Source organism: Carassius auratus, unplaced genomic scaffold (genome assembly GCF_003368295.1).
Source record: "Carassius auratus strain Wakin unplaced genomic scaffold, ASM336829v1 scaf_tig00012847, whole genome shotgun sequence".
Classification (NCBI taxonomy): Eukaryota; Metazoa; Chordata; class Actinopteri; order Cypriniformes; family Cyprinidae; genus Carassius; species Carassius auratus.
The window spans coordinates 208,294-338,475 of NW_020524335.1; the positions used below are offsets into that span (position 1 = coordinate 208,294).

General features: G+C 37.5%; 7 protein-coding genes across 23 annotated transcripts; 2 read left to right on the forward strand and 5 right to left on the reverse strand.

The window, feature by feature from the left end:
• Positions 1-33,695: 33,695 nt before the first annotated feature.
• Positions 33,696-35,982, forward strand: LOC113073772 (N-acetyltransferase 9). Of its 2 annotated transcripts, none has more exons than XM_026246528.1 (7): positions 33,696-33,756; positions 33,975-34,061; positions 34,136-34,245; positions 34,357-34,497; positions 34,574-34,633; positions 34,725-34,819; positions 35,303-35,982. In XM_026246528.1, coding segments are annotated over exons 1-7 (654 nt in total). In that variant the 5' UTR covers positions 33,696-33,754; the 3' UTR covers positions 35,462-35,982. The 2 variants fall into 2 exon arrangements, with proteins under 2 accessions (XP_026102313.1, XP_026102314.1); XM_026246529.1 differs by having other exon boundaries at positions 33,717-33,894.
• A 209-nt stretch (positions 35,983-36,191) lies between these two features.
• On the reverse strand, positions 36,192-39,624 carry LOC113073771 (leucine-rich repeat-containing protein 59-like). Its single transcript, XM_026246527.1, has 8 exons — positions 39,114-39,624; positions 38,811-38,935; positions 38,566-38,625; positions 38,268-38,426; positions 38,059-38,163; positions 37,884-37,956; positions 37,471-37,659; positions 36,192-36,758 (listed from the first exon to the last, which is right to left on the reverse strand). Exons 2-8 carry the CDS (start codon positions 38,907-38,909, stop codon positions 36,508-36,510), a joined length of 936 nt encoding a protein of 311 aa, XP_026102312.1. The 5' UTR covers positions 38,910-38,935; positions 39,114-39,624; the 3' UTR covers positions 36,192-36,507.
• Positions 39,625-41,438: 1,814 nt separating this feature from the next.
• Positions 41,439-56,577, reverse strand: LOC113073773 (E3 ubiquitin ligase RNF157-like). Of its 3 annotated transcripts, XM_026246531.1 has the most exons (20): positions 56,038-56,577; positions 54,639-54,757; positions 53,472-53,560; positions 52,422-52,568; positions 52,154-52,271; positions 51,952-52,018; positions 51,819-51,862; positions 50,900-50,947; positions 50,712-50,783; positions 50,385-50,544; positions 50,047-50,159; positions 48,847-49,082; positions 48,560-48,668; positions 47,776-47,884; positions 47,497-47,678; positions 46,615-46,680; positions 46,480-46,528; positions 45,703-45,822; positions 44,359-44,393; positions 43,801-43,883 (listed from the first exon to the last, which is right to left on the reverse strand). In XM_026246531.1, exons 1-19 carry the CDS (start codon positions 56,123-56,125, stop codon positions 44,359-44,361), a joined length of 1,971 nt encoding a protein of 656 aa, XP_026102316.1. In that variant the 5' UTR covers positions 56,126-56,577; the 3' UTR covers positions 43,801-43,883. The 3 variants fall into 3 exon arrangements, 2 of the variants coding, with proteins under 2 accessions (XP_026102315.1, XP_026102316.1); XM_026246530.1 differs by lacking the exon at positions 44,359-44,393 and having other exon boundaries at positions 41,439-43,883; positions 56,038-56,576; XR_003280518.1 differs by lacking the exons at positions 43,801-43,883; positions 44,359-44,393 and having other exon boundaries at positions 45,802-45,822; positions 47,502-47,678; positions 56,038-56,576.
• Positions 56,578-58,111: 1,534 nt separating this feature from the next.
• LOC113073778 (serine/arginine-rich splicing factor 2-like) lies at positions 58,112-61,874 on the forward strand. Of its 11 annotated transcripts, none has more exons than XR_003280525.1 (4): positions 58,112-58,625; positions 59,399-60,427; positions 60,944-61,031; positions 61,459-61,874. XR_003280525.1 is itself a non-coding variant. In XM_026246540.1 (3 exons), the coding sequence occupies exons 1-2, from the start codon at positions 58,270-58,272 to the stop codon at positions 59,703-59,705; spliced, it is 663 nt and encodes a 220-aa protein (XP_026102325.1). In that variant the 5' UTR covers positions 58,112-58,269; the 3' UTR covers positions 59,706-59,717; positions 60,290-61,872. The 11 variants fall into 11 exon arrangements, 3 of the variants coding, with proteins under 3 accessions (XP_026102325.1, XP_026102326.1, XP_026102323.1); XR_003280526.1 differs by having other exon boundaries at positions 59,399-60,394; positions 61,459-61,872; XR_003280522.1 differs by having other exon boundaries at positions 59,399-59,717; positions 60,290-60,427; positions 60,944-61,758.
• Positions 61,610-66,730, reverse strand: LOC113073776 (hyaluronan-binding protein 2-like). The gene is made up of 14 exons (XM_026246536.1): positions 66,586-66,730; positions 66,455-66,488; positions 66,258-66,356; positions 66,046-66,156; positions 65,841-65,957; positions 65,509-65,625; positions 64,866-65,019; positions 64,695-64,789; positions 64,335-64,566; positions 63,976-64,118; positions 62,960-63,094; positions 62,718-62,863; positions 62,397-62,574; positions 61,610-61,644 (listed from the first exon to the last, which is right to left on the reverse strand). Exons 1-13 carry the CDS (start codon positions 66,685-66,687, stop codon positions 62,413-62,415), a joined length of 1,647 nt encoding a protein of 548 aa, XP_026102321.1. The 5' UTR covers positions 66,688-66,730; the 3' UTR covers positions 61,610-61,644; positions 62,397-62,412.
• An 899-nt stretch (positions 66,731-67,629) lies between these two features.
• On the reverse strand, positions 67,630-110,893 carry LOC113073774 (dynamin-binding protein-like). Of its 4 annotated transcripts, XM_026246532.1 has the most exons (17): positions 110,588-110,893; positions 99,570-99,727; positions 99,362-99,484; positions 93,191-95,365; positions 78,334-78,530; positions 78,146-78,245; positions 77,910-78,057; positions 75,967-75,984; positions 74,618-74,817; positions 74,322-74,452; positions 74,120-74,224; positions 73,840-73,971; positions 72,806-73,138; positions 72,541-72,720; positions 70,262-70,460; positions 69,529-70,169; positions 68,604-68,789 (listed from the first exon to the last, which is right to left on the reverse strand). In XM_026246532.1, exons 2-17 carry the CDS (start codon positions 99,712-99,714, stop codon positions 68,604-68,606), a joined length of 5,013 nt encoding a protein of 1,670 aa, XP_026102317.1. In that variant the 5' UTR covers positions 99,715-99,727; positions 110,588-110,893. The 4 variants fall into 4 exon arrangements, with proteins under 4 accessions (XP_026102319.1, XP_026102318.1, XP_026102320.1 ...); XM_026246534.1 differs by lacking the exon at positions 75,967-75,984 and having other exon boundaries at positions 67,630-68,789; XM_026246533.1 differs by lacking the exon at positions 110,588-110,893 and having other exon boundaries at positions 67,630-68,789; positions 99,570-99,714.
• A 4,371-nt stretch (positions 110,894-115,264) lies between these two features.
• Positions 115,265-123,451, reverse strand: LOC113073777 (carboxypeptidase N catalytic chain). Its single transcript, XM_026246537.1, has 9 exons — positions 123,087-123,451; positions 121,087-121,283; positions 120,256-120,411; positions 118,118-118,294; positions 117,508-117,619; positions 116,877-117,016; positions 116,361-116,460; positions 116,161-116,279; positions 115,265-116,073 (listed from the first exon to the last, which is right to left on the reverse strand). Exons 1-9 carry the CDS (start codon positions 123,319-123,321, stop codon positions 115,957-115,959), a joined length of 1,353 nt encoding a protein of 450 aa, XP_026102322.1. The 5' UTR covers positions 123,322-123,451; the 3' UTR covers positions 115,265-115,956.
• Between the last annotated feature and the right edge of the window lie 6,731 nt (positions 123,452-130,182).

Sequence of the window (130,182 nt, forward strand, 5' to 3'; positions counted from 1 at the left end):
ATTGAAAGACTGGAGTCAACATCTTTGTGATGTTTTAATCAGCTGTTTGGGCTCTCATTCTGATGGCACCCATTCAGTGTAAAAGATCATTGGTGAAAAAGTGATGTAGTGCTAATTTTCTCTAAATCTGTTCTATTGAAGAAACAAAATCTTGAATGGATTGAAAGTATTTTCAGTATTTTGTTTGAACTATTCCTTTAATTGTATAACTGAGGAAGGTAACCTTAAAGGTACAATTTGTAAGATATTTGCAGTATAATATCCAAAAACCACTAGGCTATTGTTATATATTTTTTCCAGCTGATTACTAACAATATATCTAATGTTTTCAACTACTTGTAAATCATGAGAAAATTCCCATTCTAAACAGTGACACGGGGCAGTACAGTCGCCTGTCAATGACATTAGTTACCCTTTGTTACCGCCTTTACTGATGTAGAAACCACATGACAACAGTGTCATGGACAAATGCGGAAGTAACTTCGTGACAAACTTCAACTAGAAGGAGATGCCGATCTCACTTGTGTTTTACTTGACAGGTGAGTTGTTTTGATTCGTATCTTTACGGAAAACGCATGCTATTATAACGATCAACAATATTAGTATTATGGGGCATAGCATCTCTAGACCCGCGCGAGGACGCGTCTGATCCATAGTCTGATCGCGTCTTTGCATTTACTTTGTATGTAATCTAATCGCGCAAATGGTTGAACTCGCGTTAAATCCATGATTTATCTTTCCATCTGATTGATGGCCATCAGCGGTTGGGTAGAAGACAACAAATCCCATCATCCCACGCTCCTTCTTAGCGTCATCAAACCAAGCGATTGTTATTATTTTGGTAGTGCCCACAGTGGCAGGTCCTACAACCTGTACCTTTAAGTGATGACAACATGCAATCATTTCTTTTTGACAGGTTTATGCACTTTGTAACAGCACAGCATGACTGATAGAAGCAGTTTAGTAAATAGCCACTAGGAATTAACTAAAGAGAAGTCAATTGTCCTTTTACAAATGGACTAGTGTTATCCCTAATTGTGCTGGAGGACCAAGAGTGTCTTGCTTGATATTCATTTATTCAGTTACTTGAAAAAATAATGAGCCATTACATTATGAACAGAATAGATGTATTACTTAAACTGGTAGCTGAGACCAGAGGATTAGTGTGGGCTTTCAATTAATGCAAAGTAACAGTTTTGAAGATGTGAAAATCTCAATTGCTCTTACCCTGACAGACAAAAGATTAGACCACGATAAATTTGTGTTTTACTATGGTGGGTGAAATGACTAAAATAGTTTTTTTGTTTTTGTTTTAAGTTTGGAGCCTGACTGAGCAAATTTTTTGGCTTTGCCCTCTGCCATCTCTTTTTCAAAGGAACATCAAAATAAATCAAACTGAGCCTTTTGCCAGCTGTCAATTAGCCACATACTGAAGATAATGGTTTAACAATAAATGTACTAGATCTGTGCTGTTTGGATTCAGCACAGTTGTCTTACTATTGTACATAATTGTCTCACTCTTAATTTAATAGCTAAAATTAGAACTGCAATTAAATAATGTTCACATTTTAAATTCTTTAAGCTTTAGCTTAATTACAATTTCACTGGAAATGTCACACCCACACACACAAATTTTTTACCATAATTTTTCTTTTCTTCAAAATTTGCATCTCATATTTATATTTCTTAATAACCAAGTAAACTAAGTTTTTTTGAAGGCATATTTGTTTGCAAATTACAGAAAAACTAAAGCACAATACATTTTTGGTGGAAATCTTTATAATTAATTTCACACAATGAATAATAGAGCATCTTGTATTTATTTCACTCTTTAAATTAAGAGTTTTAAAAAATGTAGTTAAATTTGATATATTTGCTATATTTACATACATATATTGTTTTTTCCCTTGTCCCAGACCCAGACTCTCCATCTTAAAAATATGTACGTTTCAGATATATTAATTAGGCTACAAATACTGAGGGGAAAAAAGTAGCAAAAAAACAGGAAGGCACAAAAAGCTAAAAGAATAAATAATTTCAAAAACAGTTTTAATGTGACCTTGCAACAAAAAGAAAAATAAACCCTGACTGTGAAACACCTATTTATTTTGATTAATATTTATTCTAGCTCCACTGAGACAAAATGGGTGACAAAAACTAAATATTGGGTTGTTGTGGTATACCACAAACATTCGCCATTTCAGGATGAAAGGCAAAATTTGATTTGGCACCTGAACACCCCTCTAACCCAGTTATTCAGAAAGTGGAAATGAACTGTGTTGTTTGTGCTGGACCTCTGAACTGCTTTGCCAGTCATACACACAGACTGTCTAAATAGGCTGTAATGACTGTGTCACCCGACAGACAGAGAGCAGACTGTAGATGCAGTGGACTATTATATTAATAACGAATTTGAGGAGCCCGTCCTGCGGCAGCCTTTGCCCATGGCGTCGTTGAGCATAGGGCAATGCATGGTGGACGTGGTTATGTCACACAGGATCTAATTAAATGTGAAAACATCAGCCGGCAATCAATTTTCAAATTTGACACGAGAGGACAGGGAACAAGATGGTGAAAGCACTGTGAATGATAGAGAAGGACAAGGACTAAGAGTCCACTAGACTGCTAACCTCTAGCCTAACCTGAAGGAGACTGCAGTGAAAGAGATTAAACATCAGTGTAGATGTAACTCTGTGAACGAATGCCCCATTGAGGCAAATCGATCTTTTAGCAATGGCTCACTCACAAATGATTTACTCGCACATCTTTCAAAGCCTGTGACTTTCCATCATATGGAACAAAAAAGGAGTTATTTGTATTTACTGTCCAAGCTTCTCTTTTCCCTACAATGAAAGTTTTCTATCGAGCTTAAAGTTTAAAACACTTTAAATACAATGGTCAAGCAATAAAGACTACTTTTATTAAACATCTATGTTGATTTTTGAAGCTTAATGGCACCTGGTCCCCTTTTATTTCTATTGCAACTCATACTTTCTGCTAAACGTCTTTTTTTATTTTTTGAAAGAAAGACATTCTTTGACTTGAAGGTGAATAAACTAAGGAATTTAAAAAAAATTTGAACTATCAATTCAAAAGAGAGTCTGTTGTAAGGTATACACATAAGACTGGCCATCTCAGAAGGTTTTGTCCACCGAGCTAAAATCATCCAGGCGGTTTTGATGTATGAAGTGCCAGCGTAGGCAGACAGTATCCCTAAAGTCCCTAAAGCACAGGCAAAAAATAGACCTGCTGTGTCTGTCAGTGATGTGATTGAGACTGCACAGATCAATGAGTGTGGTATCAGCCAAGTGCCCAGTGCACCAATGAGAGAAAAGCGGGCCTGTCATATGTGGGACATGAGAAATCAATGAATCTCTGAACAGCTTTGTAATTCGAGTCAAGTTCAACTGGATCACTGTCAGAGTGGGTGATGTTCTGAACAGCATACTGTATGCAACTAGAATATGTGCTTTTTTTGTGGAACATACAAGACATTAGAATTTTATACTTCAGTATTATACTGTTGAGAGAACTCTCATACGCTCACCTCGGTTCCATTTCTATCATGAGAACTCTTGGAAGATAAAGGTAATGGATATGAGCATGTTAATGTATTTGATCTTGGTGGAACAGATCTGCTACGCTACTGCTGCTGTTGTTATTGCTGTAATAGTAGATTATTTCTGCTGCAAGCAAGTACAGGAGCTTGATACTGTCAATACATAAGCCTATTGTAATAATATAAAACTCCATAATCACGGGAAGAAGGAGGCGGGAACCGGCAGACAATCAAAATGAGACTTTAATGATAAAATAAATACAAACCAGCGCGAAAGCCCCAAAAATCGTGCAAAAAAAATCAAAACACAAAATAAAATCCAGGCCTGGTCCTCTCTCGTCGTTCACTGTCGTCGCTCTCTTTTGTATCCCTCCAATCTCCTCCGTGGGACTCGAGACCGGTGAGTGTTGCAGGTGTCGATCATTTCCAGTCACTCCACCGACCTCGCTCTGTTCCCACGGCTCTCGGTCCAGCCCCACTCATCACACCGATATGGTGCTGTGAGTATTTAAGACATACTGCTGCTGCACACACAGCATATAAAAGAACCTGTAGCAGATCTATAGAGTTGGAGCTGGGGAAGGTGGAGGATTTCTAAAGGAATTCTGAAAGCACATTGGAATGCTCAAGCGAATGCTAATCGGCTATTTAAATGTAAAGCAGTAAGCTCATTGGCTGCGTATGCAGCATGAACCAATCAGATTGTGACAAGTTGTTTAATGTTTAGAATAACATCAGTTTTTTAAAGGTCATTTAAATTCTATCATAATTTTCTTACCCTCTTCTTATTCCAAATATATATTTCTGTGGAACACAAAAAGATACATTTTATCATGATCTTTATGGTTACCTTTTGCATACAGTGACTATAGACAAATATTGCAAGCTCATAATAGGACAAAAATATAGAGAATGAATCACTGTGTTGCCTTTATTTACTATGGAACAACACGAAGGCGAGTAAATTATGTCAAATATAAACCTTTTTGAGTAAAACTATCCCTTTAACTTGTAATGGTCAACATAATGTGAAGCGTATGAGCAGCCATCTATAGCACAATGATTTAAATAAGGAATTCAAATTCATCAGCAACCCATAAAGCATCATTTTCCCCGAGAAACCCATTCATACACACTCATTGTGTCTGTGTCTGTCTCCATCACCCATGTCTGTCATTTTATATCATCATCAAGTCAAGTGGCACTCTGTATTCAGATCGTTCCCCCTATCTGCCTAAAGACTCTCAGTTAATTCTGCTCTAACACATCAAACAACTCACTCCGGAGCTTCACCAGATGGGAGCCCATATCAAAACATATCTCCTAATACGCACACCTTTGTTCCTTGGACATTTTATGATGTGTTATTAAAACAGATGAGTAGTCCACAGAGAACCTGATAGCAAACTGAATTCAAGAGCTTATGTAGAAGTGCACAGGTAAGTAGATCAAAGCATAACCCAAACTGCATATCCCTGTTTTTCATTTCCAACCGGCCCACCTACAGAACAGCCGCAGGTGCGATATTTGCCATTTTTACAGATATACATGATATACAGAGCTCATTTTGGCCATTGCATACGTACAGAATATACCAAAAAGATAAAATACGGCACAGATTTCATGGTCATGATACGCAATCTATAATAAAACTCACGTCTGTGAAATCAGAGATGTTACTATCAATTTGGACTAAGAGTGGATGTTATATTGGATAGTCTTCCCTATGTTTCTAATATCTCTTTCATTTATTAGACAGGTTGATGTTTTGATTTAGTGGATTTCACATGGTACTTGGCATCAAACATTCATACTTTATATTTTATGAGTAGCTCAGGATTGTTTTGCCTAGAGTCCCTTTGAATCAGATCAGTGAAGAGAGAATGCACTGTAATGGATGGACAGGTGCAAATTATCAAATTTAACTTTTAACTTTGTGCACAGTGTCTTATTGCCTCATAATGTACTTACTAGATACAAAAAAAATAAAAAAAATATATAAATAAAAATGTCGTTTTTAACTGAATTGCTTATGGTATGGACTGGTACTTATGTTTCTAAAATAATGGATAATGGACACGGTTTCTGAAATAAATAAATAAATAGCAGTTTGCACTAAATAAATAAATAAATAATAAATTACAATTAAGTAAAATAAATTACTGAGTCACTCAAATACCCATGCTGAATATTACCATACAGATATCTGCTTTTATTTTTGTGAGTAAAAAGTGTAATGAGAGAAATTCAGACAAAAAAGTGGCATAGTCATGTGATTGGTCTGGCAGACCTCTCATCTGTCATGGTTGAGATTTGTTCACAAGTTTACAAGTTTCTCCCTATAAACGGTCATAAAAAGAAGGATAAAGAAAGTATCTGATTATAAAAAGGAAGAAAAAAGAAAGTTATATTTAAAGGAAATGGAAAATGCGGAGATGGGCAGACCAGAGTGAGATTGAGAAGAGATGATGCATAAAACATGCATAAAACAAGAAGAGATGCATAAAACAAGAGTGGAAAACTATTTAAAAAAAATGCAGAATTTTTTATTATTAAAATAAGCAAATCCATTTCATAAAGTAACTGTTATTTATCTAACTGAGGTCTTCAGCAGGAAGTCCGCAAATGTGGCATTTCAGGCAAGTGTTTTCTGTTGGAGTAATTCTAATGTTTTCGTCAGGACTTTTGTAAGATCATTACATGCACATACAGCTATATTACACTCTAAAGGAAAAGATTCAATTAAAAGAGGTGTCCTAAATTCACAGTTTAAAGATGTATCCATGTAAGAATGGATTTGACAAAAATTATACAGTTAGTTCAGCCATTGTGTTATGTGATTATGTGACAATATACACAAAAATAAAAAGTGAATTACACATGATAATGTCACTTTTTTGGAGTACTCTTGGACATATATGCCGAAAAGCGCATGCTATCCCTAAACAAAGCCTGTCTGCCTCATCACATCGCAAATGAGGTTGTTCAAAGGAAAGATGTGAAAAGCAACCTGAGGTGCAGACAGTTGAAAATAATCTTGCTCCAGGAAGAGAGGCTTCTGACTGTGGGTGAGTCAGGAAAGCTGTGGTTGGTAGGCAGGCCTCTCGCACCTCTAATAAGGACAGGTGACAACCTGATAATCACCCTCCAATTAGGACATTTCCATCCTGCGGGAGCACGGGCATGGCTGTGTTTAGCATTGGGACAGATACAAATTATAACTAATTGAGTCCCCTTCAGCCCTCGTGGTTAGATTACACCTTGAAGTTTATTTTACAGTCCTCTTGTCGCTTCAGGTTAATTTTGTGTTGCTCTTCTTTTTTTTTCTTTTTCCCAAATGAAGAGATAAATAGTTTTACTACTGAACTATATCATTTAAAACCACTCACCCCGTTTAAAAAGGAAGAAGTGTCCTTCTCTAGAAAGAAAAGCAAACCCTTGAAGTTCAGCGGAGCTGAAAATAGAAAAAACCCTGAGGTTCATTCAGCCATTCAACAAGCACATGACCTCATCTCGCCAAAGTCTCCAAAAAAACAAACAAGGGAAAATAAAATCATTCCTCAAAAGGCAAAGAAGAAGAGATGGGAAGAGTGGGGAAACTGCATCTGAGACAGAACTCTGCCAAATGCTGGTCCCGGCCTCGATGCCTGTCTGGCAGATGGGACACACTGTTTGGGTGTCATGAGAAAGATGGCTTGCCAAATGCCGCTCCTCTCTTTTGCGCTCTGCCCTGCTGCTGACAGATTGAAAGCAAATAGGTGGGCGCAATAAACACTGCCACCTGAGAAACTGCAAGAGGGCTGCACTGCCCCAAGCCGGTCACGTCTGCTGGCTACGCCTCAGAACCAAATTAAAAGACCAATTAAAGTAACATTACAGCGTAATGAGGCAACATCCACAGGTTGGGGATCCACACTAAATATTTGGAGGAATGAGACAGCATAAAAAAAGTTTGGTTTGAGCTTTTTTCAGTGAGGCAGCTTACACATTGCTCTTATAATATTTGATCAATTGCCTATTGATAAGCATTATTAATATCTAATCACTATTAAAGAGGTATTGTACATTGACATTTCAATCCTTTTTTATTCATTTTGCAGAATAATTATCAGATCTTAGCACACTGTATTGATAAGCACTGTGCGACTAACACTTACCCTTAATATTGTTTAGTAGTACTAGTTATAGTAGTAGTAGTACAATTTTATAATTTAATAGTAATAGTAAAATAATGTATTATTACAATTTAAAAGGCAAGCACTCTACAAATCTGATTATTTTTACACTAAAATAATTATTCTAATAAACATTATATTTCAGTGTTTGATTTTAAGGACATTGTTGTTTACGCAAATCTGAGGCAGCATTGGGTCAAATATTGAAGTCCAGTATAAAACAAAGGCAACAGTTTTTATTTATCTCAGTGTATCAGATGTCAATTTCATCAATTGGAGAGAAATCATTAACAGGCCGTATATTCCCAACAGGCCACTAGATGACCGGCCTTGCCATTATATATATATTCACAGGCAGGGTCACCATCAGGGCAGAATGACAACAAGGAATGCTATTCTGGGATCCGTAGATATTTGCAGACCTCTTTTTTAGGCCGCCAAACATTCTTTCACCAAAATGTTGAAAATGAAAAATCTAGCTACTGAAAACCGATTGGGCAGGGGTCCAGACAGCCAAAACATATTGTAGGACTGGCATTAGAAACAGTCAGACAGACGGAGTGTGCATGTCCAGAATGGATTAGACCAAGAAGCCAGTTATAACACCACAAAAGTGAAGTACTACACTGAACAGATACTCGATGATAAGAGAGGGATAAAGCACAGACTACTCCTTTCTCTGTCTCACCTTCTGCTCTCACACGTAGGTGAGACTGAGCCTTATAGAAAAACTCATCCAAAAAAAGATGAGATAAAAGCTTAAGCATCACATCAAAGTCAGTCTGTGCCGTTTCGATATTATGTCTGCAGACCTAAGCCACTGGCCAACAATGGAGTGCATTTTATGCTGACAATCATTAGATTCTGGGATTTGAAATAAGCAGAGTCTGTCTGTGGTCCCACATAGTGTTTGAGTATTATTTATGAACTTTTATCAAATTTTTTCATATTATTATTCATTTGTTATGTGCTTTTGGCATTTTTATCATTTTTTATCAGTTTAAATATTTCTTTTAGATTTTATTTCAGTTTTAGCCATTTGAGAACTTAAGAACATTTATTTCAGTTGGTTGCCAAGGCAACATTTCTAAATTCTACATTTCTAAAAAAAAAAAAAAAAAATAGCAAATCATATATATTTATAGTTAAAAACTTATCTATATATTTAGTAACCAATAAACAACACTTGTATAGAACTACTTCCTGTGACTTTTCACTGTTTTCCCGCTGTGTTTTAGTGATGATTTATCAGTGATTTATCAACTGTAGGTGGTTTTATCCAAATCCACTGATTCATTCAGGAACGAAACAAGTGACTCTCAATAGGAGTGAGTCATTGAATCATTCACTCAACTGATTTGTTAAAAGATGCTCATTCATTCAGAAACATCACTACTAGGTGATGCTTAAAGTTGATTTTGCTTTGAGTTCATTTGGAATTATTCTCACTGGCGGACCAAAATGAGACAAGTAACTTGTTGTAACTTGTACTCAGTTGTTGTTTACTGAACTCATGTATTAAAAGCAATATTATGCTTGCAATTGCACTACTGACTGACAGCTATGCTTTACTTAACAGGTGGCTGGAGGATAGTGGTTAAAAATAAGAAGAACTGGTTATGTCAGAGGCCGAAATTGAAGATTACGAAGATTTTTTGAAAAAGACAAAAGTTCTGTTTTAAAGTTATAAATCTTCAAAGCTTACCACCAGAGATAAAAGCATGTCACTAGGGTTAGACAAGCTCAACCTTAAATCCAGGAAGAAAGTGAAGCATCCTCAGACATCGAGCCATTAGCAAAAAAGAGAACAATCACAAAGAGACACTTAACTGCTGTCTTCCCATTTTGGAAAGAAAGACAAAACATCTCCAAATTATGCCCAAATATCTCTATTACAGTAGGACTCTTCTGTACCTGTAACACCTGATTGTCAAAACATAATTATCTATGCAGCTGTTTTGTCATTCCTCCATTATTTTATTGAGGATTCTGATGAGGATTTTTGCTCGTCTGGTCTTGGTCATTGAGTTAATTAAAGAGAGACCTCACTGGATGCTTCTTCATATGCCAGAGGCTGCTCATCAACCATGACGGACACACCAAGGACTTTAATCACAGAGCTGTTGGATCAACTCACCCTTGGAAGAAAAGACTTAAAAACAGCAGACTGGAACATTTCTGTGTGGACATTCACTATTGCCCACCAAAGCAATTAGATTAAGGAAGTTAAGACTATAAACATCAAAACTTCACCTCTAGTTAACTTGCCCAAGTGATTTGAGGCCTTAACAGCTACATTCAATTCTGTTTATTCCTCTGAATATATTTTTGATCATTAAAAATATCCTCAGAGTCACAAGACTAAGTCAAATAAGAAATCTGGCAGATTTGCTTGCTATGTTCTCATTGAGTCAGCCCCTGACATGGATGAAGACAAATGTGACTGAAGAAAAGCACACCTCTGGAAACATGAGTTTGGCTTTCCAGATAAAAATCAGTATGCCAAAAGATAAGTGTAATACATTGCCTCTCAAATATTGGACACCTTTACTTTGATCCCAAAGGCTGACATGACATGTCTGATACTTTATATTGCATCAGAGCGCTAGATTTCACTCACACTCTCCAGTGTTTTGATTCTTGCACCCAAAGAAAACATGCAGCTTACGTTCTGCTTTCTGATAGACTGTTGTGACTGTGTTAAATGTTCCTTATATTTGCTCATATGGTAAATACCTCAGAATTAAAAAAAAATAAATGAACTGCCTCATAATTGTGATCTTGTATCTCAGTTTGACTGTTTATCTCTAAATGCCCCTTTATTTCTTTCAACTTTACATAAAGTGTTAAAAAACTATACGGTTCAAAAGTTTGTGGTCAGTATGATTTCTTTTTTTAAGAAATTCATAATTTTATTAATCAAGGACATTACGTTGATCAAAAGTGAAAAAGAATATTTTAAATAAATGCTGTTCTATTGAAGTTTCTAGTTATCAAAGATCCCCCCCCCCCACCCAAAAAAAACACATGCACAGTTTCCAAAAAAATATTAAGCAACATAGACTTTCAAATTTGAAAATAATAATAATTTTAAAAAAAATTCAAGCAGCATATTAGAATGATTTAGATTGGAACTGGAGTAATGGATTGAACTGGATTGAACACTGGAGTAATGACTACTGAAAATTCATTAAAAACATTTTAAAATATATTAAATTAAAGAACATTATTTTACATTGCTATAGTATTTCAGACTGTTTTTACTGTATGTTTGATCAAATTAAGGTAGCTTGATATGCATAGGAGACTTCATCATTTAAGAATCTTACCAACCCCAAACTTTTTAACAGTATATATACAGTCATTAAAGGTATTTTTTAACCATAATAAAAATACAATTTATTCACAAACAAAGTATCTAATAACAGGTACATTGCCGAGACGAAATGAACAATATTTATCAGATTCTGTAATTAAATACAAATCCCTTTATAAATTAAAAAATTAATTCTAAAAACTGTAAAAAAAAAAATAAAATAAAAAAAAAGGATGGCAGAAATAATATATCCTTTCTACCATCAGTAGTGTGCCTTAGTTCACCTTTGTTTAAATGTCCGTGCCATTCGTGATGTAAAACAGCATTTATAAGGCCTGTCACTTGTCATAATATTCCACATGGCAACTCAAGCTTCTATGTCATGTAGCAGACATTTATATTATGATGTTGTGACAAGCGAAATTTGACATTCCATGGCATGTCTCATGACTACAGGGTTCAGGTAAAGCGTTAACTTCATTTTCCAGCTCTGCCACATGATCTAATTATCATCAGCATTGCTTTAGGCCATTGCTGCAGTTTCTGGGGGCTTTCATAAAACTCCATCTCATTTCAGTCGACCCTCAATAAGCCGGCACAGTGGGTAGACTGCACCGAAGTAAGAGCTGCTGTCAATGAGTCTATAATTAACGTGGGTTGAGGCAATGCAGCTGAATTAGCAGAGCTTATGATAGCCTAGAGTGTGAAAGGAGCACAGCAGAGCACAAAAATCCATTTCACACATCGCTCATCCGCTCCTAAAAGCAAAGTCATCACCTCTCCCCTCCACGGCCTCATGATCACTCGTATGATCCTTTCAGACCTCATGATATGAAGACAAATGGCACTAAATGCTCATGGATTCTTTCACATGTTAGTATTACAGGTTCATATGGAGGTGTCAGTTGTTCATACAGCAGATGGGTGATGATCTTGTTGAAAGTGATTTTGGTTAACAGGTCATTACCGCATGGTGTATGCGACAACCACCCAACGGTGGCCTCCTTACAGCGTTATGAGCCATGCTATATTATATTATGTTTAATTTGCTAGATTGAAACTTGTATATTATATTCATTCATTGGCACCCCAAACCATCATGACTGTGGAAACTTTACACTGGATCTCAAGCTACGTGGATTGTGTGCCTCTCCTCTCTTCCTCTAGACTCTGGGAACCTGATTTCCAAAGGAAATGTACAATTTACTTTCATCAGAGAACATAACTTTGGACCACTAAGCAGCAGTCCAGTCCTTTTTGAAGCAAGACACTTCTGACGCTGTCTGTTGTTCAAGAGTGGCTTGACTGTGCATAGTGCTTCTTGAAGCACTGACTCCAGCTGCAGTCCACTCTTTGTTAATCTCCCCCACATTTTTGAATGGGTTTCTTTCACAATCCTATCCAGGGTGCAGTTATGCCAATTGCTTGTACACTTTTTTTCTACCACATCTTTTTCTTCCTTTCGCCTCTCTATTAATGTGCTTGGACACAGAGCTCTGTGAACAGCCAGCCTCTTTTGCAATGACCTTTTGTGTCTTGCCCTTCTTGTGCAAGATGTCAATGGTCGTCTTTTGCACAACTGTCAAGTCAGCGGTCTTCCCCATGATTGTGTAGCCTACAGAACTAGACTGAGAGACCATTTAAAGGCTTTGCAGGTGTTTTGAGTTAATTAGCTGATTAGAGTGTGGCACCAGGTCTCTTCAATATTGAACCTTTTCACAATATTACAATTTTCTGAGATACTGAATTTGGGATTTTCCTTAGTTGTCAGTTATAAACATCAAAATTAAAAGAAATAAACATTTGAAATATATCAGTCTGTGGGTAATGAACGAATATAATATACAAGTTTCACTTTTTGAATGGAATCTTATCTTATCTTATCCTAGCAATAATTTATTTTCACACAAGATTTATACAGAATGTGACCACATGGTCAAAAGTCACTATAGGTTCTATAATGATTAAGTTGTAGTTAGTTTGGACATTTGGTAGTAATCTGTTTCTGACAGACATGGAGCCATTTCAGTTTGAGGGAGAGCCTGATCAGAATTAGATTTTTTTATTTTATTTTATCAAAAAAACTTTTAAACTTTTCAAAAACATTTAAAAAAAAACCTTACTAACCTCAAGCTTTTGTGTATATTTAACACTAAATAGTTTTAGATCTTCAAAGAGAGAGAGACTTAAAGTTAAACTCTTCAAAAGAAGGCTAAATTGAAAATATCAAATTCAAACGCTCATGTATGGCATCACCATTAATGTGCGGAGCCTGACCACATTGTTTACAGGGAGCCCTGAAGATTTGCTATATTCTTGTCATTTTTCAACTTTGTCTTTGCAACATCCAGGGCACTTTATTTTATTGAAATCTTCCTACAGGCTTCCTTTTGTCAGCTTACGAGGTCTCTAAATTAGCCTTATTATCATTTTAAATGAATTCACAAATTCATTTTTAAATGAGTTCATGGAAATACATCAGAAAAAATATCCCTAAAGCACTGTAAGTGAGGTACCTTGCAAGCATCACTAATTTGTTTAAATCCAGAGGGTGCTTTGAAGTATTACCAGTCTCTACGTCAAAACCCTGAATGGAGGCTGCACTTCTGTTTGGGGGAAAGATGTGACAGGGCATATTTGTCAAAATGAGTTTCCTTTTTGTCCCTGATGATTAAGAGACACTAAGGATATACTTTTGTTTGAATCACACATAGCTCAGGATGACAGGCCTGCACTCAGGCACCCATCACCTCTCATCACTGCAACTTTCACTGTGCCACACATGGACAAAGAGAACTAACAAATCTAACAGTGTTACATGTGTATGTATGTATGTATATTATATATATATATATATATATATATATATATATATATATATATATTTTTTTTTTTTTTTTTTTTTTTTTTTTTTGAGAAGTATATCAATAATCAATCCAAGCAAATGTATGATGCTGATAAGGATCATTCTCAAATCATTCCAAATTACATGACTGCACAGTACATAATAGTAATAGTAGTCCAGTAATTACAGTACATTAATGAATTAAACAGTGCAACAAATACGGAGGGGATTTTGGATATCACTTTTTATTTCTCCACAAATCAAAATATAGCTACTGTCAATGGTCATGAAAAAAAACTGCACTGTATTTTTAGGAATAAAATGTTCAGGCGGATACAAACTCTGCTATTATTTTTTAGAATATAGACAGGAATAAAACAGACATGTTTTACTCAGTGCAGGAAAAAAAAGATGTGTTTTGTATCTGACATTTACAGATGCAAATATAAAACAAAGTAAACAATTAGATGTTTTTTAGACGTTTTGTTTCTACTAGTCTGAAAGATCAAAACTGACCAGTGCATAAAGAAGGAAAATAATTATTGGTTTTACCTTCAATGTCTTATGTTAAAATATGTTCAAAAATACATAATAGACCTATTTATAACTAGTACAGTATGTAGCCTACTATAGCTGTAGCTTTTAAATATGAGTAATGTCCTCTCATAATTTCTTCTGGAGGGTGAAAGCATGCAGTGAGGGCTTCAAGCAGTGTTACCATGGAGAAATATCATCCCAGCCCATCCTAGAAATCCACTGACTTGGCAAGCGACAGGTTTCAGCTGGACCTGATGGTTTAATCAGGGATTAATCCAGAGATAAACTGTCTTCACATTTGTACAAGGTCTGTGATGCTCACACAGGTGAGGTTAGAGGTCACATGCTGCTTGTAAACTGATTTCTCTAGAGACCCAAACCTTAACACTGGCTAGATTCAGACTGAAATGCAATTATCATGCTTTTATGGACAACACATGAATATGTCATCAGTCATACATTGATGTTTTAGTTTTTTTGCATGGATGACATCATCTTTTATGTAACTAATTTGGCCCAAACCCCTTTTGTACACATCATGAATAAAGTACTAAAGCAATCACAGTGTTGACACAGAGATTGTCGTTAGTTCTGTTGATATTCAGTCACTGTGCCACAGGTATTAAGCCCATCGAGGTCTTTAATTCCTGTCAGTTGCCATGTTTAATTAGGGTTTCTCTCATCATCTAGGGAATATCATAGTAAATCTCACCATTTTTTGGAGTCAACAGCAAAGCTCACAGTGGGAACATAATTACGGTTGTTGACTCACTACTAGGCCCCAGATGATGTGCATCATTACCAATCTGTTATGACACCACTCTGGGCTGTTTCTGAAACTGATTTGGTAATTGATTTGCACTTTCTTCTTGTGATCAATTTCATATCACTGGCTAAAATTGACTGTTGATCATTAACATCAAAAGAACAACAAACGGTTATGAGCAAATGCAATTTAAATCCAATCTAAAATGCCAAAGAGACGCATTACAAATGCATAACAGGCTGAGAGACAGAAATGCTAGCAGCATAATACAGATCAAAGATCTCTTTGTAAAATACAGATTGTTTAACCTTTATCTGTTTTTTTACCTTTTGATTCGAGCAGCCAGAACCATTGTCATGCCATCAAACAAATACACAGAAAGAGTTGACTTTGCATTGCGCTATCTGCGGACTCTCCAGCTAACAGCAGAGGCAGGAAGGTGACATCTGGTATCTTTGCACGCAGCCATGTTGACCGCACTGGACTCTGACCAGTTTGGGGGGCTTCTGGGCACAAAACTGAACAATTTTCTATTTTCAGCCCAGAATCACATTCATCAGAATCCCAAAAGCAGAACATCTAAGAGTTTCCAAACTTTTGATACATGGGTCTGCTTTCTGGGTCCGTATTGAGGGTTTTAAAACAACTAGTTTAACAGTTTTTATTTTTTTTTTCTTTATGTATTTTAATTTCTTTATTTTGTGGTCTTTATCATGATGTTTGACATATTTTATATACTTTTATTAATAAATGTATTAATTTATGTACTGTACATTTGCAAATTTCATTATTTTACAATTATTATCTATTTATATTTAATTCGATATAAACTCAATTAATTTAACTCAAGTTCTATTTAACTCAGATTATATTATAACTCAATTCAATTCAGTTAGATTTCAAGTGACAAAAATGTTTTTATTGGTTTTATTTTCATTATATACAATATGTATCATATATACTATATATATATATATATATATATATATATATATACCATATAAACATATATACCATATAAAAGTTTATTTACTTTTTTTTTCTTTTTTTATGACAGACTACATAGAAAAGAAAAGTACTTTCTAAAATGTTTTTAGTTTCAAAGAGTATAAGTTTTCATTAGTAACTATGTTTCTTCTTTCAGAACTTCTATGGAGAAAAGGACTGTTCTTGTGAATATCCTGAATAAATCACCACACATTTGAAGGTTTAAGTGCACGTATAGTCTTCAGTGGGACTACAGTTCTTCTTTTGTTTGATGTCGCTTTGACTTTTTGTTGACTTTTTGTGTGTTTCTCTGTCCGTCCAGCAGGTTTTGAAGGTGGAATGGCTATCGTGATTTACAGATAGCGTGTCTCAGCGGCAGAAAGGGTGATGGTCTCCATTCGTCTGTTTCCTTTTGAGTGTCAGCCCAATCAAGAATGGGATTGGCTGTCATGGCTGCCAGGCTGAAGGATGAGGGGAGATTGGCATGGGAGTTCATGGACTAATGGACTGACTGACTGCCTAAATGAGTGAAAGCCAGGTTAGATATTTGAAACACAAGCTTCTGTGTCTTAAGAGGAAGAAAAAAAACACTCCTCTCTAGAGCCTTTGATACAGCAGACAACTATCAAAAAGCACATACCGACAAGAGCTGTTTGTTTTATAGTGAAATTAAACCAGGTTCATTGTGCTTTCTGGAAGCATCTCCTATATTCAGTTTGAGCTTGACCTGAAGCAAATCCCCAGAAGAGAGCAGATGGCTCCTTTTCTGATGTGTGTGCGAGACTGCCCAGGGACCACAGTCTGAGGTATCAACAACACACACACACACACACACAGTACTCATCTCATCTATACCCACTCACACAACACTTCGCTCGAGTGGCTGACTGATGGATGCAAGATTCAGAATGACAGAGCGTCTCGGTGGGTTTTTCTTAAGCAAAATCTGTAGAGGAGAAGGAGAAGGAAAAATACATAGAGAAAGACGATCGAGACTGCACTCCCAGTGTGAGCAGAATTAGGTCCGGTCTCAATAGTTGACAGAATCTGGGAGAGAAGCTAATCTAAGAAAACTGAGATGGTGTGGAAGCCTTGGAGAAAAACTCCTGCTTCACCTCACCTAAAGGTCACATTCAACACTCTGCAGCCCAGTCAGTCTCAGGTAAATAGCACTTTAGAGAACTATAGAGATTGTTTGAATCAGTACAAGTAATCATACACCCCCGTTTCTGACACAAAGCCAATGTTAAATTTATCTTATGCCATAAAATGTCTGGCACAAGATAAGAGTCTGTGCTATGAATCGCTAGTCTGTTATGATCTTAAACTTATTTCATATGCAATGTAGAACTGTTACCACACATTTTAAAGGAATAATTCATCTAAAAATTTATATTCTGTCATTACCTACTCACCCATGTCTTTCCAAACCCATATTCTGTTATATTTTCTGTGGATGAAGAATTATTTTGCATGCAGTGACAGCTAACAGTAATCTGTCAGCATCCTAAAACAACAAAAACACACCATAAAAAACACAATAAAAGTAGACTCTAGAGCTACATTTCAACTTTTCTGAAGCCATTTGATAGCTTTTGTTTAGAGCATGAAATGCAAGTCATTTTTTACTGACTATGGCAACATTGGCCCATTGGAAAATGTGCCTCTATCTAAATATTTTTTTACAAAACTCCAAAAATGTACCAATGAATATAAATGCCTGCAGTTTCCAGTTTCCAAATTAAAGCTGCAGTAGGTAACTTTTGTAAAAATATATTTTTTTACATATTTGTTAAACCTGTCATTATGTCCTGACAGTAGAATATGAGACAGATCATCTGTGAAAAAATCAAGCTCCTCTGGCTCCTCCCAGTGCTCCTATTGCCATTTGCAGGAATACCATCGCTCCCGGTAAGAAATCAACCAATCAGAGCTGCGGTCCGTAACGTTGTTTGTGTTCAAAATTTACAAAATGTATATAATAGGTGAGTACACCATGAATCCATTTTCCAAACCGTGTCTTTAGCCTGTCCTGAATCACTAGGGTGCACCTATAATAAGTGTTTATATTCAGACTATTTTAGATTGCTTCGGGGGTACCGCTAGAGCGTCAAAAGTTACCAACTGCAGCTTTAACACTAGTGACAGTAAAACATTGACATTTTATTCCTTTTACACAAATTATGATTACTGAGGCAGATTTTCCATTTAATAAAGATTATTTTTCAGACAGTTCATTGCACAAATCTGTCACAATTTGTAAACTAATACATTTTGACCTTTGCATCACTGACCTTTGCTAACTGGATAATTTATTTCTAATTGTGTCTGTGAGTGTGTCTGTTTTGTACTCTTGAAGTTGTATAGTGTCACCCCATCCTTGATGCCTGTGTTTTTACTCCATTGTAGTTAAATTATTAATTTTATTTCACATATCTGTGACAATGCCCGTGTCTATATTAGTGATTTCCTGGAGCGTCATCAGTTCTATTACTTCTGTGAGGCATATCATGTGGAGTTTCTGCACAAGAAGGCCCTCCGGCTTCCAGTATGAACGAAACAGACAATACATCCATCCTATTTTGGCTAAAAATGGGGAAAATAATACTTCTTTCAAATTAAATTTGAAGCAGACATATGATAATCCATGTTTTTCTCCAGTGTACAAGAATTTGTTATTTTAATGTGTATTAGTGGGGGGTTTTTTAAATCACATTTTAAAATCACAAAAAGCACTAATGTGCTAAGCCACCAGAACCGAACCAAACTTAAAGCCATGGGCTAATTTGGGCAATACCTACAAATTTTTTATAAACTTCGGAAAATATATCTCGGTACATCCTCGTCTCCAGAGTTTTCTTTAAAAAACACAAATACATACAGACTTTAGTTAGCATGAATAAATGAAGCTCCAATTCTACCAGAACAGATCAAGTCTAAACATATCAAAATATTGCTCTCTGACGTTTGTGCATAACGCACACCTCTCATCCTTTCGGCCCATTTTCATAAATGCACACAGCTTCAAGCCTCCTTTCCCCCTACGGCACGGCCATCAATCTTCACTGACATCCTATTAACTCACAACAGACACCAATATCCACAGATAGGTTGCGTAGGCTATGTCTATCCCATTTATTTATTTATTTTCACATCGATCTGTCACAATATGTAGGATGAAACGTTTAACTGTGGCCCAAAAATAGCCACAGCTGCGCAGGAACTAATACATCTGCTAACATGTTATTTCTTTTTTCTCCCTCCTTCTGAAACCTACTCTATATCCTCTCTTTTCTAGTAGCGTCTCTGCATGTGTATGACATATGCTATTGTTTGTGTCACTTCCAATATGAAACCAATCAAAGGAGTTGACACTTAAAAATATGGATCGAACCGTTACCATTTATCTTGGATATTCTGATCAGACTTTGCAGTTTTCTTTGACAGATTGTTTACCCCGAGGAAACTCACAGCGAAACCTGCCAACTTGTGTGAAAGGCACATACTAAACCACACATCAAAATGATGAATCGTCTAAATAATAACACTGATCAAAAAGCTGCTCCACTGTCATCAGTGCTCAGATGAAAGGCTCTTGCAATTCCTCCAGGGGAGCAGTAAAGCTGAAAAGCTCTGGATGTCAATGTACCCTGATGTCTGGTCGATGGGGAGCCAGGATGGCAGGAACAGGTATCAGACATGGATGTGGCATTATCAGTTCAGCAGGCGCTGCTTCCTCAGATTGATCCATCTTAACGAGCTCATCACGCCCCTGCAGAGAGACGCCCTGATTACATCTGCACGCCACACGGAAGGAGAGAGCCTGTAGAGTTATAGACTGCCCATCACACAGATATACACATGATGTACGTAACAGTTTCATTCACATACATTAAAAACCAAAACTAAAAGTTCTGTCATTATTTATTCACCCCTTAGGTCCTTCCAAACCTGTTTTCTTTTGCTCTAAACACAAACAAAAGTCATTGCTTCCACATTGAACAAACTGAAGTTTATGTTGTTTCTCATTGAAAATGTATGGTTCAGGTAAGACATCAATGACATCAAACATCACTGGTTTTCAAGTGTCTGGTAATCAAACAAGGTGATATCAGAGACACCATATTTTATATATACCATTTTATTATAAAGCAATAAAAAATAAGTAATATTAACTACTGCAACTACAAAAAATTTTTATAATAATAATATTTTTAATAAACAGTAAAAACATTAATAGTGTGAAATATTACAATTTCTTTCAGAAATCCTTCAGAAATTTTATTTTGCTAAATTGGTGCTCATGAATCATTTCTTATTGTCAGTGTTTCTGCGTATTGTATTATTGTAAAAAGCGCTATACAAATAAACTTGAATTGAATTCAGAAATAATGCAAAAGAATATTGAATAGTTTTATTATGATAAAACTATGGTTTATTTTTGTAAGGGATGTGATAGCCACATGTTTTTTTTTTTTTAAGAAATTATAGAGGCTGTGTAATCTATGACAAAAAGCTGGCCAAAAATGAAAGATTAAGTGAATATTTGAATTAAATGTTTGGTCAGTAGCCTAAACAAGGATTTGATTGTCCTGTAAGTGTAACAGCAGCAATTACCATTTGCCTTCCTTTGCAGAGGTATTTGTAATAACTTGTTATATACCTAAATTGTATATTTTGTATTAGCCTACATTATGTATTTTAACCAATCATTATTACCTCATTGTTTCTATATAATGCATTTTAAGTTTTTAGTTTTTATAACAACAACAACAAACATTTTACAGTATATTAATACTTCTTTGTAAATTATTATTTGAAGTAACAAAACCATGGTTAATTTGCAGTTACAATGGCTACAAGAACGATGATTTTTGGTGTTATTCTTGATAAAATCATGGCTAATTTTCGTAAGGGAACCTGGAAAGTGAAAGAGAATTTTAGATCCGTTGATTGTGGGGAAGTTATTTCAGAATTTAAAACCTGAAACGGGCCTCGTTTTTACCTAAATGATTTACAATATATTTTAATAAATATTAAAAATTTATAAAATGTGCATTGTAGCAGACACCTAAATGAACACATTACAGCTGATTTTATCTTTGCCTTTACCAATATCGCATGTAACTTTAGAGACGGTCCCTAAATTTGAGAATATCGACCGTCCATCGTCGAGCCAATTTTATGCCTGGTTTTGTTTAACTTTCTTTCGTTTTATTTTTCTCTTTGTGCTGGACTGCTGATGTCTTTTACCGGGCATAGATGTCCATTATCAATTATGAACATTCAGTTTGCGAATGCGTATGGGGGAATGGCGCAGGGTTTTTTTTTTTTTTTTTTTTTTGAGCAACTGGGACGGTGCCCCCCTGGGAGTTGGTGTTACGCAAGACTGCGTAGGCTACTCTGCATGTAGGGTAGAGAGTGGTGGTACTGCCCAGGAGCACAGCCACCACTCCGCCTCGTCCAAAGCGGGAGCGGCACCGCGAGAAACGCTAGTGAAGGCTCCCGACCCTCCTCAAAGAGAGCCTTCTGAGTGAGCCAAAGCAGTAACAACTCCCTCGAGAGCTGATTCTGCAAGCTTCACTCAGCAGACAACACACTACCCCAATCACAGGCAGGGAAAACACACAGGCTGAACGCTGCCTGCTTTAGCCCAAACCTTTTCTTGACTGAGGTTTGATATAATGGAGCGTATCAATGGACAAACAACACTAAATAAGACTCACAAAACAAATAACGACTGACACACACAAAGGGCTTCTCTGAATGACAAAAAGCTGACACTCGTTCCACCTCAGGTGCTTTTATAGCTTCCTGGACGCTACGTCACCCGCCTATGACGTCAGGCCCATTCATGAGACTGATTTCACATATTATTCAGAGCAGGTCATGCCGAAGAGCATTCCCATAGCGTTTACAGTGTTTTTTTTTTTTTTTTTTTTTTTTTTTTTAAGAGCTTGACCTCTTGGGAACATTCTGAATTGTGAATTATGTGAAGATGTGTTTTATACATGTTTGGAACGACATCAAAGTATGTTGGCACATAATAACATATTCCAGCAGAGCTTGTCTGTCTTTAGTTGCTGTCACTTGTTGTAGTTCAGTGGATTGAAAGGTGTTAGCTTTCAAAGGTTTGCTATTTGAAGAGCGAGTGTGTCCTCACAAAATAGAAAATATTGAAAAAGGCAAAAAGAAAGTGGTGATAAGTCTCTTTTATCCTCTTTCATCCCATTAATATTTACCATTTTTATAAAATGGCCAGACAGACAAGCACCCTCAGTTGAGTTAGACAAATATGCAGAGACCATCCATAAGTAAAGACTTCTGTATTTTTTTTTTTTTTTTTTTTTGTGACAAATTGCCATGATACTTACAGGTTACTTAGATTTTTTCCTACAGGGTGTCAAATTAACCATAAAAGCACATCATCACAAATAAAGACTGCTGGTGAGTGAATGCATCAAGCACATCAGTAAAATATATTTCTAGTCTATGTCCAACATTTATTAGGTTTCATTCAATCAATAAAGATTTGGCTGAAACAAAGTCAATTGTTTCCTATCAATATCTTTCCACAAAAAATAAGCCTACATTAGTAAATCCTAAAAACACTCTTTGTGCATTTAAGCCAAAACCATTAAGCCATTTTGAAAGCAATCTGACAGAAGAACACTAGAATTGAGTTCAGAGCTTGACAGGCGCAATTGAGCTCGGGTGCACTGATGATTGCTCTCCAGAGGAGAGTAAAACCTTCCTTTAGCATCATTAATCAGCTGAATACATTATAATCAAACCAGGATAATTAAGAAGCTAAATTAATTAGAGCAGAAATGGATGCATAAGTGCAAAATATTGCTTTTCCGCTTGTTGCGTCACCCTTTTCAAAATCGGGCTGCCATTAATGAAGCAATGAGAGTTGTTAAACTTCATGACTATATTTGTCTCTGACCTGGTTTTAATGAACATGTTTATGAGGTCGTCATGGTGCTTGAAGACTTGATGGAGTGGCAGATATGGCTGTGACTAAAATCCCAACCAGTCAAGTTAGGATATAGCATTAGCTACTAAATTATTAAATCATGAGAGAGTTAAACCTTTTTACACTCTGAATCATGAGTCCTTCTCTTTTAGGGGCTGACACAAAAAGCTCTGTTCGAAAACCTAGTGAGCTGCTTATATAGGCAGCTGCCATATAAGACAGCATCTGAAATATTGCAAAAAAAAATGGTTTTCATTTCTCATGATATTAACTGATTGACTGGAGTCATGTTGATTACTTGTGGATTATTGTGATGTTTTTATCAGCTGTTTGGACTCTCATTCTGATGGCACCCATCTACATACTCATCTACATCCTGAATGGACTGAGGGTAAGAAATTTTCAGCAAATTTTCATTTTTGGATGAACCATTCCTTTAAAATGTCTCCTTGAACGACAACACACTATAACTTTTGGAACAGAGAAACACCTCTATATACCATATAAATAAATTATTCAATCAGTCCATCAGCCCATCAGATGAGGAACAAAAGGGATTGGCGTTGTCATTGAGCATCAGTCTTAAGTTCTGTGACCATAAATGTCCTGCAAGCACTCTTCTTATACTCATAAGGAGATAAGGTTGAACCTCATATCCAGAAGCTGGTCCATGTCAGGTTGTAATTGTTGTCCAAGACATGGACGGTCAGTTCTGTCAGAATTGCTCAGCTTCCTGGCAGAAACAGGAAAAGGACTTACAAGGGACTCTTTCTCAACTTTCTTTCAACAAAACATTTCCTTGATTGAAGGAAAGGGAACTAATTAAAGGAATCCATGATCCAGTTTGCAAGATCTGGTCTGAATGATTTGTTCATGAAACAAAAATAATAATTAAAAAAAAGATTTAATTTTACCTAATTTCTAAATGACTCATAAACGACTTGTGTGAAGCAGTTCAAAGAATCAGTCTGTCTAAACCCCTCCTTTCCCTGAGCCTTCACTGCTGTGATTGGTCAGATGGCACAGTCCTTTGTGATTAGTGATAAAACAGTTGAACTGGTTGATCGAAAAGACTGATTCGCAAGCATGACTGGAGCAGGACTTTTCAGTTGTAACTGTCAAGTGTTTGTGGTAATTATAAGATGTGTTAAAACAAATTCACTCTCACAGCATAGGATACAGCATCTTCTCAACATGATGTTAATCACATGGAAATGTTACTGTTTTGGGGCAGGCAAGTTGGCAACGTATAGGGTGTGCAGACATGTGTTACTTCATGACACAGAGCTGTAACAGAATAAGATTCAAATTTCTGATGACTTGACAGGCGATTGCATGACAACTTTATTTATCGTTCACTGTTGGCTTCACAACTTTGCTGATATTTATGTTCACAGACAGTAACATGACACTCTGTATGAAAGGTAATAATCAAAAAGGCATAATAGGGTCACTTTAAATGAAATGCATCCATGCCTAATTTAGCATATTTCTGTTGGTTAGTTTTTACAAGTTGGGCTAGTGAACCCCATATGACTACGCTGATATGATAATATCCGGGTTTATGATTATCCTTTCCTATTTTAATGCCTTTAAAGGTTTGTGTTGAAATTACTTCTTCCTACCCAGACAATAAACTTGATCAGGCTGACTCAAAAATAAATAAATAATAATAATTAAAATAAAGTTCTATGTATATCAGATTCTGATATCTGATATTAAACTAAAGAAAAAAAAATCTTACTAGAAAAAAAGTATAAGTTAGCTTATCAGAATATTAAATTAGTATGCATTTCCATTTATATTTGTCATCATTAGACAGGTATTTTATCATTTTATTGTATTTGTGTACAAACTGTGCCCAATATGTGTCCAGATCAAGTACTTCCCTATGACGCACAAAGTATAATTGTTGTATATAAATAATTAAACAGCACTAACTGTGACAAAAATTAACTTTAGGGAGTTTAATCCAAGAAAAAATGCAGAATCACTGTTCTGTAACCACCCATCTAATAAGCATTTCTCCTCATTGGACTTTTGTTTTCTTGCCTTTGGGCTACAATGTCTCCTCCTGCGATTTTAATTATGCAGAGAATTCTGCATCTCGGGGTCATAATCATAATTATCTTTTACATATCTCATTAAATGGACCTCATTTCCCCAGAACTAAACCTCAGTTTGAGATTAGCCCTCTTTTGACAATCCCTTATGATGAACCATGCAGTGAATAATGCATGAATAGTTCACAAAAAGTTTTTTCTTCAGTGTGTCAATATCATACACTTTTGGCTTTGTATCATAACAAAAAAAGAAACCTTAAAAATCACATTGTGTTATAAAAACATGTTTCATTGGTAAGAAAAAGTATGTTAACCCATTGGAATTAGATGGTTTTCTGAATTCATTTGTCATCATTGTCACAGGTACAGACAAACTATAGATAACACAATGCAAAAAAACATAATGTCATGTCTTAATTGAACACGTCCCATTAAACATTCACAGAACTTCACCTTGATGTCCTAGACCTAGACTATCCACAATTTCCTCCAGATCCTGCAGGAATTCCTCCAGATTCTTTGGTTTTCCAGCATATTCTGCATATGTGAACAGTTGCTATGATTTTGATATTCATCTTTTCACACTGAGGCCAGCTAATGGATTCACACACAACTATTAAAGGATGAAAACATTCAAAGATACCCAAGAAGGAAACACAATTCATTAAGAGCAAGGGATGTAAACTTTTTGAAAATGATGATCAGGTTAAATTGTATTTATTTTGTCATGTAAGTATCTTCTGTTGCTTCTGAAGGACAGTAATAAATGAAAACACATACACACAGCTATAACCAGGTTCAAAACGTTTACACCCCCTGGCTCTTATCCTGAGTGTGAACAGATGATGTTGTGAAGGGTTTAAAGGTCACGTTTTTCATGTATTTTAGAAGCTTTGATTGTGTTTACAGTGAGCAATATAACATATGTTTATGTTTTGCATAAAAACGGGCTGATGACTTCCTTGTTTTATGAAGTCCCTCCTTCAGAAATACGTAACGGGTTCTGATTGGGCCAGCGGTTCCTCTGTTGTGATTCGACAGCAGCTTAGCACACGCTGCCCTCCTGGAAATGTGATTGGGCTAGTTTTGAACTAGTTTTGAGAAGCAAGCGGGCAGGATTTGTTTTGAAAACCTGTCAATCCTGATCTGAACGCACGTGCTGGAGATGTATTTCTAATCACAGAACGCCTTTACTGAAGAAATGCGCATTAAAAAAATTTATTTTTTGCACAGCCCTAACATCTAGTTGTCAAAGCTAAACAGCTTTGCCCTTTGTGTAATATGTTACAGAAACGGTTAAACGCACCAACTTAAATAATAAAATACACTTACTGGTTGGTCCATACACAACGCCTTCTCCAGAAAAAGAGGGAACTGCTCCATCTTTCAAGAATAATCTTTGGGAGAATCAGGCATTAAACTGATTGAGATGCATGCACATAGTTTTACATGTGGATTATAATTTTCCGGAACCCGAGTTAAACATAAATTGTAACCATTGATCTCTTAAGTACAGCGTCCCTGGGAAGGCCAAACTAATTGTGATTGGACTCCGAGATGAAAATAACAGCATTTCGACGACATGGCGACAAATGCACTCTTCAAACGCAACTCTTCCTCCTTCTCCGTGCAAGCGCAACAAGACCACGCCCCCCTTTTTGTGTATTCCTGTGGGCGGAGGTTAGTCAAAAACAGTTTTAGTGACGTCATTGCTGCAGGAACCAGAGGGATGCATCCAAACGGGTTGTTCGATGTAGGCGAATTCTGTTAAATAAAATATCTCGCTTGGCATTGAACTTTGAGCTTTAGAATTTTAAAGATATTATTTATACTCTAAAAACAACATTACACACTAACTAAAGTTTGAAACATGGGATCATGAAGAACGGCACCTTTAAATATGCAGAATATGATGGAAAACAAAAGAATGTACACTGCACATTGTGTTTGCCTGTACATGTAACCTTGATGAAGATCAGATATAATTTTATGACCTAATATATTTCTACTTGAGTTTTCAGAGTTCCAGTTTAATTTTCTTCATCATTAATTACATTTAAAGAGGTGCAATTTCATTACTGCAAGTTATTATTTTAATTCATTTTTTTAAGGTAGTTCTATTTTACAGTTTCAATTTAGTGAGTTAAGGCTGGTTCACACGGCAGGATAATTAGGCCGATTTTAGCCCCGATTCACCCCTTCCGACAATCTTAGGATGCTCCGATTATCGTAAAATAATCTGATCAAATATTCCTGCCGTGTGTGGTGTGTTAAGACTGCTCTCCTCTGCTCGGAAGAATGTCGGGACCGCTCCGATCTCAAATCGGGGATATCCAACATGTTGGATTTATTTGGCCCGATTTCGTCTCGTGTGTGGTGTCCCCCGAGGACAAACAATCACGCAGCCTGTGGACTGTGGCGTGTAGCCAATCAGAAAGTGAGGTGACGAGGCAGTGATAGTACCGGGAAACAAAATCAAAACAGCCGGCGTATATAATATAACAAATACAAATAAAGTCGTTGAGCATAACTACATCCACAACTGCAGTCCACCAGAGTACATGGAAACGAATATATGAACGTTTATTTCAACGGTTATTAATCTGTGTAGTACGTAACAACATTTCTATGAGAGAAAACAACAACTTATCTCCATATTATGATATAGCAAGTATAGTCCATGCTCGCGTTGTCTCCACCTCTTTGACCATCGCCTTTTCTTGTTTTTCTTATGTTTTTTTTTTTCGTTAAAAAACAAAGCACAAACTATGGCCACTGCATCCTCTTCGTCCGCCATGATTGTTTACTCTGAAGTCACGTTTGATCTCGAGGGATTTTGCGAGATTTCCCGTCTGACCTGGGAATGCTCGGGAGTCAAATCGGTTCGTGTGTGATGAGTTGATATTGCCGTGTGGCTGCACACCACACACAGAACGACCAAAACTGTTAAACCCGTGATTTTTTATCGCTGTGTGTGGGGTCTCTCATATTTGGAAAATCGGCCGACAATTTTAAAATCGTCCCGTGTGAACCAGGCCTTAGTTAACAGTGAGGAATATTAAATCAATCAGCTCTGACTTCAGTGAGAAGAGTCATTTGAGGTGATTTTCAGCTAAACTGGTTGTGCATAACATGCACAGGATGGAGTTATGTCAAAGAAAAAAATGAATAACTTTAAAGTATTTTCACTGCATAACTACGATTGACTGGAATGCTTTGAGTTTGTAAGTGGGATATAACTCATTTCACTTGGCATTAAACTACAGCTACAGCAAGAATATATAAATGAATGGTTGTGGTCAGATCGTCCACTTCACCTCTCTGCCCTGCCCTTGTGTGACAGAGACAGCTCTTTCACATGCACTGCAATACTGTACCCAGCATGAGGCCATTTTCACAAGTGTGTTTTTCTCCCTGATGTATGGCTCTTTATTACCTCTAATTAGCTGTGTTTTTGGAGAGTGTCCTCCAAAGACACGTCAGACAACCCAAAGACAAACTACGCCTGGCATATTATCCTGAGAGAGGCTATGGCCCACCATTGATATTGTGATCCTGGGTGAACAGTGTGACCACTGAGACCCCTCTCCCTCACCACCATCTGTCCGTTTCTCAGAGGTCACCCAGTCACAGTCACTGTCACTGTAAGTGGTTGGCATTTGAGACTAGTGTATAACGCAATCAGTGACTAATTCTTATGGTTATAGACTCAATGCTGAAGTGAAACATTTTCAACCCACAACTGGTTTTCTTAAGCTTACACTACCATTAAAAACCAGTAGTCATTAAGAATGTTTATCTTTTTTTAAGAAATTAAATTTAATTAATTAATTATTTTATACTTACTGACTCCGAACATTTAAATGGTAGTGTGTACAGAGTGGAACATCACAGTGGATCATTTGGACATGCAAAATGTAACAAAAAAATATATATAACTTGTTTGAAAAAATATTCAACTTTGCGAGAAATGGTCAGAAATGTTCCATAAATGTTCTTGCATGGACAGTGGTTAACACGTTTAATGTGTGATGCATATGTGTGATGCATATGTGGTCATTGAGATCGCTGTGTGATTTGGAAACACTCTATGGGATCAGTGAGTGGCCAAGTTGTGTCCACGATGTGTGTACGTGTGGGTCTTGTAACAGGCTGTGAGAGTGTCACTGTCCCCTCAGTAATTCAGGCCTTCCAGCTGAGATCAGCTCTAATAAACCATCTGCCACGTCATCCTGCTGCATTCCCACTATGCTATCACAATTTCTCAGAACCTCAGAAAAACTCCCCTAAATGCAGTACACTCAGACCTGCTACACAGGTCTCCCAATAGAGATGACATAAATGACAATACTGAAAATACCAGAGCATGAACTAGTTGAGATGGAACAGCAGAGTTTAAAGAATGACTCATGATTTTTGAATTAAAGTGACCGTGCAATCTGACATTATGTTCAGTAAAAATTTACCTTCATATCTCAAGGACAAATGCAGAATGAAAGTGAATACTGTCTGTAAACGAATTAAAAACTTAAGTCAAGCAATGTCTACTGTTTGAACACTGTGAACTGAATTAAAAAAGAAGCCAGGAGCATGATATCACATTCTACTGCTAATATTCGGGATCAGATGTACTGTAATTTTATATTAGGTTCAAAGCCTGTGACTGCATTCAATGGCACAAACCTTTTTGTACAGTACTTCTTAACGTTTATTAAATTGATTAAAAGTCATCTAAACCTGAACCTCTCTGCAACCTGATGACAGCTCCAATGGCAGGTTCAGTAGACGTTTAATATATTAAGATTGTTAGAATACGTTGTTAAATGTTCTTAATTTATCTGCAAATGTTTTATTTATTTCTGCCGTCCCCAGAAATGTAATTAAGTTTATAATTGCAAATAGTATTTTAACGGGTTTAACACTGTTAATAAAATCTGACACAAGTTTGAGGCTAAAAGGCTTTTTTAATTACTCAAAAAAAAAAATAAAGAAATTAAATTGAACCTTTGATGTTCTGGAATTATTGCACATCTTGTTTGTTATTTTAATTATGATGCCAGGTATTGAATGTGGAGCATATTTAAATAAATGCAAATATATTTTGTGGAACATTCGAATACTAGGAACTTTATTACATGTATGACACATTTTGTACTCTAATGCACTGAGCTTTATTTTACGTGGAGAAAAATACCCAGCTCGTGCCATCGAAATTATGGAAATTATTGCGACAAACAACAGATATGCAGTAACAAAATACAATTGTAATGATGTTCAGTTGTTCTCTGAGAAGATTCACAATAGTTTTAGGCTATTAAACTTTTATTTTTGTCAACAGCGGCCAAATTAATTAAATATTTCATAAAAATACAAGGAAACATATCATGAGAAAAAATCAATAAATAGTAGGACCATTATATTTCACTTTTAAATCAATTTCTTGCTGTAATTTTGCTAGTGCATGAAGCTCCAGCACACATTTCTGGATTGTGGCTTATATTTCCCACACAGAATGGAATAGGCTGGTTTGTGAGGGATAGATGTCACAAAAGCACTAAGCCGTCACTAGTCCTTAGAATGGTTTTGCTTTTACCTTTGGACAGGATTTAGATATAAAGTTCAAAACAGCCAACGGAACAGTGGAGCAAGTCTGAAAAACATCTGAAAAACAACCAAGCTATAGCAGGATGTTGAAATTTATGCAACAGAATTGTAGAAAATAAATCCTGAAATTACAACAGCAGCTTTTCATAAATATAATAACTTCCTAAAGTTTGAGGATCACATTTCATACCAATTTACATTACATTTATTCCTTTATACGGCTTTAGGGCAAAAAATGAGTAGTGCATTTTTTTTTTTTTTTTTTTTTTGCATGATGCACTAAGGGGAGATTTCAGGGCATGCTTTCAAGTACGACAGTGTCCCAGCAAAGAGGCTAATAGAGGTTAGATGTGATAAATCTTAATTATCTTATTATTCAGTGTTTTTCTTGTTTTCTTATATGGGAAAGAAAAGTGTTCCAAAGTACTCCAGGGCAAGTTGTCATACTTTTTAATCATATTATATTTCTAGACAGGTATGTAACTTTAAGTCTTGACTTCATAAAAAGTTACTGAACATGTTTAAATTGAATAAAATCATCTTTTTTGCCTGCTGTTAGACACAATAATGCACTTTTATCACAGATGCTCATGTATTATAGCTTATTAAGCCGTCACAATGAATGACACAACATCAACATCAGATTTCTGAAATTAAAAGACAGGACAGTCATCAATCATGACTCTCCATTCAAATATTCAGTTGATTTCTCCTGTGAATTTCCTGCAGCCTAACAGAGAATGTCAGAAAGGATCATTAAGTTGAAAAATATTAATTATAAAAATAATCACCTCATGCTGTTTTCTTTTTTTTTTTTTCGAGCAAAAAATGAACCCTTCCCTTAGCTCCTGCTAAGCTCAGTTGTCTACCTGTCGACTGTCTCTGTGTTTATTTGTATCTACACAGACACATCAACAAGATAGAGAGCATTGATAGAGAGACGGATCGTCTTGTCTCACAGGCGGCTCCCGAATGACCCCACATACTTATGGCCTCTTTACTGTCACTTAATTCATTACCGCAGAGGAAACCAGACAGAGGGGACTCTATTAGTCGAATTTTAGAGAAGAGGAAAGATAGATGCTTTCCCTTTCATTAGCACTGACTGATGGCTCGTCACCTAGTACACGCTGTGGATGACTGGCATGAGGGCAATGACAGAAACATGGTGGCAAACACGCCACTTGTCCGTAAAGAGTGTCACTTTAGACAGGGGTGAAGGGAAATACATAGATGAGCTGGTCACTTTAAGAACATACCTGCCCTGCTTATTCAGATACATGACAGACTGCCCTTTTAAAAATGTAATTTACCTCCAGCACTGCTCGCCCGGGTGCCTTATCTAAGTACCACAAAAAGATGGTCCAGTGAAAAAGTGATATATGATCAGAATAAATAATGCTGTGCAGAAGGAGTAGAATAAAAATTAAACAAATGTAAGCTAAATATGTCAAGTCACCTGTGTCATACTCATGTCATTATACAGAGTTGTGTCCTGATATGTCACAAAAACAAGAGCACACACACACACACACGTTTGTTTTTGTGAAAAGTGGGGACATCCCATAGGCGTAATGGTTTTTATACTGTAGAAACTGTATATTCTATCGCCATTCACCAACCCTACCCCTAACCCTCACAGGAAACTTTGTGCATTTTTACTTTCTCAAAAAAACTCATTCTGTATGATTTATAAGCGTTTTGAAAAATGGGGACATGGCTTATGTCCTCATAAGTCACCCTCTCCTTGTAATACCTGTGTCATACCCATGTCATTATACAGAATTGTGTCCTGATATGTCACAAAAACATGCCCACACACACACACACACACACACACAGATATATATATATATATATATATATATATATATATATATATATATATATATATATATATATATATATATATATATATATATATATATATAAATACCAAAAAAAAGTAAAAGATTAAAAGTATATATATACTTTTTTCCTTTTTATTAACTGTATTAATTATTATTATTTAATTTATATGAATTTTTTCACCACATAAACTAATAAAATATAAATTAAAAAAGTCTGAAAACATATATTAATGGCTTAAAGGTTACACTTACCTAACATGAAGTACGGCATAAAATGGAATATATAAGTCATTTGAAGCCATGTAATGGATTTGTACATTAAAATCTGCTGCATCTGATACACATAAGAACCAGTGATGTTGACATCTATAATATAGCAAGAACTTTTCAGGTTGCATGAACCAGAAATGCTGTTTACACTGTAGAAGGAGAAGAAATTGTGCACCTAAACCTATTTGCTTCTTTTCTGTTATATCAAGAATTATTAAATATGCCAGATCTGAAAACAGTTATGTAACATCAGGCTCTTTTTTCTCTCTCTCTTTCTTCTCATTCACTTATCAAAAGGTTGCAAAATAATTACTCCTTTTATGTTTCATGAAAGAAAGAAAAATGAGAGCAACAAGAGGGAGAGATAATAGCATAATAGCATTTTTGTGTGTAGAGCTGCACAATTTAGTAAATAAATATATGAATATTGCACTTGAACATATATAAGGAGAGCCTACAAGATAAGGTATAAACTGCTGCAACTTCATTTTTTTGGAATACATCTTTTATTTGAACTGCATTAATAAATATTAAATGCACATATCAAAATTGTTATATGAAGTGTTATGTATTAAACTGAAGTGTTATATGAAAATATTAAATACGTAGATATACATGTATCATGTTTATATACAGTGTTGCTTGATTACTTTGCCTGAATTTCTGTTAAAAATCTTTTACATTATCATCATGAATGAAGTAGCATTTAAACGAAGTAGTCTCGCGCCCTCTTGCGTTCCAGAACACAAACGCGCAAGAGTTGCTGCGCGTGCGGATGACGTAGTTCACATGCGCCGCTGTTTATGTGAGTTGAATTCATTGAAACTCGTAATATTATTGTGATAATATTTGTTTAGTGTACCGCGGCACGTTGAATGTTTACGTAAATTAAACAGATGGACATAAATTGAGCGACCAATCTGTGTTCGAGTTTGATTCTGAGGTATGATGGTGACATAAATGCTACACTGCTAGATAGAACATTTAGATGATTTATGTGCTTTAAAAGACTTTATTTTACAGGCTGCTTATAATGAGGATAAATGAAGATACATTACTGGAGGGGGAGAAGGTCGTATTAGTGCCTTACAATGCAGATCATGTTCCCAGGTATTAATAAGTGGATCGAGTATATCATTGTGTGGTCTCAGTTCGTTTTAACCAAATCTAACACCCGTTTTCAGGTATCATCAATGGATGTGCTCTCCTGAACTGCAGAAGCTGACTGCATCAGAACCCCTGACACTGGAGCAGGAATATGACATGCAAAGAAGCTGGAGAGAAGATGATGACAGTGAGTTTCCACCTTCCATGTCTATGTTAGTGTCCTGTTGACTTTCAGTCACATGCTTGAAATCATCTTTGATCTGTTTTTGTGTTCAGTTTTATGATTTTTCTCCCTCAGAGTGCACCTTCATCATCTTGGACAAACAAAAATGGGCAGATCCGAGTATACCGGAGCAAGAGTGCATGGTGGGAGATGTAAACATTTTCCTCACAGACCCCAGTGATGCTTCCCTGGCTGAACTGGAGATCATGATTGCAGGTTATAGAGGTTGCAGTGAGATTTAGTTCATTCACATTGGCTTGAGTTATGTCAGTAACATCAGATTTTTTTTTAGTGCCCTGCTACAGAGGAAAGGGACTTGGGAAAGAAGTGACACGCATGATGATGTGCTACGGTAGGACAAAGCTGATGATTAAAGATCATCTGTTATTAGTAGTGATTACTCCCTGTATGTAGTGTTTGTGTTTTGGAATTTGCCTCAACAGGTGTCCATAAACTTGGAGTTCAAAAGTTTGAAGTTAAGATTGGTTTGGATAACAAAATCAGCATCGCCATGTTCAAGAATTTCCACTTCAGAGAGGTGAGAGTGAGGACAATGACTTTCAGAAATAGTTTTAGTCCAATAATGACACACTCTATCAAAAGTTTAGCATTATTAGAGTGTTTTATATTTAAAAGAAAATGTAATTTATTCCTGTTACATGATCCTTCAGAAATCATCATAGGATGATTTGATGCTCAAGAAACATTTCCTATTATAGTAAGTGTTATCATCAATGTAAACTGTGATATCAAAATTATTTCTTAAGTTTTATGTGACACTAAAGACTGAAGTAACTTACATTTTTAAATTACATTAATAAATCTATTCAGATTGCAAACTGTTTTAACTCGATGATCATAAGAGAATTTTCAAACACATCCAAAAAAATGTAAGTATTCCCAAACTTTTGACAGCTAGTGAACAGGTATAGTTATTTGAACTGTTTAGTAAAAATTTTTGAGATTTATTAAAATAACATTTATTTTTATAATTTATTTACTTTTTTTGCTGTCTCTGCAGCTGTCCATCAGTGAAGTCTTTCGGGAAGTCACTCTCGGGGTCACCATGAACGAGGCTTTACAGAAGCATGTTTTCGGAAACATGGATTTCATGCTGCAGAGGGAGTATGGGAAGGCGCGGGACATCCGACAGGCACCGTTCTGTGATAATAGTTTGTAGGAGACTAAATGTAAAGAGAACAGCCTTGCAGTGCATCTCAATATGAAATATTAATCACTCACTGTCACAGAAAGCTGAGATAGTAGTAGTATTTTTTGTCACAGTCTCATGTGACAAAATATTTCTGAATTTTTATAATTCAGAATTAAATGTGATGACTCAACCCACATTCAGTACTGTGTTGTTAGAAATATTATTGTTGTATTGTGATTTTAACCTCTTAAGGCATGGAAACTGCTATAAACAAGTTAGACCTTTTAATCTGCTTATTATTTGCATACTGCATGATTTAAAGAAATAATTTATGTGAGGAAAACAGATATTAATTATATTTGTTGCTTATATCATTGTAAATCTTTGTGAAAACACTCAAGATACCAAAACAGTTAGTCTTTTATGTATTTGTGTTGTAGTACATTTATGGTATTTCTCATCCTTGCAACAATAACAACAAAAATATATAGTCTTAAACACATTTGTTGTGCATTGATGCTAACAATAAAAAAATAATTGTTTTATGATCTCAATTGTATGTTTCATTATTAAGGATTTCCAAAATGATTCTAATGTCCTGGCAAGCTAACAATATAAAAGCTTTCCAAGTTTTAGGTGTGAACATGCCGGAGCAAATACTGAGAGCAGTTATTGCAGAAACTTATAATCAGCTTCCTTTAAGGCTCAATTTTGCTTTTACCAACTCTAGCACTGAGACAGCAAACATGAGCTAATCTAAATCGATCAAATCTTTTATTATAAGATGTTGTGAAACATTATTACATAAGACTCCAAAGGTCACAAATGTTATTATTCATCACCCGTTTCTTGAAGTCCGTTTTCCTTTCCCGATTTGGCAGTTTAAAGACATACAAGCAGGATTTCCGTTCACAAGCTGGTCCATTGTTATCACATGGATTTTTTTTTTTTTTAAAGATGCAGTAAAGGAAGAAACAATTCCATAGGAATTTCTGCGTACAGGTCTGTGACTTGGTCCCAGTGCGTCTCCTGAGAGGCTCAAATCCGTATCATAATCAGACATTGTTTTATGTTCAGAGATCAGATATTTTCTGAATGACCTGCTGCACGACATCCAGACCCTGAGCCCACCTCACCATCTCCTCAAAGTGCACGTTGACTGGAACACAGAACGCCTCCTTCCTCAGATCAGTCAACTGACAAACTGCTATTACACTTGCTACTCCCACAATTAGCAGGAGAAGGAGTTTTAGGAGCAGAGAGAAGAACAGGGAGCAGATGGACCACTTGGCTTTGGGCACACACTCGGATGCTGTCTTTTTACCTAAAGTGAAGTGTAGAACTTAAATTCAAAACATCAACACTGAAACACGCTGTACATATTACATGTACAGCAAATATAACATATGGTATAAAACATATCAACCTGACATATACAACAGTTCAAAGGTTTGGGGTCAGTATGATTAAAAAATAAATAAAAATTAGTACTTTTGTTCAAAAAGGATGCATTAAATTGATCAAAAGTGCCAGTAAAGACATGTTATCATTATACAAAAAAATCTATTTCAAATAGGTGCTCTTCTTTTTTTTTTTTTTTTACTTCTATTCATCAAATAATTCTGAAAAGATCACCATTTCTGCAAAAATATTAAGAAACAAAAGTATTTCAATACTGATAGTAAGAAATGTTCTTGAGCACTATATAATATTTACATTTTTCTGCAGGATCAAGTGACATTACTATTGGAGTAATGTCTTTTGAAAATTCAGCTTTGCCGTCTTAGAAATAAATTAAGTTTTAAAGTGCATTAAATTAGAAAACCGTTATTTTAAATTGTAATAATACTTCACAATATTATTGAAGTTTTGAACATCCTTAGTAAGCATAAGTGACATCTTTCAAAAACATTTTTTAAAAAAATCTTAAAATCCAAACTTTGGAACGGTACTGTAGATCAGAATACTTTTAACATTTATATTTTATTTTATGGTGTAATGAATTAGGTGTGAGTTCAGGTAAGATAAAACCGTACCTTGATTTTGAGCAGCTTTCTTTTTCTTCTCTTTCTTCTTTTTCTGTTGTTCTTGTGCCGCAGAAGTAGCCATCTGAGCTTGATACTCCTTTCTCTTCCTCTCTTTCTCTTCTGCTTTTTTCTTTTTTTGTGCTTCCTTTTCCCTGGCCTCCTTTTCCCTCTGCTTGGCTTCTTTTTTCTTTTCTAGTTCTGTAACGGATTAAAACATATTCTAAAATTAATACATAAAATTCATTTTTTACAATAAAAAAAAAACTGAATTCAAATCAAAGAGTCATTATGATGTAAAGTGAAATAAATATTTAGATACTATGTGTAGGTCACTCATATAAAATTCAGGCAAAAAGGTAGCCAAACTAAACTAAAAATTAAGGGGAAAAGACCACAAGCTGTAGAAGTTTTGTGCTTCCTACCTCTCGCTTTCAACAATCGACATTCTTGATCCTTTTCTGCTTCTTCCTGCAGTAGCTTCATGTGCTGAAGAACCTGGACATAGAAAGAAAAAAAGAAAAAAAATCATTTTTTGCGGCTAATTTATACAGTGCAAAACTGCTCTTTGACACTTATACTTCAGACCACTCAACTCACCCTGGATGCGCACTGTTTGCACTGCTTCTCATCCAAGCAATCGCCTGCAGCCTTGGCCAATGCTGGCTCCAGTGGGTTATCCTTCAGATCCAGCCATTTCAGACTCTACAACAAACAAATGCCCTCAATTACCGACTGCTACTGATAACAGAGCAAACACCATGGGCTAATATTAGAGGATGTTTGCAGGCGTGAGATCCTAAACCCACCTTGAGTTGTGAAAAGCCAACGGGAAGCTTTTTTAATTTGTTATTGTATAAATCCAAGTGCTGGAGACTACTGAGTTGCCCGATTTCATCTGGTAAGCAGACAAGCTGGTTCTTGCTCAGATCAATTTTGATGAGGTGAGTCAAGCTGCAGAATTCAGGCTGGTGAAGTAACAAACACATTAAAGAAACTACAGTAAAATATAGCAAATCTGATTTGTTTCAGAATCGGGTTTATATATATATATATATATATATATATATATATACACACACACACACACACACAGTTATAACTTACATTCAGAACCGTTAGATTATTACAGGAGAGATCCAAAACCGTTGCCTTTGGAAATGCTGCCTGCACAGAAATGTATTTATTTATTTTCAATTTTTTCTCACATTTTGGCTAAAGGATAGGCTAAATGAAATGATAATTGTAAAGTGAACAAAACCCTTACAAAAATATACTGCAGGAATTCCTGAAGGAATGCTGCAGGATTTTTTTAATTTTTTTTTTTGCAAGGGATATGCCGCCACACTTACCAAATCCTTGACTGGCACTTCTGTAAGATTACTGAGACTTAAATCAAGCTCGTTGCCATCGATTTTGTCTTTAATGTTTTCAACTTTGCCTTTAATCATGTTGATGTGCTGCTCCTCACTGGACACTGAATAAAAATACACATGATCAGGAACCAAAGCCACCAACGCATTAACATGAAAACAACTTTTGACAGCAAACACTAGATGATTTGGACGAAGTAAGAATGTTTTCATTGATAAAGTTGACTTCAAAAAGCAGCGTTCTGATTATTATGTCGAATTGTTATGAATTAAAGTTCTTACCTTGTTACAAAAGGTAAAAAATAGTCCAGACCCACTGCAGAGGAGTAACGTTAAATTAGTAACGTTAGTTGAATGCAGTGACTTCACTGATTTCACGCAGCAATGGATGATAATCCACGTCACTGCTCGCGCGTGCCAGGACAAAGCGACTACAAAGCAAGCCTTCAACCATTAGCCGAAAAAGCGTAGCGGCTAAAGCTAACGCTTCCGGTCTGGCACTACTACGTTGGAAAAGACACCAGAGGCCGTTTTTTTAATGGATGTCAATGGAGGGAAGGCTTCACAACGCTGAATAAACAACTTTTTAGAGGAAACAGCATATCATTTAATGAATCGACATCCTATATGCTAATCTTCAACATGTTTTACACTCAATAATACTTTTGGGTTGAACTATTTTTTAAGTTTACAACGAAAAAAAATGCCGTTTTATAAGAGAAGTCACTGATTTTTTTGCGACAGGTGAGATTCAGTTTACGGCACTTCTCATTCATTCCCATGGTATCCGTAAACGGCGATTGATGTCGCACAAAGTTATTTAGGGACATGTGATCCAAGTTAGCCGTTACGCTTTCTCCAACAGTAATACAGAGCCTCTCATCTCCTTTATAAGATACTCTCTGGCCAGGAGGCGCAGCGTGTCTCGTGTCTGGATGAGCGCCATCTAGCATCTGGAGGAGGCCTGACTCATGATTTATTTCTTAATAGTGTTATTATGCCAGTTTATGAGCCACTAGGAAATGTACCAATGCGCATGAATGTTAACTGTAACAGTCTGTGCTAATTTTCCTCAGGTAAAAATCAAATAATAAAAGTAAATATTCAGGGGTCACTATCTTGGTATTGAGTGATATCATAATAACTAGCTTATGTAGCCACATCCACTGTGCAGTTTATATGAATGCACTCCATTATAGAGGTGTATGATGTTAAAAATGGTTCCCTGCCATATCTGTCATAGAGAATGCATTAGATTTGTGTCAGGGTTTTTTTTTTTCACAATATTCTTCAATGATGTTGTAAAGCACGCTTTATTTCACAAAATATTAAGTAAAACTGTAAGGCATGTAGGGCTACAGGAGCAGGCCCGGTTCTTGACAGCTATAAATTAATTTGCAACTTTATTAAAGTGTTTCTGATACAGTATATGCACACTTACTGTGCAAAAGTCTTAGCCCTTTAGTATTTTCACCATAAAAGGCTTTAAGCCAGTTTTTTTAATCTTTTTTTTTTCAGAGATCTGATCTCACCATTATCAAGTCTGTCTGGAATTGCATGAAGAATAAATTAATAAATTAATAAAAATATATATACTATAAATTGTCAAATTTAATCCATATGAACTGTGGCAACGTCTCTACTTGAAGAAGAAAAAAAGTCGAATAGTTTGCATCAATGGATCACAGTTTGTTTCTTACATTCAATTCAACAGCATTAATATCATGTATACAAGCAACACTTATGTTCTTGCTCAATCCACATAATAAATGCACGTTATTGAATTAGCTGAGTTTTCAAGAAAATTAATTAAACTGCTTCATAACTCTGGAGCAAGACAGGTATGTCCAAGAACTCCCATTCTCCTTCTGTTAATATGCTTTCTCAAGCTATCTGTGTTGCCATTGATGAATTGGAGTCAAGAACCAACTTTATTTCTGCACTCATTTAGTGTAGACACTAAATGAGTGCAGGGATTTTTGAATGCACTAAAACTGTAATCAAACAGATGGCCTTTGTTTAATGTTTAAGCAATTACTTAAAACCGTAAGAGGATGCAAAATTTGCTGGTACCGATTTCAGGCATTTTTTGATTATCTGGCAACATCAAAATAATTATCAGCTTGTCGTATTAGCCAGATTTTTAAGTTTGGGTATCAAAAGGAAATCGCTGTACATTCATTGTGCATATGCTGACTCACTAACTCACTGCCTGTGATTATGTAACATTATTATTATTGATTAAATTACAGTACATGTTCTTCACAGTGATCTGTCACATTTTCTTCATTGGAAAGCCCAGTTTTGACAGATTTTAGGTTATCATATACCTACCTGTAAAATTCATATATTCATCCAATACCACCTGCACAATTATGTTGGTTATGAATAAGTAACAAAGTTTAGTATTTTACTAAGTTAACTGGTGGATTATATAATTCAACGAAATATACAGACTCTAAGATGACATCTCATAATGTCTATCACAATATTTATTTACTGTAAATATCTGGCAACTACACTTGAACAGTACATTTAAAGGAAAAAGAGAGTAAAAATTGAGTTAAAAAGAGAGAGTAAAAAAAAAAATGTTTTACAATGCTCCAAACAGATCTTGTTTTTAAGAAAAAGTTTATTGTGTTTTTGACATTTTGTTATCTTCATTCTACAAAAGTGAATTGATGCAGCCCATTCCTCATGTAGGTTTAACTTTGAGTCACTCCTCCTGGTGCAGAAAGAGGACAGAACAAAAGCAATACAGATAACAAAGCTGGAGGAAACCCCTTGAATTTATCCATGCTCTATGCAGTTTTCTCTCTGCAGGTAAATGTGACATTCTGCTGTAAAACATTCAATGCATGGCTAAGTTTATCTGTACTGCCTGCAGACAACTACGTGCTATTATTCGGCTGTATTGCTTGTCTTGTGACACTCAGTACCTGTTGCTTACACAGTGTGCTCAGTGTGGAAGGGCTACGCATATAGTGCAAATGTAAAGTTGGAGTATGTCTATTTTCTGACTGCAACTACCATGCGCTTACCACATGCACCGCATATCTGCTCTCAAGGGAAAATCTACTAGTGCACATGTAATGTATACAATCCCATTTTGGAGAAATTTCACACCATTCATATACTACAGTAAACAACACATTGAACAGACTATTACAACAATAACCAGAGCTAAGCTAACATAAATAAAATAAAATAAACATTTTCCACACAAAGGAAAAGCTTTGTTGGTTCTCAAAGTACAATAGACATTTTAAGAGAGTTATAATCACTATTTGATTGTACTGTGAATCCTTTTTTTTTATTAAGATAGTCCAGACAAGTGCTAATGAATCAGAAAACTGGCTCAGATGAATGAATTGTAGAATTGATCATAAAGGGATAGCTCACCCCAAAATCTCCAATGATTTTCATTTACTCACCTTCATATCGTCGTTCCAAACCTGTATGACCTTTTTTCGTCTGTAGAACACCATGTAAGTCAATGGGGTCAAATGTAATTTTAGGAAAATTCTAAGTAATTTTTGAGTGAACTATCCCTTTTAGGGATTGAAAAGAGAACTCAGAGATCAGTAGAAGATTTTTGTAAAGTAAAATAGCCACTAACGTACCAGTGGTAAAAACAAAGTGCAAGTTTAAACACTATGAATTGGTTTGGCAGAACTGTGGAGAAACTGAAGAGTTGGTGATTGTTTTTCAAGTTAGTGGCACAATTTTTAAAGTCTTTCATTTTCAATGTATGATGACAACTGGTGCTAAGTAAACACTTTCGGTTAAGGATCCCTATAGGAAAGTGCAACACTTTTCAAAAGGAATACATAACAATAATTATTTTTTAAAAGAACTTGTATACTAAAATGCCTGGCATAGCGATCCATATCGGTCCAACAACACACTTCTGAAGAGCTACTTCAGCTTTGCTTCAAGTCTTGGGTACAAATCGACTAACTGTAACATATGCTAAATTGTACCTTAGACATGAAATAAATGAACACTTTTTTTTTAAACAACACACAAAAAGTAGCTTTCTGAAATGTAACACCATCAACAGTAGGAATCTGAGTTACGACCCACAGGTGGATGTCACAGGCAAGTTTTCCCAGACATTTCCATCTCCTATGAAAATGTTCGAAAATGCTTGGTAGTAAGCAGTTCAGTAGCATCTCCGTGGCCAGATGCGTAATGCAAGTTAGGCAGCTCAGTAGCTTTGTGTCTTTGTAGCATGCAAGGCTGTACGTAGAGCTCAAAGTGAGCTGCAGCAAACTGACAAGGGCAGAAACATGAGCAAATATGTGTTATTGCTCTAAAGTTAATATCGTGAAGGATTGATTGTTCTGATGTTAGTTCTGAAAATTCATCTCACTCTTTTCCATCGTATTTTTATATCTTTGTATCTTGAGTATTGTGGGCAGATTTCCAATAGTACATGTTGATCTGCTGATCTGATGTTGATTCAGATCAGCAGGATTTGATTATTAACTTTAAAAAACATAGTTGCACAGCCTTGACACGAAGTTTGACTGCTCTCTAAGAGATAAACACTGAAATGCTGCTTGGATTAGAGGTTTGAGTCTTCATCGTGGCCTTGTTTTCCAGCCTTTCAGCAGAAGAGCTTGCTTGAGTCATTCCTTCATTTGTACGCATGAGGGGGTGGAGCGTTGGTGTAAACGTGGTGCTTTACACAAGTGCCAACACCAAAAGAGCACTAAAAACATGACATCTATCACAATGGAGAAGAGAAACCACACAGTCAGTTCTCCCTGGTTTGCATTTCGGATTTGATCCATGAGTAATTGGTGTGGGCATAAGTTTGGGTGGAGGTGGCATGAAGAAAGAGGCAGATATTCCTCTCAGGATTGGAGTAGGTCTATGAATGGATGGACTGAGGATTTCATACAGCTAGGGGTCCACGATGACATTTGTTCTTGGGGTTTGCCGCGTCATTGGTGACCCCTTGTTCCTCAAGGTTGATGTTGCTGGCGGACGCATGGTGAGTCAAAGGATCCCGTCCATGACGACAGACGTCGAGGTATAACAGACCTAACAGAAAGGACGGATGAGTCCATGTGAGAAGGCATAGAATGTAAGAAGGTATGAAAGTAGGGAAAATAATGATGGGAATGTGGAAACGTGACTTAGAAAAAAATGAAATAATGAAGAAACCTCGCTGGACCTTTTCCCCCAAATTGGACCATCTCTTGGAGATCAATGTTAAAACAACTTTCTTCGGGAACAGAATGTTTCTGCTTCAAACTTTATGTTTGTAGGTTGGCCAAAATGTCCATCATGCAAACCGAGACACTTTTATCCATTGTTCTCCAAGATTTCTGTGAACTCAAATATCCCGCATTGAATATTCACCATGCATCAAGAGCAAATGATGAAAAGGCTCTTTTAACCCACAGAGGTCAAAAGGGAGATCCATAAAGAATCTCACTGATGATAACAGTGAATGGCAAAAGACTGAAACGCCTTTGTGAATCCATGACCTCTGTGCATTTAACTTGCTCCGTACCTATTCCTCAATGTGAACAGGACACGAGTCCTCATCTGTCCATTCCACAGACATCCAGGAAGATAGAGAGAAAGAGAGATGGGAAATGATGGAAGGAAAAACAGAGACAGAAAACAGAGAGAACACAGCACATTTACAGCACATCAAGAGAATCAACCAACCATCCACAGAAAATGAAAGTCGGATTGAAAGAGAGGAGAAGCTTGGTGCTCAGAGATAATGACAGAAGATGATAGGGGCCTTTTGAAGAAAAATACTGCACTTTCACTGGAAACTTTGATCTTTAATGATTGGAATGTTCAGTTTTAAAGTGTCAATTCAAATAGTTGATTTTCATTTCTACCCTAAAAGCAAGATTTGAATGTGATTTTACTTATAGTGACCACAAACAGTATATGGGGACTTAAGTAGCACTGCCATTTCATAAAATTTAAAACCACATGGCATACTTTTCAAGCACAACATATCACAAAAATCCAGGGTTTCTGAACTGACTTTCAAGGAATCCCCCCAAGGGTCCACAAACATTCAGTGAAAAATATAAGTAAATCTATATTATGCTATAGTATAAATAAGTTTAAATTTGAATTTGACCATTAATTTGCAAGACATGAGATCAATCACAATTATTTTATTCTATTGAAAATATTATTTACAATACAAACAGGTCCATATACACAACAATTTGTACATTTTATAAAGGGAGTCCCTTGAATGGGGATCATCATATCTAAGTCCTCTGATAGCAACATTTTGACACTTTTAAGTGTAGATTATGTGTCCAAATACTTTTTGGGGCCAATAGTATATTTTGGACTGTGTAGTAATCATGATGAATAGAAATATTATGATGATGATGATGATGATGAAGAATATTTTACTATCATGTGAAAAGCTTAATTCTTGTCCTTCCAGAGAGAATGCTTTCTCTGGATGACAGTAACCAAGAGTTGGGGATATGCAGAATATGCTGGCAAAAGAGAGAAGATAAGCTGAAAAATGAAGGGATGAATGTAGAAATGAAGGGAGATGCAAAGCTACTTTGAGCTGGCAGACACTGAACATGAACTTAGCTATTAGTAAGACCCAGAGAGATAGAAACAAGTCATACATGATATTAACTCACACATACACATGAACACACACAGAACAGTAGGGTTAAAGGGGCTAGCCACTGTACCAAATTAATGCTACACAATGTTACAGCAGGGTAAAAGGTTGTGCATGAGCAGTGAAAGCCAATAGTGTTTTAGAGCCAGTTGCTGTTTTAAATGGGACACCTTGAAACCACCTCACCCAATCCCTTACAATCAGAAAGTCCATGTTCGAGAGGTTGCCACTCACCAGCGAATCGGCCGTCAGGAGGCTGCTCATTGTCCAGGCCTGTCATACAGTGGCTGTCAGATTGCCCCTGATTGTTATTGTCAAACTCTGGACAAGGCACCTCGCTCCTCCTGCGCCCACCTGCAAGCGAGGTCAGAGGTCAAACAAGAGCAGCCGAGGCAGGGCAGAGCAGCCGAGTGGAGCACAGCAGTGAGGGATCAGAGCGATGGGGTGCAGGATGCTACTCGGCAGCCATTTAGTAATGACTGCGGTGGATGGATGCACACATACTCGGGTGAGAGCGAGCAGATGCAATCGCCATGTGCACGAAAATACAACTGACAAACACTTTGACATTCATTTCCTCACATTAGTAAGCATACAGTACATTAAATAAGAAATGGTCTATGCAAAATATCAATTAGTTACAACAAATAAAACTAAAGCAAAACTGGAATCCTTTATACAGCTTTTTCATCAAGCTATCTGTTTAATTAATAATTAGTTGCTCAAAAATAATAAAGCATTAGTGCACCCTTGTTATATAAAATAATAAGTGCACAGCCTAGACATGAAGATTAAAAATCAAACTACATTTGCCTCGAATGAGTCATGTGATATTTATATTTATAGTGAGAGACCTTTGGCTCACCTGCTGCAAACACAAGTTACATCAAGTAGTGTGTAGGCAGATTTAAAAGCTCTTATAGATGAAGTACCACCTACATTCGGTGTTTTCTCTTTAATCTAGTGTACAGTGTCGTGATAAGTACTGCTAATAGCTAAGGTTTCAATTACCATGTTCTTTGGTGGGAGATGCACAATCTTCCTCAGTCACATCATTTCCCTACGAAAGAAAACACAGAGATGGGCAAATAATGAATTAAAAATAAATAGCTGGGTTTAAGATGTTTGGCTGTTTGAATGTTTCACCTCTGAATCCTGTTCTTCAAGAATAGCAGCCACAAAGTTATGCCCTCTTGCCTCATTGGGGACTTCCTGTGGACACATGTTAATATGGTCTCTATAAATGTGTGTAAATATGGACACAATATATCATTTGCACGAACAGCTCTTGGCATAGATTTATAAATGTTTGTGCATAGGTGACAGTAGAAAGTTTTGGTTACAGTGTTCTGATAACTTTAGACCAATTATTGTTGACCAATCTGTTTTTCTTTTTTTAATTATCATTTATATTTTAAATACCATTTATATATATATATACCATTTAATAGAGATTGCATTTACAAAGAGCAATTTCTAGCCAATAAAATACAGGCAAGGCAAATATATTTATAAAGCAAGTAAATTTTGGTACAAAATGTTTTACATAAAGGGGATGAAAAAAAATCATAAAATAGGAATAAGAAATAGTTTGGAGTTCAGCATAACTATTATGTCTTAATTGTGGGGTTTTTTCTGATGTGACTTTTTTTATTTGCAACTATTTTCAAAATTGAAATACATGTTCTCAAATGTAGAGCTTTTCAGCTCTAGAAAAGACTGAAACATTCACTCAACAAACATAAACTGAACATCCTCTACAGTCGGTTGAGCAACTGCTTTTTCAATTTTGAAAATAGTTACAAAAATAAAAAATACAAATAGTCACAATCAGAAAAAAGTACACAATAAAGACAAAATAACAACTCTAGAAAAAGAATGCTCTAGAAAAAGACACTCACTCTACAAACATAAATACAATTTTATTTTTTCATTCCTGTTTTTAGGTGGTAAAAACTATAATATCAACATGAACTAAAGCATTACAAGCCAAATTAATGATGCTTCTAGGCCATCTAACTGCCTTACCTCACCCTCATGTTGGGAAGGCGCTCGACTCTCTGCTGGGGTCTCTGTGGCCTCCTCTCCCTCAGCACCAGCCATGTAGGATCCAGACATTGAAGAGAGTGTGTCAGTGCTGATCTGAGAGTGCTGACTATGAGAAGACGCCATTGACATCACAGACTGGGCCAGGCTGCTGCTTACTGGATCTAAACAGCACAGGAAGTGAACAGCAAGACAAACAAATGTAAATGAAAGAGCTCTAGTGTGTGTTTCAGTAAATTAGATTTAGCTGTCATGCTGTACCCTCTGGGGAGGTGATTGTCGAGGAGAGAGGGGTCCCGTTGCAAGAGGACTGGTCTATGGCCCCGGAGGATGATAGGGTGATGTTGTCACTTTCAGGAGTCACTCCAGACTGGACAGTGTATAATATATACACAAATGAAAATATTATTACAATTTTGTGCGTTCATAATAAGAAGAAACTTTCTTGAACAACAAATCAGCATATAAGATTGATTTGTGAAGGATTTGTGAACTTTGCCATCACAGGAATAAATGACATTTTAAAATTTATTAAAATAGAAAATGTTTATTTTAAATTACAGTATTAGCATTTTATTGTATTTATGGCTTTTAAAAACATTAAAAACCTCTTACCGTATTTTCCGGACTATAAGTCGCACTTTTTTTCATAGTTTGGCTGGTCCTGCGACTTATAGTCAGGTGCGACTTATTTATCAAAATGAATTTGACATGAACCAAGAGAAAACATTACCGTCTACAGCCGCGAGAGGGCGCTCTATGCTGCTCAGTTCTCCTGTAGTCTGAAGACATAGAGCGCCCTCTTGCGGTTGTAGACGGTAATGTTTTCTCTTGGTTCTAAATAAATGCAACTTATAGTCCAGTGCGACTTATATATGTTTTTTTTTCCTCATCGTGATGTATTTTTGGACTGATGCGACTTATACTCAGATGCAACTTATAATCTGAAAAATACAGTACTTACCTCTAAAATTTTGAAAGGACAAATGCACATACACTAAAAGTGTATATAATACTATTTATAAAAAATGTATAAATACTGTACCTCTTGCTGTTCTACATGCAGCTTTCTCCTGCACGTTTGCACTTCAGATTCGCTGCAGGACTTCTCATCCTCCTCCTCAGGCAGCACTGAAGAACTCTGGGAGAGGGATCTAGAGAGTTCCCAGGATACACGATTAGCAACGACTCATTTATCTGCCGGCTTCCTAAGCCCATAATTTAACCTTTAAAAAAGCTGTAAATTGACAGGAAAGTTTAATAACACCCAGCAAATGTTCTATAGACATTAAATGAGTGTTTTTTTCAATCCTTCAGTTAGGGTTCACTCACTTAGAGCCACTCTTCTTGTGTTTCACATTCTGACTGGAGTTGACAGAGTGTTCTAGCGGAGAGAGGGAGCGCGTGGGCGTGTGGTGGCTATCACTGCCATATGTGGGCACAGATCCAGAAACATGGCCCCTGGTGAGGCCCTGAAGTGGAGGAGCAGATGGCGACGGGTTCAGGGGCCCATTCAAAGCCTCCAACAGGGACACGGCTTCATAGCCTGGTGGGATGTGCTCTGATGCCTGTAGTAAACAAACATGTGGCTGTGAACGACAGTACAGTTTAGAAGCATAACAACATTTTCACTTTAAGTATGAATAGACGGTGAGTACAGATCATTTTTATGTTTTTGCATTAAATTGTGCACCTAACTTAACTTAGTGTCCGAATACTTAAACCATTAACCCTAATGTATCATGTTTAATATGCAAAGTCCATCTAAATTATCAACATGTCCAAAGCTTTGCTGAAACAAATGTCGTGTAACTGTGTTATCAAAGCAACTTAAGTTTATCATTGAAACTGAATCATGTTGGTTGAATATCAAACGTGATACATCAGGCTTTTGAGGGACGTTTATTTGTATATTTCTCAATCATCTAGTGTCATCTCAATTGTATTTTTTTTCACCCACAATAAAACTATAGAGCTTTGATCATAATAATTACAATTTTAAATATCACCTTACTAAGACATATTATTGAGAGATATAGAGGGACAACTGATATGTATTTGCATTTTATGTAACTAGTCTTCTGTTATAAAGAAGTCACTGATTTACATTACAGTCGTTACTTTCATCAAATTGCATATTTCTGCTTAGTGTGCGCCTCTTAATACGTGTTTTTTCTCTCTCATCAAGTATAACTTTTTTTTAAATTTTGACTTAAGGTTCAACAAAACGGTTTCATTTTTTTTTGAAAATCTGATTTTCTGACTATTATTTCATATGTCAGGCTTTACAGGGTTAAAGTTGATGCTCCTAACCAAGTTGTATGTACTCATCACAGCCAACCGTACACACATTTGAACATCTAGGAAAGTATTTATATTGGACCCCTGATGAGCTATTTTCATTTTTTAACATTGACATTTGGGTCTCAGAAAAGCTTCTTTAAAATGTACGAATACATTTTATTTAGCTTTAAATAGATTCATTCTGAATAAAGCTCTGTATGGCCATTTGGAAACAAGCATGTGTGTTACCGAGTGCTCCTCTGAATCTGACGTCTGTGAGGTGATGACGGGGTTGAATCCGGTAGGTGTGTGTGGGCTCAGTTTTTTCCTCATCGCTCGAATTTGAAGGAGGGCACGAAATGCTATAGGAATTAATTAAAGGATCAATTTTAAATAAGTCAAATATTTTATCTGAAACGAATCAAAAAACAGCATCAACTACTGTCGGTATGTCCTATGTTTGATTTATATATGAAATACCCATTACAACATTCATGTATGATACACTATAAACACAAATATAGTCTAGGCTAGTCTTTATAAATCTAGTCTTGTTGAATGCGTTCAGCACAGGTGTTGGTCCTTACGAAGTCGACAGATGGGGCAACAGTTGGCCTGGTAACGCAGTGTGTCTGCGCAGGCGTTGCACAGGCACAGGTGTCTGCACGGCAGGATAAGTGTGTCCCGCACGTCCGATAAACACACCACACATTCAGCACTGTTGTCACTAATCTCATCTTCAGCCACCTGTAAATGTGAGCATGTTTTATATTTTTATTCTATGAATGAAAGCTTAAAAGATGTTTCCCTTCTAAATTGATATGGAGAGAGTAGTAACAACTATATCACAGGGAGGAATAAAGTTGATCTATCCTTGAATCTGATTCTTTTTGTGAATGTGGATGATGATTTACCTTTGATTCTTGACTGTTGTATTTGTTCTCTATACCGTAGATCTCCTGCAGGAGGTAACTGACACCATCCACCTAAGATAAAATCAAGCTATGCTTAAAATGTTTATTTTTTTATATTACAGAAGCCATTTAATATGAGTTGTCTTTCTAGCTATGAGTTTTTTCTTAAATAATAAGAGGGCCCTTACCACTTGTTTCTGTTTCAGAGGTTTTACACAGTAACTTCCATCCATATGCTAGGAGAAAAACATAGCAACATAATATAATCATAATTGTCACAAGTAAACGTATTTTTGTTAGTGTTAGTGTTAGGGCAATAATGTGATTTAATATGACTGAATCAATCTGATTACATTAGCTTACAAAAACAAAGATCATTTTAGTGTTAGATTAGGTAGAAATCGTACTACCTTGCTTTTTTTTCTCATTTAGTCTAGACCTTATTTGTATACTTATTTGGAACATTGTGTGAATGGAAACATTTGCAAAGCCTTTATTTTATAAATATGCAATTCTGTTTAAAAGTTTGGGGTCAGTATTATTCAAATATATGTATTTGTAATACTTTTATTCGGCAAGGACACATAAAATTAATAAAAAATTACAGTTAATACTTTCACATTGTTATAGAAAAAATCTTTCAAATAAATGTTGTTATTCATCAAAAAGTGTGTCATGGTTTCCATGAAAATATTAAGCACTTTTAAAACTTTTTAAAAATTTAAACTTTTATTAAAACTGATTCCGACATTAATAATAAGAATAAATTCTTGAAAGTTTCTTGGGCATCAAATCAGCATATTAGAATGATTTGTGAGGGATCATGTGACGCTGAAGATTTATGAGTAATTTAATTAAGAGTAATGGCTGCTGAAAAAACGCTTTGGCATCACAGGAATAAACTTATAATTTAAAAGATATTAAAACAGAAAACATATAAATTATAAATTACAAATAAAATATAAAGTTATAAATTAAAATTATAAATTATAAAAATATCATTTTACAATATTGCTTTCCAAAAAAAACTTTTTAAAAATCTTACCAACCCCAAACTTTTGAACGTTAAAATACAAAACATAAATTTTTTTAGACAAAAAAGCATACCTTCTCAAAAGTTGCAAGTAGAACATGGGAGTGTCCCAAGTGTTCTGCACAACAACAAAAACACGGACGAATATATTTATATATTTTTTGTTTTTCATATATATTATAATATATCCTATTACATTAAACTCACCATCTCCCTCATCCACTACTGCTTGTACAACCATGGGGTAGATGTCTTTATCCATGTCAAACAAAAGCTGTGTAGCAATAAACCACATTAGTAGGTTAAACCAAAGTGCTCTAAGGACATGCATTCACTCTGACCTATTTTAACCTGCATAACCTGAAAAAAACACATAGATACAAAAGGTCACAGCTAGCAGATGTGTTACCTCCTCATCTGCCCACTCTGATAAGTTGACGTAATGAGAGGGCAGACAAAACTGTTGGCAGACGCCGCGCTTGAAATGCACCGTCTCTGACTGCAGAGAGCTGTCCTGGGGCAAGTATCTAACAACAACACACAGAGCAGAGCAATGTAACCCAAACTTTGATGTTATTTCCTAATTCGCTGCTCTTTGGTCAATCGGTTGATTCGGTTTTATTAATAAATGATCACAAAAAGAATACTCAAAGTGTGTGTTTAAGTGCTTTACTTACATTGGCACACCATTGTGAAACTCTTCAATGGCTTGGTAGTATATAGTGATGGCAACTTGTGTGTCAGCATCAAAGGTAAACTCAATATTATAGCAGCTGTGGCTTTTCCCAACATCCTGTCCAGGCAGCTTCATGTCTTCACTGCATCTGCAGTCAAAATTAAACCATATTTAAATATTTTTAACAAATGTATCATCCGTTTTGTTCACAAGTGACTATAAAAAAGTGTTCCTGTAGCTCAATTGGTTGAGCACTGCGCTAACAAGCGCAAGGTTGGGGGTTCGATTCCCTGGGGAACACATGATTTGTAAAAATTGATAGCCTGAATGCACTGTAAGTCGCTTCGGATAAAAGCATCTGCTAAATACATACATTTAATTTAATTTAATTTAAAAAGAGTATAAATACAAAACTGAATATTTTTTAAAAAATATATATTTTTGTGGTATTTGGCCCATGTCTTTTCATCTCAATACTACTGCACACCTAAAACTTTTTTTTCTCGTCTGTAAAAAAAATGATGGCTCCCCTATTAAAAAAACTGTATTTGCTGGTTAGATATGTTTTGAAGCATGGCAGCTGGCTTAAGATAGTTTACGCTGATCCTTAGTTTGTCATGAGATGGTTTTAAGCTGGTTATGAGCTGGTCCTGAGCAGGAGCTAGTTGTTTAGGACCATCTTAAACCAGCGCATAACCAGCTTAAAACCAGCTCAAACCAGCTGCCATGCTTCAAAAAAACACCTAACCAGCATATGCTGTTATTTTCTTCAACAGGGTCATCCCACACTACACAGATTTTCATCTAATCAGATGCTCTATAAAATTATATACAAAATACAAGAAGCAACCAACAAGCAAGTTAAAATTTGTGGTTCATGGCTGTAAAAGTAACTAATGTCTGCTAGCTATTTAAAAAAGGAAGAATTTCTTCATCATGTTCAACCCAAATGTGCTGTTTTAACAAGTACATGTACAAATACAGGAACTCATATGATTTCTTTTAGAGATCTGTCATGGTGCAATAAAGATATTTCTGAGGAAAATCTCACCTGACAAGTCGCAGAGTGTCTTTACGGATGTTGATGAGACTGCGGAGGGTCTTGACTGGCTCATTAGGAGGGGGAGCATTGTACGGGAACTACAAATCACAAGGGTCAGGATTCAGAATAAAGTTATCGATTAGCACTTTGTCCTGTTTTATCAGCTCACATATCTAATCACATATGATCTCTTAAAAACCTGAAAAATTATCTGGAAACAAAGCCACGTTACAATGAAGGTGATGCACATTGATCTCTGGACAAGCTGTTGTGCTCATTCATGCATGTGTGTGTGTTTGCCCTGGAAAAGTGCAATGCACAGGCATGCCCACGTGCCAGAGAGGAATCAAGAGTGTGTTCGCTTGTGGGTCAACACTGGGTGAGTAAATCACCACCCATCCCCCTCCCTGGAGTTCAGACTGACATCTCTGTTTTACTTGCGGTAAGCCATCGCTTAAACCCACAGCATCACTAGCCTGTCTGCTGAGAGACAGATAGCAGCCAATGCATACAGTGTAATTAAAAGACTCACCACATACAGAAATACATGTATGATTTCATAAAAGCACACAAACACCGCACACATACAAAGCACAGCTATAAGAACAGCTATACAGTTACATGTGACATTTGGTCATGTATAATCCAAATGTGAATTATGAAAGCTTCCACAGTAATTCACATTAAACTAACCTAAATAATATCCAGCTAAAGTAACAGTTCTACGCAGACCTCATCATGGACTCAAAATTATGAGTAAAATATATATTTCAAAGACTTTTAAAAAACATTCAACAATCACCTTTAAATATAAATATTTATATGTATATTGAAAAGTTATGACTTGTGACTATGATATGAAGGCTTATTATTTAACATGAAGCTATGTATAAATAAATATTTTAACAAATGCCTTTAAAGATGTTAATAATGTAAAATACAAATGATATATAATAATATACAAATATTTTTTAAATAACTATTATTTTAATATCTGTGATTTAAATGTAAGGAAATAAAATGAGGCATATTGTTGTGGATAATTTCTGGAAATGAGATCACACAAGGTAAAGTCAATGAACAGATCAAAATCAGTGGATTCATGAACTCCTATTAAAAATCAGTTAAAATGGCTGCGTCTAATCTATAGTATAAGGAAATAGAAAGAAATCTTACCACTACTGGTCTGTTGCCTAGGAAGTTGAGGTCAGTATTTTCACCAAAGAGGTAGCCTTCAGGATGACTTGAATCAAACTTCTCTCCTCCCATTATAAAATGGCTAGCAAAATAACTCCCTGCATGACAACGAACAAAACAATTGTTACAGATATTGTACAATCCTAAATGTATTTGTCACACACACCTATAAATGCACATCTAGTCACATGAAGAGTGTTCCACAGACATGATTTTAATTTTGCACATCAGCTTGATTGTAAATGTGCTGAACCCAAAAAAGATTTTATTCAAAATATGCTTTATGCTTACATTATGTGGTAAAAACAACTGAACGAGTTTTAATTTCACTATTTCAATTTTAATGTCAGATCAAGTAGAAATAGCACACATTTAAAATGTTAGTGATAAACATACTACTAAATTGTGTAGGAAAAAAAAAATATAGATGTAATAACATCCATTCCTCTAAAGTGATGTCTGGACGCAAGATAAATAAAAAGGTTTTGAAATAAAAATGAAGACAGATCTAGCAGACTGGAGAACCAATAGATTAAATAAAGACAAGCTCAAGGGCAGACAGAGGATAGCAAGCGCCATGGGAAGACAAGGGTAGATAGATGAACAAGCTTGAAACTGGAGCAGGAGGTAGCAAGAATCAGGCACAAGTCCCAAGCTGCACATATCTGGTTACTTGTGGTTAACACACTGACATTCATCTTCTCATCTACATGTCTTCTCAAATTTCTAAAGATTTGTAAAACAATCATTATAAAACTAACACGATTGTGTGCTGCATTTTCTAAAAATACAGGAAAATACTCTATCTAAATTAGCAGAATCCATGTAAACCACATGGTCACGATAAATTCCTATTACATACAGTGGACACTCTTATTTTAGGTCAGTTTAATGCTGAGTACATAATCATCCGAGACATTTATTCTAATTAAAGTGTATTTCGTTAGACAGTAGACACTGCACCACTGGAATAATGGGCCCCATATCAATATCAAGACAGCATATATGGGCCTACTGTGCCTCTCAGAGACAGACTTGCTGATCAACAAGCCATGGGTGGTGGCTCAGGCCCTCTGGAGTTCAAATATACAGAAGGACCTTCTCAATTTCAATTATAAGAAGGGGCAAGAAAAATACTTAACTAAATTGTGCAAGACAATTTTATTGTACACATTTTTTCTGATAATTATAAAATACATTACAATGCAGTACACATTCAGAACATACAAATATCTTGGATTTGTCTATTATTTCTTTGAATAGATTTTTGTTAATATAATATAAAAGGAACAAGAACATAATTTTTATAATATAATATAATATAATATAATATAATATAATATAATATAATATAATATAATATAATATAATGTTTTACCGGATTTGGGTGGGTATCTGTAAACAGAACTGGATGGTATATCGACCTCCTCCACTCCTGCATTCTGACGGCTTGTCAAAGCTCCCATTTCCAATAGCTAAAATAAAATAAAATAACACTGAATGATTGCAATCCTACTGCTGCTGCTGCTGCGTCTTCTTTACTCCGAACATCTCATTCTTCACGCAAAAGTCCTTTTTTTGCTCTGCGCTTTTATATTTTTGGCCATGAACAGGATTAGTCGATGCTCTTAATGCCCGGTAAGCTCCACACAGAGTCCCTCGATGTTTTGTCTGCAGACACAAGCTGCTTTTTGCGTCCTGCAGACTGTAGCCCTATTATAAGACAGTCTCTGCCTCAGTGGTCGGCATCCTTGGATAAGGTGCAAGGCGGAGTGAGGTGCTCTCTATATGACACAGTTTCTCGGTATGTTTATCATCATCATCCCTGTACCCTCTGTTCTCCGAGCGCTTGGGCGATGGGATGCAGATGCGTCTCAGTAGTGATGTAGAAATAGAATAAGAGGATAGAACTGCAGTGGGTCTACGAATGGGCGGGGCTTAGGGGCCTGGATGTTGCGTCTAATTAATATATAATAGAGAAATGGTCTTTCACTGTATATAATGAACCACATTTTACTAAATATAATTTAGTGAACATTCCTGTTAATATTAATCATTTATCATTACATCACATCCACCCACTTTCTTTCAGAAATTTTCTGTCAGCTGTTAACAGTGTTATTATGGTAAAGCAGGCCATTGCGGTGACAATTGCACATGTTACGTGTTACTTTTCTTTGCGCTGATGAGGATAAGCCAATCATAGACGTTTGCGGTTAGACGATAAGGATTTAAAAAATATTTTATAGAGATTGCTTTGACGGATTTTCATTTATATCTCATGTACCAATCGTTCTAATTAATACATTTTACAAATTAATTTGTTTTTGAGTTTACAAAGGTCTCCAGAATTGTTTTTTTTTTTTTTTTGAACGTGGCTCAATAGAGTATTAAGCTCTCTGAGCCGCCAGGCGCCCCCTGCTGGAACTATGTATCATGTCTCAGAAGAAAAACATTTCAGCTAGTAAGATTTGCTTCTCAATGATCAGTGCTGTATTACTGTCCTCAGAAGCGCCATTGGCCACCTCTGACGTCAGGCTTAAATCCAGACTTGGGGTTTTTGCGCAGTACAAACACATCCTGCCTCGCCAAACGTGACCTTCCCCGAGTTTTCGGATGTGATTCACTGCAGTGCAGTAAGGGAACCTCAACTGGTCTTCAGTCAGTGGCCCTTGTGTCACTTAGCTCTGGCTAATTTAAATGTGAATGTTTTTTATTTTATTTTATTCGCATTTGTCACTATATTAAAAAACATTTATGTTGCAGCCTAATTGTGCTGCTTCAAGAGAGCAACTCTGCTGTTTTATTTTCTTAACTGTTCCATTATATTTTATATGTTTCTTTTTATTGTACTTGAGGCCCATGCTCTGTGCTCTTGAACTGCTTGCTCTTGTTTGTTTAAACTTATAACTGTGGGGTTTCATGGAATGTTCTTCTGTGTTCACAAAGATACAAATGGAAATATCACAATTTGAAGGTTATAGGATGTAATTTGGGAGTAGTTTGATATAACAGCACGTGCTGGCCAGTCAAAGACTGAACATTAAAATATATGCATCTAAGATTATAGAATAAGCTTTACTGATTTGTTATTATCATCATTATCTTTCAATCTTATAGATGCCACAGACCCGCAAATATGATCATCTTCACATGAAAGACCCCCAAACTTTTCCATGGATGTATAAAAGTTATATATATATATGTGTGTGTGTGTGTGTGTGTGTGTGTGTGTGTGTTTCATTTGGGATGCTTAATTTTGGATTGAATGAGTATGGGTGACGTCAAATAAATGCTCGTTTGTTACATTTTGAACAACTGCTACTAAATAACAATTAAAACTCTGTTCCCAGTCAAGAGGAGCTTGTGAGATCAGGTCACCTGTAGTGTCACTTATAGACCAGAGGTGGCAGTGTTTCCTCTCCTTTCAAAGAAAATAAAAGCCGACCCCCACGGAACACGAACATCCGGTTACCGCCATTTTAGAGAGTTATCTGCTCTCGGCGTGTTTCTTTGGACGTTCCGAATGATTCGGTATTTTTCCTGAAAATCTTGCAAGCATCTGTTTTATTTTTCGCGTAATATACTGCAGTAGGGTTAGTGATTCAAGATGAGTTACGGCAGACCTCCGCCCGACGTCGAGGGCATGACATCTTTAAAAGTCGACAATCTGACGTACCGCACGTCCCCTGAAACACTGCGGCGGGTTTTCGAGAAGTACGGCCGAGTCGGGGACGTCTATATCCCGAGAGACCGGTACACAAAAGAGAGCCGCGGGTTCGCCTTTGTCCGTTTTCATGATAAGCGGGACGCGGAGGATGCGATGGACGCCATGGACGGCGCGCTGCTGGACGGCCGCGAGCTGCGCGTGCAGATGGCGCGATACGGGCGCCCGCCAGATTCACATTACAGCCGCCGTGGAGGCCCACCGAGGAGGTACGGGGGACATGGACGGAGAAGCCGAAGGTAAGGCCCGCATATGCAATTTCTTTTAATATTGTCATTTTTAAACCATTTTAAGTTAATGTTCTCGTTCAAAGGTCACATTTGAGGCCCTTAGGCCTCAAGAGCGCTAAACCACACGTGCTCAACTTCTTGTTTTGCTTACCGTACAAACGCGATGTTTTATCGCCCTAAATAACTTAATTCAGTAAGTCCTATTTACTTAATTCAGTAAATAGTTCCCCGTTTTATCGTGCCGTCGTATCTGGCGTTGTACCAAACAATCGCTCAACGTTGTGAACGAAGCAAAGTAACTTTACCGTTAATATTAGCAATTTGTGATCGAATGGTAATGGAGTCTTTTTCTTTTGAATCAATTTGTAATGTTTGGAAACCAAACCCATTCCTAGCGGATTTATTACAACATTCTCTGTAAAATATTTTTAAAATAAAAAAAAATACTTGGAGGTTACGTAATACCGTAACAAATGATTTTTTTTTAACCGAATTATTAGAAAGAACCGATTCTCTGAAGTGAATCAAACTTCCAATTGTGCTACGAGTTTTTGTTTGAATACGATAACGTGGTAATTATACTCGAATTACTGGTTATGAAGACAATAAAACATGACTGCATGCAAACACACGCGTTTTTGTTTGCTCCCATTTAAACGTGTATAAGCTACTCAGCTTTTAATTATAAAGACTTTTTGGTGTTTTGTAAGGCTGTAACACAGTGTTTGTTTCTCTATGCAAACAATATTCATGCTAATTTGTTCACGTTAATCTATTTTTAGCCGTAGTCCTAGGCGCAGGAGGCACAGCCGGTCTAGATCCAGAAGCCGTTCCCGTAGCAGATCCCGCTACAGCCGATCCAGATCCAGGTCCTACTCCCGTTCCCGATCTAAGTCCCGTTCCCGCTCCAAAACCCGCACACCACGCAGAAGCAAGTCCAAATCTCCTTCCAGGTCCCGTTCAAGGTCTAAGTCCAAGTCTCACTCCAGGAGCCATACTCCCAGATCAAACAAAGGATCCAAATCACGATCCAGATCGAGAAGCAGACCCAAATCTCCAGAGGACGCTGGAGCCACTGCTGAATCCTGAGCTGAAACATAGGTGAGCCTAATGCTTTGTATGAAGACGTCGTGACTTGTTTCTTGCAGCTGGGGGAATTTGTATCACCCAATAATTGTAATGACAAGTGCACTTAAATTTTTTTTAAATATAGTTAATGCTGCTAGTCATGAACTTCATTTAATTAAACTGATTAAAGCAGACCAGCTAATGACCACCATTATAACTCAAGCCCAAAGTAGTTTAAAATAAATACTTGCGTGGCTCACTGATCACTTAAAATGGCTGCCTAAAATCTATTTAATGCCCCCCCCCCCCCCCTTACTTTCCTCTTTCACTAAGTTCCATACATCTGCAGATGTAGTAGATCGGCAGATGCATTATCTCAAAGGAGGTTTCATGTATTACCCAAGTTTTGGGTTTACAGCATTTGTCTGGTTTCTCAGTTTCTGCATGACTTTAAGGGTTTATTTTTAACTTAAATCCTAAACCTCAGAACGGATGTTTGATTTGGAGCTGTCCTGGGTATGATACCGTAAGTATGTTTGTTTTGAAACGTGTACCAGCCAAAATCCATTGATTTTTCATCTAAATGTGGAATTTTTTCCTCCAAGCTGCTGATTCCTGTTTGCAAAAGGAGTTTGGGGCAGTTTGAGAGCAGTTAGTGTGTGATCCGACCAATGGCTGCCTGCTGCTGATTGGCGGTTGCTATGGAGCAGGTCGGTCTCATTGAGTGTTGAGGTGGTGTTGAGGTACGTCTTCAGGACAATGGACTGAGACCTTTTCATCATCCTTGTCACAAACTCATGTCTATTGTGGCATAGGCAAAAGCGGGATGGATGTGGGGTGTGTTCTCAGAGCTAGTTTAAGCTGTCAGGCTGCTGGGTATCTGATTTTAACCGGTCTGTAACTTAGTACGCAAGTAATTGTTCTAACTGCCAATGAAGTATACCTCAGCTTGCTGACACTTAAAATGGCTATGAGACATTAATTCCACCCTCAGGTTTGTTGGCTCTCCACCCATGAGGTTTCTCGCAGAACAAACATCAGGTACATGAGGTTCCTTGCAGAACAAAAATGAGGTCCATAGATTAATTTTAAACATGGCAAGATACTCGATGTGTGGAAAAGAGTGCCTGTTTGTTCTGTATAACTGAGGACCAGTTATCGAGCATTGCGTAATATGCAATGCCTCGTTTTATGACGATTACTGTAAGACACCCTCTGCTTTGCTGTTTGAAATTAACTAACTTCTTCTTTTCTTCTAGATGATGTCAGCTGGTTGAATCTTCGAGGATCGCACCGAACAGATGTCCATCTGAGGATACTCAAATTATCCATATATCTGACCGAAAGGTTATTGTGATTTAGTCTAAATCTTTTAAATGACTAGTTTTTCTTTGTTGCCCACAATTGTTTTTGTCATTTGAATTTCTTGTGATATTAAATGATCTTTATGCCTAAATTGGGCTAATAGGTGAAATCACTTCTCTTTATTTTTGGTAGTTTATTTTTTGTTTTTGAAACTCCCAGACTAAAGTAAGTTCATTTTTAATCAGATTTTTGTTCTTAATAAACTCTTATTATTGGACAATTTTGGATGTGAATATTTCTTTGACCTTAAAGGACTGGGTGGAGACAGAAATTTGGCCGCTAAAAAAACCTTTATGTAAAACGGTGACATCATAAAGCTTGCTAACAGAGCAGGTGTTATGGTTTAAATGGAAAATTTAACAATAACGTGATTGCTAATATTCTCTCTTGTGTATTTTCTATGCACTAGGCGCAGTTGCGTAGCAGTTGAGTTTTGCTGGTTAGCTGTTAAGGTGGCGTGTTGCGGTGCAGAGTGCTTGGCTGTTTCCAGTATTCTCCTGATTGCTCCTGTGTAACGCCTTGATTTTCTTTCAATTTTGGCTGCAGCATTTATTCTTTTTGCAGAAAGATCCTGTCCAAGTCCTTTTGTGAAAACCTATAAGGCAGAAATCTGTGCTTATTTCACATCTCTGGGAGACTTCTATCATTTGTGACATGCTCACTTGACCATAATTTTCATGAAGAATAATAAAGGTTTTCTTTCTCTGAACATGGCTGATTTGATGTATACCTAATTTTTTTTAGTTTTTCAGTGTCTCTTATGTTTTGGTGTTAAGAAGCAAATTAAACCTTCAATAACTGGAAATAAACTGTTGATACAAAATATTTGTACTGTGCGACATTCATTGATTCATACTCAATGGGTTTTAATGAGATTAAAAATAAGAAATTTTATTTCAAAGTACGTTTGTCATCAAGATTTCCTAAACATTTTTACTTGGATATGTGTACAAACACATTTATTAACAACTTGACTTTGAAAATTTTACAAAAGGCAAAATAAGTAATGAGATTAAGTTAGTATTTAAATATATTTTAATCATACTGTTAAGAATTTATGCAAGAATTCTATTTTTTTTAATCAAAGGTATGGGTCTGCGGTTTAAAAAGGCTTATCCAGTCATTAAGTTTGCATAAACTGCCCCAGTAAGCATGCCAAAATCAATCCATAACCATGAAATTTTTTTTTGGCAGTCCGTTACACTCCGATGGGAAAATGTCACTACTTCCCTTTGATTTTGATATGAACATGAATCACAAAAGTGACATTGAAAGAACTATTTTTAATTGGTCTGCTGCCTAATGATATACACATGCATACATTTTTTTTTTTCATTGAACTCAAACCTTTTGAGTAGACATCCTAAACTGCTCGCATTTTTTCATTGATCCAGTCAAGAAACTTGGTGACTCGGGCGTAGATACCGGGCCTGTTCTTCTTGCCACAGCTGTCACCCCAACTCACCACACCATAGATGTAATGAGTCTCATTTTTCTGACAAACCAGGGGTCCACCAGAGTCACCCTATAAAAAGAAAACCATTTATTAAAAAAATTAAATACTGCGCCATCAATTTGCACAATCATTTTAAATGAGATTTAGTGTTTGATGTATATTAATACAATTTTCACTGAAAGACAAAAAACTAATTTGAGATTGGAGCACACCTGACAGGAGTCAATCTTTCCCTGCATATATCCAGCACACATCATGGAATCATCCATTCTGTTCCCGTAGACATTACGAGACATACAACGCTTCTGAGAGATTAAGAGAACTTTGGCATCCAGCAGCTGAGGAGAGACAGCATGATCTGGAAGAAAGAGTAATAGATAGATGACAGATATTCTCAGAGGCAGGTGTGGCTATGGTGAATGTCTACAGTGAAATTTGAATATGGAAACCACACCTTTCTCAGTGGCTCCATAGCCTGATATGGTGCACATAGTTTTATCAGGGAATGAATCCGTGGGAAGACATGCTGCCCTAACGGACCTGGTCTCATTGGCGCACCTTCCATTTATTGCCTTTAGTTTCAGCAGGGCTGGTAGAGATGAGAAACAAAAGCACTGTGAGTTACAGTGAGTTACATAAGTTGTCACATAACTGGTTTAAAAAAAGATGCTAATACTACTTTAGGCTGTTCACAATGCGCTTCGCCCCGGGATGTCATTTTTTTAACCTCCAGTAAAACTAGGATACTGTATGCTTCATTTGCATTATTTTTGAATCATTCAATGTTACAAAAATGTAAATCAGCATAAAATGAAAATTCACCCATTTTAAATGATATTAAGGCTGTTTACACAAAGAATGATAGATATAACTATCAATATAACTAAATTTTTTTTTTTATAATTCACACACCGCAACAAGGATAACACAGAACAACAATTCTAATCACTTACAGTTTTTTTTTTTTTTTTTTTTGGGATGAACGATAAAAAACATTGACACCCATAATCCATACACAGCACATGGCATAATTGCAGCAGACACTTACAATAAACTGACAATTATTGTGTGTTGGTGTGGACACTAGTTATAGTTATCACTCTTAAACCTGAATGTTATTATTATTTTTACTTTTTAATCAAAATCTTATAACTTGCTATCATGTTAATACAATTAAGGATATAGACACAACCAATAACAATATTAAAATGGGATTTACAAATGTACAGTCTATAAACTCCAAAATTGAATACATTCCAAACAGAAGTTGGATATTTTTCTTTTACCCTATAACAGCTATGATGGACTGAATGATAGAATTATTGACATGGCAAGTTAGAATGATAGAATACAGAACAGACTAAAATAAAACGAGATCGGTAGATAGATAGATAGATAGATAGATAGATAGATAGATAGATAGATAGATAGATAGATAGATAGAGTTCACTTAGCGAGTTAATTACTGACCTATATCATTATACAGGGCTTCAGGAGTCTCTGTATAGTTCTCATGAACCATGATTTTCTCCACCTCAAGAAACTGTTTTGCAGGATCATCTTTCTCCAGGTTCACACCACCCATCTCCACCCTTACCTCCTCGTTCTCATCACTGCCATGATCATGCAAACCATGCAAATATAGTTTATCAAACTGATATTTGTTGCATATACCCCTCAAAGGCAAAACTACTGTAAAAACCGAGTGCAAAATCATCAAGATTCAATATAATTTAATTAATAACTTAAAGACAACATAAATTTAAGTAAGAGTTATCTGATTGAACATTACATAGACCTAATGCAACACCAGCACCCCCCTAACTTACATGCAGTGGGCTGCAGTTAGGACCCAGCAGGAGTCAATAAGGGTTCCTCCACAGTTGTGGCTGAAGGATATGTTAGAGCCCTTGGGACGGACCTGAAATGAGACCTGCCAGGGATGGGCTGCAGGCAGAGACTTCCTCCCACCAAATATCCTTGGGGCTATCATACTAGCCTGGATCTTTCCACAGTCAGAAAACTGCAGTTTTTCAGGGGCTCTGGAGGGTTTCACTGGTTCTGTCAGAGTTAATAAGGTAAATAAGTATATGATATCATTAACACCGACTGCTAGAGCGGACTGAAGAACATGTGTTTCTGTTTTTGCATTATATAGAAGAGAGAAAAAATAGAAGGAAATTCTGTGCCTGGTTCAGAGCATGGCTTGGCATTACAGTAGTCCCACCGGAGATTCCCCTTATCATTCACAAAGCACCAGGGCTCCCGGTCTCCATCCGGATTTCTTAATTGGCAAAAATTGTTAAGGCAACATGTTATATCACAATTCATTGTGAGATTTACTAAAACCAACTTCTAACCTGCAGTAATTGTGGGCTCCAATGGTCTCATTCCCTTCAAACTCCTTGAAGGGAATCCGATAGTAGTTCCATGGTAAACATTCAATTTCTTCCACTGTCTGACTGACAAAACCTATATAGGATTCCCCATTTCCCTCATAACAATCATTTGGACCTGAATACAAAATTACATTATGTGTTTATAACATTATTCCATCTAGTTTATGAGGTTATTTAAAGCTACAATATATTATTTTTTGCCCTCTAGTGGTTGATTCATACACCTAAATAAGTTATATCACCATGTTAGTGCGATTGTGACTAAAAACATCAAAACTTTCCCAATAACAACAGACTAGCCTAATATATGAAAATTATGTCTTATGCGCAGGTATGTTGTGACTTGTTGAAATAATTTGTTTTAAAATAACGTTTCCCATTTCCCGTGAAATCCGTCCCCGACAACTCTAAAATACAAAACAAATTATTATAGGCTTACCATAGTGATTTAGACAAAAACACAGTTTAGAATATCGTTTTTTGATGTACTGGCACGTTACTTAAATATAATTTTGGCTATTTGGGAAAAAGTTAGTGTAGCTTTAAAATACCATTTGGTTTGGTATAAAATAAATGAAAAAAAAAAAAAAAAAAAGTTTATTACCAACTTGGCAGAACCTCCCACTGTAATTTTCAGGACATGTGCATGTGAAACTGGCTCTGGTACGACCTTTAACACACTTTCCTCCATTCAGGCATGGACTCGGGTCACAAGCAGAGGCTAATATTGCAAACATAAGTATAAAAGCAATTAAAAAGACAAACACAGAAAACAAATAGCAATTCACTACAATCTGACATAGACCTGTTTTAATGAACTCGTTGATAATCACTAAATTCTAATCTTTACTACTACTCTTATCTTTACTACTGAAAAAAAAAACACTTTGAAAAGTAATTTGCTATATCTCAGATATGGAAGACATGAAAGCTCACCTTTCTTGCACGTAGGGGGTGTATAGGGAGGGCGGCATTTGCATTCATAAAACGGGGCTTCATAAGTTCTGACACAATCACCATGACCGCACTTCACTTTCTTACACACGTTCCTCTCTAGAAGATTCCAACATGAAAACTCAAGAACGATACCAACTCTTACTGATTAATAATTATTGTTAGGTATAGCTTATTAAGATCTCACCATCCTGGCACTTTTTGCCAATGTAAGGCTCTTTACAGATGCATCTGAAGCCGCCACTCTCTAGGACCTCGCATACTCCGTTGTTCTGGCATGGATTTGGATCACACACTTCTACAGAAGTATTGAACATGATCAGCGTACATGTTTGTGAGCGCCCAAACTAACCCCATTTAATAACTTTGCACTGTCTACTTAAGTACTTAAGTTCTTGCCTGGTTCATCAAAGAAGGAAAAAATCCAATCAATGCTTTCATTAATTTCGGCTGAGGATATTTCCCCCGTGGTGTCAGTAACAGTATAGTCATTTATTTCTGTCAAGGGGGCGAGAGAGTAATAATAATGACATGCATAAACGAATAACCTTGCAAACGCATAAACAGACACCAACCAAAATGTTAAGACTTCTCACCATCAAATAAAGTTAAAATCTCATCCAAAAGACCCTGAAAGATTTGACACAATTTCATTCAAATCGCAGTATAATATCACTCAATTAAGCATATATGTTTAAGCGATTTATAGTTTCACATGGTTACATACCGGTGCTGCTTGGACTGGCAAAGTGAGGCCAGAAAGACTCATCAGAAGCAGAATCACAGTTAACATGATTTCAGGAGTAAAAGGTGCATAATCAAACACCATAAGTCACTTGTCTATATTGTGGACAGTAAATATGTTGACATGTATGAGGATGACCCTGGACCCTTTTCTATGCTTACTATCTAGCAATCATTACCTAACAGCATTGATTTTCTGTGTTCTGGCCAGTGAGCCTCACTAGATATGCACTACAACAATATTGTAGCTCAATTTAATTTTAATGTGAACTGATGCCGGTGTGTGAGTGTGTGTTTATATTTATATTCTAATTCTAAAATTCTAAAATAATTCTAAAAACAAATCACAACAACCTGTTGTGCAGTATTTGTACATTGATCCACAGTGTTATTGACAAATCAAAGATATTAGGTCAGTTACCCGGCAGTGTTTACTCTTGAGAAGGTCTTTGCTACGGTTTTAGAAAACAACTGACAATAGTGAAAAAAATTATTTCATCTTTCATTTTTAATTTATTCCAGTTTTGTTTAATAGAAATGATTGTTAATACAGCAATAAAAATACATTTTGTATTTATTTAAGGGTGTAACTGAATTCTGTACATTTAAACATAATTTTAAGAAAAACAATAATCTGAACATTGTGTTAAAATCAGTACTGCCAAATATTTCCAAACTGGTACTACCATAATCTGTAACTGTAAGATATTGAATGTGAAAGTGACATGACGTGTAGGTGTCCCACACTTGGAATTTCTGTATTTACCCCATTCAAGTGCACACAAACAGCAGTGAGCGGTGAAAACACACATACACACACACACACACGCTTGGGGATACAGTGGTTTGCACTAATGTCTCACCTCAGTCATTGCATTGAAGTTGGAAAAGAGTGCTGTACAATCACTCCCCCCACCTAAAACCTAACCCTCACGGTACCGAGACATTTCGGTTACAAGTCAGACTCTCTAACTATTAGGCCATGACTGATATAATTTTAAGGCCAAGACAATACATAACAAGCAACTGTTTTTCAACTGATTTCTTTTTTATTTTAAAGAGAAGAAATGGATCAGTTCACACTGGAGTGCAGAAGTTCATTCTCAGTATATACAGCATGAGAGATAAATATTCAGAGTTCTGTTGGTGCAATGAGCTCACAGGTGCCTTGAACTCCCTCACAATGGCTCAACACATCAATATTAACTTGTAAATGCATTCAAGTGCAAGTGGCAAACTTAATGCTGTCAAAAAGTAAAAAGGTAGAAAACACTGTACCTTACAAAAAGTGTCTTTTGCATTTCATTCATACTTTCAGCAATATGATATGGTCACCAGTGGTGATACTGTCATCATCTGAGAGCCCCAATGGGGAATAAATCCAAACACTTCATATTAATTATTTTGTTCACATTCACTGAAACCCAGTAAAATCTTTTTTTCTCCCTTGAGGTGCACTGTGATTGTCAGATGAAGGAAGGCAACATCTCAAAACACTCATTCTTGCACTCTTATTTACGGGCATCACTGTCATCGCCAGTCCTGGAATATCAATCCCATCAGTCTACGTCCAGTGTGAATCGCACATGCCCAATACAATTCCTCCACTCCACTCCTACACATCAAAAGAGATTCTCTCTACGGAGCAATTAAGTGCAAACACTGTAAAAGGAGTATCCAAGAACAACAGAACATGTCAGATCACTGAATCCAACACCAATCTGCCTCTCGGTCCAAACTATTTATTTTTTCTCTCCCATTATTTTAAATTCCACATACACCATCCTCTATGACCACTAGGAGTCAGGAGTTACATTCATTGACTGTAGTCAATATGGAGGGGATTTTTTTGTTCATCAGTAGCAATGACAAGTTCACCACATCAGTGCATCTCCTCTATAGTTAAGGCACAATAACGTCCTTTTGTAGTGTTCTCCCTGTAATGAGTTGGTTTGTAGAGGTCTGGGGTAGTTGGGGATTGTTCTTGTACAAATGTCCATCTCATGTGTACTCAGATTTGCGAATGTAGTTGGATGGGACGTAACCCTTCCGTCCTCCTGCCTCCCCCAGCCACCACTCCTGGTTGCCATTCATGTCCTGGAACTCAAGGATTCGGACCTGCTGATTGGCTGAAATGCTGAGCTCGTTTGCACACCGTGCACTGAAGGAGTAAAGAGCGTAGTATATCTGAAAGAGAATATAAAGAAAGAAAATTAATAATAATCATTGACAAGAAGTAAAACCGGTTTAGTATTTTTATGATAATTATTACTATTACTATTAATTCACATACCAAATTGTTGATTAACATGGTGGTATAGCAATATCAGGAAGTGACGGAAGGTTTTTAAATCAAAACATAAAATCAAAACTGAACCTAATTATATGAAGAACCACGAATGTCAAATAATGTGGTTTTATTATTTTGTTACACACTTATTATATTTGTTAAATTATATGTATTTTTATAGTTTAATTATATAAAATCATTATTTTAAATGATTTCATTTCCTAATTACTATAAGGTTCAAATTATTAATTTGTACACAATATTTTAAAAGATTAAAAGGTGTAACAACTAACTAATAATAACTAATAAGGAGAAGATTTTCAACATAAGACAAAGCTGAACTTATTAATATAAAGACGTTATCGAAGATTTTAAATGATGGTTTAATACATTCTTTTATATTATATTATACATTTATTACAAATTAAGTTTCTTTTTTGTAATTGCATTTCTCTATTTAAAATGACTTATTATTTTAAATCATTTCAATTATTTAAATGGCATACAATTAATGCATGCAATGTTACTTAACATGTCATATTCTAATTTGTTACATACTGGAATTACAATCTACAATCTAAAGTATGCAATCACTGAATTCTGGACTGATCTAGTTCTGTGTGCAGTATGACATACCTGCTGTCCATCTAGCTCACGTTCAGGCTCTGGATCTATATACTCCTCGGGAGGGTACTCGGGCATCCTCTGCTTTACCGAATAATCTCCATTTTGTCTCAGCTTTGAGTCATGGTACCTCAAAGATGGTTCATACCTGGAGTTCTTACTGGAGGGACAAGAATCTGTCTCAGAGAAGTCTGAAGTGTCTCTGTGATTGGTAGGAGTGTTTTTATCAGAGTCTAACGCATCTCTGTGATTGGTGGAATTTTTGTAGGAGGGCTCTGAGTGTTCCCTGTTTTTTCGAGAGGCTGTCTCGGACAGTTCTTTGTGATTGGGAGAGTTTCTGAAGGTGGGGTCGAGGGAATCCCTCTGACTGGAGGAAGAGTAGTTCGTTGAAGAAGCCTCTCTGTTTTTTCTCGGAGTGCTCTCTTGATTCGGGAGAGTGTGTGATTGGTGTGGAGGCATCGCCGTTGTGAAGCTGACAGTCGATGTCTCCTGGTTGAAAGTCAGAGTGCTGTTACTACTCTGCCGTGAGAACATGGGAGAGGATCCACTGTAGCCCGACTCATTTGATGACTGGCTCTCAATGGAAACATCCGACTGACTCCTGCGTGGATTGTAGAGCTTTAAGAAGGAGCTATACACAAAGCCCTTCGTAACTGAAGGAGAGAGAGAAAAAAAGTGTGTTCAGGCCGAATGTATTTTAGGAGGTGATGACACATGTATCACATACAGATAACACGTTACAAACCTCCATTGTCTATTAGCCAGCGGTTCTGGCTGCCCATGGGGTCTTGCTGTTTGATGACACCCACTATGTCTCCCTCCAGTACAGACACGTCCAAGTCCTGTGCTGCGTTGAAATTTCTCTCAGCCTGGTAGAGTTTCTCTGGCCCGTATCTTGTCAGAAGCCCAGCGCGGTGCTCATCCGTCTGCAGCACGTAGTTTGGCTGCAAAATCAGACAGAAATGAGGAACAGAAAGAGAGGAGAATGAATGACAGACAGAAATTTGTCATTCCTAAACCACGGTTGACTGTGTGCTGTTTAAAGCGACCTACAGTGGCTTACCGTATTTTTCAGACTATAAAGGTGCATCAGTCCAAAAATACGTCAAGATGAGGAAAAAAACATATATAAGTCGCACTGGACTATAAATCGCATTTATTTAGAACCAATAACCAAGAGAAAACATTACCGTCTCCAGCTCTATGTTTTCAGGTAGAGGCTACAGGAGCAGCATAGAGCGCCCTCTTGTGGCTGGAGACGGTAATGTTTTCTCTTGGTTTTCATGTCTCTTAGGGTGTACTCACACTAGGCACAGTTGCCATGAACCGGGCCAGAGTACGATTGTCCCCCCTCCCCACTCCACCTCTGGCCTGCACTCATATATAGGGTTTCAGCATTCGTGCCGGAGCACGCTTACGTCATTATGGTGTGACGGTTTCGGGATAAACAGGAAGAGCGGCGCTCTCTGAACGCAATGGAGTACATCGCTCTGTTTTCTTTGTGGATAATTTTGTGTCGTTTGGTCCACAGCCCTCTCACAGCCTGTTGTTTAACACATGTGTCGCCTTAGTGGCGCGAAAATTTTCACGTAATCGCGCTGCTCGTATGAGGATGTTTGCAATGTACCAGCTGAAGTGCAGCAAGGACTTTGCAGTTTTTAGTTTTTATGCGTTTTGCACCTCTGCCGTAGACCAAAGCGACCCTTTCCCTGCCATGTTGGTTTTGGAGCGTCGCAAAACCGTGACGCAACGCGTCCTTTTCCGTGCTCCTTCACGGTTAGCGCTCACACTGCATGCGAACCGCGCCCGAGTCCAACTGAACCGTGCCCTGGCCCACCTCTTCCAAGCGGGCCAGGGCCGGCCAATCGAGCCGCGCCCGGGCACGATTCGGAGCACTCACACTAGTCAAACGAACCGCGCTTTGGTGGTCAAACGCACTCGGGCACGGTTCAAACTGGCTAGTGTGAGTACACCCTTAGTTAATTTCTCTTGGTTCATGTCAAATTCATTTTGATAAATAAGTCGCACCTGACTATAAGTCCCAGGACCAGCCAAATTATGAAAAAAAGTGTGACTTATAGTCCGGAAAATACTGTAATTGTCTGGACTTTCAGATTGACTAGTTGCAAAGGGTCCAAAACAGCTTAAAACTGGCCTGATCAGTTAACCACCTTGGTTTAACCTGTTTTTAATCTTGGTTTAAGCTGTTTTTTAATAAAAGAATAAAGGAGATGTAAAACTAACTACTGTTATTGCAAAGAAACATTGTAAGTATTATTTATATACTATTAGCGCTCATTAATATTTAGATTTACCTTCTATTTTTATATATATACCTTTTTTTTGCATTTGAACTTGTTTACATTTGAATAATGTTATGTGTTTTTGTTTTTCATATTTCTATTTAACTTTAATTTTTTTTTATTTACTTAACCTAAACTTATTTTATTTCAATTAGTAGACAAGCAAATATATTTTTTACTTTATTTAATTTAGTTTTTTATGCTTGCTTTTCATCTAATATTTATATTTTACTTGAGCTTTATTTAAACTAATTGTCATTCTTATCCTTATTCGTTTTACACTTTATGTTTTATAATGATTTTTTAATTAAAGTAATTTTTTTTAGCACTTTACATTTACATTTATTTATTTTAGCTGACACTTTTATCCAAAGCGACTTACAATTGCTGTATATGTCAGAGGTCGCACGCCTCTGGAGCAACTAGGGGTTAAGTGTCTTGCTCAGGGACACATTGGTGTCTCACAGTGGATTCGAACCCGGGTCTCTCACACCAAAGGCATGTGTCTCATCCAATGCGCCAACACCATCCCAAACTTATTTTATTTCAGTTAGTTGTCAAGGCAATATAGTTCTAATCTTCATTTAAGTTTTTATTTATTTTTTTATCTAATACCTTCATTTTATTTGAGCTTAACAATTTTTAACAGTTTTAGACAACATTGTTAAAAAAAAAAAAAAAACCTGTCTGTTCTGGATCAGGATGCATTAGGAAAACTCACAGGGCCTTGTTTCTTCGAGTTCTGCTTCTCCAGAGTCTTCCTGTCAAAAGGCTTGCGTACAGTTGTTGTGGGAAGATTATCGGGAAAGAAACTAAAGCTCTGAAGAAAATCCAAGACACGGGTGTGCTCCTCCTGGAACAAGGACACCAGATTTCCCTCTGTACCACCCAAACCAGACAGCTAGGGAGATGTAAACACACAAAAGAATGAAGAAAGCCGAAAATTCACAGGATTATTATGGAGCATGCTAAAACTATGTCTTCACCTGCAGCAGTGGTGAAAGCTCTCCCAGCGTGAGTGCAATGAAGTCTCTCTGGGCCTGGGTGAAGCCCCTCACGCAGCTGGTGAACAGATCCTCGGCTGCGCGGTGGAACTTGGGCAGCTCATCCAGCAGCTGGGCGTTCAGAGCTTCGTAGTTATTTCTCGCCGTCTGCAGCTCCTCCTGCACACGCTTGTCCTTCAGCCTCTCTGCACGCTCCTTACAGTTGTCATAGTCCAGCAGCTTGTCTCTACGTTTCTGGATTAGTTTGTGGGGACCGGCGAACATATTGAGCAGCTGGGTGAGGGGAGTGATGACTAGGGCTTCTGTCCTCTCCTTCTGCTCAAAGACATTAAGAAACGAGTCGAGACATAGTTCATGCCAATATCATGAATTGGGGAAAAAATACAATTGTACAAAATAATACAAGTGGAATAACTACTAAGAAAACAAAACAACATGTATGTATGGTTACATAGTGCCCCAAGTCAAAAAAGCCCTTCTGTTTGGCCTGTTTTGTCATCCACCAAATGTAAATCATTTAGTCTATTCATTAAGAAATGTGTTTGAAAACACTTAACTAATGTTAATAATGACTATCGTATTTTTCGGACTATAAGTCGCACCTGAGTATAAGTCGCATCAGTCCAAAAATACGTCATGATGAGGAAAAAAAACATATATAAGTTCACTGGACTATGACTCGCATTTATTTAGAACCAAGAACCAAGAGAAAACATTACCGTCTACAGCCACGAGAGGGCGCTCTATGTCTTCAGTGTAGACTACAGGAGCACTGAGCAGCATAGAGCGTCCTCTCGTGGCTGGAGATGGTAATGTTTTCTCTTGGTTCATTTCTCTCTGTTCATGTCAAATTAATTTTGATAAATAAGTCGCACCTGACTATAAGTTGCAGGACCAGCCAAACTATGAAAAAAAGTGTGACTTATAGTCCGGAAAATACAGTACTTAAATCGACTGATTGCTGCTTTATACGTTTTTCACTATGAAAGGTAATGTGAGGTAATTTTGGTACTCACAAACTCCGTGAACTGTTTGTCACTGATGCATCGATGAGCTCTTTGAAACCGTTCAGGGTCCACATGCTGTTGCCGTTCTGTGTAGATGTCACAGAAACTGATGGCGGCCAGAACCTTAACCGAGGTGGACTCCTATTGGATATAAAAGGGTCCGGCAAAATTACTTCATATACTGAATCGAAAAGCAAATTTGCTCACGAAAAACAAAAAACGGTCAAAATGAAATTGGAAGCATATGGGAAGACCAGTAAAGAACGAAGGCAGAGAATAATTTCAATACCCTTATATGCTGCAGATAGAGGGAGATGTCCCTGATGAAGGATTTGATGAGCCGCTCCTGGAGTCTGAATCGTTTCTCAGCATCATCGAAAGCTTCATCTTTGATCTAAGAAGGAATAAAGAGCAGTTTGGTTAACACAACACAACACAACACAATCTCTCATTCCAGAAATGATGGTGCGGTAATAGCTGTGCCAGTTTACCTGAGATGAGATCCCGGTCAGGTGCTTTAAATGGCTGCTCACTCTGTTAGACTTCTTGATGATAGAGTGCATACTCAACTTTGAGATCTTGTCAATGAGTCGGTCTTCATCGCCTTTGCGGTACTTCACCACTATAGACAACAGATGGTGCTGATGAGTTAGGGATCACACTCACAGCCAGATAGCAGACATTCCATCAATCTCACAGATACATAGAATAATAGATGGAACGATAGACAGAAAGATAGATAGATAGAATGACAAACAGATAGACAGACAGATAAACAGTCACATACCAAGATCCTTTCTCCTTTTGAATTCGTTGATATTGACGTTGATCTCTTTAATGGACCTCAATGCCTCAGCGAGCAGCTTCCTGTCGTGGTGTGACTCAGGAGTGGTGTTCAGCAGTTCCATCAGGAGCAGGGGGTATCGCATCACTCTCTGCACGGGCTTTATCAAGAAGGAACCCAGATTAATGTAGTTTGTCTTTCCCCTGTGATAGAACAAAAGGGCGAGAGAGGGAGATAAAGTGAAAAAAAAAAAGATTTAGACACTTATCAAGGTAACATTCTTCATCCTCCTCTGAGAGTAGACTGGGGTCACTGAACACACACATTGTTTTCATCCATCAGTTATCCACTGGCTCACCGTCAACCGCTTTAAAAAGGGTTACTGTAGACACAGTAGGCTACTGAAATAGTCTAACAAAAAAGTGCATAATATAACTGATAGGATGAATACAGAGGAGATTCAATTTCAGTGCTGAAGCATGATTTGGATGTTGCGGAATAGGACATTTCAAAACTAATGAATCTGAATAAGCACAAGAGTATGTTTAAAAAGCTGAGTCACTGCAATTAAATGTTTTCGCCCATTAACAAATAACATTGCTTAAAATACCACACCATGAGCTCAGAGATTGGGTTAATAATAACTGTTTCCACATCACCAGAAAGCATTAGATCAATTGCCAGAAATAAAGTACAAAAACAGTTGAAAATATAAAACAATTTCCCCACTGGTATCACATTCTGACTCAAAATCACTGTTTTGCACAACCTGCATCTAATTTATAGGACTGGAATCTGATGAAATAAAAGCAATTTCAGATTAATCGTGATCCCCAATTGTTCAATTCTGATTTTCAAATCATCTGACCAGCGTAGTCCGATTCACAAACAAATGACTTATTATATGGTTCTTTTCAGTGAATCAAAAACAGACAAGTACCAATGTAGTTTGATTCCCAGGAAAAAACAAATATTAAAATGTAAAATGAGATTTAGAAATTCTGAATCAGTTTGAAAGAAGTTCCTGCATAATATACAGCATTAATAGAGATTTTCTTTCTATACGTAAGAATATGTTTGCTAAATGGGTATTATAAATGAAACATAGTCAAAAGAATCAAGTTGAATCTGATTCAGTACCTATCCCTGCTCATTTGTGCAAATTTAAGTCAGAATATGACTCAGAATATACAAGGAAACGATCACAAAACACACAGCACACACACACAGAGCATACATGGCCTCCTGGTCCCACATGAACACAAGGAGAAAAGGGTTGCGCAGGTTAATAAACGTTCAGCATGCTGTCAGGCGCTTCACATGCAGTTGCTTTCGAGTTGTGTTAAACTTACCACTCACGGTATATCCCTCTGTCAGGGGAGAGGAAGAAGGAGAGAGAGGAAAGAAAGGGAATAAAACACAGTTTCGAGTTAAACCACCTCTGTCTCTTATTAGAAATAAGCTAATGAGTTTATCACATTTAATGTCCTTGTTTCACAGCTTATTATACAAATAAAAGTTATGTCTTGCCATCATTCTGCAATGAACATGAATGCAACGGGCAAAAGGGCAAGACGACAAACACTGAAAAACTGAAATACTATTTGTGCACTTGATTAATAAGCTGCCCGTTGCTGGGGCAACTCATGCCATGGGTGACCCGCTTTAGGCGAGCAGTAAGCCTCTGTGGGGCCTCCACTGGCCCCTCTCTGATCTCCCACTGAGAACCAAAATGAAATGTCAGTCAGAGTTTGGTGCACTCAAGTGTGGAAGTACAAAAGTAATAAAAACACACCAGACATTACTCTTAAAGCGCTTTTTGGAAGATTATTCTCCCCTATTTTTAGGGCTAGCTTTGTTACAGTACCATCATGCCAGAGAAGCAACATGTTAGCAATTGTTTCAACTGGATTCAGAGTCATTTGGTATAAAGCTAAGCTGTGGGCCTGGCAAAGTGCACATTCATTTTACAAATGTCTTGATACTTGGGACAAACAGCTCCAACTACGATGGAGTGAAAAACATTTCTGGAACTTCTGGGAAAATTGGCAGAATATTTCCTTGTATTCTTTGCTTTATCTGGTAAAGCGCTAAAGCAACCATCAAGAACAAACTAAACTGTGCTAGAAGGAAGTGAACTGAAATTAGTCAAGAAATGAGGTAGCCACTGGCAAATTGTTCTTAAATTCAAATCAAGCTTAAGATATAATACTAGAGGAACAAATGGGAAGCGATTGATAAAACAGTGAAACCAACAAAGTGGTGAAACTAGGTGAGGTGCAGCATTCCTCTACCGCCATTCATTACTAATCCACAATAACAAAGATCCACAAGAACAAAGATACAGGCTAGCATTCGAAAGTTTGGGGTCGGTAAGATTTTTCTATATTTTAAAAAGAAGTCTCTTGTGCTGAGCAAGGCTACATTTATTTGATAAAAAAAAACAGCAGAAGCAATAATATTGTGAAATATTATTACAATTTCCAATAACTGTTTTCTATTTGAATATATTTTAAAATGTAATTTATTCCTGATATGGCAATCCATTAATCCATTCTTCAGTGTCACATGAACCTTCAGAAATCATTCTAATATGCTGGTTTACTGCTCAATAACATTTGTTATTTTTATTATTAATGTTGAAAAGAAAATCTTCACGTAGTATTAAAAACTTGTGTGTCATCCTGGAATCACCTATTCTACAGCGGCTATAAACAATCTGGTCTCATCGGTTGGAAAATGTATACAAATGTGTTTTTCCAACATTGGGGCTACTTTCATGGAGTTTATTCGTTGTATATAGATCCCACTTTGTTTGCCATTTGTTATTAACATAGGATAACAAATGATTGGTTTTATAATATCATAAATAATTCCTGTCTTGGAATGCCACAGATTCCATCAGTCATCCTAAGTCCAATCAGATGAGTCCATTTAAAGCAGAAGTAAAACTAAAAAAATGGACTGGTTCCTCTAGATTTGGAGACTAATGATAGCATGAGTGAGCCAGCACACCCTGTAACATTGTCTCTGTTGATGATGTATTACTATAGAATTCTATCTACGTCACATGACAGACAATCCCAGATACCATTCAAACTTACAGACCATGTGTAACATTAAATAACACACAATTAGTGTCCAACACAAATTCTTCTCATACACTTACACACTGTTAAATATCATGACTGGCATTAACATGCTTAACTGGATCTGGACATGCGTTGGTAGTTGTAACCACACCATGCAATGAGCTGAAGGTGTCCGATTCATTTAAAAGAGCAGTCAAAATTACCTGAGCTTCTCTAGACATTCCAACACGTGCTTCTGGATGTTCTCATCCTTCTCATAGGTCTCCAGTAAAGAGATGGCATCATCATGATTTTGGCAATAGATTTTGTAAACCTCCTCCAATTCACATTTGTAGTCCAGGAACACTTGACCTGGATGAACAAAAACGATTATGGTAAAACGGCAATATGGCTACTGATCTGAATCTATAATGCTCCATAATGCTATAATTGCTCCAACCTATTGAGTCAGTATCCTGGAGGGTCTTGTTAAGCCGACAGGAAAGGTCAATTACAGAGTTGATGTTTCCAAAGAGTCCATCAAAATCAATAGTCTGGGCCTACAGGACACATGGATATTTAAGATGAGGATTTGAATGGTTCTCATCACATAAATACATCATTCACGCTTGTTGAGTGTTTTCTTACCTGTTTTTTCTGCAGCGGGTGAATGATCTCCTTTACACACATCTGAAGATCCTTGATGTAGTCCTGTTCTGTCTGCAGAAGCTCCTCAATGACCTTTGTCCTTTTCTCCAGCATCCTTTGTTCAGGGTCTTCAGTGGTGGCCGCTGAAGCTGGGGATGATTCCAGAGACTTAGGCTGGGAGGCAAACAGGGTCATCTCTAAAGAGAGACAAGGAGAGAATGCCCTCGTCAACCACAAACAACTTAGAAATTTGTATGCCACTATTGGGGGAGTTTTTATGATATTGTGCAGAACTTTGTTTTTGATTAAATACGGTGTGAAAAAGCAACATTAAAAATGTAAAAATGGGCAAATAATTAATATTGATGAGTCTTGAAGTCCTATACCTCAAGATGATGGATGGATAGACGGATCTATGCCACAATATCACTTTTATTATGCCAGTACCGACATACCGTACATTCATACCAGTCTGAATGGATTACGCTCATTTATAAAACATGAGTAAGAACAATTGAGACAAGAATTAAGCTGCCAGTAAGAATGGCAAAGAGAAGGCAGTTTGCTCTGCGTGTTGCCATTGGTTGTCGAGAGGATGTCATGGCTCAGAGTTTAGTTTGACTGCTCTTTGATCTTTTCGGTCAGAACTGGCACTCAAAAACGTGTGAGGCATGAGATTGTGTGTGGGAGATCCGCTCCCACGCATGGGTGCCTACCCACAATGCTGCCTGAGATGCTGCTTTATGGACATACAAAAGACTGTCAAAGCACACGGTGAGACATGGACCCTCTCAGGAAGCAGGAGGCATTTGAGATGGTGCTGGGACTTTACGATAGGAAACCCCAACAAGTTTCAAAATAAATAAAAGAAGCAAATATATTGGTGAATATGTAACTGTATTCATGATGTGTCTTTCTGTGTGTGTGTGTGTGTGTGTGTGTGTGTGTGTGTGCGTGTGAGAGAGAGTTTAAATTTCATGTTACAGTCAAAATGGGAATAATAGGGATTCATTTAGCTCATCTCTGGCTTAATACTTCTTAGCCATCTGATGTGGTGACTCACACTGACATCACACTATATAAAATCTTTAATGTTGCTGATTCAGTAAAGACTGATAAGAGATTTGAGCACAACCAAAAAAAGCCTTAAAATTCCGTTGCACGTTTGACCTCTGAAATGTTACAGCAAAACAGAAACGGTTCATAATAGCATCTTTGGAACCTCTGTTCTGAGAGACAGGGCAACTGTATATTAATACTTAATTACTAATTGAATGTTAATATGATAAAAGCAATTGTGCAATGAATCATGCACAATACAAACAGAGACTTTAAACAATTAACTAAAAACAATGAATAACTACTACTAATAATGTTAATTTTATGGCATCCTCTCTGTAGCTCTAGGCTTCTGTATGGTCTAACCTGTTGGCAACAAGTAAATTATTTAAAAAAAACAGGATGTAATTTATAAATAACCTCTAATTTAGTTATTTTCTAATTCTTTGTGCACAGCCCATTAAAGTTTGGCTTATGCTAACCAAAGTTTGGTCAATGAATCATTCATCCATGCACTAATTGTTCTACTTAACAGTACACAAATACTAGCACTATAATAAAATCTGTTGTGACCCACATCTACTTAACAAGCCTAGGGTATTCATTGTTCTGAACAAAAAAATCTTCAAAGAGCAAATTCTCACAATATGTTCATTCATTCAGAGAGTCTAAAATGAAAACAACTTCATTTTCAAAACTGAATCTAAGAATCAGTCATTGAGAAATTATGAACAACCATCATTGGGGGGATTTATGGTGGTTAAGACTGCACAAGAGCAGAGAAGGAAATTAAATTATGGGTAATCATCTGTGAAAAGCACAGATTTATTTTACTCTCTCTGTCATGCTGAAACATTACATTGTCCTAAAAAAAAACAAAAAAACTAAGAACGCTGTATAAGATTTTCAATAAGCTATATTTTTACTTAAGCAGAAACCTTAAACCGTTTGAAAGAAAACCAAATCTCAAGAAACAGAGTGGAAGAGAAACTGAAACGGAGCTTAAAAAAGGTTCAGTATGTGGTATAGAACTGGTGCTGTGCTGCACTAGAACTAAGCTTTCATGTCAAGACTGTGTTCCAGCGCTCATGGATTTCTGTATGTGTGCCATGGTCTGGTGAATGGCAGAGAGGGTAATCTCGACCAAGCACACACACATACACAATGGCTTCTCTTTCTGTCTCTGTGGACATAATTGATTGTGACATTATGTTTGGTCTGCTTACAGGGTCGTGCTCCAGCCAGTGTGTTTGTGTTGTGTTGTTCACATAGTTCCCACAATAGCAAACCCAAGGATTTCCAAAACACACTCTCACTCACACACACACACACACACACACACACACACACAAATATGGAAACACAATACCCTAAATAACTTGTTTTAAACTTAAATTGCTAATTCAATTACTTTTTATACACACTTTTAAAAAAGATTATGACATTTGATATATGTATCAATATTTGTTTTACATTTTACATTATATATTCTGCTTTTTACTTAAACCATAATATAATTTATTATGGAAAATTTTGCAAAGCAGAAGCTGAATTCTAAGACTTTTGAGCCTCACTGTACACTTCAATAAGTTATTTAATGGTTTAAATATGGCTTAGGAACACACCAAATGATGATAAATCCCAACGTTAACTCTCCTTAAACCACTACTGTTGAATCTGTAAAGAATTTAGCATAACCATGGACAACTAAACTAAACATGCTGTTCATACACAAAGCCAAGAGGCGTAAACTTGTGTACACAGCTACACAACACTTCCTCTCACAAACAACATGAACATGAACCTGACACCGATTTCCATTTCGTATCAAACATTTCGATACATCTACGCAGCAAAGACTTTTTTATCTTCAGGCTTGTCTGTGTTGGCGACTCAGTAGTGCTCAAAGAAAGGACATGGCCTCTAAGACGTCACCCACCTTTTACCCTCCAAGCTCCTCATCTTCACTGCCACACACAAACACACACCAGAGGTCACAGGCGATGCATTCCTCTAAAGGGGAGTGGAATAGCTCGGTCCCTCTGTATCAACAGTGAAGGCCCTCTCTAAAAGACACAAACTCTATTTTGTCCCGGCATTACCATCTGAATAAATGGGAACCTGCACCATTACAGACAACTGAGCAAGCACAGAGACAGTTACTCACATGCTAAAGCCTGGAGCTGGAGTTTTAATGTTCTTAAACAAAATGTACTGATACTCTCATTTTGGGAGGTCTACTCCGTGTTTTTGGAGTGACCGGCTACTTGGGGCCTTGCCCCACCTCACTGGGCCTGAACTCCATCAAGATCTTGAGGATCTCTCAATGCCAAGGCTTCTTTGCCTTTCATCACTCTTAATCTGTTTCTGTTTAAAGTGGGAATCTTTGTTCAGGTGTACCAAGGGCGCCCATTTTATTTTATGTGGATCAAGTTCCAGTGAATTTCAAACATGATAAAACTAATATTTAATGCATTTACTTACTTATCTAATATGGCCCATTAGCAATATAATACATATATAATGCTAATAAGCAATAATAATAAAAATAAATAAAAAAATAAATTAAATAATAATAAAAAAAACACTGGCAAATAACTATATAACTGAATATTAAATAAATAATCAGAATAATTTTATAGAATTATATAATTAATTGTTTAACAAAATATTTATTTATATAATTATTGTATTTACTATTTCTTTTATAGTATTCTAAAATAATATAATTATTTTATAAAATAATATTTATAATATGAAAAATGATATTTATTTGTATTGTTTTCTATAATAAACAATATTATATTAGATCATTATATTATAGAAGTATTTGCCATATACATATTATATTCATGCATTTTATAGTCATTTTATATTATATTCACAATATCTGCTGCAGATTTCATTTAGCAAGAACAAATGTGCTATAGAGAAAGCCAACCGTTTTATGACTGAAAATTAAATGATAACATTGTTATTCATGTGAAACTCTTTTATGGTCTGACCGTGCTGAGCTGTTTTTGTCCCTTTCTAGTCTAAGGTTACATGAATTATCAGGCCTGTGTGTTCAAGACAAAGTTCACATAAGACCGCCCATTTACCATGGTTACCCTTCACAACTGTCAAGAGAGTAAGTGTGAGAGCGATACACACAGTGTGTGAGTGAAAGCAGCAAGTTATTGCAAGCCACAAAAATCCAGTCTTTCAGACAGATTTAGGGCACTAGTCAGAATTAAGAACGAAGTAAACAGCTTGGAAAATGACAGTATGTTGCATTTAAAGCTTACAAGGCTTACAAGTACAGTTGAAATCCTGCATGTACAAGGAATTAACGAAAAAAATAATTTCAAATACTTTACACAGGAACAGCAAGAGGGCTAAAACTTCTTTGAAAAAAATATTAGTTACACCACACACTTTCTGGTGCAGAACCCTGCGTCACAGAAACCGGTGTTTTTTGTTTTGTTTTGTTGTTCAAAAGGCTGCAGGTTCACATTCTAGTTCTCCGTTGTAGTCAGTCAGATGTCTGATTTGTGTGGGATGTGACACACCCATAATAAACATGAGCAAGCATTCCAATAACATCTCTACATCCTCTCAGACGCATGCTTGTTTCAAAATTGCTTTAAAAAAACCTTACTTTGAAATTTAAATAAAGGACACTGTTTGCTTACAAGACTAAGAACAAATTAAATGTTGTACCCTTGCAAGTCTACATCATTTTTAGCGTATCTATAAAGTCATGAAAATGAATGTCAAGTGGAACTCTATTGCAGAGATCTAGACTCTTTCTGAGGCAATCCATTATTATTTTATTTTTCTGAGAAAATAAAAAAATAGTGCTATCAATCAATAAAAAATTAACTAATCAATTTTTTTAAGTGAACTTAAAACATTCTTCACATAAATGTATTATAATTAATATCATAGTTTGCTACCTGTTCCCCTTCAGCAAGTAGGAAATGAACAGAAATTGAACAAAGTCATCAAACACTAAATACTAAATTAAAAATAAATGAATCCTTAAAGCTACAAAAGTTATTTATTTCCTTTTTTTCCCCTTTTGTTCTTTGATTAACAGACATCACAGCAGCTGGTTAATAAGGTTATTTTGGCTGCTTTAAGAGCTGCTGCTGCTGAACATGACATGGATCTTACACGCATTGTATTTTCTGTTTACCTTTTCTGTCATGCTTAGTTCACCCACAAATGAAAGTTATGTCATTAATTACTCCATAAGACCTTAATTTATCTTTGGAACATAAATTAAGATCATTTTGATTAAATCCAAGAGCTTTCTGATCCTCCATAGACAGCAAGGTACCTACCACATTCTAAACCCAGAAAGGTACCAAGAACATCGATCATTTTAGCGATGATCTTACTACGTTTCTGTACCTTGATTGTGGTAACGTTAGTTACCTTGCTGTTGAGAGACAGCTCTCGGATTTCATAAAAAAATATGGTTTGGAATGCCCCTGTGTTGTTTGTGTTAAATATTTTTAACGTGCTAAAATAAAAAAAAACAATTGCATGCGTTAACGCATTATGACAGCACTACAAATAAAATGTATAATTATATTATAGAATGTTTTACAAGTACTCTGAAAAAAAAAAAAGTTAAATCACTGCGCACAGTATGGTCAGGAGGCTTATGCTGTTCACACGAAATGCGAATAGAGTGTCTGGCGCGAATGATTTCAATGTTAAGTCAATGTAAAGACATGTTTACGTGTGTCTGTAGGTCTCGCGGTGCGAATGAGGCATTTAGTGCGGCGCGGTAAATGTGAATTCGCCTCGTTCGCGCGAATGATGCGAATTGAGCGTCCGGCGCGAATGGTGCTTTTTGTGCACTTAGCATTTGACGAGAATTCGCGTCTGCTACTAGAGTTGAAAAATGTTAACTTTGGCGTCAATTCGCGCCACATTAACCAATCAGGAGCCTGCTCAGGAGTCACTCATTCAACATGGAGGAACGACTGATGTTGTCAGTGAGCAGTCAACCGGAGCTATATGACACAAGACAGGAATAAAAAGGACCTCGCTTAGACAAATGTGTTGTAAATACACTTTTAACTTTTGAGTCACGTACATGTTTATCGAGCCGCTGCCTTCCCGCCATTTTTCACAACTATTTTCCCTCTAATATAGCCTACAGCTACTTTTCGCTAACAAGATAATGTGTTTATTCAGAGGAAGTGTGCAGGAAAAAGTGGAAAATACCCGAGTGCTCGATCAACATCAGTGATCTTGCAAACAGACAACCGCTTTGCACTTCACACAAAAAGTGGATTTTGCCTCGGACGCGCGTCAATTTCGCTTCTAACTTTTGTCTATTTTGCTCTAGACACGTGAATGCATTCAAAATGTTCAAGTGGCAAACTAGACGTGGTAGATGCAAATTTGACGATCTATTCGCGTTTGGTGTGAACGCAGTATTAGATCCTTAAAAATAAGAACTTCTGGTCTCAAAAGAACACAATGTACTGCACTCCTTGTGTTTAATTAATTTCACATATCAAGCAGCTGGCAATACAGTTTGTTTAGCTACTGTGACATTTCAGTTGTTTTCTTTCATAATAGAATCAAGAAACCCTGCATGTACCCCGTGCAACCTGTCTAGACTCATTACATATAACATCATCAAAATCTCATCATTATTCTGGCTAATCTTGTTATTATGCTTGAATATCAGGTTCACAAAAACACTTCTTTCCCACAGAACTCTTGATTCACATAATCTGATAAGATCATGCTCATGACTCAACTTGCATATTGGTATAGTCATTTAGTCGTATATAATCCCCTTAACAGGCTGAGATTAGCATTACAGAAATATGATGTAATTGCATGTATCCTAACACTCTGTTTAAGCACAAAAAGGAAGGCATGATATACAGATCCAGTGAGAGCCCTCCCTCTACGGTTACACAAAGAGGAGCTTTTCTACTATAATAGTTATTCATGCAATTACTCTCAGTCTCAACACATGGGTAAATATTCGGTCTCATGTTAAAAAAGCAGTAAATCAAGGGCAAAACCAATGGTGTTTGGCACGGAGCTGTAATGTAGCATATGTATTTCAGGGTATGTATAAGAGCTCCTGACCTACATTAACTAGCTTATTCCCTCCTCAGCAAGTTACTTGATGCTTTTGTCTTCCAAGCTGGCCACTGACTTAATGTTGTACAAATGTTGTGAGAGGGTTGGTTGAAGGTTTTCACCTAATCCCCTTCCAGCCCACTGGCATGGGCAGCTGCACAAGGATTACAAAGACCAACAGCAGGCAACTAAATAGATAAAAGCACACCAACACACACACACACACTTATTTGTATATTATCAGCAGGCTGGTGATTGTTAGTACTAAATAACCTCAAAAAATCCAAAACAGAAGAACACATTCTGCCAAGCTTGAAACAGATGAACTCAGACTATGAGTCAGGCTGGGCATCCTCTTCATGGTGCCCCAAACTAGTAAGAGGTCTTTGAAGACTATAATGATTGGGAGGAGGGTTCTGGTACCAGGCACATCCTAGTCCCAGAGATCTCCCCTGGAGTCTCTTTTCCTCCTGTTCCTCCACACCGAGGTGATGACTAGAACACTAGGCTATAGAGGATTACCCTGGGCTGAACTGACCAGCTGCCCTGTGTCATACGTGACAAGCCAGACGAATCTCCCACTGAGACACCCATGGCAAGCACCCATCACCAATCACTGAAATAATAACAAACAGTCACCTCATGCTAAAAAGCACTGATAAGGCTACTATAACTGAAGACCATTCATTCTTGACTGTCAGTGAAACTGAAGAAGTAGACAAAATGTAAACAGTAAAGATATAGATCTGGACCCAGTTTGAATTTCCACAGCATCAAGGTTAGTTCATGCAAATTTATGAATGAACCATTCATTTTAAAATCGTTCTGGTCTACTGACATTTGCTATTAAATTAGCTTCAAACATTACAATGCATATGATAACTTCTTTAACTCTACAATACGTAAATCAACTTCACCAGCTAATTACTCCTCAAAAGTGATGCTATAGAAGTATACAGAGCTACCACAAAATCAGAAAAAAACCTAAAGATGGTTTATCTGAAATATAAAGTCTATAGAGTGCCCCCCCCCCCCAAAAAAAATTGGACTGTAATCTACATACTGAAAATTTATGAATATCATTGCATTAAAAAACATAATAACAAACCAAGTGGAAGCTTGATAACTATTTTTCAACTACTAACTTTTTTGACAATCAACTTTTCTAACATCATTTATTCAGTTAAAGAAATTATTAGTGGCAGCATTATGTAAGATCCAGGTACTGAGTCAGAGTGACCAGTTTGAAATTAAATATGGACATCCTAAACTAAATATGATTAGAAAACATCTAAATACTAAAATGCTATGTGCAAATGTTTTGCGGGAAAAGATTTAAAATATAAATATTATCTAAAAAATTGTGTTGTACCTTAAAACAAACACAGCTTAAATGTCTAAATGAGACTGTAAATGTAAAGCTCATGGCAAAAGGGACTGTAAAATCTGATGCAAAATGGTACTTCTTGGCATTGAACATTTTGTTGTTTTTGTTTGAAGTCACGGTACCAAAACACATAGTGGTTGTCAAACAAAAGAAAAAGACTGAAAAGGGGAGGGAGGGAGGAAGAGAGATACAGAGGACAATTGGGAGACAGACAACAAAACTTCTGAACAGTAATTACACCCGTTGGACCAGTTCCCCCCTCCCTGCACGTTTCCAAGTTCACCTCTAAGGAAAAAAAACCATGTGAAACTCAGCTCCACACTGCCAGCTTTAATAGACACTCTCAAAGACATGCATACCTATGCATTAAGATGGTAACTGCACAATCGACACCTTTGGTATTTCCTGAATTGATTTGGAGATGTCCTAATGCAGAGCTCCACAACAAGGTCTTAGAACTGGCCATAGTACCATTACTGCTGCTACGGTAGTGATAAATGACATTATTTGTGCCCTGGATAAAAAACAGCAATGCACATCCTTATTTGTGGATTTATCTAAGGCGTCTGATTCATTGGATCATGAATTGCTGCTAAACAAACTCAGCAGTGTTGGTTTCAGACCAAGGACATTGAATGTGTTGATTTGGAGGATCTCAAATCTGATTTTATTGATATATCTAAAGGGGTTCTCCAGGGTTCCATTTTGAGACCTATTTTGTTTTCTATTTATATAAATGATTTAGGTAAGGACGCTTTAAGCAAATAAATAAATAAATTGTATTTTAAAATGTTGTCTTATTGCATGGCTGCTACCATGGCCAGGTCTCTATTGTAAAATAGTTTTTTATCTCAATAAGACTTCCTGGTTAAAAAAGGTAAATAAAAAAAGGTTAAAAGAGAGCTATAAACACAAGTGATATCCATGTGGACATTTCTACAATTGTTAGTTGACTCATTCGGTTACATCAAACAACACCTACAGCTACCTCAAGGTGTGTTTTGCCCCTACTCTAACCTCAGATTTATTTTCATAGTACTGGATGTGCTACTGTTTCCAATGTGCTTTACCTTGTTTCTTTTTCCTGTTGGTGGCAAACTCTGACTTCCTGAGAGAGCAGGGTGCTGTCTTCCTATAGAAGCTGTTCCTGTCAAGTGAACCCACGTAAACAGGCTTCCGTGTCTGGCCTTGACCTTCCTTATCCAGTTTTCCTGAACCCAGGCGATCATGGTACTGGTCCTTGTAATCATAACTGAATTTAGCAGGATCCTCATAAGACCGTCTCTCTTTCAGTGTCTGATAAGCATCCTTTTCCCATTCCTTGCAGTGTATTCCACTGCTGTGGTCAGTACTGCAACCCTCTTGTCTATGTTCTACTGAATTTAACCTGATCTCTCTGCAATTGTCATACTGATAACTCTCACAACCCTTGTTTTCATAGCAGTCTTTAACACCACTATCATAACTTTCATCTTTCCAGTAGTTTCTATCATCCTTTTCTCTGTAATCACATTGGTCTCCCTCTCTGTACTGATAAGAGTCTTTTTCTTTAGGTTCAAAGCGATCCCTCAGCTCAGACTGGCCATTTTCTCTGTAATCATACCGGTCTCTCAGTTTGAGGTCATAGGAGTTACCTTTCTTACGTTCATTCCATTCTTTGTCGTCTAGTTTAGAGAGGTCCTTTTCTCCTGTTCTTTCACAGTTGTCATCTTTCCTAAACTCACTGCAGGTCTTCTCCTTTTCTTTGTAGTCATAGTAATCTCCCTTTCTTTGTACATACCGGTCATAGTCTCTTCGATCGATTGAATCCCTCTCTCTATACTGGTAGCTGTCACCTCTCCTACGGCCTTCCTCACAGTAACTACGGTCATAGCGGTCCCCTTTTCTATCATCATTCTGGTCTTTCTCTCTACGATCATAGCACTCATAATCGTAATTTTTTCTAGAGCCGTAGTGGTCTGCTTCTCTATATCTGTACCTGTCCTTTTTCCTGGAGTCGTAATATTCATGTTTTTTACTGTCATAGTACTGGTCTTCGAGGTCATAATGCTCAGATTTATCCAATTGTGTATGGTCATAGTAATCCCGGCCCCTGCAGTCCCCATCTTTATAATTATCAGGCTCCTTATCGTAGTAGCCCTGGCTATCTCGATCAAAACTGTGCGCATCCCGATCTCTGCGACTGTAAGGCTCCTGACCCTCACAGTACTCATCTGATTCCCAAGAGTGGTACCGGGCCACATAGTTAGGACATTCTTTACTCCTTGGGCTCTGTGCAAAGTCTCTGTGGTCAGCATAATCCAGTTCTTTCCGGTGCTGATGGAAACCATGATTTCTGGTCCATTCTTGTGGGTTCCTCGGCTCTTGATACACTGATTCTGGTGACTGATAGAAGAACTGTTGTGGAGGGACCTCTTGGTAAGGAACCTTGTCCCAGTCCTCATATTCCCAGCATTGTTGACGGCACCCACTGGCTTGTCCGAGGTAGGCCTGGTGCTCGCAATCTCCTGGTGTGGGTCTAAAGTCCTGAGGACACATGACTGACTGCTGCTGAAGATGTTGCTGCTGTTGAAAAGTCAGCATTTGTATGCATCTCTCGTTCTCCCAGCCCTCACTCACCAACTCTTCGACACTCTTACCTCTCTTGGGAGGAGTCCTGTTAAAGTCCCAGGGCACTGGGGCAAATGTCATAGGGTGTCCTAAGACCACCTGTCCCTTCATAATGGCCATGGAAGTCCACAAACAGGGCAAGCTGTGTTAGCCCAGATTTCACATTCCAGGTCCAGATGTAGAGAACTCCACCTAAAAGGCATTCTAAACCTCTCTGTCTCACTCTAACTCTCTTTCTCAGACAGCCGACTGAACAGGACTGTCTGGTTTAGAACTGAGAAACTCAATCTCTCTCTCTCTCTCCCTCTCTCTCCGTTTCTCTCTCTCTGCCTACCCAGCCAATAGGAGGAAGAGAGAGAAGGAGGTGGGGGAGGGAAGAAGCAACAACTGAGAGGAGGCAAAGGGGAGGCATTTAGAGTTAATCATTGTACGTAGTCACATGAATGGATTACAGGGAAGCTGTGATTGGCTGAAGTCTCTATTTGCAAGAAAACACAGGCTGGACTTAACAAAAGAAGAGGGAGTATTATCCTCTTTATTCCACAAACTTCTCAGGTGTTTTTCAAACTTGGCATTACTCATGAGCAAAGTTGTATATATCCCCTAAAGACTCTCTTTAGGCTGTTGTGCAACTATAACAGGGATCTTGAATCTGTACTATTTCAGTTTCTGCTTGTTTTTCAAGAAATTTAGGAGGTGTGTATATGCTTTAAAAAACAACCTGATGCACTAAATGATCTGTCAAAAGAAGAATCAGTGCATTATCTGTACTAACATGCTCATCATACATTTCAGAGAAACAAGGTTCCCATGAATGTCATAATCTTTGTCATTCATGTTTCAACAAGCTGACCTGGGATAGTTAGGCACAGGCTGATTATTCCAGAGAACACCGTTCACTGTCGAGTGCCTGCACACTGCACAATGCACCATTGTTATGGGATGCCCCTGGTTTCACAGGCTAAGGCATCTTTTCATGCAATGGAGAAAAAAAATATATATATTCACACGCTTCAGTATAGTATGTAATTCCTCTCTACAAAAAAAGAAAAAAGAAAAAAAAATAGACAAAATAGAACACAGTACTATGATTTCCAACTGCACAGTACACATTACTGTACTTCAGGTATTAAAATGCAAAATATTTCTCCAGTCAAGGCTGAAAAGAAAGAAAATTTGTGGTTTGTGGACTGCTTCTCCTTTCCTCAGTGTTTAAGAGCTCACATTTCTTTACATGGAGCAGACCGAAACTGTGTGAATGTTGTTTTTCACTTCAGAGACATCATGATCAACATTCCTCTTGTTTAATTGAGTTATTTTTCTTTGTTTGCACAAGTACAACCCTTAGAAAAGTAACAAAACACATTCAAAGATGGTGCACCTGTAGAAATTCGTCAAAGAACATGTTTAAAACATTTATATCTAAAATCTGACAAACATAATCAGTTAACTATTATAGTTTAAATTTTTAGGTACTTTAAGGGAGGTTTAAACATCACTGTGTAGTTAATGGGTTGGACATCCTGGGACCTGAAAATCTCATTTAGGACACAGACAAACCTGTGGATGAAAAGCATTCAAGACAGGCACTGTCCCTCGGTGAGTGTCTGTTTCATACATTTTGATTAGTCCAAATCTATCAGAGAACACAACAGGACCCAAAAAGTAATTACAGCAATGAAGCATTCAGATGCATGCTTGTGACAGAAGTTAGGATCCAGGTCTTGCATGACACTCTTCTCATCTCTGTTATTAGAATAGCCCTCCATTCAATCCCTCACAACCTTTCCAGCAGGCGATAGGATCATACGGGTCTTTTAAAGAGCCTTCTGTTAACCTGAATAGGCTTTCATGTATGAGACAAGCACAGAGAAGCTGGGAGCTGGAGATTAGATCCAGGACACAAATGAGCTCTTGATGCTTTTTATGAGCACCCAAACAGATCCAAATTAGAACAAGGGCTGTGAAAGGGGCAACAGCAGGCTAGAATGGGACACTCACTCACAGATACACATATTAATGAATCTGTTAGAACTAAAATCATAACTCTGTCTTTCCTCCAACTACATAGCTATGGAAAGAACTGTTCCCAGACTAAAAACGATACATGTGAAATATGGGTCTTGTTCAGTCTTGTTTTTTGTTCCATTCCAGAAGAGATGATGCAATAAGAAGCTTGTCTCCTCCCTCCAGCAGAAAACCGCTGTTCAGCAAGTACTACTCCATAGCTGATAGGCTCTTGACTGACTGCCTTCACTGTAACAATAAATAACCATGGTTTCTACCCTCCCTGTTGATAAACACACCCTGTTATGATAAATGTGGAAACACACACACACACACACACACACACCTACCTAAATTAATACAGAGAAACCCACAAGGAAATAATGTTACTTCCAAAATTATGACACCCAATGACTCAATATGACGCACATTGCTATAATATTAAGCATTATAAACCTAAATAATTTCACTGGGATTATCTTATTATCTGCTCAGTGTAAAAACATTTTTATTGAAGTCCACAGGTTTTTTTGCTGATTAGTCAGGAAAAGAACTGTGAAAATTTTGTAACCGCAAAGAGAACAAAGAATTATTAATAGGAATGAAGAAGTTTAAATTAAAATTGATTAAACCACACACACGAACAGTGCTGCTCCAATCCACTTCAGTTAGTCCAAGACATACAGGCGTCACAGAAATCAAGTGATATTCAATAAGACTTGGGCAATGCTCTAAACCAATTGTATGCATCACTATGTCTGGTAATAACTCTAATAATGTCAATTATAATGTCTGAACATGGGTGCAAAGAGGCCATATATTTCATATGTACATGGTAAAAGTGTAGCCAACAGGAACAGCATTCCACACGTAATATACCAATGTTAAAGAAATTATAAGGGTAATACCTTTTAAATTATAACTACAGATACATCTTTAGTTGCTAAACCGTTACTTTAGTATTTGTGTATACAGTTTGAGCAAACAGAAAATTACCACCTAAGACCGAGAGGTTTAACAAGATCTGGTACAGAGGGATCAGTAGTATGTTTTACTGTGCAGTGAATCATGGCCACAATGCCTTATGTCAGACTTCAACAAATATTGTGTAAAGACATGATACTCCCAGTGCCACTGTCTACTGACTTTTTCTACTTTGAGAATCAAAGTGGTTTCTATCCTTTATTGAAAAGGTCCGCCTATAATGTGTTTAGCACTATGCCTAGGTGTGTTCGATTCCCTAGTTAGGTGTGAAGGTCAATCATAGACTATCTATGAACAACCGCTGAATATTACATAACAGCGATGAGAAAGCATTAGAACAATAATTATATAGTACATATAATTCCTCTTTTAGATTGTTAAATTATTGACAACAACTTTGAGACGATGTTAGCAAACCATGCGATGCATATTGATATAGATGACGAACTTCTTAGGAAATAAGTTATGTTGACAGACATGGTATGGAGAATTGCAACATAAATAAAAGTTAGTATGTATTGACACACCCAGTGCAGTGAACTTTGTCTCGGATGACGTTTCAAAGGCATATCGAAAGCATTTATCTGGAACTTCTGTAACATTCGAGGTGCAATTTTACCTCAAAGGATGATAATGAATGAATGAACGTAATCTGTATCTGCTGTAAAAACAAATCACATATACTAATTTGAGAGTATTAGTGACTACCTTGTAGCTGCTGCTGCTCCAGGCTCAGTGTTTCCATGGTGTATGTGCAGAATTCCAGATTCTCAAGAGCCTGTTGTCTCGAAGTCTCATCCTGCTCCTCTTCCAGCATGGTCTGCAGCTCCTGGGCTGTGTGAGAATACATATCAATGTCTCTTTCCACCTCTTCCAACCTCAAGAGTAACTTATATTGCTCCTGTTCCCTCTCTCTTTCTCTCTCAATTTCTTTCTCCATCTCCAGAACATCCTCCGCATCTTCCACCTCTTCAACAGTCTCTTTCTCTTCTGGCGAGTTATAGAATGGGTTGGAGGTGGGTGAAGGAGGGCCTGGCATCACAGAGTTGGTGCGTGTGCATGGAGGAGGTGGTCGTGGCGCTGGACGTGCAGGTCTGTAAGGCTGAGGAGCAATACGTCCATTGGTTTGAGGACAATTCGAGTTTGTAGGTGCTGGTGGCCTAAGGACCCGCGGTCTAGGAGGAGGTGGGCGTAGCGTTTTCCGTCTCTCCAGAGAGGAGGAGGCGGAACCAGAAGGAGAGGAAGTGGTGGGCAACAGACATTCCATTAAGGAGTGGGAGGAACCATGGATTATGTCATGCTCATTGCTGTAGTCCATAATAGAGAAGTGGCGGGAAACTTTATTGCCCCTCCTACCACTAACCTCCTCCCATCGGCTCAGTTCTGTGAATCCATTGCCACAACCTGGTAAGCTTTGTTCGAACTCTATCAGCTGTTGAGAAAGCTTGGCTTCAAGATTTCCAGCTGACACAGCTAAAGTCCCCAATGTCTGAGACGTTGGTAACCCATTTGAACCCTGTTCCTGAGGCAATGCCCAGTGGTCGCTGCAGCCCCCAGACATTAGGTCCGCATCACTGACACTTGCGTGTCGAGTTAACTTCTTCTGCCGGTTTTTATCAGCAGAGATTTTACTGCTGAAGGGGCTTCTGCCGTCATGAGATGCATAGTTACCTCTGTTTCTTGTCCAAATGGAATTAGGTGAGGTTCTGGTGAACAGATTCGGATTTTGCTTCTTTGTGATGGGTGCTGGGGGAGGTTCTCGTAAACTGGTGTGAGAACTTGTACTGTATTTTCGGTTGCTGAGGGCGTGTAGACTTGGCCTAGGGGGCAGCTGGGGTTTACCCAAATTGGGGCTGCCTGTTCTGTTACTTTGGACTTCTCGGTGGGGTGGTGTGTGAGGGAGTGGGGGTCTTTCTCGTCTTCTTTCTTGAGACGGAACCTGTGATTGATGTAGAGTCTTTTCTCTCCCTTGAGAACTTTGATCGGAGTGCATGTAGTACACCTGCTCATCCTTTCTTTCTTCCTCCCGGCGCTCAAAGTAATCCAGGTCCCACACTGTGTGATCTTCCGGAGTAGCCCACTCCTGCCCATATTCTGGCACTGTGCAATCTTGTTGAGGTGAGGTATTATCGGTATTGTAACACTCTTCTTCTCTCTCAGGTACACTAATTTCACAAATTAATGTCTCGGTTTGTGGGACAACCTGCAGCTGCCCTTGTATCTTGACAAATCGATGAGGGAAAACTCCTCTTCTGCCACCTATTTGCCCCTCCAACCAGCCATCCTCCAGCGTGGTGAGGATACGGATCCTATCACCAGCATCAAAGTCCAGCTCACTAGGCTCAAGGGCTCGGAATTCATAAAGCGCAATCCCATATACAGCTCCCTCTTCCTCCTCCTCTTCTTCCTCATGCTGTTGTTGAATCTCCATTTCTGAATTTTCCTCATCCCTTCTCTCTTCTTCCTCCATGCTGTAAGCTGGATACTGATGTAGGGTCTGAGGTTCAGGCTCCTCTAGAAGTGAGCGCAGGGGTCCAAGCAGCTCTACAAAGCCCTCCGGGAAAACTCCCGTCCTGCCGTCCAGTTCTCCCTGGAACCAGCCAGGTTCTGGCAGGCCTATGATGGTGATGACATCACCCTCTCGAAAGTCAAGCTCCTCGTCCAGCTGGGCGTGAAGGCTCATAAGGGCACAGGCCTGGCCCAGTGCATGTGGGGGAAGCTCCGAGGCCTGGGCAGCCGCACTGCGCTCTGACAGCTGCCTGGATTGCCCGGAAAGCTCCAGCTCTTTAACGCAAGAGATGGGGAAGAGCCCGCGTGAGCCCCATGCATTATGCCCTCTCATCCACACAGCATCCACACTGCTTTCAGCAGCAACTACATCACCTACAGCAAGAGAGAGAGAGAGGAGAAGAAGATAAGCATCAGGATTATGAGGATTGAAATATCCTCAAAATAAATACTGCCAATTAGTTATAATAAAAAACAATTTGATGAATATTGCTTGAATCTTTTAGCAACAGCTACTGCAATTCTGTCCTGGCTGAATTCCCAGCATATGTAATGAGTCCATAGCAGCTTAATCAGAATGCAGCAGCTCTGTTTATATCTAGGGATGCACTGCAAAACTTCTCGCTTCCCCTTTTAACGAACATTTTTTCTATTATAAAAAAAAGATTTAAAATCCTAAAAACAAGATATTAATTTACTTAGCCTATCTACACTATCTTAAATTTACTTATTTATGCAATGGCAGTATTTAGGCTACTTCATTACAGTTCAGTAGGCTAAATTAAAATAAGTAAATAAATGAATAAACTTTTCAAAAAGATAAGGCTAGATAAACAGTATAAATATTATCAAGCATTTAAAATAAGTGTATTTTGTCATACAGTATGGGCATATATTTTTTTCTTGTTTATACTTAAAAATAAGTACCTCTGGTGCAGTAATTAAAGACAGAAAACAAGTCTGAATTCCCAATTCAATCTAGACACAATTCAATGCTACTGATAATTGGAGAAAAAAAAAAAGATCCAAAAGATGACCATCTGCATGTGTTCACAAACCAACATTTGGACTGCCCCCTCTGACTGACAACCACAGTACCCTTCATTACCATCACCTAATAGTCCCTCCTTTTCTCTTTACTTTTCTCACACCCAAATAGTGTACATGACTACTACATATGAGAACACGAGGACTTCTGTCAAGCTTAAATTATCATTAAGAAAATCTGTTGACTTATTTATATAAGGATTTAGGTGGACTATATATTGTATTACCTGCATTAGTTTTATTTGTTTGAGATCATACTTATTTTTAAAACTAGCATATTTGTTTGCATCTTCACTAAAGTATCTGCTAAGTGTATTAATTGTAAATGAAAATTGAAATAGCAGTTGAGTAATTGTGTTGATGGCTATATTTGCAACCAGGCCAAAATACTACATTTCTTTTTATGCTGTCCTTGTAAACAGTATTAGAGCAGTGTGAAGTTCTCCGACGTCTGACATCAAGTCAGTTTGCACGGCGTCAAAGTCACCGGTGTGATCAGTTTCACTTAACGAACACACACACACACACACACACACACACACACACACATCAGGAGCCAGAATGTCCATTAGGGTCACAAGGGCCAAATTCCACACAGTCGTGCTCCGCCTCCCATTGTGTTCAACACATAAACTAGAACAGCGTATATGATCTCCACTGACATGATAGCGGAAACAAAACTCTTCCAGTTGTGTTTTTCACATGAAAATAAAGAAAGTGTGCACTAGACAAATCACAGTTTCCACATTAGATCAGGACTGACTATATCTAAAGCAATATAAAACATGTAATATGTAATATTCAAAACATCAAACACAAAGTAACATTTTCCAAAGTAGGTAATGAAAAGAAGAAAAAACATTTCAGAACTGATACAACTGACAGAGTTATACAAAAATATATATATTTTTAGGTAATGACTATCATTTATTCCACAGAACATAAACAAACAACTAGTGACATCTAGTGGTGACTTGGGATCTGCTCTTCTTGAAAATGCTATTTTAAATTCATAGTTTTCAGGTAACTGCAGAGATGGGGACTCGAGTTTGAGACTCGGACTCGAGTGCGACTTAAGTCGCACAAACAGTGACTTCAGACTCGACTTGAGACTCGTCCTCGAAAGACTTCAGACTCGACTCGGACTCAAGCTCCGGGACTCGTGAACAATGTTAATTTTTAGTAAACGTCAGATGAGCTCGCTGTTAGAGTTGTGACGTTCGCGAACGAACCGATTCTTTTGAACGGCTCATAAACATGAACGATGGGAGCCGAGTCACGGCTGGAGGGGAGCCGTTCTTTCTGTCGCTCTTTTTTCCTATGCGTGTTTCAGAGCGCGTGTTTCACACAGATGCACACAAATGAGCTCCTCCGCGAGACAGAACAGTTATAGGGGGAGGGGCGCACCCAGCGCAGGCCAACCCTTTATAGCGTGATGATATTAGTTATTAGTTGTGCACGCATCCTCCACGTGAGTACTCCAGTGGAAAAAAACCTGCGTGCCTCTGTCATTGGGTAGGAGCGGAGCCATGACGTTTTGCACAGATATTCATTGCCGCCCACTTTGTTATTGTTCATTGACTTGAAGGGGCTGATGTCCTATTTGCAAAGTTTACAGTAGTAATAGTATGTAGACATTTCCATTTTATTTATTCTAATTTTATCTACTTTAAATATTTTTGGTTCTCTATCAAAATGTTCTTGTGTGATAACAATGTTCTTGTGTGGAAGTGTTTGTAGTAAAAGCTGTTTTGCACAGAAATTCATTGCAGCCGGCTTTGTTTTTGATGTTTATTTGTGAGTAGGTATTGTATGAATAACATAAGTCAGCGTAGCTTTGTTCATTCTTAAGCCAGACAAGAGGTGTGCAGCTATACAGCCAGGACAGACAGAAGGCCATTACTGAATCCATAAATGCAAAATACAGATATTAACTTAAAAGTAAAGCATTCTTGGTGTTTTTGTCATGTTGCAATAGCCTGTTTACACTGATTATTTACCAAAATCAAAGTTGATATTGTATGCTAATAGATAGAGTTGTCATAATAACATATTACATGCTTTGAATTCCTTATATATAGCTATGCAGTGTTCTAAGCAGCTTGGATGGGTCGCTGTACGTGATGCAACATTTATTATAACCAGAGACTTAATATAATAAAGAGACTTGAGACTTGACTTGGACTCTAGCTCAGAGACTTGAGACTTGACTTGGACTCTAGCTCAGAGACTTGAGACTTGACTTGGACTCTAGCTCAGAGACTTGAGACTTGACTTGGACTCTAGCTCAGAGACTTGTGAGCATCTCTGGGTAACTGGATCGAAGACTTGGCGGGCAAAACATCTATAGAACTGCAGCACAACCCTGTTAACTCTCCGATTCAAAAATATTTTGAATATTTGGCCTTTAAATATCACTGTCTTACTACATTACTACTTAAACCAAACCTCATAAAAAGCACTGCTGGTCAGCCTTGTTTTGCCATCCATGTGGGCGTTCTTGTAAGGGTGTGATGTCACATGAAAACTATAAATTGCATGTATAGTGCTCAAAATCTGGAAACTCTGATGATATAAGCTTATATACTATATGTAGATCAAAACAGACCATAAATAAACTAGATACATCAGGAATAAAGATGACTGAGTTTCCACTTTTGATACACATCTCTACCTGCTAAAACAGCAAACATAGCAATTAAACCTTATAAATTGTGTTTTCTTGGTTTCTCTGTTGCTACAGTAAAGGTGATCTACAATCTAGGCTCTACTGTCTACTGTAAAAAATGATATATACCTACATATATGACATACGTCACTCTGAGCAAGCAGGATTTATGCTGAAGAAAAGAGAAAATAGCAGTACAAAGAGATTTAACTCGTCACCTACTTAACATTATTTATAGATTAAACGTCCTTATGTTAAAACAATATGTGGTTCAAAAAGAACAATTCTGTCATAATCGATAAATCACCCTCATGATCCAAACCTGCGATATTTTCTTTCTTACATGAAACAAAAGACTTCTTGAAACCATATGGTAGCTTTTTGAGATACAATGATCTTTCTGCTTTATTTTTATATGTTTTTTTTCCTCACTATCTCCGAAAATGCAGAATGCCCAAAAGTCTCTTTATGGGGACTGCATTATGTCTTTGAATTGTTTGGAAGTCATATAGGTTTGGAATAACATGAGGTTGAGTAAATGATCGGTTTAAAAGTGCAGTAAGCATCAGCATAATTTTCTGTTTAAGTGTTATTAAACTTAATGGACCTGGATAAAACTCCTGCATGTTTAACAACTGAGAGCATAATGTAAGTACCTCTCTTTAGTGGTAAGTTTCCAGCATCCACAGAGTTAAAGTCACTGATGCACACATACAGATTCTCTCCGGTCTTGGTGCTTGGGATTGTGATGGGTTCCACAAAAGTGCTGGGAAACTGGCCTGAAGGTAGAAAGAATAAAAAGATATCAAGACCGAAATCACAGACAGAAGACAACATGTACTCTGAATCCTCACACGACTTTACCTGTGACTCCATCTTTAATTCCAAGCAGCCAAAATTCATCAACAACACTGAGCACTTCAATGACATCTCCGGTGAACAGAGGGAGTTCTTCAGAGACGCTGGGAAGGAACTCGAACAAGGCACGCACCACCGATCCAGCCTCCATGTTCACTCATCACCTGTGCATCACAAGCAAAAGAGAGATGGATTAAACATGACACCTATACAACAAACATACTTTCAATATGGCCTCCCAATGTATGTGTTGATTGGATGCCCTTTCCTGTTAAAGAACTTCACTTATAAGACATTTTGAAGTGATGAGCTCAAAACACAAGGACGTCAGAAGAGCTATTTGGAAAATAAAGATTCCACATTTATTAGAATACCACGCAACCTATTTATTTTCAAGATTAATAATAATAAGACCCATTCTGTTTCCAAACCTTTGAATGGTAGCATAAATAGCAAAGAATGCATCCTGTGTGTACAAGCCCTAGTCTCCCTCTTTTGCACCTCTGCTCATTCAACAGCAACTCCATGTGCAAGCAAACAGAAGTGACAGCATGAATTAATCCTTCATGAGGATGACGAAATAAATGTGTATAATTTAGAGCGACTGAATTCACCTCTCTCTGGACAACATTTCTTCAACAAGCTCAAATGCATTTATACACCCTATAAACACATTAAGTCATCCACATGAGAGCAATAATGGGGTGGAGGCCTTGTGCGGGAGACGGCGCTGTCCAAAGATAATAGACAATGAAGAGTCATAAAGTTCTGCATGCATGAAGAATACAAGTGATTACAAGTAAAATAAAGAGAGGAAATTAGAGCTGAAACACGCATTTCAGAAGCTCAACAAACTCTCTTTCTGCTGTGTGTGTGTGTGTGTGTGTGTGTGTGTGGTTGTCTTTCTCGGGACCTCTTGGGTGTTGGGTTGAGGGGTAACAGGTGACTCAACTGAAAGTTTACAGGGGTCACTGTAGAACTTGTCTGGATGCCAGGTGAAAGACTGTGTCTGAAAGTGACATTTTGTCCTTATGTTGCACACAGATGACTGCATTTGAGTCAGGCTTGTGTGATAAAAGTAGACGGAAAGAAAATACTGCAGCTTTAAAGAAACTCAAAATACAATAGAAAAGCCTAGTGTTCATCTCAAACCTGATCTTCCCCTACGGCAGAGAAAGTATTCATGATGTGAGTCAATGAAAAAAAGGCAGCAACGCAGACAATTTTTAATTTTACGAAGCTTCAAGAATACTTTTTGCGTACAAAGAAAACAAAACTAAGGACTCCATTCAACAATTAAGTTAATTAAATGATCATTGAGGCATCATGTTATGGTGCTTCAGAAGGCAGTCTAAAACCTTAAAATGTGCCTTCATACTACAAGCAGTCTGTTGAATGACTGATGGACTGAGAAGAGAGGCAGCTGCTCTTGATTTTGGACATAGCCAGTGTGTTTCAGTTACAGAAGGAATGCACTGACGCAACTCAAGAATATGAGGGAGTATCAAAGCTTTAAGCCTCACGAGAAAGGGTGAACCTTAAATATACCCTTAACATCACTGTGGGTGTTTAAATAACCATTATAGTCAGCTAAAAACTGTTGGATAAAACATATATGCATCCATTTCTCTAAAAGACTTAAGAGCATTTCTTGCTTTCACAAGGGGATAAGTAAAACCAGAACACTGATTTGATAAATGATTTCAGGCATTTTGCATCCTTCCCTATGTCCTCCTCTGCTGTTCTGATCAGTATCCTCTGTAACAATGGAAAATTAGAGACTTGTTGACTCAGAAATGGATTCCAGTCTTCGGCACACTCTCTGCGCACCACTTCAATCGGCAGAGTAAATAAGTTGTCAATGACGGAAGAACCAACATGTTCAGACACGAGGGCAAAGCCACAGACACTGTGTGGCTGTGTGTGTAAGAGAGAGAGAGTTACAGTCTTTTTGCTTTAGGATCTTCTAAGTGGGAAAAAAAGAGAGTTCCCAGAGCAAGATTCCAATAAGAGCCGGATATTTCCAGCTGCTGAGTCAGTTCATGTGAGTCATCATGTCTGAACATCAGAAAGAGAACTGGCATAAACCCTACAGTCTACCTGCAGCTATTTATATATATGTGTGTGTGTGTGTGTGTAAAAAAATGTTTTTATCATGTATAACTATTATATTAGTATATTTCAGAATTGTAACAAAATTCTGTATTTTTGTATATCTATCTATCTATATGGTGTGTGTTTTTGTGTGTGTTTTATTTAGAGAATATATATATATAAAAAAAGTTTAGACTTTCTAAATTAGGAAGCAATATTTTGCTTCTTGTTTTCTTTCAGTTTGTCTGAATCAGTTCGTCTGACACAGATGGGTGAAGTGTGTACAGATGAGCAGGAATGTGGTAATAGAACCAGTGGCTGCCTTTTATTCAACACACTTAGCAAATTGTAAATGTGACAAGCTATATCTAGCTCAATACTTTTATAACTAACAGGCAATCCAGAATGCTGCCAATTTGGGGCAGACTGAGTTTTTTAAGCACAACTAACCTCTTCAACATTCTGCATGGTGCTAATTAGTCATAACGCATGCAGGCAGGTTGAAGCAGAACTTCACACTTATGTCACCCCATCCTGTGTCCAGGAAAACAACCTTGTATCTGAATCCAATAATGTTAACTCAATCATTACATGTTTATCTTGGCTACAGTCTGAACACTTAAATACATTTTAAAACACATTCTAAAACACAACTTATATTTGATCATTTAAACAAGAATCTTCTCATGACAATGATCAATTCTCTGCCTAGGCCAGATTAGATTGATCAGGCATCATTGATCACAAATAAATATCCAATATTAAAATTCTATCCGATTTTTCATATCTCACATTTAAAAAATTTAATTCCACAAGTGAATTTAGGGATCACAACATTATAATTTCCAGAATAAAAATGGTGGTTCATTCTCAGATTTGCTCAAAATGTTATATTTAACAGTCTTATTAAATTATTTTATGTCAGCAAAGTTCATCATGAGCATGCACAATTAAATATAGAATACTGACTGATACAATAAGCAAACAAACAGACACAAATGATCTACTTTCCTGCAGCAATGCATCCAATCTCCCCAGTAAAAGCTGATTCCAATTCTAAAACCATGAATACTAAGAAAGCATGCCCTGCTGAATCAATGCTAAACTGTTTTAATGAAATAATCACATGCCAGTGCTAGGAAAAGTTCATTTTGAATCTTAAGGTCATCGAGAACATGAAACAGAGACGACGAGTAAATCTCAGGCTAATAAATAAAGATGAATGAACAAAGCAAACTAGTGAAAGAAAGAGAGGGTCTCTGTATTTGTGTGTGAGTGAGACACTTGGCACTGGAGTGACAGTGGTGCTAGAACGACAGACAGCTTTGTAAACGCTCACTCTACAGTCTTTCAAAAGGGTCACACACTCGTTCTCAAACACACACACAAACACCCAAACAGCTGGCATTACAATAAAGAAGCAACTGTGCATCAGATGAAAGATTCAGTATTGAGGATTAATGTGACATAATATCGCTGTTGTTTATCTGTGTTTGAGCAGGTCACACTAGATCACACCTACTAATACAATCTATTTCTCTTTGCTTCTCATCACTGAATAAACTCTGGTATAAACTGCTGGAACAAAACCCCTTTTTCATGAAAAGGTTTTTCTCCTAACCAGCTGTGACCACAACAAGACAAGACATCAGAGTGAAACCACCCTATGCTCCACATAAACTGCATATTAAAGACGACATCATGTGTCAAATGTTACTTTCATTTTAAGATTTTTAGGGTATTTCAGACTGAAACTGGATATTCAATGAGAAAAACTTATTACGTACAATGAATAGTTTTGTCTCCAAGACAATTTGCTTGCTATGTGTTAATTTGTATTTTGCTTCACTGTAAAATCTCTAACTTGCAAATTGTTTAAAAAAAAAGTTTAAAATTTTAAGTCAAGCGGGCACAATGTTGAGTTTACACATACAAAACAAGTTAACTGAATGTTTACTACTATTTCGTCCAATGGATATAAACAAGAAAGGTGAGAAATGTCCCCAGTTACTGTCATAACCTCGGCTCCCTGAGAGCGGAACGAGACATTGCGAAGCATTCGCAGTGGGAATTCCTCCCCTTCCTTCCGAAGATCCTGAAACCTTGTAGGATAATGCCAGTACAATAAACTTGCCAATTGTCGCTAATCATGCAAATCCCATGCAAATACTGACGTATATACAGTCAATAAATTTAATTTAATGGGAACTTGGTCTTCATTACATTTATTTTTCCGCTTCTATTTTGTGCTTTACTTCTTTATGTATTTATTTATGTTCAGTGACAACTGTCATTTATTAATGTATTCAGCAAATGACTGTTAAAGCACTGTCATTTTTGCTACAATTTCACATTATTAAAAAAAAAAAAAGTACCTAATTGAAATTACATAAAACCGTAATAGATGCCACAATATATTATAAGAGCAGGCAGATAGAAGAGTAAAGACCATATTAATAGATAACATGTAGAAATAATATTAATAATACTATTATTAATTACATAAATACACTAATAAAAATGTGGCTCAGTGGTAGAGCATTGCATTAGCAGTGCAAAAAGTTGTGGGTTCAATTCTAGGGGGAACACACATGCTAGTTAAAATAAATAAATAAATTGTATAGCCTGTATGCAATGTAAGTCGCTATGGATAAAAGCATCTGTTAAATGCATAAATGTAAATAAGAGAATGTGTTTTCAAATTGTACAAATTTAAGTCAATTTCAGGGGCTACTTCAGGTAAATATTTTAGATCAAAGCTGTTTGGCTAACAAAAAAGTATGGCATTGCCTGTTCTGAAGGATATGAAAGTTTTCAGAATATTAAATAAAAAATGCCTCTTAATAGCAAGTTGAAATATCTAATGTAAATTATTAAATAAAGCTTTGAAAAAGTTTAATAAAAAGGTAAACCTCATATTCAAAAATTATAATTGTTTAATTAATTATTATATAAATACCTCTTTAAATAAATACAATTTAAATTCACGTCTTGCACATTTCAATGCACTGTGAATGGAACATATATGTTCGCTTCGAACTGGAATCATGGTGGAATATCCTGTGATGTCCACTTTGCAGGGCACTTACATTCGAATAGAACAAATGTCTGAAGTGATAAGAGATACAAGATGTGCAGAGAAGGGGGGCGCATTGACTGGAATTGAGAACCACTGCTTTATGATGATACTACACATGTGTGATTCAGCGTGAAGCAGACCGACACACAGAGCGTCTGAACCGAACTGATTCTTTTGATGATTGATTCTGAACAGATTCTGTGCTAGTGTTATGAGCTCGGGTAAACCGAAGGCTTGAATGAAGGGCAATCATCGCCAAAGACGTCATTACGTCGAGCGCAAAAGAACCAGTGAACCGTTTTCTTCAACCGGTTTATTGAATCGATAGTTTAATAAATAGAACATTACAGATTTTTTTTATTCACCAATTCAGAAGTCTCGTGAGTTCAGTGTTGGACAGGTCAGTTGTTTAAACCATTCATTAAATTTAACCAGTTCAAAGGAATCATTAGTTCGCGAATCAGACGTGTACAGCACGCGTTGTGTAATTATTTCTGCAGTTTAGGATATCGCACAAGATTTGACAACACAGAAAACATTTCATCAGTGGATAGGTGGATGAGGGTGAGTCATTAATGACAATTTTAATTTTGGGGTGAACTATCCCTTTAACTGTCACACAGCATTTTCACTTTCTTTGTGGACAAATTTTGGCTGGAAACCAGTTGCATGACGCCAAGTTTAAAATTCCAGCTAAAGCCCACTCACACGTTTTTTCTTTGCCATGCTGTACAGGAAGTGTGCATACTGTATATAATCCCTTTCCAAACTCTGATAAAGGATTTACGTCTCTGTCCTTTCTCTTTAGGTATGATTCGCTGTCATGAGTGGCTGTGATCCAACCCTAGACGGAGACTAAGTGAAAACATCCTTTCCTTGGCTATAAATCAACCATCTTTCTCATCCCTCTCCAGATCCAAGACACTCCCTTAAAAACTCGAACCTTCCATTTCCCCTTTTTCCGATTCTCCAGCAGTGTTCGCTCTCTGGAACTTGATCTGCTGACTGCCTGCTTTTATTTATTGAACAGGTCCGATTTCATGCCAACAATAGGAGGGAATATGCGAAGAGGTGGTTTGTTGCCTCCCCCCTCTGTTATTGCAACACACATTCAGGACGGGAAGCTTCCATATTGTGGCATAGTTCTGCTGCTTTTTTATTACGGATGGGTGTTTACAGCACTGGCATTGTGTGTGCCCATAGTCAGGCATGTGGCGTTGCATCCATTTAAATGCATTCATTTCAAAACAGCCCTAAATGAGGATCATTCTAGATGAGCTCAAACTAATGTGGCTCCTGTCTCAGCATGGGAGAAAATGCAGCAGATTTCAAACAGATCACGGTTGTGGATGGTAATAAAGTCATGCAATAAAAACAAGAAGCAGTAAGGCTAATACAACGTCAGTGAAAGAGGATATCTATTATGGGCCGTGGGCTGTGTCAGAAACTGGCAGTCAGTCAATTACTTAACAGAAAGTTTTTTTGTGTAAAAGTACCTCCTAAAAATGGTTTGCAAGGTTTTCAAGACACCATAACATCACATCTAATGATCAAGAACCAACTCAAGTGTGCTTTAGAGATAACAATGTAAACATTTAATGAAATGTTCTCTCAGTAAAATTGCAATCTTTAATTAAAAGAAAAAAAAAGAAACAAAACACACAACCATGATCCGACCCAAAATTATGTGATGAACAATGTGATGGGGAAATCAGACGGTACCCTCCTATACTGAATCTTGGCAGGATAATCCTTATTTTGCAATCTTCAAAAAAATGTAGCAATTTTTTTAGCTTGACACATACACATACACATAAGTTAAAATGTAAAAAAAAAAAATACTTTTTTCAAGGCAAAGACATTTTCAACTCCTCAGTTCTACACGATTCTGTCCTCTAATTCAAAGTAATAGCTCACAAATTACATAATTTAGGAGAAATCATAGACTGCTCTTTTCCATCCAATTACAATGAACAGGAATTACATTTTCAAGCATCAAAAAGGACTCAAAAGCACCAGGAAAATATTATAAAACTGGTCCATAAGACTCCTGTCCTGTACGTTCTTCTGAAGCTCTGAAATACAATGTGAGAGGACAGACTGAAATGTAAGTTGTAATAATCAGGAATAAGGACATTTGCAGGAACACTGTCTGATTAACGAACAGAGCACCCAAACTTCCTCATTCCATCACTTTCTCTGGATGCCATGATTCTAGGCTGATGAGGATCATGGGAGGTGTATGGCAGGGTCCAAGTGGAGTTTTATGGGGAAATCCAAGGTTCACAAGAGACCACGCATGGGGAACTTTCCCTACACAAACACTGTGTCTTGAGAAGCACAACCCAGATGTACACAGTTACTGTGGAAACTGGCCTGTGAGAGAGGACTTTCTGAAATGCCACATTCTCCCAGACACACATCCCCCCCAACAAACACAACCTTGAGAGGCTGTTCTTTATTTACAGGCTATACAGAAAACAATCTCCTACAGACCATCTAATGAGACTACTGGACTACGGCCCACCGCTGAGGCTTAAAGATACTCAAATGATTGGCAAAGAGGAATGGTTTTTCCACAGAATATGACAACAAAACTATCAAACAGTTATCACGGAGTCTTTTGGGAGAATGTGCTAAAATTGCCACCAGGAAGTCACTTTTCTGACAGCAATGTTTCCTGTTACCGTTTATGAAGTCCAGAGCAATTTGCATTAGTGAAAAAAGGATCTGAAACAAGTTCATATTACTTTACATGGTGGCTTAAGGTCACTGTTTAAAAGGAGAAAATATACTCAGAAGAAGCTAGAAAAGATGTTTAGTTGGCCCTAGGGGTGTGAATCTTTGTCTAACAGCTCATCAGTTCGATTCAAAGGTTTTCGACTTAAGAATTCCATTTATTGATTTAATTAGATTCAATTTTATTCACGAAAATACATTTTCATACATACAATTTGATTCAAAAACAATTTGATTCGACTTGCAATGGAATTTATTGATTCTGTTCTTTTCACCATTCATAGGTTTTCAACTGGGTTCAAGAACGATTTAGCAAATTCAGTATTATTTGATTCTTTTTGCAATGAATTCAATTCAATTTTGATTAATCACTTGTTTCTTTATACAAAGTATTCCATATACCATAATAACTGTGAGATCACAAATAACACTGCACTGTTTCCATTAATTTTACGCGTATAACTAATAATTTTTTTATAAATGTTTATATTTTTTAAATACAAAACAGAACTTTATTGAATCATGACTTTTAGCATTATAAACCTGTTAATGGTTTAACGAATGATCAAATGCCTAAAACAAATGCTTTATGGTTTAAAAAACTATGCTTCAAAAACAATGCATACAGAATTTGTAACTAGAAGAATCGTGAGTAAATCATGAAATTTTAGGCAACACAAACACCCCGTCATTTTAGGCAACATAAAGTGTCATTTAGATCCATGTGAAGCTGGCTATGGATAGAACAGTAATCTATAATATACAATCTTGCTCTAAGAAACACAAAAGAAGATCATCCACCACAGGCCACAGCTCATTGTCTTCTCAAAAACCATAAAGAAAGGCCTTAAAACAACACAGACAGACTGACCAATCTCAGATTCATTTAAAATGTGCTTGCCTTCTATCACCTCTGGTGTGGAGTTGGAAGTAGCATGCACAAGTCACATGACTTGGCCCCACATGACTTAAACTCTGTACCCGAATCTGACAAGTACAACTCTTCTTTGAATCAAATAGAGGAGGTCATGTGCAATATGAGGTCCCAATACACAAGCTCCTAAAAACAGCTGGTGTTCTAGACAAATGGAAGTCATCAGTTGTTGCATGATTCATAGTATCTGCTGAATTTTAACGGTGCACATGACATAAAACAAACTAATATCAATTACAGTACATGGGCCGGGAGATGCACTCTGCAAGCTTACGGTTGATTCAAAGAGTCTCAGGAGTCAATGATGCGGTCTCACACAGACAATGCCAAATCTCTATGATAATTTTAGATTCAATTTTCCAACGTCAGTTGTGGCTGGAAAAGAATGCCAAGAATGTTCCCAACTTTCTTTTCTCTGGACTACAGTGGAGTGGAGTGAAGTCTCTACATGTTATGAACTTACCCTGCACTCTTCAGCAAATCTAATCTAAATCAGTTAATTTAAAATCAAAAATATAATTTTGAGAGGCAGGAGGCTTTTTGCAGAACAGCTGTAGTGCATCAATGTATTAGCTGTCATGTTTCAGATACAACCCACTTCTTATAATATCTTTATAAAAAGACTCGAATGACAAGCGTGGACAGGGAATAATACTGCTGACTATTTTAATAATTCAAACACTCCACGTGCAACAAGGAACGTAGTCTCATGTTGGTTTTCTACAACCAGATCTACATACTGAAGGAGCATTTTAAATATATTGTATTCAATATATATTCAAAGGAGCACTAAAAATAACTTCTACAAGAACAGCTTATTCATTTTTAACTGATCTCTCTCTTTCTCTCTCTCTCTCTCTCTGTTTATAAATTTGTATGTAAAATTTTATATATAATAATATTTATTGATAAATGTATGTACATTATAAACTTTTTTGTTATGGATCCAATTGTTCTACAATATGTTCTACTTTTTTGTTATGGATCCAATTGTTCTACGTCTGATTTAAGTTTATTAAAGTTTTTTTGTCCTGTTAGTGAATATTTTTTGACATAAGGATGTCAACATCTACTGAAAGCTCCGAAGAGAAAAAGGCCTAAACCGGTTGCACAGGTACCAACTGTATCAGTGAGGTCTGAATGACAAACAACTAGGGTTGCAAAGGTGTGGAAAATTTCCAGAAACTTTCCAAAAATCCTTGGGAATATTACAAAAAAATCCTGCAAAGTTTGCAACATTTCTGGAATCTGTCCTAAATTTACTGAAAATTTTCCACCCCTTTGCAACCCAACAAACAACACAACGCTTGAGTACATCGGATTACAAAACAGACAAACAAGAGCATTCCGTTAATCTCTTGAGTAAATACAGCACTGTTACGCTGCCAACACCTATACAAGTGTATTCTGAGCTGATGAATAGCACACATAGTTTGATTTGGGCAAATTAATCTTGTCCCAAAGTCTCTCGCAGGAAGAGAGACAACGGACAACAGTTGCCATCTGACAGGTGACAAGAATCAACCTACATGCTGTTTCAACTGGCTTCTGGTCCTATAAAACCTATGCTGTTAGTTCAGTTTTATCAGTTTTATTGATAATAATATTTAAGGGGTAGTTGCCACATCTGTCACCATATCTGAACAAACGATTCATGCTTTCCTGCAACTGTACACCTAACTACGTTTAAAAACCCAGCCTTGTCTAAGACCAAGGTTTCCAAGCTTGAAGCCAGTCTGTGAGACCATCTTATACCATCAAAACTTTAAGATGGTTCAAGTTTTTTTTGTATATTTGGTTCACTAAAGCATTAGCGACTCATAATTTACAAAAGAGACTCCCTGACACATATTGTAACAGTGTAACCTGCTGAAAGCGCCACATAACGAATCAATTAAAACGATTCGAATCAGTAAAAAGAATCGAAATCCATACTACTAACGGATAATCCTCGGATAATCGTGTTTTATGAAGGAAAAAGTAAACCGATAAAAATGCCAGACGATGCTTGACAAATACATGCCACGAAATTCCCTCAGCACCGCTATTTATGCAAATATATAAGTTAAACACTTTTACATATTCAAAACAGAAGACACAATGTTAAACCTTAACCACTCGCGGTAACCGAGGCTACCTACGAGCTAAACACAGAATTAAATACAAGATTCCACTTACCTGTGTGACCCCACAAACGCCCTCAATGCGATTAGACTGGGTTGCTGAAAAGGCTTACGTTAACTAAAAAAAAAACCGACAGCAAGAAAACTTTTACTATCCAGTGGATGCTCGTGCGCGTTTCCCTTCTGCCATTAGCTTTGTATCGTTCAATTTTGTTTAGAAATTAAACGTAAGATGAGTTTCTCCCGCCTGTCATTACTTGGCTCACAAGTTGCATGTGATCCGATCCCGACGGTCATCTGCGACACGGCGGGATCAGCTGTCATCCCATAAAGGTCCCATCAGGCTGATCCTTACCTCTCTTCATGCTGACATCATCAACACACCGCCCTCTGCTGACACCAAGCACAAACGCAGGGCGGCCTTTAACGTGCCTGAAGGAAATTCCTACTAAAGATAAAACACGAGGGAAATAATCTATTGAAATCACAGTCTAGTACAATCTGCAAAAATAGATAACGTTGTTGATATTTTATTCCACTGACTGCGTCATATAAAGGCAACCTGAAGTGAAAACGGTATGTCATCTTGTTGTGTGAATTGAATAGTATAGATAGGTTGCAAAAGCTTTTAAATTTAACTAAACTTTTTAACAAAAGATAACGAGTGTTTGTTCATCTCTGGGAACTCATGGCATGTTGACTTAAAAGAGAATTGTTCAAGGCATGTTGAAGAAATTAACTAAATTAACTTTTCACAGTGAGAATTTGTCCACTAACTTTTGTGGACACGCAGGGGAATTCTGTAAATTTTGTACGAAGTTGTAGGAACATTTGCTATATCTACCATATCTCGAATTATTTATTGTGTACAAGTAAATTACATTTTAGCATATTTTTAAAAGAAACATTTCAATAAATAAAAACAATTAAAACACTTTGCATAATTCAACAAAATTACAGCAAAGGTACTAAATACTTTTATTAAATTGAAAAACTTTGAATAGGGCAAAATTGTTTGTTGCATTGGAAATTACTTTTGTTTGGGGAAAAATGTTTCCACAAAATAATGAAATGGTTTATGTATATTTTATTTTTTGTGTGGGCAGTCTGTCTGGGGGCGTGTGTGTGTGTGTGTGTGTGTGTGTGTGTGTGTGACAAAAAAAGCATGCAAAAAGTAGCAATAAAATGTTTCATATGAACATGATATAACAAAAAGAAAAATGTTTTACCAGTTTTAATAAAATCAGTCCTTGGCATGTAAAAGTACTCAAAGTTAAGGAAACACCATTATATGGTTTAAGTTCAGATGCAGAGGTTAAAACTGTCTGATTATGGTTTCAAGGCTCTCTCTGACTGAGATATTCTGCATTTGGTGATAGTTGGTGGAAAGGACAGCTTTATTGCTTTGTGTAGACTCAGTGTCAATATTATTGTTATAAGGGAACATAATGTTTTAAGTGCTGTCAGAAGTAAGGTTATTTTTTGCTGTGTCTGCATTCTAGCCATGACTTCCTTATATACAGAAACAATGAAAGGAAGCAGTCTGTGAGGCCCTTGTTTGTAAGGTAGTGCAGAATTGTTTCGTCAGATCTTGACCTGTAAATAACACACCCATTATTCTGCGCACAATCCAGTCATTACCAATTACTGTCACCTGACTGTGATCACTTGACTCAGATTGACTTATAAATTCGGTTACAAAGCTGAAGCCGAGTGGGCATCCACTAGACTAGAGTGAGGGCAGATAATAACAGCTGCTGTGTGGGTTTCATTGTTGCATTCAGCTCTGTGTTGTAAGCCGCTCTGACACAACATGCCCATGGCTTCTGAGAAAATGCCAGATCTGTCATATCTTGGAAGCAAGAAAAGCTTCTGTTGTCCTCTCCTACTGTGACATTTTCACTGAGAAAGACCATGTGAGCTTGAGCTTTCTGTTGCCATTCATTCTTTGTTGATCTATTCATGAACTTGGTGTCACTGAAGCATTCTCATTCACAATGAAATCCTGCCACTTAATTTTATGACTGTTCATTCATGGCTGTAAAATGACAGAACGTTGATCTTCTAATTTAAAGCAAACCACTAATGGTTGGTATGAAGCATAATTTTTCTTGGCACACTTTTTACACAAAATTTCCCTCATTTTCACTTTCATTGGCAGCACAACTCTCTAAACATCATTATTCTTATTTATGAGACATTAATTATGGCTCATATTTTCCAGCTGCAGAGGCTTCTAGTCCTCGTGGGCAACATTCCTGGAGTACATTTTCCACTTTTCTTGTTATTCAGAGGGCATTGTTATTCTGTTTGTGGAAGATCCAGGAAGATCACAGGAAAATATAAGCATTGTTTACTTTCTGTAAATATTTCCATCTTAAAAGAAATGTATTCACTGCATAATTGAAAACATGGATTGATCAGTGCATCTCAATAAATTAGAATGTCGTGTAAAAGTTAATTTATTTCATTAATTCAACACTGAATTACTGTGAAACTTGTATATTGAATAAATTCAGTGCACACAGACTGAAGTAGTTTAAGTCTTTGGTTCTTTTAATTGTGATGATTTTAGCTCACATTTAACAAAACCCACAAATTCTCTAGCAAATTAGAATACTTCATAAGACCAATAAAAAAAAGTGAATTTTTAGTGAATCGTTGGCCTTCTGGAAAATATGTTAATTTACTGTACATGTATTTGGTAGGGGCTCCTTTTGCTTTAATTACGGTACTGCCTCAATTCGGCGTGGCATGGGGGTGATCAGTTTTTGGCACTGCTGAGGTGGTATAGAAGCCCAGGTTTCTTTAAAAGTGGCCTTCAGCTCATCTGCATTGTTTGGTCTCTTGTTTCTCATCTTCCTCTTGACATTAGCCCATACATTCTCTAAGGGGTTCAAGCCTGGTGAGTTTGCTGGCCAGTCAAGCACACCAACACCATGGTCATTTAACCAACTTTTGGCACTTTTGGCAGTGTGAGCAGGTGCCAAATCCTCCTGGAAAATGAAATCAGCATCTTCAAAAAGCTGGTCAGCAGAAGGAAGCATGAAGTGCTCCAAGATTTCTTGGTAAACGGGTGCAGTGACTTTGGTTTCCAAAAAACACAAATAACCAACAACAGCAGATGACATTGCACCCCAAATCATCACAGACTGTGGAAACTTAACCCTGCACTTCAAGCTACTTGGGCTAGGAGCTTCTCCACCATTCCTCCAGACTCTAGGACCTTGGTTTCCAAATGAAATACAAAACTTGCTCTCATCTGAAAAGAGGACTTTGGACCACTGGGCAGCAGTCCAGTTCTTCTTCTCCTTAGCCCAGGTAAGACGCCCCTGAAGTTGTCTGTGGTTCAGGAGTGGCTTAACAAGGGGAATACATAGCCAAATTCCTTGACACATCTGTGTGCTTTGACCACAGCCTCAGTCCATTCCTTGTGAAGTTCACTCAAATTCTTGAAACGATTTTGCTTGACAACCCTCATAAGGCTGCGGTTCTCTCAGTTGGTTGTGCATTTTTTTTTCTTCACACTTTTTGCTTCTACTCAACTTTCTGTTAACATGCTTGGATACAGCACTCTGTGAACAGCCAGCTTCTTTGGCAATGAATGTTTGTGGCTCACCCTCCTTAATGATTGTCTTCTGGACAACTGGCAAATCAGCAGTCTTCTCCATGACTGTGTAGTGAACCAAACTGAGACACCATTTTGAAGGCTCAAGAAAACTTTGCTGGTGTTTTGAGTTGATTAGCTGATTGGCATGTAACCATATTCTAATTTGTTGGGATGGTGAATTGGTGAGTTTTTGTTAAATGTGAGCCAAAATCATCACAAATAAAAGACCCAAAGACTTCAGTCACAGACTACTTCAGGCTGTGTGCACTGAATTTATTTAATACAGGAGTTTCACAATTTGAGTTGAATTACTGAAATTAACTTTTCCATGACATTCTAATTTATTGAGATGCATCTGTATATTGAGTCTGTCTTTGGATGTTCTAATACTATTCAAGAAGATCATACTGAATACTATATTTAATGCATTTTCTGGTATTTAAAAAAATATATCGTTTGTATACTTTTTTTTTTTTAGGCTCCAGATTTTATAAGAACTTTTTAGGCTGGCACAGTTTCTTTATTTTGATGCTTTTCCTATTGTAACGAAAAGTTGGAGTAGGACATATCAAAGGGAATTTTAGCTCTAATGGATTTCATGCTGCTTTTTGTTTCTGTTTTCTGCTATACTCAGCACTTTTGAGCAGAGCAAGAGTGGCCTGACTGTACCACTACAGCACTGACCCCTGGTGTTCTTTTCACTTCAATAAGCATGAGTATGCCAACAGATGAGAATTTATTAAGAATCTTTCTTTTCTTTTCTTTTTTCTCTATTTAAGGAGAGATTCCTTCTTTAATATGCACTGAATATATTAATTGGAAAACACCAATGGTTGCTGATTTAAAAACACTTTATGCAAGCTTCTCTACAAACATAATTGAGAGGAGTCTAGACTTGCAATTTTTGTCATTTTTTGAATAGACATAAATAATCAGATGTCAAGATCTATCTGTCTGTCTGCCACATCAGCACTTTACATAGTCCTTTATGAGATTTTTACACAGGGATATCCTCAAGTTAGCAGCTGACTATCTATACAACCTTACATAGTACTCCTGTTTTAATTTCAGCAAACTGATTTATGGTATTCAATTTAAATTAGAGTTTAGGATGTCCACCAATCATTTCAGTAAATCTTTACTTTGCATGCAAATTGCAAACCAAAATATGCCTTGTTTAATCAAACATCACATTTTGACATTTAAAAATCATAATAAAATATATCCATGCGATAAAATAATTATCACCTTGTACACAGTATACTTTCCAGAAAATTTCAATAGTTTTACAAAATTCACACATGCTCATTCCATTACACATCAACGTGTTCATATTCCTAAAAACAACAATTGTCCAAAGAATCGATTAAAAAGACCAATCTTACTATCTTTCAAATGATAACATTTTTACCTTATTATTATTCACATGAGATAATCTTATACTGATTGATCTCTTATCATATTCAGACATAATTCCCAGTAACCATTAATCTATGATCAATTTCTCATTTCATAGACAGAGGAATATATTTTTATTTTTATTTTTATACAGTACATTACTTGTTCCGTTTTCTTTATAATCCAAGTTGTTAAAAGACATACATATGTATTTAAGCACCACAAAAACATGAGATCAAAATATGGATTTCCCAATGAAAAACACACGTTTATGCATTTATACAAACAACAAAGAATCTACATGATATAGCAAAAAGGAGGTTCTTCACAGTGAGAGTCCATGTTTCCCTTTGTTGTTCTTCAGTTTAAAAAGCAAAGACTTGTTTTGTCTATGTTGAGGGAAGAGTTCTTGCTCTTTATCTTGGGCCAAGGTTGGTCGGAGGAATTTTAGCCGTTGATGCACCTTTCTTGTTGGGATAAAATTTTACGTGCAAGTTTGTCCTTTTTGGTTGAACTTTTAAATAGAAATGCAACTGGAAAGAAGAACAACAACAAAAAAAGTTAGACTATTATTGAAAAAAGTCACTAATTAATAGTGTATTTGGGATGTTGTTTATCACCTGTACAGCTTCAGCCGGTCCCACTGTTACCGTGCTGGTAAAGGATTGGTATCCTAGTGCAGAAGCCTTCACTGTGTAGGTACCCGGCAATAGCAGACGGAAATAGTCTCCATCCGTTCCTGAAACAGCAGCAGATTAAATGAAGTACTTAAGCATGCACTTACTAAAAATCAGCTTTTTAAATGTAGAAAAATGCTCACCGCTGGTGATATCATGGTTTATGCCTGCCACAGAGATCACGGCATTGCTAATTGGGTTGTTGTTCTCATCATAGACCATGCCTTTAATCCCATGGTGCACCTGGAGGACAGGAAACATGTAAATTTAAGATATATGTAAATTTAAGCTTTTGTTTACAGTAAGGCACTGCACTCAAAGTGGCAAACCAATTCCATTCAATACTTTAAATGTGATGGGGAACAGTGTTGTGCTTCTTGAACTCACAATGAGATCCCAAAACTCCATATCTAATTTCACATTATAAGTATCTATGTACAATTTCATTTCCTGTTAGTGCCATGGAGAACCAATTTGTCCTTCTTACCTGTGTTTGCTAGAATACTGGCCTCTTTTTCTTGCTTTTGAATGCAAAGCTCTCTCTCAATTTGCTACATGTTTTGAATGCAGAAAGGTGAGTTTGAACTTCTACTTGTTTCATTACAGAGAGCTGAGACTAAGGCAGTCAAACGTCAAATGTGAGAAGAGGAGTTCCTCACTTGCTCCATGTAGGACACCAGAGCCTCTCTGTTGGCAAGCCACTCACTGGCTAGAGCTGACGCTGGAGGAAACTTATCACAGCTGAGCTCCAGAGTAATCTCAAAGCAGTTTGTATGGAGGTAGTTGAAGTCCTGCATCCCTTAAGAGACATGGAGCAATAATTCTTCTTAAATCACACATTAAAAATGTATTGCATACAACACAGTGTTGGCAAGGGTCAAAAATGGCAATATTCACTTATTTTATATATTAGAAATTTTTTTAATTCATATATATAAACCTTCACTCATGGAAAACAAAATATGAACAAGAATTTCATTCACATGCTTGACCATTTTCTACTGTATTTTTTTATTCTGAACATGCCAAAGTTTTACATTTCATTTGTTTTGTAATTTGACCTCAAATGAAATATAAAATTAATTTTAAAATCAGTTTAAATATTTCCCCAAGAAGTTAATTTCTGACTAATCTCTGAAATCTCTTAAATAGAAAACAGTGTTTCTTTTAAGATAAAAGGGCTTGTAATTCCAAAATTTCAACTAAATTACAAGGCTTCTTGATTAGACAAAACCACAAGCCTTGTTGAAGTAATTGAATGAGAGCTGTAGTATGTAAAATTTAACCCACCCTTAGACAGAGAGTACCAGCTGGCTCCATTTGTGATTCCTTCATCAAAGTAATCACCGCAATTCCAGCCCTTATGCATCCAGCTGTGGGCATAGGAGTACGTCTTTGCCAACTACACACACACACACACACACACACACACACAATGCACAAACACAAAAATCTGTAAATTCCTTATTAGTGTGTGATTTCTGTGCAATTACTGTGCTGTGCTGTCTAAATTAATCTCATTGGGATGGTATTACAGGGATTTTGGACACATTTCAAATTAAGACATCTTAAACAAATCTTTTTTCTTTTCTTTTTGGAGCAAGCATCACAGAACGAAACGGCAAAATAATGAATAACGATTTTAAACGGGTTTCACAATCACTCCCTACTTCTGCCATTGGTCAAACTAACAAATAAGCCCCGCCCCAAAAACTGCACCTTTGGTTGAGTCTGTGCTGTCTCTGTAATGGTTTGATATTGTTTAAGAATCACAGTAATTACACATTTTTAGGGAAATAAAGAAAAATGGCATACTTTTGCTAATTGCTTCTGGACATGAAACTTTTGAGAAAAGTAGAAACCGATACACATAACATTACAATAAAAAAAAACTGCATACCTTTCTGAATATTTTATCATCAGGACTAGCCGAGTATGTAGTTTTGCCTCTTATTCGGGGCTCACGAGACCTATCAAAGGGGTAGTTGGCAACTACAGCTCCACCGTGGAGGTTAGCCGACAGAACAAAGTTGTAATTCTGCATCCATTTTATGACCGCTAAAGTCTCTGGCTCAACCTGCAAGAACCAAGTACATGGGGAAAATGTTTCAGATGAGAAAACATGCATGCTGTGTGCTTTATTTCAGGCTTTGTTTTAAGTTTTTGTACCATGACACTCCGACAGCATTCCTACAGCCTTTCTGGAATATTCTTCCAGCTCTGTTATCTGAGAAATCTGACATGTGGTAAAGTGTCCCACAAGACGTAAAGGTAAAATAAACCTCCACCTGGCCCTGTTGTATTAAGTGTGATCAGTCTGGCTGGCTCCTTGGAGATGGCTGCTGGGTATTGACCCGTCCATGCTCTGTTTTGAGGAGACGCTGTATTTATTATGCATGGATCTATAGAATATACAAAGATCCAAGGGTCCTTTTGACCTCAGCTGTCATTGAAGAGGCAGGTTTCATGCTGTGAACTCACACAGATGTTTTTCGCCCTGCTTGGCTATGAGCAGTGTGAAGCCAACGCTGGGGGTTAGAGGGTCACAAGCAGGGTTTGATGTGAGAGTGACAGCTCTTGACTCAGAGAAATGATTGGAACGTGTCATACTCCTCTGACTGCAGTTCTTCTTTTGTTGTCCTGAGGGATGTCTGGCTGCCAGCAGACACATACTTCTCCAAAGCTGGAGTTCTCATTTTAGACTGAGGAAAATAAAGAGCTGTTCCTGGAAAGAGCTGTTTAAATGATATTATTCTGACGCGCTTCAAAAGTCTGGAAATTATTTAATTACATAAAATCTCTCTCTTTATCCCTCTCTCTCTCTCTCTCTCTCTGTATATATATATATATATTAAAGTCACTTTCTAATTTGTGAAGCTCAGTTATCTTTTGCTGCACATCAGAAATATATTCTTTGGTTTTAATCAGTGTGATGGATGATTAAGGCAATTTGGCCTTTGGTTTCCCTCTTACGGTGCCCATGAGATGACATGGTTGGTTCACTTAGTTTTGTCGTGGCCACGAGATATTAATTTGTGGGAATGTCATACTAACTCATGGGAGCGTCATATTATGTTGTGGCCATGAGATAATTTTGTTGAGGTAACAACATCCTTATGTCATGGGTTCGAGATGCTATGTTGAAGGAACAACATATTTTTCAACACATTTTGTTAACTCGACAAAATGATCTCGTGGCCAAGACATAATATGATGTTCCCATGAGTTAATAAGATGTTCCCACAAATAAGTATCTCGTGGCCACAACATATTATCACGTTCCCACAGTTATTTTGTCGTGGCCACGAAAAAACTAACTGAACCGACCATGTCATCACCCGGGCACCGTAGGAGGGAAAACAAATGCCAAATTGCCTTAATCATCCATCACACTGATTAAAACCAAAGAATATATTTGTAATGTGCAGCAAAAGATTACTGAGCTTCACAAATTAAAAAAGTGACATTAGGAAAAGAGCTACATTCTTTTGCCCTCTAGAGTTACCCTCCTATATGTGTGTATATATATATATATATATATATATATATATATACTCAAGTGAAACAGGAAGCCATGGCTGGATAATTTCATGTTCATTATCACCCTGGTGATATTTTACTCATAAGAATTTATTGGGGTACCAATAATTATGTCCAATGGTTATTTGAGAAAAACATTTATTTCACACTGAGATTTCCCTCCATTTTCAATTGTTTTAGTTCACTGAAAAGTTAGGATTTTTTACAAATAAAAGATCAAAAGCATTACTAATAATGCAGGTTTATTTTCACAGCCTTCTTTGAACAACAATTCTGACCCCACATGTAAATGGTTAGCATATGACCTTTTATATACAAACATTCTGTGTTGTCATAACCCTTGCAAAGTCTATCGTATTGTCTAAACATAAACATAGTAAACACTAGTCACTACACAAGTTGCATAACTAATTACTTGGCTGATCCCTCTCACTCATTTCATTCTGAACAGACAGTGTATCCTCTCCTATAGTAGTGTATGTGACACTTGATGCCCACCTGTAGTTCCCAGTTGTCTGGTAGTGGCAGGTGGTGGTTTTGGCCGTTGTGCTTCTCATAGTAGTACATGAGAGCATTCAGATCTGGGAAGTTGCGGTTCAGGTCCACTTCCTTTGAGTTTCCACGTCCAACTAAGTATCCGTTGAACTCTGGACCCTGTAAATCAGAGAGAGGAGAGCAAATAATTTCCCATCGTTTAAGTAACCTTTGGGGAAGGATATCAACTTTTAACATTCTCAGTATATCAGGTGTGAAACTTCGATATAAATGTAAACATATACTTATATGTTTACTGCGTAAGCAAGTTAGGGCATGTTAAATCAATCCTGTCTGAATTGAGGTGGTTTTCTTAGCTAGTTCATGTCTGGTCCAATGAGACACTTGAAAATGGGTGTGTGTGGCCAGATTCAGCCACAATTTACTGCTGGACATATAATTAGTCTCAAAGATCAAGGAGGAGTCTGTGTTACTGTAAATTTGCATTCTAGATGTGTGAACGTTGTACAGTAGGATGCTTTGTTCAAGAAAAAAATACTTTGTGTGTATTTTTATTTGCATTGTTTTATATCTGGATGTTATTTTTTGTGAGCTCTTATGGTGTAATTAGTCTCGAAAGAAAGCCAGCAATGCACATTGGGATATGGCTGATTCCTTCATAACAAACTGGGGGCCAATAGAGACTTACAACACTCCCACGCCACAGCTGCTACACTGAATAAATACGTTTATACATATGCATGGTCGCGTTCGCACAGTTGGTCATGCATTTAGAGCTGTGGTGTATTAGTACACTTGTTATAGATTGTAGTTTAATAACTAGGGGCTGTATACCTGACTGGCTGCAACCTCATATCCATCTGGGTTCATCGAAGGAAGGATGTGGATCCGTGTGTCGTGGATGAGGTGCGTGATTCGCTCATTTCCTGCCCGGTATTCTTCACACAAGAACTGGGCTAAGTAGATGAGCAGCTCCCTGCCGAGCACCTCATTCCCATGCATGTTCCCTACATACTTGAACTCGGGCTCCACTGAAAAACACAAGTCAGGTGACCACCAGTCAGGAAGTCATGATGTCATAGGGTCACATCCGTGAATAATATACGAGCAAACAAGATCTATGCATGCAAATAAAGCAGTTCAGAAGATGCAACCACATGAATTGCACTAAAATGAATACAAGTATTGACTACTAAATATTTAAATAGAGTTTGTCATAACTTCTCAGTTCATCCCAACAGGAGAAGCTGTAATCTTTTTATACAATTAGTGCAAATGGAGATATGGTCTCCAGAAAGCACCATAAAAGTAGTTCTTACAATTTATGCATTACATTCCATAAAGAAGAAACAAATATATATTTTTTAGATGATCTATCCCTTTAAAACAAATGAAATAGTTATACATAGTGCATCAGTGGCATGTGTTTGAGTAAGATGACACCATACATGCTAGTCTCAAATATGAATGAATTCAAATTCATAATTCATAAAGCTTTCTTAGTGTTTAACAGCACAGCAGGCCACTCTCATCGAAATTCCTGTCTCACAGCCAGTTGTCAGCTCATTATTCACAATTATCTCTTCTAACAAGTACCAGCAGATTTCAGTTTGTTCTTTTTTGATGCGGAAGTGAGTGACGGCGAGATTGTAGATCTAATTAGCCACGGTGTGCAGACAGACTCATCACCGTCTTCCCATTAATCATCAAGTAATTCAATTATAAATGCTGTGCCTCTGCTCAAAGAGTCAGTAAACGAGTGACCTCGACATTAACACATGAAGTGCAAGCACTATTTGGAATCTAAAAGGTCAGGTCACAACAACTTTGTCTTCTCTGCTGCACCGGTTCCTGTTTTTGTACTCTATCAGGAACATGTATACATCCTGCAATTCTCCCAGAGGTTTTACCTTTATAAGCATGTTGCCAAGAGAAGCAGATCTTTACATCTGATGGTAAAGATTCATTTGCTTTCGTAAGTTGATTTTATTAATTCTTTTGTTGATGGATCTTAACTACTTCCAGTAGCTGAGAGTGGAATGTGTTTTGAATTTGAGTGAACAAAGAAACAAGGTCTACAGACTGAAAAAAAGGAAGATTTTACTGCAGCAGTTGCTTTTTTGCATCTTGTAAGATATACTGGAGTTTTGAGATATCTTTCATGAAAATAAAGACAACTGTTGACATACAAAATTAATGTGGATAGCATAGCCTAAATAGTCTGGTTTCTTCGATAGTTTGATGAGGAAATGTTTATGTTGAGATTTTCTAACTTTTGATTCCAAACGTTGGTAAATATGAGAACAGTTTGAGAGATTTTTCTTCTGGAAATCTAGAAGTAGGGACACATGCAAGAATAATGAGGTCCTGTTAGCAATAGAATCATCTGAGAAGCATAAATGTCCACAGATTTTTCTATCCTGTGGGAAAGTTCTTGCTTTAGATCAATGATAAGACTGATGTTAGCTCCTGCCAGCAACGGTTACATATAACACTCACCACATCTCCAGGCATGTACTCCCCCTTAAGCCCATTACTGTCCATTCCTAGATGCAATTTACCGTATGTGAGTGTTTGAGGTGCAACAAGATAAATCAAGTTAACGGCCAACATTGGCTGGCCAGACAACCCAGTGAATAACCAGCCAAAGCTTTATTTCAACAATTCTGTTAAATGTTGTTTACAAAAAACAGCCCAAATAATGGAATCATACCCAATCAGCTCTGGCAGCCCTACACCTTCAGGAGGAACATTTTTCAAACATGCCTGGGTTTGCTTGAGCTATATGCATGAGGAATTTAATGGCTTGGTACAAGAGTAAAGAAAATACTCACATGCTTCATGGATGCCAGGATTATCACTGAACTCTAGGACATATAGGTGCCGTCCCTCTATGCTGTGACCGATGCTGTAGATGCGAGTGATGTAGGGGCAATCGCTTTGGACGGCAAAAAGAGCCCTCACCATCTCCTCATAAGCATGGTGCTGAAAATCAGATGCCCTGGTCAGCGAAGCCTTAAGCCCCAGAAGCAGCGCCCCAATCCAGATCAGAGAGCTGCTTGACAGCATGGTCCCAGATTGCTCTACAAACACAGCGCCAATTCTTTTCCTCACTCTCTTTCTCAATCCTGCTCTCCCTGTTTGTCTCCTCCCTCTGGACCTCCTCTTACTCCCACTTAGAAGAGCAAGTAAGGACGGCCCCTCCTGTCTCTCTCACTCACTCCTGATTCCTTCACTCGTACCATTTGTGTGTGTTTACTCAATTGACATCACTTGACACCTCAGCATTGGCTTTACCCTCCTCGCACACTAAACCACCCCTCTTGTATTTTTCCGGCAGCACTAGTTGAGCATTTCATTCCTAAACTGTGATTTGTCTCTGAGTAGCTTTTAAAAGCATAATTACTGGTGATTTAATTAAAGGGGAATAAGAGGAAACAGGAAAGGGCCAAACTGGAGGCTTTATTTGGGGGGAAAGCGATGCGATTAGCATTTACTCAACTACTTTCACTCCAACACTAGCTCATTCATTAACTCAGAGTAAACACACTCGGAACCCAAGAGATTAGAGCTGCTACAGGGCATTCTGGGAAAACAGACCATGGGGGACTAAAGGTTTCAAATATGGACTGTGGAACTGTACAACTTGCATGTGAGTAGGGCAGTTGTTGCTTTGTTACTGAATTAAAATTCATTCTCAATAGCACCACCGATGGAAACGTAACACTTATTGCAATGACCAAAACAAACAGGACGTTAACTCAACTGCCCATGTGTTTGTGTCATTACTGACTTCCCTTGCTTTTGCCAGACTAGCCATGTGGCTTAAAAGTCACCATGAAATCAAAATGCACATTTCTTTCTTTTACTTATTTTTTTTAGATGGAATATTGTACTATTTGTTATAAATTTTTTACCTATGCACATTATTTTTTAATGAACTTTACATTAACTTAACATTCCCTTTGCAACAACATCTCTTTTTGGATGACGTGCACCATATCTCTCTCTTGCGCGCTCTCTTTCTCTCTCTTTCTTTCTCTCTATATACGTACACACTTAAAAGTGATATTCATTTTGTGTTTTGCAAAGTTTGCTGCTTTAGTAATTGTAGATTGTTTTTAAGTTTTAAAAGCTTTTAGTGGCAAAAAAATATATAATGAGTCAATATTTACAGTGTTGACCCTTGTTCTTTATAACCTCTCAGTTATAATTCTTATAATTCTCAGACTTGATCACAATTTGTACATATGGGTATAAACAGTGTTTGGAATAACGGCGTTTAAAAGAACGGCGTTAGGTAACAACGTTATTTTTTCAGTAACTGGGTAATCTAACTAATTACTTTTCCCGTCGTTACAACGCTGTTACCATTACTGAAAGTTAAATGCGGTGCGTTACTATGCATAGATTTAATAAACTATGTAATCCGAACGCACCCCTGGCTCACACAGCGAGTGTGGAGGTGGGTTAAAAACGAGATAAGCAATTATGATTGGCTAAGGCAGAGTCATGTGTTTCATGGTAGCCAATCAGAGCCAGTGTTTTTACACACATGCCAGCACATGCGCCAAACACACAAACACACATACATGCAACAGCTACACAGAGATGCTTCGCAGCAGCAGAGATGGCGAGTCAGGAGCAATCCGATGAAAAGTTGCCATTTTCAAGGTGAAGATATAAGCACTACTTCAAATTCATTGTGGTCAAAACATGCAAGAACGTGCATGTAATGTGTACATGCAATGTGTGACACACGCATCTACAAAGCTAGTGGCCCAAAACACTTTTCTTACAAAGATAATACTTGAAGTGCAGGATAAAACTCTTGCTGTCTTTTCACGTGCAATAAATATCGAAAGTAATGTACGAACACCTGTCTGTTCTACTCATTTCAACTGACTTGTAAAAACTGCAAAAAAAAAAAAAACTTTGACATATAGCAACTTTTTTTTTTTTTTTTTACAGTAACGCAAATAGTTACTTTCCCTGGTAACGAGTTACTTCTATTATAGAGTAATTCAGTTACTTACTCGGTTACTTTTTGGAACAAGTAGTGAGTAACTATAACTAATTACTTTTTTAAAGTAACGTTCCCAACAGTGGGTATAAATAGGCGACAGTTGCAATCCACTCTTCAGATTTTTGCTTCGGATCCAAGTAGTCTATTATATATTCGCTGCAAAGCCAGTCGTCTTTATGTTCGTGAAGAGCTGTTCCTGGTTGGTGCAGTAGTGGTGTCCCTGCAACAGTGATTCCCCAGGCACTTCAGCTGAAAGAGCAGTTTTTCCTAAAATCACGGACAATTAGAGTCTTTTTCAAGATGCCATTTCGGCCGTGTCCTTCTGGATGCGATCGTTTCCTGTCTGCGGTTGACAGTCGCGAGAGTTGTCTTCAGTGTCTGGGCATCCAACACACTGAAGCGGTGCTTGTGGATGATTCATGCATCTGTTGTTGCATGAGGTTGCAACTGCGTCCCAGTTTCCCTGGCTTGAACAGGGGTCCACCGGCTGCCACTCTTGGAGATCTGAGGGTGACTATGAGCATCTCCGCCAGGCCACGCCCCAAGGACCTCTCAGTCCTCCTGCAGGGCATGTCTCCTGCGGCTGTCGATTGATTCTGCTGGGCCATCTCGCAGCAGTCCCTTTGTGTCTTTCAGTGCACTGCCCGAAGATCAGGTGTCGATTGCAGCATTGGGGAATGAGCTATCGGCCTCTGAGGATGAGGATTTGGCGGGGCTGCCCCCCCTCAGGTGTTGTCGCTACTGCCAAATCTGACCCAGAGCTGTCAGCCGTGCATGCCGTGCTCACGGCTGGGTGATTCATTTCTTGGTGCAGAGCTTGGCTCCCAACTTCATTCTGCTATGGTTTCTTTCTTCCCAGAGGTGCATGAAGAGGTGACGAAGTCATGGATGGCCCCCTTTATGGCCAGAAGCCACTCATCTCCCTCTTCCATCCTCACCACAGTCGATGGTTGAGCAGGAAGGGGGTATGTGGATATTCCCCAGGTGGAGAGAGCGGTTGCGGTGCACTTGTGCCTGCAAAATGCTGCCACTTGGAGGAATAGTCTGTATCTCCCGTCTAAAGCCTGTAAACTGTCGGCTTAATGTGCTGCGGGCCATGCTGCCTCTGCCCTGCATGGGTGACATCTTATGGGTGACAAAATTCACAGCGCAGTCCCTCAAGAAGGTGATGTCTGCTTTAGTGGTCCAAGACCGCCATCTGAGTTTTCAAGATGACGCCGCCGAGTCCGTTCGCCGTCCAGGTCGCTCTATGTAGATTGTGTTTTTAACCTACTTTTTCTTTCTATTTTTACACACTTAACCTCTGCACTGATCACTTATGAAGTAACTCTTTTGATTGTGAAAAAGAGCTCACAGTCCTCCACTATTGAGCATTCTGCTTGCCAATGTCCAGTCTCTGGAGAATAAGATGGACGATCTTAGAGCCAGGATAAGTTTCCAACGGGACATTAGGGACTGTAACATTCTTTGTTTGTCTGAAACATGGCTCACATCCTCGGTCCCAGAAACTGCTGTTATTCCGTCTGAAATCTGTTTTATGGATGGACAGGACAGCCGAGGCTGGTAAATCCAAAGGTGGAGGAGTGTGTTTCATGATTAACAAGAAATGGTGTGACCCCAGAAATATCTCCACCCTGTCGCACTCCTGCTCGCATCATCTGGAACATTTATCCATTAGTTGCTGGTAGTTTTCATCCACCATCTTTACTGCTGTTTACATCCCACCACAAGCTGACACCGGCTTGGCTTTGTCTGACCTTCACGATGTGCTCAGCAGCAATATCAACAAACATCCTGACACTGCTATTATCATCGCTGTGGACTTTAACAAAGCCAACCTCCGGCAGGTTATGCCTAATTTTTATCAACATGTATCCTGTCCAACCAGAGGACTGAATACACTGGATCATTGCTACACTCAGTTTAAGAATGCCTACGAAGATCGCTCACTATCTGATGTCAGCGAGATCACGGATGTAGCATTAAGCTTTGTTAACATGCTAGCCGAGCAAGCAACTGAAACAATAACTATAAGGACCTTCTCAAATCAGAAACCTTGGGTGGACCGAACAATCCATGCAGCAATAAACAAATGTTCTGCTGCTTACAACGCCGGTCATCTGTCGGGAAACATGAGTGAGTAGAAAACATTGAGCTATGCTCTCCGACACACCACAAGAGCCGCCAAACACCGATACAGGGAATGCATAGAGTCACATTTTCGACGCATGTGGCAGGGACTAAGGACCATCTGTGCCTTTGGAAACAACTCCTCTGTAGAGGTGAGAGCAGATCACTCGCTGGCTTATGAGCTTAACACTTTCTACGGCCACTTTGAAAACAATCTAAGCAGCACGAGTCTGCTGATCAGCATGTCAAGAAGCGGCAGTCAAAGCAGCGATAATCATGTGATCACAGTGTCTGAGGACGAGGTTCGGAGGGCCCTAAAGCGAGTGAACATCAGGAAAGCCGGATCTGATGGGATTTCTGGCCGTGTTCTGCGGTCCTGCATTGATCAGCTCGCTGGTTTGTTTACATCTATTTTTAATTAGTCTCTTGCTACCTCAGTGGTTCCCACATCCTTCAAAAAATCTGTCATCATTCCTGTGCCTAAGAACAATAAACCCTCTTGTTTGAATGACTATCGTCCAGTTGCCCTCACATAAAATAGTCATGATGGTCTTCGAGGGACTGGTTAAAAATTTAATCTGCTCCTCCATCCTGGATACTTTGGACCCTCTTCAGTTTGCCTGTCGCCCCAACAGATCCACTGAATATGCCATCTCTCACATCCTCCACTCTTCTCTCACACACATTGACAGCAATAACAGGAACTATGTAAGGCTGTTATTTATCGACTTTAGGTCAGCTTTCAATGCTACAGTCCCCATCAAGCTGGCTTCTAAATTTATAGACCTCGGCCTGAATTCTTCATGCTGTAACTGGATTCTTGATTTCCTCACCAGCAGACCCCCGGGTCAGAAAAAATTGGAGAGATTTGAAGCAATCTTTCACTGAAGCTTGAAATCCCTTCCAAAATCTTTTTGTGGAAGGAACAGTAGCTTTGTTTTTTTTCCAGCAGCGATATACTCACCCTTTTGGTCCCCTTCAGTACCAAAGTCAGTTAATTTGGTCTGGGGCTTTGGGAAGGTTACGACCTTAGCATGGCTTTTGTGACTGCCACGGCTTGTTGACAATTGCAGTGCCACAGGGTTGTGATGGTGTTCAGGTTTTGGCATTTTCCATGGACGCCATATGTTGATCGACATCTCGTAGTGACCGGCAGATAGGGAACGTCTCGGTTACGTATGTAACCCTCATTCCCTGATGGAGGGAACGGAGACGTTATGTCCCCATGCCACAATGCCACAACCTTGAATCATTCGGTGTTGCCTGAACACGTTCTCAGCTCCTCAGCGTATAACCTGAAAAGTGGATCCACTTTTTCGAGGGTTAAGTATGTAACTGAAAAGTTCTCCATGGAATTGAGATCTGTAAGTTGTGTGGCCACAGATCCAAAATTTCAATGTAATGAACTTCGACACTTCTTTATCACTCTTGCTTTGTGGCATGGTGTTCCATCATGCTGGAAAATTCACGGATCATCACCAAATTGCTCATGGATCGTTGGAAGAAAAATCTTTTTCCAGATGTCCCAAACAGTCGGAAAGGAGCTTCTTCAGAGAAAATAACTATGCACCAGTCTTCCGCGGTCCAATACTTGCGCTTCCTGCAGAATTTCAGTCTGTCCTTGATTTATTCTTGGAGAGAGGTGGCTTCTTTGCTGCCCTTCTTGACACCAGGCCACTGTCCAAAAGTTTTGCCCCACTGTGTGTGCAGATGCTCCCACACCAACCTGCTGCCATTCCTGAGCAAGCTCTGCACTGCTGGTGAAAAGATTCTGTAGCTGACTCATAAGGAGGAGATGGTCCTGGCGCTTGCTGGACACTCTGGGACATCTTGAGGTCTTCTTAATTGCAGTCTAACCTCTCTCCTTGAAGTTCTTGATAATCCAGTAAATGGTTCTTTCTGGTTCAATATTCTTTATGCAATTTCCTTGCATGTGAAGCCATTTTGATGCAAAGTGATGATGGCTGCACGTTTCTTTGGAGGTAACCACTGCTAACAAGAATGCAATGATCATACAATCTAATTAGTATGATAGTGATTTCTTCTGACTAGTACTCATTCACACGTTCAGACGGGCTGCTGATATGATTAGTCAATTAATGTTAGCTGGTCATTTTGTGTCAGGATCAAAATAAAAGTGAAATCTGTTTTTTTTTTTTTTTTTTTTTTTTTTTTTAAGTAAATTTTTTTGGCCAATGAAGCTTTTAGAAATTATTTAAAATGCATCTAATCACTCTACACAATAATTTAGAAACAATGTGAATGAACACTACAGCTTAAGCAGCAAACTTTGCAAAACATAAAATTTATGTCACTGACAAAACTTCTGGCCATGACTGTACATATATATGAAGTGAAAATGTTGAGTACTGAAGTTAGTATAGCAGTTTTTTTGTTGTTGATGATGTTTTTTTATAAATAAGAAAAAACATCTTTATTATTATTATTATTTTAAGTTATGTGTCGCAGAACTATACGCTATTAGTAGTGTCATAGTGACACCCAGTGGACAGTTGTAACAGTTGTAATTAGAAGAAAGCCTGCAAAAACAAAAGGATCAATAGTTTACATAAAGTACATGTACATGTGCAATTATTTTATGATTGATGCAAATATGTTGCAGCTAATTGTTTTGCATTCTTACTCAATGACAGGGCTGATGCAGAATTTATGGGCTCTGGAGAAGAAAAAAAAAACATCAGGCTGAAAAAACATCATTTGACTTCAGGGTGCAGTCATGAATTTGTTTTCATACAACAACACAAAACATGAGC

Bases quoted from the DNA above. Each gene is read 5' to 3' on its own strand.
- LOC113073772 (XM_026246528.1), top strand. The intron at 34,062-34,135 runs GTATTAATAAGT...ACCCGTTTTCAG, and splicing joins AATGCAGATCATGTTCCCAG to GTATCATCAATGGATGTGCT. The intron at 34,498-34,573 runs GTTATAGAGGTT...ATTTTTTTTTAG, and splicing joins ACTGGAGATCATGATTGCAG to TGCCCTGCTACAGAGGAAAG.
- LOC113073771 (XM_026246527.1), bottom strand. From the start codon at position 38,909: ATGATTAAAGGCAAAGTTGAAAACATTAAAGACAAAATCGATGGCAAC. The intron at 38,626-38,810 runs GTAAGTGTGGCG...ATTTCTGTGCAG, and splicing joins AAGTGCCAGTCAAGGATTTG to GCAGCATTTCCAAAGGCAAC. The intron at 37,957-38,058 runs GTGAGTTGAGTG...TTCTATGTCCAG, and splicing joins GCAAACAGTGCGCATCCAGG to GTTCTTCAGCACATGAAGCT.
- LOC113073773 (XM_026246530.1), bottom strand. From the start codon at position 56,125: ATGGGAGCTTTGACAAGCCGTCAGAATGCAGGAGTGGAGGAGGTCGAT. The intron at 54,758-56,037 runs GTAAAACATTAT...GTTGTCATGCAG, and splicing joins CAGATACCCACCCAAATCCG to GGAGTTATTTTGCTAGCCAT. The intron at 52,569-53,471 runs GTGAGATTTTCC...TTTTGACTGCAG, and splicing joins GACACTCTGCGACTTGTCAG to ATGCAGTGAAGACATGAAGC.
- LOC113073778 (XM_026246538.1), top strand. From the start codon at position 58,270: ATGAGTTACGGCAGACCTCCGCCCGACGTCGAGGGCATGACATCTTTA. The intron at 58,626-59,398 runs GTAAGGCCCGCA...ATCTATTTTTAG, and splicing joins CATGGACGGAGAAGCCGAAG to CCGTAGTCCTAGGCGCAGGA.
- LOC113073776 (XM_026246536.1), bottom strand. From the start codon at position 66,687: ATGGTGTTTGATTATGCACCTTTTACTCCTGAAATCATGTTAACTGTG. The intron at 65,958-66,045 runs GTGAGATCTTAA...GGAATCTTCTAG, and splicing joins TGGCAAAAAGTGCCAGGATG to AGAGGAACGTGTGTAAGAAA. The intron at 63,095-63,975 runs GTCAGTAATTAA...CATCTCTACCAG, and splicing joins AGCCCTGTATAATGATATAG to CCCTGCTGAAACTAAAGGCA.
- LOC113073774 (XM_026246533.1), bottom strand. From the start codon at position 99,714: ATGGAGGCTGGATCGGTGGTGCGTGCCTTGTTCGAGTTCCTTCCCAGC. The intron at 74,453-74,617 runs GTATGTGACTGT...TGTTGTCTATAG, and splicing joins CAAAAGGAGAAAGGATCTTG to TGGTGAAGTACCGCAAAGGC. The intron at 70,170-70,261 runs GTTTGTAACGTG...TCTCTCCTTCAG, and splicing joins CTGGCTAATAGACAATGGAG to TTACGAAGGGCTTTGTGTAT.
- LOC113073777 (XM_026246537.1), bottom strand. From the start codon at position 123,321: ATGCTGTCAAGCAGCTCTCTGATCTGGATTGGGGCGCTGCTTCTGGGG. The intron at 120,412-121,086 runs GTATACAGCCCC...TCTGATTTACAG, and splicing joins ATGAGGTTGCAGCCAGTCAG to GGTCCAGAGTTCAACGGATA. The intron at 117,017-117,507 runs GTGGGTTAAATT...ATGTCTCTTAAG, and splicing joins CTGGTACTCTCTGTCTAAGG to GGATGCAGGACTTCAACTAC.